The sequence below is a fragment of the Physcomitrium patens genome, chromosome 1 (genome assembly GCF_059467195.1).
Source record: "Physcomitrium patens ecotype Gransden chromosome 1, ASM5946719v1, whole genome shotgun sequence".
In the NCBI taxonomy this organism is placed as follows: domain Eukaryota; kingdom Viridiplantae; phylum Streptophyta; class Bryopsida; order Funariales; family Funariaceae; genus Physcomitrium; species Physcomitrium patens.
The window spans coordinates 3,092,461-3,232,664 of NC_143410.1; the positions used below are offsets into that span (position 1 = coordinate 3,092,461).

At 35.2% G+C, this 140,204-nt stretch overlaps 13 protein-coding genes and 3 long non-coding RNA genes across 52 annotated transcripts; 5 read left to right on the forward strand and 11 right to left on the reverse strand.

Moving 5' to 3' along the window:
• Positions 1-17,566: 17,566 nt before the first annotated feature.
• LOC112289025 (uncharacterized) lies at positions 17,567-20,777 on the reverse strand. The gene is made up of 7 exons (XM_024533927.3): positions 20,335-20,777; positions 20,152-20,214; positions 19,668-19,931; positions 18,976-19,038; positions 18,603-18,671; positions 18,286-18,331; positions 17,567-17,949 (listed from the first exon to the last, which is right to left on the reverse strand). The coding sequence occupies exons 1-7, from the start codon at positions 20,632-20,634 to the stop codon at positions 17,870-17,872; spliced, it is 885 nt and encodes a 294-aa protein (XP_024389695.1). The 5' UTR covers positions 20,635-20,777; the 3' UTR covers positions 17,567-17,869.
• Positions 20,778-21,590: 813 nt separating this feature from the next.
• LOC112289029 (large ribosomal subunit protein eL33z) lies at positions 21,591-23,258 on the reverse strand. The gene is made up of 5 exons (XM_024533940.3): positions 23,160-23,258; positions 22,848-22,883; positions 22,246-22,474; positions 21,973-22,018; positions 21,591-21,777 (listed from the first exon to the last, which is right to left on the reverse strand). The coding sequence occupies exons 1-4, from the start codon at positions 23,186-23,188 to the stop codon at positions 21,977-21,979; spliced, it is 336 nt and encodes a 111-aa protein (XP_024389708.1). The 5' UTR covers positions 23,189-23,258; the 3' UTR covers positions 21,591-21,777; positions 21,973-21,976.
• A 206-nt stretch (positions 23,259-23,464) lies between these two features.
• LOC112278978 (putative pectate lyase 8) lies at positions 23,465-26,694 on the forward strand. 8 transcript variants are annotated; one of them, XM_073539680.2, is made up of 6 exons: positions 23,465-23,673; positions 24,062-24,524; positions 25,015-25,267; positions 25,406-25,899; positions 25,996-26,140; positions 26,248-26,694. In XM_073539680.2, the coding sequence occupies exons 2-6, from the start codon at positions 24,334-24,336 to the stop codon at positions 26,476-26,478; spliced, it is 1,314 nt and encodes a 437-aa protein (XP_073395781.1). In that variant the 5' UTR covers positions 23,465-23,673; positions 24,062-24,333; the 3' UTR covers positions 26,479-26,694. The 8 variants fall into 8 exon arrangements, with proteins under 8 accessions (XP_073395781.1, XP_073395759.1, XP_090112527.1 ...); XM_090256401.1 differs by adding an exon at positions 24,770-24,893 and having other exon boundaries at positions 23,466-24,524; positions 26,005-26,140; XM_073539738.2 differs by lacking the exon at positions 23,465-23,673 and adding an exon at positions 24,767-24,893 and having other exon boundaries at positions 24,347-24,524.
• Positions 26,695-26,972: 278 nt separating this feature from the next.
• On the reverse strand, positions 26,973-28,626 carry LOC112279000 (uncharacterized). Of its 2 annotated transcripts, XR_002968863.3 has the most exons (3): positions 28,344-28,623; positions 27,453-27,685; positions 26,973-27,211 (listed from the first exon to the last, which is right to left on the reverse strand). It is a non-coding gene; the product is annotated as an uncharacterized LOC112279000 (long non-coding RNA). The 2 variants fall into 2 exon arrangements; XR_016506730.1 differs by having other exon boundaries at positions 27,453-28,626.
• Positions 28,627-36,018: 7,392 nt separating this feature from the next.
• On the reverse strand, positions 36,019-40,911 carry LOC112290148 (UMP-CMP kinase 3). 5 transcript variants are annotated; one of them, XM_024536144.3, is made up of 12 exons: positions 40,795-40,900; positions 40,568-40,639; positions 39,280-39,333; positions 39,011-39,095; positions 38,744-38,813; positions 38,500-38,617; positions 38,132-38,288; positions 37,804-37,884; positions 37,442-37,549; positions 37,145-37,213; positions 36,892-37,006; positions 36,019-36,772 (listed from the first exon to the last, which is right to left on the reverse strand). In XM_024536144.3, the coding sequence occupies exons 4-12, from the start codon at positions 39,062-39,064 to the stop codon at positions 36,474-36,476; spliced, it is 1,071 nt and encodes a 356-aa protein (XP_024391912.1). In that variant the 5' UTR covers positions 39,065-39,095; positions 39,280-39,333; positions 40,568-40,639; positions 40,795-40,900; the 3' UTR covers positions 36,019-36,473. The 5 variants fall into 5 exon arrangements, with proteins under 5 accessions (XP_024391912.1, XP_024391928.1, XP_024391908.1 ...); XM_024536160.3 differs by lacking the exon at positions 40,568-40,639 and having other exon boundaries at positions 40,795-40,911; XM_024536140.3 differs by lacking the exon at positions 40,795-40,900 and having other exon boundaries at positions 40,568-40,725.
• Positions 40,912-42,240: 1,329 nt separating this feature from the next.
• Positions 42,241-43,816, forward strand: LOC149989823 (uncharacterized). The gene is made up of 2 exons (XR_016506986.1): positions 42,241-43,023; positions 43,418-43,816. It is a non-coding gene; the product is annotated as an uncharacterized LOC149989823 (long non-coding RNA).
• A 1,401-nt stretch (positions 43,817-45,217) lies between these two features.
• LOC112279048 (uncharacterized) lies at positions 45,218-47,960 on the reverse strand. 10 transcript variants are annotated; one of them, XM_024513119.2, is made up of 4 exons: positions 47,840-47,956; positions 47,447-47,532; positions 46,861-47,018; positions 45,218-46,485 (listed from the first exon to the last, which is right to left on the reverse strand). In XM_024513119.2, exon 4 carries the CDS (start codon positions 46,385-46,387, stop codon positions 45,515-45,517), a length of 873 nt encoding a protein of 290 aa, XP_024368887.1. In that variant the 5' UTR covers positions 46,388-46,485; positions 46,861-47,018; positions 47,447-47,532; positions 47,840-47,956; the 3' UTR covers positions 45,218-45,514. The 10 variants fall into 10 exon arrangements, with proteins under 10 accessions (XP_024368887.1, XP_090112786.1, XP_090112825.1 ...); XM_090256660.1 differs by having other exon boundaries at positions 47,341-47,532; XM_090256699.1 differs by having other exon boundaries at positions 47,289-47,532.
• A 2,435-nt stretch (positions 47,961-50,395) lies between these two features.
• LOC112279903 (NEDD8-conjugating enzyme Ubc12) lies at positions 50,396-52,877 on the reverse strand. 3 transcript variants are annotated; one of them, XM_024514650.3, is made up of 6 exons: positions 52,782-52,877; positions 52,351-52,479; positions 51,817-51,925; positions 51,467-51,545; positions 51,140-51,256; positions 50,396-50,688 (listed from the first exon to the last, which is right to left on the reverse strand). In XM_024514650.3, the coding sequence occupies exons 2-6, from the start codon at positions 52,448-52,450 to the stop codon at positions 50,548-50,550; spliced, it is 546 nt and encodes a 181-aa protein (XP_024370418.1). In that variant the 5' UTR covers positions 52,451-52,479; positions 52,782-52,877; the 3' UTR covers positions 50,396-50,547. The 3 variants fall into 3 exon arrangements, with proteins under 3 accessions (XP_024370418.1, XP_024370426.1, XP_090113034.1); XM_024514658.3 differs by having other exon boundaries at positions 52,643-52,877; XM_090256908.1 differs by lacking the exon at positions 52,782-52,877 and adding an exon at positions 52,134-52,210 and having other exon boundaries at positions 52,351-52,482.
• Positions 52,878-54,833: 1,956 nt separating this feature from the next.
• Positions 54,834-60,654, reverse strand: LOC112279874 (uncharacterized). Of its 3 annotated transcripts, none has more exons than XM_024514621.3 (14): positions 60,477-60,654; positions 58,968-59,130; positions 58,724-58,802; positions 58,452-58,547; positions 58,197-58,319; positions 57,661-58,080; positions 57,474-57,533; positions 56,902-57,365; positions 56,721-56,778; positions 56,457-56,516; positions 56,256-56,342; positions 55,914-56,042; positions 55,655-55,750; positions 54,834-55,540 (listed from the first exon to the last, which is right to left on the reverse strand). In XM_024514621.3, the coding sequence occupies exons 1-14, from the start codon at positions 60,508-60,510 to the stop codon at positions 55,301-55,303; spliced, it is 2,109 nt and encodes a 702-aa protein (XP_024370389.1). In that variant the 5' UTR covers positions 60,511-60,654; the 3' UTR covers positions 54,834-55,300. The 3 variants fall into 3 exon arrangements, with proteins under 3 accessions (XP_024370389.1, XP_024370376.1, XP_073396318.1); XM_024514608.3 differs by having other exon boundaries at positions 56,679-56,778; positions 60,477-60,653; XM_073540217.2 differs by lacking the exon at positions 60,477-60,654 and adding an exon at positions 59,348-60,377 and having other exon boundaries at positions 56,679-56,778.
• Positions 60,655-61,570: 916 nt separating this feature from the next.
• Positions 61,571-62,558, reverse strand: LOC149989824 (uncharacterized). Its single transcript, XR_016506490.1, has 3 exons — positions 62,431-62,558; positions 61,969-62,306; positions 61,571-61,789 (listed from the first exon to the last, which is right to left on the reverse strand). It is a non-coding gene; the product is annotated as an uncharacterized LOC149989824 (long non-coding RNA).
• Positions 62,559-68,612: 6,054 nt separating this feature from the next.
• Positions 68,613-75,055, reverse strand: LOC112292160 (protoporphyrinogen oxidase 2, chloroplastic/mitochondrial). 3 transcript variants are annotated; one of them, XM_090257020.1, is made up of 20 exons: positions 75,011-75,055; positions 74,209-74,374; positions 74,001-74,043; positions 73,759-73,894; positions 73,318-73,383; positions 72,831-72,881; positions 72,671-72,727; positions 72,271-72,362; positions 72,032-72,068; positions 71,797-71,862; positions 71,562-71,602; positions 71,220-71,373; positions 70,733-70,909; positions 70,383-70,457; positions 70,090-70,213; positions 69,801-69,909; positions 69,621-69,695; positions 69,414-69,520; positions 68,966-69,132; positions 68,613-68,785 (listed from the first exon to the last, which is right to left on the reverse strand). In XM_090257020.1, the coding sequence occupies exons 4-19, from the start codon at positions 73,759-73,761 to the stop codon at positions 69,005-69,007; spliced, it is 1,362 nt and encodes a 453-aa protein (XP_090113146.1). In that variant the 5' UTR covers positions 73,762-73,894; positions 74,001-74,043; positions 74,209-74,374; positions 75,011-75,055; the 3' UTR covers positions 68,613-68,785; positions 68,966-69,004. The 3 variants fall into 3 exon arrangements, with proteins under 3 accessions (XP_090113146.1, XP_024396127.1, XP_073396369.1); XM_024540359.3 differs by lacking the exon at positions 74,209-74,374; XM_073540268.2 differs by lacking the exons at positions 73,759-73,894; positions 74,001-74,043; positions 74,209-74,374; positions 75,011-75,055 and adding an exon at positions 73,586-73,666.
• Positions 75,056-83,259: 8,204 nt separating this feature from the next.
• On the forward strand, positions 83,260-88,189 carry LOC112280534 (uncharacterized). Its single transcript, XM_024516164.3, has 3 exons — positions 83,260-86,176; positions 86,448-86,579; positions 86,824-88,189. The coding sequence occupies exons 1-3, from the start codon at positions 84,168-84,170 to the stop codon at positions 87,437-87,439; spliced, it is 2,757 nt and encodes a 918-aa protein (XP_024371932.1). The 5' UTR covers positions 83,260-84,167; the 3' UTR covers positions 87,440-88,189.
• A 3,276-nt stretch (positions 88,190-91,465) lies between these two features.
• On the reverse strand, positions 91,466-100,549 carry LOC112279591 (nardilysin-like). 6 transcript variants are annotated; one of them, XM_073540353.2, is made up of 21 exons: positions 100,312-100,549; positions 99,702-99,758; positions 99,353-99,510; positions 99,002-99,077; positions 98,451-98,497; positions 98,008-98,120; positions 97,759-97,832; positions 97,422-97,517; positions 97,121-97,243; positions 96,711-96,944; positions 96,369-96,517; positions 95,854-96,010; positions 95,279-95,434; positions 94,756-95,123; positions 94,219-94,368; positions 93,940-94,122; positions 93,584-93,787; positions 93,208-93,314; positions 92,734-92,887; positions 92,323-92,444; positions 91,466-92,071 (listed from the first exon to the last, which is right to left on the reverse strand). In XM_073540353.2, the coding sequence occupies exons 1-21, from the start codon at positions 100,547-100,549 to the stop codon at positions 91,795-91,797; spliced, it is 3,243 nt and encodes a 1,080-aa protein (XP_073396454.2). In that variant the 3' UTR covers positions 91,466-91,794. The 6 variants fall into 6 exon arrangements, 4 of the variants coding, with proteins under 4 accessions (XP_073396454.2, XP_024369993.1, XP_073396481.2 ...); XM_024514225.3 differs by having other exon boundaries at positions 99,353-99,424; positions 100,312-100,452; XM_073540380.2 differs by having other exon boundaries at positions 91,900-92,082.
• Positions 100,550-101,263: 714 nt separating this feature from the next.
• Positions 101,264-104,133, forward strand: LOC112288603 (uncharacterized). Its single transcript, XM_024532970.1, has 6 exons — positions 101,264-101,740; positions 102,095-102,214; positions 102,346-102,591; positions 102,826-102,933; positions 103,241-103,402; positions 103,587-104,133. The coding sequence occupies exons 1-6, from the start codon at positions 101,264-101,266 to the stop codon at positions 103,725-103,727; spliced, it is 1,254 nt and encodes a 417-aa protein (XP_024388738.1). The 3' UTR covers positions 103,728-104,133.
• Positions 104,134-109,474: 5,341 nt separating this feature from the next.
• On the forward strand, positions 109,475-116,548 carry LOC112292275 (SPX domain-containing membrane protein OsI_21475). 3 transcript variants are annotated; one of them, XM_024540602.3, is made up of 13 exons: positions 109,475-109,615; positions 111,277-111,423; positions 111,567-111,696; positions 111,903-112,075; positions 112,453-112,627; positions 112,796-112,945; positions 113,142-113,315; positions 113,574-113,836; positions 114,056-114,212; positions 114,397-114,870; positions 115,059-115,147; positions 115,437-115,576; positions 115,808-116,548. In XM_024540602.3, the coding sequence occupies exons 2-13, from the start codon at positions 111,371-111,373 to the stop codon at positions 116,044-116,046; spliced, it is 2,217 nt and encodes a 738-aa protein (XP_024396370.1). In that variant the 5' UTR covers positions 109,475-109,615; positions 111,277-111,370; the 3' UTR covers positions 116,047-116,548. The 3 variants fall into 3 exon arrangements, with proteins under 3 accessions (XP_024396370.1, XP_024396363.1, XP_024396356.1); XM_024540595.3 differs by lacking the exon at positions 109,475-109,615 and adding an exon at positions 110,986-111,127; XM_024540588.3 differs by lacking the exon at positions 109,475-109,615 and adding an exon at positions 110,992-111,132.
• Positions 116,549-117,122: 574 nt separating this feature from the next.
• Positions 117,123-120,397, reverse strand: LOC112292306 (chloroplast envelope quinone oxidoreductase homolog). Of its 3 annotated transcripts, none has more exons than XM_090243719.1 (5): positions 120,200-120,397; positions 119,049-119,193; positions 118,767-118,858; positions 118,144-118,365; positions 117,123-117,955 (listed from the first exon to the last, which is right to left on the reverse strand). In XM_090243719.1, exons 1-5 carry the CDS (start codon positions 120,269-120,271, stop codon positions 117,926-117,928), a joined length of 561 nt encoding a protein of 186 aa, XP_090099845.1. In that variant the 5' UTR covers positions 120,272-120,397; the 3' UTR covers positions 117,123-117,925. The 3 variants fall into 3 exon arrangements, with proteins under 3 accessions (XP_090099845.1, XP_024396414.1, XP_024396419.1); XM_024540646.3 differs by having other exon boundaries at positions 117,123-117,986; XM_024540651.3 differs by lacking the exon at positions 120,200-120,397 and adding an exon at positions 119,616-119,758 and having other exon boundaries at positions 117,123-117,986.
• Positions 120,398-140,204: the final 19,807 nt, after the last annotated feature.

Genomic DNA, 140,204 nt, shown 5'->3' on the forward strand with positions numbered 1-140,204 from the left:
AAGATCAAAATATGTAGCAAATATAATTTGCCACATCTTAGATTTCTTCAATATATGATAACTATTGTTATGATGTAATATTGCTAATAAATAAAAGAGTGAAAAAAATATTATATTAGAGAAGATCTTATTTCAAAATATTATAGAAAATTATCTTAGAAATATAAATATAGTCAAAAGATAATAAAATAAAAAGTACAAATGCCAACCAGAGTCAAAATCAGATTTCAAGGGACAAAATTATACACCTACAACGACTTTGGGATTCTTTTGTAAATTAAAGAATGAGATTTGAGAGAGGATTTGATAGGTATCTTTGACCATTGATTTTGAATAATTTGATTTTAAAATAATTTTATAAGAGCTTTGTAAAATCAAAGTTTTTTTAGGTAAATTTGGTATTTTTGAATTAAAAAATTATTTAAATTTGGAATAATTTTGTGAGTTTGGTAGTAGATCTATGAGTGAATTTTTTTGGATTTGTGATCATAGTTATTTTTATTGTGTGTTATAAATTTGAGCATGATCAAATAGTTAGATTGAAGGTTATTGAAGTTCAAGTAGAATAAGATCTTAAAAATGGGGTTTTAAGAATCAATGAGAGTTTCTAAGATTTTTAATAATTTTTTAGTTGGATTGAGGTAAAATTTATATATGTGGATAGTGTCAAGGATATGAACTGAAAAAAGATGCATAAACCTATGAAATCCATGTTAAAAAAAAAGTGACAAAGTACAAGTAAAGAAGTATGTATATTAAAAAGAAATTAGAATGGCTATTGCCAAAAGACAAAGAAACTAGAGACTCTTGAATCTAGACTAGAAGTAAGGAAGGATTTGAGAAGAGTGAAGAAGGCTTCATTCTTACCTCTATATATACTATCTACCTACAATATATGTGGCAATATTCTATAGGACCTCAAAAATGTGTTGAATTTGTATGATACTTATCTTGACTTGCAAGGCACGTTTTCTATGTAGGCACCACATAATTAGCTTATTTTACAAGCTATCAACACATGTGGCATGCTGTTAGCTTGTTCACCAAGTTTCTAACCTACCAATCAATTACAAACATATGTAAAGTCGAAACAATATCCATAAAGCTTCTAAGAAGCTTCTCTAGAAGATATTATAAAATTAATTTAATTTTATCTACTTCTACCTATTTATATTACTTAGATAATAATTATAATAAATATATATTTGTCACAAATAGTAGACTTGATTTTCAACATATATGTAAATTTTGAAAGGTATTTAATAATATAATTAAGAAATTTTGGCTTAAAAAGATCAACATGAAGATTGGAGAAAGAGAGAAGCCAATACCTGAACAAATTTTAGAATTTATCATCTATTTGATATATGTGATCTTATTTGATTAGGATTTAATTAAGATTTAATATTTGACTAGGATTTGATTGAAATTTGATTAAAGTTTAGGATTTAATTAGGATTTAATAAGGATTTAATTATGATTTAATTAGTATTTATTTAAGATTTCATTAAGATTTAATTAAATTTTATTTAAGATTATTTAAAGATTTTTCTAAGATTTAATTATTATTTTTATAAGATTTAATTAAAATTTAACTAAAATTTGTTTAAAATTTGATTAGGATTTATTTAGGTTTTGAATAAGATTTGATTAGAATTTGATTAAGATTTAATTAGGATTTAATTAATAATCATTCATGATTCTATTATATTATTTTTATAATTTATTTAAAAATTTAATTGAACTTGATCAATATTTGATTATTTTTGTTAAGCCTTAATTAAAATTTATATATGATTCTATTAGAGTTATTAGATTTTGTTGTTGCAATTTTCTTTTATCTTTCAAAGTTAGGTGCCTAATTCATTCTCAAGCAATTCTTTACATAATAAGACATTGCTCTTCATAGAACTTGTTCCTAAAATAGAAGGTAATGTCAAAGATATATATATTTATCTAAATAAGAAATACTAAATAGAAGGTAAATATTGATAGATTGATATTATCCTATGGAAAAGCTTTATAAATGCATATTTGACTTTATACATATTTATAATTAATTAGTAGATTAGAAATTTGGCCAATAAGTTAGTATGTATCGCATGTGGAGGAAGATTGTGATACAAGCTAACAACATAGCGTATATATAGGAAACAACCATTTTGAATTAAAACATGTATTTTACAAATTAGACACATTTTTGAGGTTTTATAGAACACTATCATGTATCTCTTAGTTAAATAGTACATATGCAAGCAAGAGTGAAGCCTTCTTCACACTTATTAACATTGTTGTATTATGGGAAGTCTACTTGAAAATGTACTGGAGACTTGGATGTGGAACAAAAAAAATAAAATTTGCAATAAGATGACTTTAACAACTCTAATAGAATCTTAAACAGAATTTAATCAAATTATAACAATATTAATCAATCTTCAATTAAATCCAAAAGAAGTTTTAATAATTTACAAAAAAATATAAAGAAATAATTATTAATCTTAATGAAATATATATAATATAAAAATATTAAAGAAATATAAAAAATAGATACTTTATTTGAAATCTTAATGAATCTTAATGTAACCTTCAACAAATCCTAATAAAATTTTAAATCAATTTCAATGAAACCTTAATAAAATCCTAAATCTTGAACAAATTCTAATCAAATTTAAAAGAATCTTAATAAAATTCTAAAAAACATTTTAGATCCTAATCTTAATTCAAATCTCAATAAAATCCTATATTCTAATAAAATCCTATCAAATCTTAAATAAATTATAATAAAATTCTAAGCAAATCTTAAATCCTAAATAATCCCAAGAAAACTCTAAATAAAATTTAATCAATTATTGTAGGTATTTGAAATCTCAATAAATATTAATTGAATTATAAATCTTGAATAAAATTTCATTTAGATTTCAATCAACAAGCAATTTAAAAACATACAAAATTTGAAAAGAATTGGAATTTTTAATTGCAAAAAAGCTTTCAAAACCTCTAGGTCATTAGCTGCTTTCTTTCTTTGACCTAAATATTAATCTTTCAATATGGACTTCTCCTTGTTGAATTGTTCAACTACTCCAAAAATTGAGTTGTATGTAGATATTTAAGTTTTAACTGTTTTTACTAAATTTTTCTTGAATCCTACTAGAAATTATTCCTAGATCTTAGAATCACTTAGTAACCTTAAGTTTCAAATTTTTGAGACCATAACCTACAAAGATCCTCATGTGTTTCAATTTAAGTGCTCAATTGACTTCAAATTTTTTTTACACATTTACAACAAGCACAATAATAAACTAATTAACTTATATATACTAAAAAACTTATAAAATCTTAAAATTCATATATATATTTTTTATTTCTCAAAATCTAAATATACTTAATATATCATTAAATTTAAAAATCCTTCAAAATTTTAATATTAATTTAAATAATATAAAAAAATACTAAAAAATATTTCCTTAAGTTTTTTCTCAAATCCTATTCTTTGATTTGAAGAAGAATCCTAGAGTTACTGTTGGTACTTGGTTTTGTGCCTCAGGATCTAATTTCATTCCTAGTTGGCAACCGATCCTCTCCATGTATCAATTCTTATCTTTTTAAGGTATTTTTTGCTAAAATTAATTCCTAATTCTTTCCTATATAAGCCCATATTTTTTTTTATTTTTCTAATCTACTTTATTTTGCCTTATTTATGACTCTATAAAATATATAGAATTTAATTTCATAAATATAGTTCTAATACTAAAAGGTTTTACTATCTATCTATCATTTATTTATATTTTTTATTATATATTTTTAATTAGGCTGTTTTAAAATAAAATACTTTTTTTTTCTTTATTTAATGGTTGTCTTATTATATAATAATATCTTTTTAGTCCTTAGTCTTATTTTAAGACTTTTTAGTCTTCTTGTCTTTAGCAATAGCCATTTTAGTTTAATATTATATTATTTTTGAATAATTTTTGAATAATTTTTGAATTTTTTTGAATAATAAAATAATATATTAATCTTCTATTTGAAGTATTCACTATCTCATATGGCTCAAAAAGAATCATTTGAAATATATAATGGATCTTTATTAACTCTAATAGGTATAATTAATAAGCAATTAGATTGATTTATTTATATATAAGAAATAGTCCACATCTACAATAATCCAACTTGTCTCAAAGACAAATAGTCCTCACATTGCAACAAAGTAGCTATACCTTATTGCTTATGTCAAATTGAGATTGTTCCTTGCAATAAGCATCCATATTGATTTTTTATCATTCTTAAGCTTCTTATAATTATGCATTTACTATTGTATGTATCTCAAATAAATAATTTGCTAAATCTTTTGCTGGAAGATTATTAACTTTTGAAAAATCAAAAGCATCAAGTTATAAATGATAATCACAATTAGCAAAGAAAGATTTTTTTTGAGTAGAAAACTATATCATGTTCTTATAAGCAAATTCTACCAATATCAAAAGAGTTGTTTAATTATCTTATTGGTAGTTGATAGTATACATTAAATACTACTCTAGAACTTAATTTACATGCTTTGTTTTTCTATTAGTAAAAAGATAGAAAATTTAGAATCTTAAAGTTGATTATCTAAAATCTTAATATAAATTAAGTCTCCCTGTTTGATATAATATCCTTGGATAATCCATGATAGCAATAGATTTTGTCAAGAAAAAAATTAGCTATTTCTTTATTTGTAATAGAATTTGTATTTAATATCAAATGTGCCATCTTGGTGAAATGATCTATTATTATGGATATAAAGTCATAAGAATTTAAGTCAAAAAGATTTGAGATAAAATTTATAATACTAAAAAGCTATGATTGTTCTAAAATAGGTAATGGATGAAGAAGTCTATAAGAATAATGATGATGAATTTTAGATCTTAAATAAACAACACTTGATTGTACAAAATCTTCAATTAGATACTAAATTTGAAGTAACCATGAACCTTTGATTATTATTTCTAAAGTCTTATTATATTTAAAAGTTATTAAATAATTTAATTACTATTTAAAATTTATTACTTTATAATAATTATTTATAATATATAAAAATTAATTAAAATATGTAATATGTATATAAGACTTAATATGTATTAGAATGGTTAGTAGTTTAATTTAAAAAGAATTGACGTAAGAAAACTTATTTTGATATTTATCTATTACAATTATAATATTTAAATTATATAAGATTTAAATATCTAATATAAGACTTTAAGAACATATTGAAGCTCAAAGATGAAGATTCAAACTATTAAAAAACTTATTTAGAGAAATGAAAGCAAGGTATGGACAAATGAAGGTCTTCATCCCTATTAATCAAAGGTCATATCCAATAGGCTTTTAATAAGTTGTTCATGACCATAAAAAGAATTTCGGCAACTTCAAAAGAGATATTAAAGAATTAAAAGTAAAAATTATAAGGTTTAAAGAATGAGCTACAATTTGTGCACAAAATTTAGAGGATTTGGAGTTAGAATGAAGAAGATATAGCCATTTGAAGTTAAGAGGTCTTTAAAGATATACTTTTTTTTTGAAGATATGAAGAATTCTACAATAGCTTCTGGAGATTGAAAGGTGGAGGTGCAAAGGCATTTTTAAGATCTATATCTTTTATAGAAAAAAATTTATGTTAAATTTTTTTATGAAGGAATTATAGGAAATTGAAGACAACATAAGTAATTCAAAGGCAATAAGTAAGCCATATTATTGATTATAATAGTTAGAGCCATATCTTGAGTTTCAAATAAATTTTTGGCTCAAAATTTTTAAAAATGTGAGTTATTACGTTAAAAAGCTATATATTAATTTATTTGGTATTTGAATATTTAATTTATGAGATATAAAAAAACTACACGCAAATATATGTAAACAAAGATTTGAAGCTATTCTTAGGATTTTAGAAATATTTCAAGATTTATAATAAATTGATAGTTGAAATTTGTTTTAGTAGTTTTTAAAGGTATATCAATATTGTATATAAAATTTGAGCCTATTTAGACAATTTGATTATAAAATATGAGTTGTTAAAATTTGAGGAGAATTTTTCTTAAAGATATATAATATTTTAGAATATTTTTATTATATTTTGGATGATTTGTGGTACTTAAGGCTTGTATATTGATGTAATTGCCCTTATAGGAATAATTTTATATATAAAATTAGTACTTTCTTATTTTGAGACTTCATTCAGTAATTAGTGACAATAAAAAGCCTAACACTTTTTTGAGGAAAATTCTCTCTAATCCAAAATCATGACAAAGTTGAAGAATATGTAATCATGCTTTATCTTGTGAAAAATATAAGTATCCCTCAAAATACAATAGATTATTCTTGAATTCAAACTAAAAAGTATCATGAAATTTTTAAGTTTTTTTAAAAATATTTATTTATTTATTTATTTTTTATAATATTAAAAATAAAAAGATTAAAGGGCATACTTGACTAAACTTATCAAAAAACATTTAATCAATAATTAGCATTGATTTCATTACTCAAAGATGAAATTACTATGATTTCAATAAAATGATTTGTTTTTGATTAAAAAGTATATTTATTTTTTGATATAAGATAAGATTGTTTAAAAATAAAATTTAAAAAATCTAATTATTTTTATGATCAATAAGTGATCTTAAAACAAAATCTTGTTAAATACATGCTCTTACAAGCTTGAAAAAAATTCAAAATTTGTGTTGATATAAAATACTTAAGGTTCTTACAATCTGTATATATAATAATTGGACTAAAAATATTTTTTTAATGATTCTATTCTTAAAATAAATCCATAATTACAAGAAGTTCTTTGTTGTAGATCTTATAAGTAATCTTGACTACTAAAAATTTTCTTGAATAAAAAACTACTATGTGAAGTTTGTCATTTGCTCTCTTTTATGATAATACATCATCCAAAATAAAATTTGATATATCTAATTCCATAAAAAATACCTTAAAGAAGTCAATACAATATAAAATTAGTATAGAAAAAAAAAAAAATCTTCAAAGCTTCAAATATTGATTTTTTTCTTTATTGTACTAATTTTTTTTATAAGTCAAATATGTAAATAGAGTTGCACCTTAAAAATAATTCTTGATAATAATATTTTTGAAAAAGACCTAATAATAATTAGAAAATTTTAAAAAATATTGAATATTTTTTATTATCTTTGGGACCTTCCAAACTATTATAGTTTGAACCTTCTTAAGATCTATCATAAGGCCATTATTTGAAATGATGTATTCTAAGAAATCTACATGAATAGTATAAAATAAATATTTTTTTTTATCTTAGTATATAATTCTATATCTTTAAATTTTTGTAACATGTGACAAATATTAAATTCATATTTTTTTGTACTCTTAGAGTTTATTAAATTATTATCTAGATAATAGGCAACATAATCATTCAAAAATTATTTAAAAATATCATTCATTAGAAGTTGAAAAGTTTTCAATGCATTTGTAAGTCCAAATAGCATAACATTATATTCAAAATATCCATAATTGGTTCAAAATATATTCTTTTATTCATCTTCTTCTTTGATTCTTACCAAATTATATACTCTTTATAGATCTAATTTGATATAGATCTTACTTTAATTTAATTAATTAAAAAGTCTAGATATCAAAGATAGAAGGTATCTTATTTTGATGATAATCTTATTGAATTCTTAATAATCAAAAAATATTTACAATGATTCATCTTTTTTCTTTACAAATAAGATTGAAGTTTTTAATAGATATTTTGAATGGTATATGAAATTCTTGACTAGATTTTTTTTAATGTATTCTTTAAATTCAGATAATTTATTTGGTAATAAATTGTAGATTGATACAAAAGATAGTTGAACTCCTTCTTGAAGGTCAATTGAGCAATTATAGTAACAATATTCTAAAAAAGTATCCGCATTCTTCTCATCAAAGATAACTTGATAATCTTGATATTAGCTTGAAATACCACTTAATATCTTTTGACTATTAAAAATAGCTATGGCATAAATAATACAAGCCAATTCTTATTTTGCAACATATAAGAAAGATCTTGCACTTAGAAATATGGGTTTGGTTGCATTAGACTTATGTCTTTCTACTTGGTTAATAAAACTCTTAATTTTACTTTCAAAAAAGTCAAGATTATAAGAAATCTAGTCTATTTGAAAATTATACTTTTTTAGTCACGATAAACCTAAAATGACTAGATTAGAAGGAGATCTAATGATATTAAATATTACAAAGCTATTATGACTATTAGTTGCTATTTCTATAGAAATAATTTTATGGATAATATCTCTAAAAGATAATAGACAACCATCTATGATTTCAACATGAATAAATTTAGTTTTCTTCACTAAAGATATGTTATGTCTTTTAATAAAATTTTCATTTAAAAAACAAGCTAAGGTTCTTGAATCTGATAAGATTGAGGCTTTGTAATGTTTGGATCTTAAATTAACATCTATTATAAAATAAAAAGAGGGTTTTGAGGAGAGAATAGGATCTTTACTAAGTATTATATAAGATTTTAGTGACAAAGTTCCTATTCTAACTAAACAAACTTTTTTCTAAATATATTCTCTTCTTTGATAGATACATCTTTTATTTTGTGATTGCATCATTTTTTTGGATAGTTTTGAATAATATGCTTAGATTCTCAATAATATAAATACAATCCTTCTTGATAACAATAAGTCTTTTTTTACTCAATAAGAGATTTGAAATATACTGAATCAATTTACATATCCTCTACTTTCAAATATATATACTGAAAAGACAATGGTATTTCTAATGAATTATATTGACATTGAAGCCTACTTATATAACTCTCACATTGAAATTTAAAAAGTCAATTGTCACACTTCATAGTAAAGTCAATTTCTTGAATCAATATTTGAGAATTAAATAAGTTGAATATCAATATCTTTCTTTTATATTGCAATCCACAGATAAAATTGGCTAATGAGTGAATTATCATCTCACTTGATATCAATTGTTAGTTGTCAAAATTGTGAAGCATATAACATTATAATCAATTGTCTTATTAGAAAATATAAATCTTGTTGGTTGCAAAACAAATTGTATCATATTTTCAATACATAGATTGAAATCCTACCAAAAAAGCATCCAAATTATCTAATATTAAGTCAAATAATTCAAAAAAAGATCAAAACTATAATAATACAGAACTTAGAAGTAGTATTCTGATAAACTTGATTTATAATTTTAGAGTTGGATATGTTTAGGATTGAAGTTTAATTATCAGTTGTATTTAATTAATGAATCCTCAAAGCTTTGATTTTGTGCCATCAAACTTTTTAAACAAGACAACTCTTAGTATTCTAATGTTGAAATAGTATTCCACTATAGAAGGAATAATACGATTTGATGTAGATGTTGAAGCAATTTCAATCATCTCTATATCTTCACTTTTTTTCAATCTTGTTGCTCCTTGTAGATGTAAATTGAGTTGATGCATCATAAGTATTAATTCCTTCAATTTTTGTTATATTTTTGCTATTATATTCTTTAGTTCAATAAGTTTTGTCATAATTATATAATAAAAAAGAAGATATTTAAAATATTTTAAAATAAATAAAAGACAAGACTAAAAAATAAATAAAATTCTAAAAAAAATATTAATTTAAAAGTGGATAATCTGTAATATTTAATATGCTTATGTCTTACAAAAAAAATAATAAAAAAAGAATAATCTGTTATTAATCAAAAAAAGATAAAACCTTGATATTATAAGTATTATCTTATCAATCTATCTTATCCTTAAAGAATATACATAAATAAGTGAGATATATATATATATATATATAAATAAAATGATAAAATAAAAATAAGAAAATATGTGTATTTTAAAAGAAATTAGAATAGTATTGTCAAAGACTAGAAAACTAAAGACTCTTGAAACTAAATTAGAAGCAAGAAAGAATTCAAGAAGAATAAGAAAGGCTTCATTCTTATTTTCATATATACTATCTAATTAAGTACTACATAGTGACATTTTGTATAATTTTCGACACATGTCTTAACTTGCAAAATAAGTTTCTTATATATGCACCATATGATTTGCTTTTATTACAAGCTACCAACATATACTATATGTTGCTAATTTTTTGGCTAAGTGTTCAACCTACCAAGTACTTTTAGACATATATAAAAATAAAGCTGTATCTATGATGCCTCGAAGAAGCCTTTCTATAAAATATTATAAAATTAATCTATTTTCATATACTTCTATCTATTTATATTATTTAAATAACTATTAAAATATATAAATATATTTGTAATAATATATAATAAAAAATAAATAATTTTAATGAAATGATATATAACTATAATTATAAAATTATAAGAAATTAAAATTAAAAGTTATGTGATAAAATCCATAGAAAGAAATGACCATAGTTGTTTTGATATAGGTAATAGGTGACTAATTCCATAAGATCACTGGACTAAAAGTGGCTTCTATAGAATGGCTTCATTCTTGAAATAAATCTACAATTTCAAAAAAAATTATATTGTTAATATTATAGTTGACCTTTGTTGTTAAAATATTTCTTGAATAAAATATTATATGAAGTTTTTTATATGCTTTATCTATTTGTAATAATACTACATCAAAGTCAAAGTTTGGTATAATTCTTTTAATAAAAAATACCTTACAAAAGTCAATACAAGATAATATTAGTGTAAAAATAAAATTTATTATCAAAGCTTCAAATGATGCTTCAACTTCTTTATTCTACTTAAGTTTGTGTTTACAAGTCAAAAATTTAAGTAAATCTATAATTTAAAAAAAATCTTCATAAAGATTTAATAGTAATTGATAGATTTTAAAAAATATTATACATCTCTTATTATTTTTAAAATTATTCAATCTATAATAATTTCAGATTTTTTAGAATTAATTATAAGGCCATCATTTAAAATGATGTATCCTAAAAAATTAACTTAAGTTGTATAAAATATATACTTTTCTATCTTGAATATATTCATGTATCTTTAGGTTTTACAACAAACAAAAAACATGAGTTTTATGCTTTTTCATATTTTTAGATTAGATGGAAATAGCTTTTAGACAATAAAAAATAAAATCATATAGAAATTATTAAAAAAAATAATTTATTAGTTGTTAAAATATAGCTATTACAATTTTAAGTCTAAAAGGCATAATATTATATTTAAAATGTCCATACTTGATTCAAAATTTGGTCTTCTATTCATCTCCTTCTTTGATGCATATTAGATTTTATGTTCTTGATAGATCTATTTTATATAGATTTAAAAAAAATTGATCAAAAAATCTTCATAACGATGATAAAAGATATGTAATTTTTTGATCAATTTTTTTAAAATCAATATTGAGTATGTCAATGATAAAAGATGTAATTTTATTGAGTCATTAATAATCTATACATATTTGTAGTTATCTATCTTTTTTTTCTATAAATAAGCTAGAAGCTCTTATTAGAGATTTCAAATAATATATAGAATTCTTAGCCAAGTTCTTTTCATTGTACTTGAGTACAACCAATTTGTTCTATACTTAGCTATGGATTGGTCTAAATAGCCATTTAGCTTATTTTTAAAGATCAATTAAGAAATCATAAAGATGATATTTTGAAAGAATAAATGCATTCATCTTCTTAAGAAAATCTTCATAATCTTTATATTGGCTTAAAATACTACTTCAAATCTTTTTACAATGAAAAATGGATATCACATAAATAGAAAAGGTGACCTTTCTTTTGTAATATGCATAAAGGCTCTTGCAACTATTAATAAAGATTTGGACTAAAAATTTTCTACTTACATAACAAAAGTCTAGGTTATTCTATAGAAATAATTAAGATTATAAGAAATTTGGTCTTTTTAAGGATTATACTTCTCTAGTCACAATTACCTAAAATAATTAGATTGGAAGAAGATCTAATAATTTTAAATAATATAAAGCTATTAAATCCATTAATTGCTATATCAAAAAAGAATAATTTTATGAATAACATCTCTAGAAGATAACAAATAATTATCTATGACTTTTATATGTATAATTTTAGTTTTTTTAATTAAATATACTTCTTATTTTTTAACAAAATCTTTGTCTATAAAACAAACTCTAACTCTTAAATCTAAAAATATAAAGCCTTCATAATTTTTAGGTCTTAAACAAATATCTCTTATAAAACAAAGTGATGGATTAGAAGAGAGAATAAAACCATTATTAGGTGTTATATAAGTTTTCGGCCATATAGTATATATTGTAGTTGAAAAAAATTATTTTTGATAAATTATCCTCTTTAGCAATCATGCTTGTTATTTTGTGATTATGTTACTTTTTTGAACGATGTCATATAATGTGCTTGAATTTTCTATAATACATGCACAATTCTTTTTAATGATATCAATTTTTTTCTTGATAAATCAAAGATTTGTAACATATTATATCAATATGCATAGATTTTTCCCTTAATTATTAAATTTTTGAAAATTTAGAAGTTTTTTTTTATAACTTGACTTATTTTTTTCTAACAAAATCTTTATTCTTAGAATAGTATCTCTAAAGTTGATATTAGTAATATGTGAGATTTTGATCCTAAGAGTGCTGACTAATTCATAAAGGTTTGTAATAACTACAAATTTATTTTTGTTGCTACTAAATATAGTATTTATTATTTTTTCTTTTATCTATATAATAAATAACTTTAATAAATCTATAAGTCAATTTAGAAGACAATAATCTACAACCCCTAATATCAAATAAAAATTTCCACAAAAAAAATAATACACTTTTTTTAAAACAAATTAATATTATGAAATAAAAAATAATAGTTTAAAGATAATTATTTTGCAACTTTTTCAATACAAAAAAAAAGTAAAATAATACACTCACTTCTAAAATAAAATAAGAATGAAGAATTAGCATTCTTGTCAAATTATCAAGGACATGAATCTTAATTAATCAGAATGTCAACACACTCTTGTATCACTAAAAAAGAATATATATATATATATATATATATATAAAGATAGTATAATATTGAATAAAAATGACTATTGCTAAAAAAGTAATAAATAAATAAATAAATAATAGATATTCTTAAAATAAAACTAAGAATAAGAAAGTCATTGATAAGATTAAAAAAGGCTTCATTCTTGCCACTATATATACTATTTATCTAAGAGATATGTAGAAATGTTCTATAAGACCTCCAATATATGTTCAATTTACAAGATATGTGTCTAACTTGTAAGACAAGTTTCTTACATGTGCACTAGATGGCCAACTTGTACCACAAGTCACCAATATGTGTGATATGTCACCAATTTGTTACCCAAGTTTTTAACCTACTATTTACTTGTAAATATATATAAAGTCAAATCTGCATCTATAAAGCTTTTAGGAAGCTTCTCCACAAGATATTATCAAAACTACTTATTTCTATTTACCTCTATTTAACTTTTATAATCTACATAAATATATATGTTTGTGATACTATCATATCTATTTTAGTCAATGATGCCAAATTCCAAATAGAATATTAGATCTAAAGGTGGAATAAAATTAAAAATATTTTAATCTATATGTGTATATTTTTTTATTCTAAATTTTTATTTTTAATTTAATTTAAATTTATTATTATTTTTTAATAATTTTTTGAATTATTTCTTATAATAGAATCTTTATTTTTTTAATTAACATTCACCTAGAATCCCATCAAGTTGCAATTCTTGATTCAAATGATCTTTATTGTATTAATTTTATTATTAAAAAGCTAATATCTATATTTACTAAAGAAGAAGAAATATTGTGTTAATACATTTTACTATTTTATAGCTCTATTTATAATTTCTTCTATATTTTTTTAAGCTCTTAAAAAAACATACTTTAATATATATTGAAATAGAAGAAAATAAGTGGTTTCTCTTATCTTGTTATGTTGATTTTAAAATCTTTTGTATAAGCATTCAATCTAGAATCTTTTACTTTGATAAATAAAATTTTATTTGACGTTGACTTAGAAGACAATAAAAATCAAGTTGAAAGTGTTTTGAAAATTGCTAAAATTTGACAAAATATATATATATATATATGATATTAATTTCTTCTATGGTCTAGTTAGTAAATTGACCTTTGATCCTCTATTATATTCTTTGATCACAAGTGAAAAATTTATAACTTATACAACCAAAATATTTTTAAAAAATTACTTTGAAAGAATAATTCTAATAATAATTTATTGATATAAAAATAAGATGCTTTATTTAGATAAAAATTATTTAATTAAAAAGATAATTGGTCTTACTACTATTCTTGCAAAGAGGCTATATTTATTTGGATTATATAGTAGAAAGGTGTAGCAATTAAGACTTAGAGGAAAAAAATTGATCCTAATATCAATATTTACTATGCTATGTTTTAGCTCCAATTGCTTAAATGTGTTTTCTATTATTTTGGAAGTGTCACCATATCCATTATATTTGGAATTGAGCCACTTTTATTTTATAAAAATTAACATCTATTTTTTGGAATTAAAGTCCTAAAAAATATTTTACTTGGAAATAAGATATTTTTGTAGAAACTATTCCTTCTAAATTCAAGTGCTTTCTAAGATCTTATCCTTATTAAAAGAAATTTATTTATGAACTACTTGGATTTAAAAAAAAAAAAATCTTTAAAATTAAAATATATAATTCACTTCATACTAGAAACATAGTTAAATTTTTAACAAATGAATAAATTTATATGTATATATTATTTTATTTCCAATAAATAGAAATAAAAATGTGTATATAATATATTCATAAATATATATATATATATATAGTCAAATATAGAAAAAATTGTTAGAAATCTATGAATTATTTAACAAAATATATGCAACATGAATCTTTCCAACTCAAGAGATGGCATAACTTATTGATTATTATACACATATATAATTTCAGATGTAACAAAATAATTTATGGAAATTCTAAAGTACCTTAGTACAGTATGATCACACACAAAAGTGTAAATGAACTTGCTTTAATAATTGTTCTACATTCTTAGTAGTCTTAGCTTTGCCTCCACATTAAAGGAGTTAATTATAGATTTTTACATATATATATATATATATATATATATACACTTTTATGTTTAAATTTATATCATGTCATATGTAAATGCTCGGTTAAAGATTTACCTTTCAAGGCACCAATGAATAGTTCCAATTATTTCAGTTATTTTTTTAAAATAAAACATGATTCAAATGTTTTAATTTTCATTGTGAAGACAATTCTTGCATTTATCAAATCATAAACTTGTTTTTAATTTTATTCAGAATTTTATTTTTCTTGTTAGGAGTTGAGAAAATATCTTAAAATCACAAATGTTCATTGTTGCAGAATCAAAGAGGATAAGTTCACTTGTTTATGTTTTTATCATATTTCATTTTAAAAAAAATTCAAAATTATTCAAAAAAATGATTAAAATTTTAAGGAATTTGGTTAAATGATTTAACAACACAATTAGAAAGAAAATGATGGTGTAAGCCTACTTTCTTCAAGCTAATGTTCAATGTTGGTTCTTTAGATTAACAAATCAGAGCCAACAATTAATGTGTACAAGCCAATTGGCATGCCTGATGGTATGACATCTGACAGTTGTGGGTTTGCCCTAGAAAATGAAAAATTAATGCAGAATCATAAACATCTTTCCAGGTTCTACTAATGGAATATGAGATCCTGATTATGGACATTGGGTTTTGATTTCTTATTTTAATTTTGCGTTTTAGGATATTACTTATTTCTTAACTTTATCATTAAAGAACCCACTTCTCTTAGAGATATATATATATATATATATATAGATAAATGTTAACTTCTATATTCTTTTTCCTTTTATCCCCAAGTTTGATGGGATGTAAGTCACATCCAGTCACAATAGATTTTGAATGTCTGAATAAGGCTGATACCTTCCTCTTGAATGGGATTAATAGTCACATATTCTATCCAACATTATTAAGTGTCTATCTCTTAAATTTATGCAAGATTGGATAATAATTTGATGTGTATATGTAATAGAATCGTCCCTATAGTTATATACTACGAAATGATAAATAAATGTAAAAAACCTGAGCAGTAATCATTGTTCAAAGCCATACTTGAACCTCCATCAGATTTTCTCAATAAAAGAAAACATAGAGCTAAATTTATCATTATTGAACTCCCTCTATGTCTAAGCATGCACATGCACATGCACATGGTTGATGTTTTTATTGATGGTCCAATTAAGTTAATTAAACTGAATAGTTAAATGTTTAGTCTAAAAACTAAATGTAATATTCTATTGATCCAAGTGTACATAAATGTAGAAAAAGGCATAAGAATCACAAAGAAAAGTTAAGGTAAATGCTTGTTTTTATTTACTTAAAGGAATATCTAGACATGTACAAGACTTATATGTAACTAGGGCAAGAGGCGCTTGCATATTTTTGTTTATATATGATTAATTCTTAGATTCATACATTTACAATTAAGATGCAAAAGATTTCTAATAATATAATTGTTGAATATATATACACGAAAATGCATCTAACATTGTAGAATAAAAAATTTATCTCTCAAAAATATCTCACTCAGTATTTAATTTTTCATAGAAAGAACTCATTTATTTCTCTATGATTCAATTGACTTATGTAGAGTCTATTGTGTGTAGTCTAACAACATTATTTTATTTTCTTTCTTTATAATAAGCCTTTCCATACTTATTCTTTATATTTCTCAAGCCTTCTTGCTTTAGACTTCAACCATTTACTCTGTTCTATAGTCTTTTCATCAACAATGAACATCCATCAATATTACTCTCTTTCAACATTATATTGTCCTATACTTGGTTTCTTCACCCCCCATTAGACAAATCTGTGGATTGCATAATAATAATTTTTATTATTCCAAAACTATTGCTCAACATACACATTGAGGCACCTTACTAATCAAGAGTCTTACTCTAGAATCAAATTGATGTTCAATTTGCTAATTGTTGCTAAGAAGAAAGTTTACTTATATTTCTTCAAAAGCCATGTGTCACATCTTTTCAAAATTTTCTAATTTATTAATGTTCTCTTTACTTCGTGTTTTTCTTATCTCATCAAAAAGAATAACTCTGCTATTCAGAAATGAGATTTATTATCTTCAGTGGTCCAAAATGGAGACAAAGCTTGGTGCGTAGCCTGAATCAACTCTGACTGGACTTGAATAATGTATGACAAAAGATTGTATGACAGAATTATGTGCTAAAATGACTTCATTGTTGCTTGTGCTCTACAAATAGAAGCAAAACAGGGCATGTTCAGATTAACCAAGACTTTGGTGATCATAATCTGACAAAAGGTAAACAGCAGATGGTCTTTACTTCTAAAATGCACCTTATTATGGGTATTTATAGTGTGCAAAGACAAATGTTACTTGCATCGAATCTCATTGTTTGTTGTTTTTTCTTTACTGTTATTAATGTCCAGAATGTCAGGAGATAATTTAAGATAGTACAGACTTAGTTCGATGATTCAAAAGTAAAAACCTCGTGGTCATTGAGATACCACTGCAGAGAATACCGACATTAACATGTATACGCTAGGCTGGAATACACCGAGATAATACTATTGAAGATGATACAAACCACACAAAGTGTAATTTGCTGTCTGCTTCAACGCATGATGCAAGCTCATAAAAGCACCTGATTATCCACTATCCAATTACCACAGCAGGCATTTAAGAAAATTCCTACACGGCTTCTGGAAATGGTGAAGAAAACTCACGAAGCATAATGCTGCGAAGAAAATCAGAGAACGAAATATCTATTTAAGTGCTACTGTATCTGTCCTTTAACCTTAATTCCAGGAAAGGATGGCCTGATAGCAATTAAAGGATCTCCATAACCAACAGGTGCTGCAAAAATAAACGTCAGGAGTTTAGCAAAGACTTTCGAGGGGCATTGAATAAATGCTTGCAGAGCTTATGCAATATATAACAAAGTGATCACGACCCTGCTGCACCAATTTCCATATAACTAGCGGGTTTCTCACTAGCACAGCAGAATGTAAAGATTACTACGAAGGTTTAGGCAACAGCACTAGAAATAAGAGAGCTAGTGTACATATTGTTTCAGTTGTTTTTGGAACTGTTGCGCAGATGAGGTGCTCATATCGCACAGAGGAAAATTTCGCTCTTTGACTCTAAAAGAATACCGTCGAAAGAAAAGAAAGAACAAAATGAATCACATACCTCCATCTTCCCACAGAACTTTCTCGACTTCACCAGTAACCTCAGCCTGCAGAAGCAAGAAACTTGATCTCAAGATGCAATTGCTGCTAAGAAATAGTTTCTACGTCACCTCTACGTGCGACTCCCATACCAACGTCTACCGAGTTGATGCGACAAAAAAAATACAACAGATGGACGTTTCACTTGTGCATTGACTTGTAATAAAATCTAATACATAGCAGACAGAACTCTATAAACAATAAAAGAAAACCAGAAAAAAACCTAATTGGAATTCACAAATAAGAACTTTGTAGTAACTGCTAAAATTTATAACATACCTCTACAGGTTGTTGTGTGCCAAGCTGCTCTAAGTAGCACACCACTTGTCCCTTCTTGATTACTTGACCCTTAGGAAGTGTAAAGAAAAGGAAAAAGAGGTTAGTTTCATAAACATAAATATAGATTCCAGAAATTGATCGTGTATCATTACCAACATCCATAATTCATGTTCTTTAAGCTCACTATGATTTAGGAAACCATATTTTTCTTCAGCTGATAATGACCTGTTGATGCAAACGTAATACTGCATCTATACCGTCTTCATGCGGATAACCGCTCTCACTTTTACAAAGAATACCATATTCAGAACAAAGTAGGTCCAATTCTAATAGGACAAATCGAATCTTGTATAGCTTGTAAAAGAAAGAATACCTCCTCGCACAGTGGAGGACCACTTCTTCCCTTCACAGTTCTTCCTTTTCTGAAGAGCCCAACCTGATCACCCAACAAGTACACAAATCTAAGAATTGCCAACTCATGCATTATGGGGTAGATAACAATTATAGAGTAATATACAGGGGGTTTGGCCTAGGTAGTGCAACTATTCCATGACGTTAATCTAATAGCAGAGACAGCTGCAGTATATTGTACTAAAATACACACTCTACCATCGAGATTAGTTTCAATGCGAATAAATTGTCGAAGGCGAGAATGAATTCGATTCCTCAGGATGGCTATCAAAAGGACCTAGTTAAACAAAGTAGAGGTAACTATAACGTATTTATGAATCTATAACACCGACCCATGAAGTAAGATTTTGCACGTTGAAGAGGGATAAAAGCTTTACTCCATTGCTACTTAAAGTTATCCACTGCTTCCTTTGGAAGAGAAGTCGCAACTGACCTTAGCAAATCTATTCCCCAGTTTCCGACGAAAGTGATAAACGCTGAAGGGATGTATACAATAGCCAAATACAGTTAACTGTGTGAAGTATAATCGGGCACCCATAAACCACCTGGCTAGCAGGATCATATCCGCAGGGAAGAGTCCTGAAGCAGTAAATCGAGGGCTACGACCAAGTAAGTGTAACCCTTTTAAAGAAAGCAAGCAAAAGCATGTATCACCTTTGGGGAGGTGACGAAAACTATCCCAGCATCAGCAGCTGCTTCCATGAGACCAAAATTTGAGACGGGCTTCAGCGACGCTGCAGAGAGGGCGGTGTTCTTGGTGAGCTTCGTGGACTTGGGAGCAGGGGCGGTTGGAACAGAGTCAGCTGGAATGGATTCAACCATAGGCTTGCCTAATACTGGAGGTCCTGCTGCTACTGGCTTTGGAGCCGGTGCTGCCTTGCCAATTTTCCTCTTGACTCGCAGACTGAAGGACCCAACCTGTAAACCAACACTACCTTAAGTTAAGTATGGCTTGTGGATGCATCGAGCCCTGAAATAAATACACAAAACCCTCCGAACAATTCGTAAGTACTCCCGAGAGGAATGTAAAGACACACACATAACTAGCCGATTTCTCATACGAAAAATCAATGCATAGACCTCTACAGACATCCAGATAACCTACAAGACATTTCAAAGCAATGGCTGGCTATTGCACCTTCAGCTGAACCTCGGCGATGTTAGAGGTCTCATCACAGACCTGCATGAGCAAATTCTGAACCTGGATAACAATGAGGCTATCCCTGTCAGTTTCCCATCAAGAAAACATTCAAGCTGAATACACAAACATCGTGACAACGTAGTGGGAAACAAATGAGCGTAGATTTTTGCAAATCCTAACCTCAAATGCACTGGGAACTAAAGGGTTGTCCGCTTCCTCCTCAACCTCATTCTCCGCATCTAAAACCTCAGATTCCTCTCCCAAATAATCAGCCGTAACCGCACGAGGCTGAAAGGTCCGTGTAACAGGGGCCAACCCAGTAATGATACATTCCCGAAGCGGAGCTGCAATGCTAGAGCGCCTAGAAGAGATGCTGATGCGCTCCGCTGGTGCGGCCACAACGCACTGCTTCTCACTCCCGATCACACTCTGTAGAGAACTGCCGGTCACGGCAAACCGCCCTACAGCTGCGAGCGCCATAGCCGCCAATCCCTTAATCTGCCACTCCACTAGCCTGTGTACCAGTCGTTGCAATCTCGCGAGCCTCCTGTTTAGACTTACAATCAAATCCTTGAAGGAATGGCTGCCTCCTTCGCCCCTCCAACAACCCAACACCCACTGGAGAAAGACGTGAGAGTGGATGAACTGGGAGAGCTACCTGTTTGTGTGGATGAGTCCTCAGCCCGGACATGAGCGATAACGAGATCCGGATTGTCGAACTCCAGCTCATCTGGATTCGGATTAACTTACTCCTGATAAAGTGCGTTGATAGAATCATACGTGGCGACAAAGAATTTTATTTTTTCCTTGCTGGGAATTTGCTCGTACCGAATTCGGAGAGGGTCGTCAATCCCTTCGACAACGACCCAGGTGGAAATTGTCCATGCATGGGGACGTCATTATGCTAATCCACAGAACGACGGAATACGATTGCAGTATATCACGGATAAGGATAGCAATTAGGGATTATTCCGATATAAACATGTATGCGCTATCGTAACGGAAAAGATTCTTCTCATCCTCCTATATCAGCTGGTTATCAAATAAGTCATAATCAAGATGAAGGCCAATCACCATATTCAGGCTCGATTTGTCGTGTGCTCCCCTAGTGTTCAAAATCCAGGTGGCGGTAAAGATTGTGAATGTGAAGTTCCAACGTTTGAGAAGATTGTGATGAAGGATTTGAGGTTCGGAAAGGACAGGTCAACCGCTTTAGTCGTGCTCGTGAATTTGTCTGCTAGCACAAGAATGGAAGACCGAAGGATAATATCCAACGAGAGCAACGACGGATCAATTATATAGAATCGAAGCGTCTGGGATGGTATACAAGAATTTTTTGGAAGATTTTTTTTTTTAATTTCACATTCTAAAAGAATATGATAAAGATTAATAATGGGTTCGTGAGATAGGGCAGTCTTGAGAGACTAGGACAGAAATTTTCGATGTCAAATATGCATACGGAGCTTTTCGAAACAGAGAAAAGTGCCGCTACCCACACGCTCTCAAGCATCGGCAAGGTTCCTAGATGCTTTGCTCTAAAAACTGAGCATTTCTCTCCAGGATTCCTACGCTCACCGAGTGGCCCACTATTTGCGCCTCATACCTAGGGAGTACCGAAAAATTCTGCACATAATCAAATATTGAGATCTGTTAAGATACATCAGGGAACGAAAACACGGACCGTCTAAAACAGCACCCACAACAAGATCTCTGTAAAACTACCATCTTCGCAACTCTTTAAACAGGAGGATGAATGGATTTTTACATAGGCATTCCATCTAGATTTCGAACATAACCAATAAACTACAAAAGGCTCACCTCTTCAAATACGACTGGGGTACATGAACACCCTAACTCTGGCACCCTGCAGATACCAAAGACAGCAGGGGAATTACTTTTTCCAGCGATGCACACGCGAATCTTAGTCAAAACAAGAAGCATCGGAGAAACAGCACGTAAGTCGAAACTAAGGTATAAACCATAATACACATGAGCAGATGTGGACTCTACAGAAGCAATAATTACAAACTCCGTGAAACAAAAGTAGAGGGACAGACTAGTGGTAAGAATCAGTTGAGAGGGGGAACTTACGAGGGATGAAGGGGGAAGGTTATTCCTGAACCTGGCACGAACAACTCCACTGCTACCGTGGGGGCGGGCAACCTTGCCCCAGACGCAGCGAAACTGGGATCCATTCTTCTTGGTCTTGGCCTTGTACACATAAGCCAACCTCTTTCCGAGGTACCAGTTGACCTCATCAGATGTGTTAACACCCTCAATCTGGAGGAGTGAGGTGCTTGGGTACTGGTTGCACTTGGACCTGCAAACAACCAGATCTTCAATTCAGTACCAACACAAAAATTACATTACGGACTTGCAGATAACATACGTGGAAAATACACAGTACGCACGAATGAGAATCAACTTGGTAGTGATTCCATGCACGAGTAGAGCTCGCTATACACAATTTTGCACTACTTTCAAACGAATTCAAGACATTACACTCGAATAACCACTAAAACGCTACGGGATTGATTAGGGTTAAAAAAAGTTAACGCAATAGAAACACTACTGCAAACCAAATCAAGAAGATATCCTCTTCAGTGAGAAGAGGTACAAGGCTATATCAAGCAACACAAAACGTTCAAACTATCACCAGCAGAATAACTGAAGAGAATCAGCAAAGGCACTACCTCTTGTATCCAAGAACGGTTCCACGCACGTATAATCTGATAAACCACCGTAACAACCAACTAATTAGAACCATGAGAAACCCTAAACCCTAAACTCCAGCCCGACTAGGATTTCCAAAACATTCGACGTCATGGCATGATTGGTAAGCACAAAACTTCCTGTAAAAACAACCTTCCTAGGTGCCATTGTCACAAAATTCGGGCATGAATAATATTGTGCCCCGAGAATACCCCTCCAATCTTAAGCCAAAAAAGCCGAAAAAGACAACGAAAAGGGCACGTTTCCGAATTTTTCAGGAATAAGGACACAACCTGACGCGTTCTCCCTTGCGTTCCACCATGACTGAGAGTGATCACGCTCGACGGTAGAGCTGGCTGTGACGAGAACTAGCGGGAGCAACCGCGCGAGGGAAGATCCAAAGCAAAAACATCAGTTAGGGCTTCAACCTCCAATATGGCCTCCGGGGAACATGAGAACCTGAGGGAATATGGGAACGTTAAGAACATTGTCGATTGGGAACATGGGAACATTAGGGAGCCTATAACGGCTGTGGGGGTCCTATTTTCCGCGCGCAACACCGTGGGAGGACGTAAAACCGCACCTCGTCTAAGCCATGCTGCTGTTGCGGGACTCGCAATCCCTTGTGCAGATGGGCTCCCGGCCGATCGGCGATTTCACAAATGCTCTTGCGGGATTGTCTTCGTTTTAGCTTCACGTTGACGTCGTTTGCACGTAGGTGACGAATCCAAATCGAGGGAAAAAACCCAGTTTCGATTTGTCCTCTAGAGGTGACTTGCGCTGCAGTTTTCGGAATCCGTTTTCGTGGTACAGATCATTAACTGTCTTTGAAGTGTGAATCTCCTTCACACATTCTTGGGAGTGATTTGTAGTTGACTGTCGCCGATGAAGTGTAAATTTTTCGCAAATTCCACTGAAGACGTTGATGTTCCTGGAGCAGTGTGTTTTGCGCACTTTATTGAATGCATGTCCATGTCATTGTTGTGGTCTGGGCGTTGGTGGTACTTTTGCAGCTCGGCGTCGTAGAGAAGTTTACTTCAAGTTACAGAAAGGTCACGTTTGGTTTTGCTTTCTAATATCCCGGATCGGCTTCGAAATGAGTTGGACTTAAAAGTTGAGTGTTTTTACGTTATGTGACAAATATTGCTACCGTGTCGTCATCATCAGATTTTTCTTACCCAAGTCCACCTTCTAGTTCTTGATTTGTGATGTGAATTAGAAGTGCTGAGTTCGGGTAACTGGAGCTCACGGAACCACTCTGGTCCCCTTGACGAGAATGTCTCTGGTGGGGCCAGAGATTGCATTCATGACCTCAGCGCCATACTTATGAAATGTTTGTGCACAATCTGAGGACTCGAGAAGAGCAGACTGAAAATGACATTCCTAAAAATTAATCGGACCTACTACAAGAGATACTCACGGCGCTTTCTGTAAGATTTCAAAAGCGAGCAGTTTGGTAGCCCAACCATGCAAGTGCGCTTCCTTGAGTTGGCTCGGAGCGGTGGTTTGGTCCAACCGTTACCTCACGTGGAGCGATGGCTATTGAGAATGCTTGTGTCTCGAAGGTCTGAGCCATCTGATAATCAGAATACGTGGGTTGCAAACACACCTTCGACCTATTCCCATGATAAATTTTCATCAATGCGATCAACATGCAGGTGCGTTGTTTCACACTACTAGCCTGAAATCGATATCATTTCATGAATCTATAAAACTGATCGAGGCTAACATTTTCTAGAAGCATCTATCTCTTCGACACACCATTGCGAATTGAGTGTCTTCGCTCGTTTTGATAGCCTTCAGTAGCTAAACTCATCACACACAGAACATAGAAACCTCAGGAAGGGGAGGCAAACCATGAACCCGCTTCATTTCTTCTGTCTATACGTTATTTTTGCAGCAGGTTTTCAATTATCATGTCACGCTAGTAGAACTGTCCGAGGTATCTTCAATGAGACATCATCGTCAAACTTGCAGGACACGAGGTCCAATGACTTCACAACACAAACCATGACGGATACGTTAAGGTGCTTCAGGCGCTTTGAACTTGAACTTGAAACATTTTCTCTACGTGCTTCGGGAGATATTGCATTATGTTTTCATTCACAATTGTATATTTATGTGTGTGTTTGAGTGTTGAAATTGCAGAATGAAGAAAATTAATCACAACAATTCTAGGAGGATGATGGGTGAATGCATGACAGGAAACCTAATAGACGACTGTTGGCGGTGCGACAACCAGTGGCGTCAACACCGCCAAGCTCTTGCCAAATGTGCGTTAGGAGCTGGAAGCAACGTTGTCGGAGGTGCGAATGGGAGGATTTATGTGGTGACTGATGACAGCGATGCCGATGCCGTAAACCCAATCCCCGGCACCTTGCGCTACGGAGCTATTCAGCAGGTTTTCAATCCTCTTTACAAATCCCAACGACTCGCCTGCTAATTTACTCAGTTTAATCTGCTCTAGCAATAGCGTCCGTTCCATTCCTTGATTGGTGGATTGTATCTCTCAAATTCTCACACAATATGATTCGAACAGGAACCCTTGTGGATTACCTTCTCCCAAGACATGTCCATCCACCTCCGCAATGAGCTCATTCTAACCAGCTTCAAAACTATAGATGGAAGAGGATTCAACGTCCACATCGCTGGCGGCGCAGGCCTCACCTTACAATCCATCTCCAACGTCATAATTCACGGCGTGCACATCCACGACACTGTTCCCACTGGTCCTGCCACAGTCCGAAGCTCCATGACACACTCCGGAGGCAGGGGAAGAACTGATGGCGACGCCATAAACATCTACTCTTCACACGACATTTGGATAGATCATTGCTACTTCGCGAATGGCGCGGATGGCTTGGTTGATGTCACCATGGGCTCCACTGGCGTCACGATCTCTAACAACTACTTCACTGATCACGATAAGGTGATCTTGTTGGGCGCACACCCGAGAGATATGTTCGACATGCACATGCGCGTCACTGTTGCATATAATCACTTCGGCCCTAGGCTTATCGAGCGGCTACCGAGGTACCCTCTGTGCGCATTGTCTGGCTTTGAAATTGGTCATGTCTGTAACCATGTTGTATGCTTCGTGATTGTCTTGGTAGTTGTGATGAAGCATAGATTTTGCAGGATTCGTCACGGTTGTGTCCACGTTTTGAACAATATGTACGAGGGCTGGGGGATGTACGCGATTGGTGGGAGCGAAGGGCCAACCATTGTAAGTCAAGGGAATGTCTTCACGGCGCCGAATGGGGGCAACAAGGAGGTGTGTTCTAGAAGATGGTTACTTGTTGAACTAATTCTTCGTCCCGGGAATTCTGTGCCTTGGTTGTTGTCAGAACTGGGATTGAGATTCGAAGAGCTTGATTGCAGGTCAGCAAGAGACTACAGGATGGGGATGACGGGAGCCTTAGCAACTGGAACTGGCAATCGTCAGGTGACGTTTTTCTGAATGGAGCTTTCTTTACGGCTTCCGGTGCTCCGCTGGGTTCTCAAGTGTACTCAACAGCTTTGAACGACGTCACAGCCTTGCCTGCCACCATGGTTGCAACCATTACAGCGGATGCAGGACCTCTAGCTTGCGCGTCCGAAGGCATCTGTTGATGATGCAGTTGCATCAAAGTGACCGAAAAATTACTTAGTAATCTCTGATTTTTGCTTCCCAAGAGGTTCTCATAATTGTTGCAAGCCTGAGTTAGCATAGGTTGCATTGTAGGACAACGTAATTAAGAATTTTCAACCAATGAAGTAGTAGCACCACATTGTTTGTTGAATCTCAACAGAGAGGACGAATAGAAATGAATTATCGTTCTTTGCAAATTTCATTCCTCGCTCTAACTTGAAACGGATTCTAGACATGCAATCCGTGAATGGGGTTACGTCGGAAAGTGATTGACTTTATACACATGAATTTGGAAGAAACATCTTTACATGAGCGATGTCGTCAGGTGAATTGAAAATCCTCTGCATCAGCAAACCCAGATGGTGACTAAAAAATATTAGACGAATGCAGGAAAACTAGCGCCGGACCACTCTACGTCGCACCCTCCGAGAAGTAACCGTAGTTGTGGACTCTCATTCAATTTACCTCACTCGGAAAGGGACAATGATTGACTGTAATTTGGTAGTGAAACCCGTTTCCGGATAGTACAAAATGAAGGGAAAATAGTTCTCTCAGCTGCAAAATTGATTAAAGTTAAATAATTAGCAACCCTGAGCTCTGATTAACAGATCGTTGAAGTAATGATGTGTACTCTCTGTACAAAATGTCTACAAAGAGACCATATGGGCCGTTGTCATCAATATGTATACCCACCCCTTCTCATCGGAGATAAACCTGCACCAAAGAGAGAAAAAAAAAGGTGTTAGCTCTGAAAACAGCAGTGAGTGACTATGGAATCCATGCCGAAAATACTTTCGACTAACTCAAAAATGATTCAAATACTTTCCTAAGGTGTCCAATGTGGATGGCTATTCCGGAAAAAGCACAACATTAGATTGAAAAGCCTCATTCCAACTAAATTTAGTATAAATTAAAAATAAAACATGCACATATTTTTAGTGGCAAGGTAATTTACCTGAAGCTTAAATTTGCTCAGCTTGAATCCTCAGTTTGCTGTTCACTGAAATCGGCCACTGGTGGAGGCACGTGAGGTGGCATGGGCAAATTAATCGCACGGCGAGTATTCGTTTGGTGGACAGGATCTGTGTATAGACGCGCAGCAAGAGTTGCTGTAGGAATCTAGAGACAGACCCACAGAACTCTCTTGGCAATCTCAGGGCTTACCGCGATACCGTGCCCCATTCCTACCTGTCCAACCCAAATTCCATGCCCTTAGATTGTGCTCTGAATAACTGTCTTGCAATAGCTCTTCTTTAGGGAATCAAGGTCTATCTTGCTTAAACCCAACTCCTAGCTGTATCCACACAATGGAATGGTGTCTAAGAAATTATTATCAGCTAAAATCCTACTAAGAAAATCGGAGATAGCCGAGCTCCCTCAACATGTTCATAGAAGGGCTGTAGGTTAACTGGTCAAAAACTATGTCGTGAATTGTTATTTTGGAAAAATCCATGACAATGAAACGGGGTTTAGAGCGTCCATTCTAGACTAAACCGGAACACATTTCCCCAAGGCTCCCATTCATTGTGATGACCCAATTGTTTATCTAAATTTGACCTCATACACGCCTACTATCCAGTTAAACTTCACGTATAGGATGCAGTTCAATAATCTCCAACACATCATCGCCCATAGGAAAAATAAGCGAAAAAAATTACTCCAGATTCCAAGCAAATGACACATCAATCTCTTCTTCCGCACAAACATCACAGGAAAACCGCACATTACTACTGTTTCCATAAAATAAAACAAAAAAAACTCCGCACAAGGGTTAATCTCCACACAGAAAATGCACACTCGACTTTCAAGGGCAATGAAATCTACCACGACCAAAAGATCGTCAAACCTGAGCTTGCAAACAAAACCATGAAAATAGCTTCAATTCCTATCTCCAATAAATCTGGCGAACTCCTTTGGAACCCCACAGCTGATCAAACAGTCTCAACTCCCACGCAATGAGACAATAAGCCCGGTAGGCGGTAAGAAATTCTGGAGACACAGCCCAGCCCAATTGAATTTGGCACATCCTCCAGCATTCAACAACGCAGAATGATCGAGAAGCGCATCCTGAGCACCGAATCCATGCCCCACAGATCTAAGGCTTCGCGAAGCCAGCCCAGGGACACAAGTGGACACGTTGCTCAAGTCGGCGGAGGCATGCAGAGGGGAATGGATGAACGTGCGTTCGTTGTTGCCCAGACCGATTGATGCCCTTTGGAAATTCTGTTACACAAAACAATTGGAAAAAAGAAATAAGTTATGATTCTTTTACTTATTTCAGTTCATTCAAATTTTGAATTTTTTTTTTGTGTATGAATAAATCATACTGTAGCACAGAACTTTGAAAAAAATTGAATAAATATTTTTTAATAAAATGATGTTCTATGTATTTTAGAATCCTTCAAAGACTTTGAATGTTTTTATATCCTCTGACACATCTTTGGACTAAATTTTCATCTAATACATGCAATCAATTCATATATATATATATATATATATAAACATATTTCAAATCTCCTTCGAGGATTTATCTTGAATCTAATAAAATAGTTGCATTTAGAGGACTTTTAATGTGCATTGAATTGCTAATATCCTCTTTTCCACATATATATATATATCAATTATTTAACAGCAATTTAACATGGTTTTGAAAGCCTTGAATTAATCAATACCATAATCTATTGGTTATATAGAATATACTTCTAAAACAAATTGAAAAACAACTTACATTAAAACTAGCCAATCTTACATTAATAAAAGCAAAAAATTGTAAATGAAGGGTGGGAAATTTGCAACAGAATACAAATAATTCTAGGCATAATGGGAGTTGCTATAGTTTCTTATGATTTTGTGTATTCGTTATTTTATTGCATAAAGGCTCAATTGTGTAGGTTTAAGCTTTTAGAATTTACAATGTTTTGATGTTGCTACTTCAAGTGATAGAATGTTATATATATATATATATATATATATATATAGTTAATTTTTTAATTTAAACACAAAACTATTTAACTTAATGGAATGTTGTTTAAGATGTATTATAAAATAAACACATAAAACGAATTATCTTAAATAGATTTTTATAATTGTAATTTTTTTGGCATAGGAGATGTTGAAGTTAAAAACTGCAACATGTAAAGCTTTCAACATATAAAAGAAATTAAGAACATTGTCATTTTCAATAAATATTTTTATAACAACAAGCCATTTTAAATATATTAGCAACTATTCCTAAGTTGAGGCATTTTTGATTTCCCGTATGTTGTATTTGAGTAAAACTAATATGATCTGTTAATATTTTTTTTGGAAATAATATAAAAAAATGAAATAATATTTATTATTAGTTTTAATTACATTGGATGATATTATATGAAATTTTCAGTTTTTTAGATTGAACATATAATAGCTCAGTGTTTGTAAATACCAAAATTTTGATATTCAATCTAAGGCTATAGACTAATCTACGTTGTTTATTGAACATATAACAAGTAGAGGTATTAAATACCAAAATTTTGACATATTGTTCTAAATACTTTATTAATTATAAGTACTTGTTTGCAAATAATACTTATAGTTTATCTTCAATAATCATTGGACCATGAAAGCATCCAATTTTTTAAAGAATAGATTATGTTATTTTCAATACTGACTATGCATTCAAAAATACAATAAAATAAAAGGATCTAATATCCTACATAATACATCATTGCACATTGTTTTATAATAAATAATAAAATGATACAAATAACTTTATTGCTACTATAGGCAATGAATGTGGTATATATGACAATATGAACAATGTATTTTTAATGATGATAACAATAATGATAATAATAATCAAATACTTAATATCAAAGCATTAAAATAATGAAATTATATTGAATTAACATGTAATTTTTTATATTTTTTATTCATAAAGTATCTCATCTATGTACCTGCTTTAATTTATACTAAATAAAAAGCATTGTATTAAAATTACAAAACAAACTATAATGTTTATTTTTTCTCATAGATTGTGGTGTTCAAAATATTTTTAAATAATTTTAATTAATCTGTCATTAGAATTATTTATTGTAAAGGATAGTAATTTGAAGCATCTACTTATACTAATGCAATACACATCTTATTATAAAACATTGCTTTAAATGTCTTCCATTGGATGTGCACAGTTATAAAATTATTTCCCATATTTAAGTTTGTTATATAAGTCAATGTCGTTGTGTACAGTTTAAAGTTTAATTATTTAAACATGACATCATTTTTATTTTTTTAAAATCTTAATATCAAAAATAACAATTTTTCATGTTTATACACACATACATAGACGTTTCAACAATCTACAACATAATAAAATATAATACTTCTTTATCCTTCAGATATTGATTTTTAATTTTTTTTACATATCAATATAAAAATTATTTTAATTGATTTCAGGCCACATTGCATATATAACATATGTTATTGCAACTACCTTGTGTTGAATTATTGCAAGTATTTGGTGTACATCTACAAGTATGGAACATCTGTTATATATTCCTCAAAAGTTTCACAAGAAGAGCTTAACTTATTTCAGCATATTTTATATTAAATTTAGTATTCTAAAATAAAATCAAATATTTATTTTTCATATTTTATTATTTATTTTTATTTATACAATATTCATACTAATCAAAAAAGAATAATACTTTAGATCAAGTTTTGTAAAAATAATTTATTTTTTACTTAGTGTATGATTTTAGAGGATCTTTTATATTTATATAGATTTTTCTATAATTTTTTTATTTTTTATTTTTCTATAGCACAAAGTAAACATAAAATGTACAAGAACCCTATTTATTACTTATATAACTGAGTAAAGTACACATTTTAAAATTTTATATTCTTGTTCATTAGACCTATATCTTAGTCTTTCACAATGCAATTATTCTAGTTATAATTTTAAAATAATGTTTTTTTTTTTTTTTTTTTTGGTATAACTTATTTTTTTTATTAATATTAATATATAATATATATAATATTAATAATTTCTATTTCAATTTGTATTTGACCCCGCTTAGTTTGAAAAAGTTGTTGGTCTCTAATTTTTTATCATGTTCATTAAGAAACACTTATGTTTTTATAATGTTTTAAGATTTTGATCTTGTGAGTCCCATCAATGGATCTTAATTGGTGGATTGGTTAAAAATATAGTATTGAGTTATTTAATGAGATAAATACTAAGATTAGAGAGTTTTTTTGACTATTTACATATTTATTAGAATTTAGAAGTATTTATAAGTATAAAAGTCTTATTAGAAGAAAAGTTATAAAAATGGAGTCTTAGTAAGTCTTGGAGGCAATTATCTTAGTTGGTTTAGTATTTTCACTCATTATTGAGTATTAATGATTAGTAATTGAGACCAATTTCTATATTGGACTCATATCTACATGTATTACTTACAAAAATCCTATCAACGCTTAGTTAATAGTTTAAAAAAGCATGAAAAAGAACTTCATGTCTTTTAAGTTATGTATGTAGAAAATAGGATTTTTAGTAGATGTATATTGATTTTATTACTATAAAAAATCAAAAAAATATAAAAATATAGCCTTATATGGATATTAATATTATATAAATATTATAGGATATTTTAGAATTTATTTATAATTTATTTAGGATTTTTTATGAATTTTTAGAGAAAATTTCAAGACATATGTAAAATTGAGTTTTACCACCTTGAGAGCCACTAGAAAGAAATGAAGCAAGATTTGAAGACTGTATAAGGTTTCTAGGCTAATTGGATGTTATTGAACACCATGGTGAAGTCAAAAAATGAAAAAAAAATAGTTTTACCAGTAGAAAATAGGAGGACCAATAGCTAGTGTAGTCCTTGTAGGAAGAGAGGTGCACAATCTCCATATGGGTTGTAGCACCTTGGGTATAGGTAGGAAGATAAGACTAAGGCCTCAAGGCCTAGTTGGACAACCAATATACACTACTTGTGAGCCTTGGTGAGGCTCGAACTCCTGATTTCTTAAGCAAGTTATCCTATAGATAAAATTTATTTACTTAACTTTTCTATTATTTACATTCTATCTTTAATCTATCATAACTTACTCATAGTAACTTGAAATTATATGATTTTTATGTCATTGGAAAGATTAAAAAATTATCTATTTAAAAATATTTTTTTACTTTTTACTTTAACTTTTTTGGATAAAAATCCAATGAACAAATTGTGACTAGTTTTGTAGTGTACAATTGCTTGATTGCACTTGTTTCACTTGTTTTGTGTTCTTCTTTTGTTCTTGTTTATTGCTACTTCTAATTCTGACAACCAATTACAGGCAACTCTTAATTGAGGCCATCTTGTAATTTGGGGCGAGGGAGAAATTTACCCTCACAGATCTCCTATACAATCATTGCTGCAATATTATAGCATGTAACTTATTAAAGGAAGTTAGATTTGCAATAAAATTTAAAGAAGAATATCAAGTAGTTAAGCTCTTTTTGATTCTTCAAACTTAATTATTATTATACACAAATGTTACAGACAAAAAGAAAGAGATATAGATTGAAATTGAAGAGTAGACTATAGATAATAAAATAATGTGTCTTAATCTATATCTTTTAAATCCTTTCATAAATAGATAGTCAAATAAATTTTAATTAAATATATTATATTTTAATTTATAATAGTAAAAATAGATAAAATTATGTTATTTCTCTAATTACTTATATACAATTTTTTATCAAAAAGTTAAAATAGTTTTTTAGATTTTTAATAATTTAATGTTCTGATTTTTTAAAGAAAAAAATATTAAAAAAAATATAATATAGCATATATGTTCGAAAATAATTTTGAGCACCTACTTAAAAAAATGGTACAAATATCATAGCATGTAAATATTAGAAGGAACAATTAATATTGTTGACTATAATTCATTATGTTACAGATTAAAAAATATATATCAATGATGATGATATTGTAATTTGATGATGGATTTGGTGACACAAAATAAAAAAAGACTTTCTTCAACCAATACTTTTAAAATTGCAAATTCTAAAGCTTCCCTGCTTCTAATTAATGCATTTGATTGCTCCTCTTTTCATATGTTCTATTGATCTACATAGTTTGCTTAGAAGAAATAATAAAACTTTGCATTTTGAGAATTATCCACTTTAAAAAGTTTTACATGATGTAATGAAGTTTGTAACAATGTTGAAGAAATAATGTAACATAGAGATAAAAGTGACATAATTATGGCTAATGACAAATAAAAATATATAAATTTTATTAAGAAAGAAGCCAATCATCTTAAAATAGATTATAATACTTATATATATATATATATATATATATATTGACATCATAATAATAACACAACTTACTTTTTAAACCACCTTCAATTATCTTAAATCATAATCAACTAAAGGAACCCACATAATAAAGTTAGGAGCATACAAATGTATTGATAAAAAAAAAAGATATTAGGTATTCAAATAAGGGTAAGGTATTTAAAAAATATAATGAATCAAAATAAGGCTCAAAGCAAACATGAGTCTATACATATAATATTTGCACACTTGAGCTAATTTATGATACTTATTTCTGTTGTAATAAAAATATTTCTACTTTTATTAAAGATAATGTATATTTAATTTATAATATAAATAATATATTTTTTAAAATCAAATAAATTATTTTAGATTTAAGATATATTGTAGATTGATTGCAAAAAGATTATTTTTTGCAAGGAATAATGTGAAAAAGAATTGTCTTAACTTAGATAATATTAAAAATAGAATAAATATCTTTAAAAAGAATATATCTTTCTATATATATATATATATATATAAAGATAGAACATATTTGATACTACAATATTATAAGAAAATTTTCATGCTTAGTGATACTAATAGGTGCAAATATTCCACCAAATGGAATATAGAATGTGTTATTTGAAGATAGTTAGGAAGGTCTCAATAATGAATAAATAAATAGATGGTCTTTTTGCTAACCATATAGAACATTCTCACTAAAAAAAAAAGACCTACCAAATATATTTATACATAACATAGATCAAATTTTGTTATTAGCAGTATTTGATAGATCTTAGATTTCATCAACTTATAAAAAGATTTGATTGCTCCTAATGAAACTTGATTTTAAGCAAAATAGATAATGTTAAAAATAAATAAATAAATAAATAAAACTTATATTACTTAAATAAATAGAAGTAAATAGAAATAAATAAAATAAGTAGAATTTTTATAGATATGGATTAGGTATTTAGACTTTTATAGATATTCTATATTGATATTTTATAAAAATTGCAAATTTTATAATTTTAGTAAGTCACTTTGAAAGCAACTCACAACTTAAAATATAAATCACAAATCTTGTTGTCTCTGGGAAGCTTCTACAAGGCCTTCTTAGTAGCTAATATATATGAAGATAAGGTATATATATATATATATATATATATATATTAAAAGAGGTTTTATTTTTTATATTTTAATTTTTTTACTCTCTTTTTCTTTTTCTTTTTCTTTTTTTTTCAAAAACAATGAAGTTGTAACCATAAAGTCATGGTTACTTAAAAAGACTCTTCTTTACAACAATAAGTTAATAGACTTTATATTACAACTACCATAAGTGCCATTTTTACTATTATAATTAATTTTATTTCTTAAATTTTTGAAGCATTAATTGAAGCAATAGTTATGTTTGAACTACAACCTAAATTTGACATTTAAATTTTTTTATTTAAATATCTATAAGTAGATTTTTTTTTTATAATTAAAAATATCAAATAGGCCATATTTAAGATATTAAGAAAGAATCTAACAACATACATTATATTTACAAGATTATTCAAAATTGCACATAAAATTGGAGATATATTCATAAAGTACTAATTGATATAATTGTAAATAGAGAAACAAGATAAGAGAAGAAATATCACATACCTTTATATTTTTAATATTATATAGAAGCCAAGCTACCTTAGCTCAAGGCTTTGTTATGATAAGAACAATTTTATTGAATGTTGTATGTAAGAAAAGAGAAAATATTGTCTTCTATCATTTCAGTATCAATGAATCAATCCAAAACACCTACAAGTAGAAAGAAAAAAGGGACTTTTTAAGTCTTCCAAGCATATAGTTGTGGCAATTAGAATTTAAACCAATGCTAACCTTAGAAGTGTAGAAATTTAGATCATTGAAAGAAAAATTGTTCTATAGCAAAACCATTTGAAGACAAGAATAGACTTCTACTAACAAAAGCCAAAAAGATATATGAAATAAAAGGGCAACAAACAAAGTCTCAACAAGAGAAATGACTACAAATGCACCACCCACTTGATTGTAACGTTGTAGGAGGGGACTCTAAAGTTCAAGGTGAAAAAAAACATGCATCATAAAGGAACCAACAGAAAGCATTATAGAGTCAGTCTAGACTGCTTTTATCGTAGATGCAATTGCAAAGGCTGATATGGTGAAGAGCTTTGCTCTGAAAGTGTTGGAGATTCTGCTGTTTTCGGGAATCAAATTTGCAATCTCAATGTTTTGATGCATCTTCTTAAAGTGAATCATATGGCGTCGGCCGAAGTCTCCTAATCAAGACGGAGTAAAGAGGCCATGAAAAGCCAGGGGAAATAATCAGTTCGCTCAGCTGAGGAACTCGTCTGCTACGTGAAAAAGTTTTTTTTTTTTTTTTTTTTTTTTTTTTTGTCAATAATAGCATAGATCACTTGGGCTGCAATTGCCCACTGTTGAGGGTCTACTTGTGCGTGCATTAACGCCCAATCCGATCATCATGCGAGATTCTTAAAAGTCTTAGAAGGCTGTGTGTTGAACACACAATGGTGGCAATGCCACTCCCGTGAATCCAATCGGGAGCTGCAATGGCTGCAGTGTCTAAACGAAATGACATTCATGCATAATAGATTGAAGGATTTTCGGGAAGTTTTCTTGGAGGAGGATTTTTTATCAGACGGTGGGAGCAACCGATCGATGGTAATGCACAAGCTTCCAGTTCTTGCGACCATCCTCATCTTTCAGCCGTTGCCAGACTCCGGTCTCATTATACGCTTCGACATAGCCAGCATCTGGGTTGTTTTGGTATTTCGAGACGCGAGTGTACAATACAAGCGCAACTCCGGTGTCCAGGACGGACACTTTGGGAGCCACTACAGTGGAGCGCAGCCTTTGGGTGAGTGTAAGCCGGTCTATGGATGTTCCCAGATTGAACTTGAAGTTGCGTAGGTCCATTCCTTCTACAAGCTGACCTGCAAATCCAAAGACACATCCTTTCATGTCGTTCTGAGGCCGACCAACAGAATTCTTACCCACATGCGTTAAAATTAAAACTTAGTAAAAATTTTACGATGGGGTTTTGGTTGCTTGCCTTGAGAATGAGGTTCAAATATGGTCACTGCAGGGTGGCAATAGCGCCGATAAGTTTCGTAGTTGCGAGTGTCGAGGCCTTCTAAGAGGTCAACAGTTGCTTGAAGAAGCTCGTCCTGTTTGAGTAGGTGCATGTCTTGCCAATAAGCTTCGAAGGTTTTTCCTCTGAAGTGCTAAAGAAAGGGGTCGAAGTGAACATCAAGCATGACGGGGAAGAAATATTGCCGAGAAGAGAGAAGATATTTTTGTTATACCTGTACAATCGGGTCAAATAGTGGTCGGATTTCGGAAAAAACGTCCTCAATAGACTGCATGCCATTTATCTGCAATTCAAGGTTAAGGTAAGCGTTCAGTTTGGTTTTTTAAGCACGTGCCCAAGTTGAAGGTTTTACCCCGAATATTATATAATCTGGAATTTTTCAATTGTTCAGCGTTGCGACAAATGGAGATGAAAAGAGGGCAAAATCTGGACAGAGATTTGATTCTGTTTGTTGACTACTAGCTTCCAGCAGGGAATCTCGAACGAGTACGCTCCAATTGTGCATTTTTACCTTATGTACTGTGGCGATACTCTCGTAATGTTTCACAACAGGCAAGGTGTGTTCATTGAATAATTTAAATCGCTTGTGAATAGTTTCAAGGTTATCATCATCTCGGCCCTGTTTCCAAACACAAAACACACCAAGCACTTTCACGATTACTGACAAACCCAAGAAAGCAAGATCCATGTAGCAGAGGCATTTGTAGAATATGGACAAATAATTGAGAACGCCGATGCAAATAACATGTCACAGGTAACTTAAGCGTATCCCTACGATCATGATGGTGAAACAGTGTTAAAGGAGCGGCAAAGAGATTCATATCAATCCAGGATTGGAAAGTTGGCAGTTGATGTTATATTGGACAAAATTACCTCGTTTCGGCTTAAAACCCGTTTCTGCATCTCCTCCTCTGAACCAATAATGAAGAGAATAAACTCCGGGCTCAGGCCGGCCTACACATATTTGTGACATCTAATTATGACCACAATCAAGGACTTTAAACTGGTTCACGTTGTAGATTAGTTTTGAAATCATAAGAAAAGGAAACGATTGACAAGCCACAGCAACACTAACCGCGAAAAATTTACAACTCTGGTTTCAACACATCCAGAATGCTTATCATCACAGCATCTAAAATCACACATCCATCATGCGTTTAATGAAGCGAAGGCAGTGGTCAAAAGGTGCGATATCACGTACCACTCGATCCCAAACCTCACGATTCTCATCATTTCGTGGAAAACCATCAATCAGGAACTTGTTGTTGGAGCTTTTTGAAATGGCTTTCAGAATAAGTTTCACGGTCATTTCTGACGGCACCAGTTTCCCTTCCTTGATCATGCCCTTAATCATATTCCTGGAAAAATTCTAAGTTTTGTCAATGAGATCCTGGTTGATACGCAGCAATTTTAATTGAAGACCTCGCATGAATAATGGGTAAGAATGAGCTTGAGAGCGATCTACATTAGAGGTTTTAAATAGATAAAATAAAGATGGCATGCGATTCTGACGACGAGTGTTGTACAGATCCTGGTCTGCAACATTTAGATCCGTGAATAATATCGCACCCAGTTTCATTGCCCGAGTTCTGCTCAACACGCAGTAAATCGCCTGCACTGAGGTGCTCAAATCCGAAGTGCTCGACGATCTTGGCGCATTGTGTGCCCTTCCCACTTCCTGGTCCACCTGTACACACCAAACGCATGACGAGCTTGTGGCGTACGTCGCTAAACAAAAAAAAAAAAAAAAAAAAAAAAAAAGGGGGGGGGGGGGAGAAGATATAATTTAGTTGTATTGAACGTAAACACTCACCTGTGACAAAAACCAACTTCAAATTCTTCGACTGTAATTCTGAAGTTTCGGCTGCAATCGCTGATGATGGCTGCACTTGTACACCATGAATTCGACCCAAAACAATTAGTACCAAGGTGATGCGAAGTGCTTACTACCGGTACTAAAAAATAACCAGGTCAACATTATATAGAATTCACACGATGCAAATCATACATTACAACTTCCTACAACTCGCATTTTGCGGATCCAGAATTATTGAGCAAACGTAAATGCAGTACGACTCACCTTCGAATTTTGAGACCCGACAGTCCTTGGTGGGCTTGCCGTAGACGACGCCATCACACTGTAAAACGGGATGCAAATCCACAACCTGCGGGACTAAGGAATGAGTTTTGTACTTCAACTTATTCATCCAAGGACACAGAAAAACCAACGATTTGTTCAGTTGTCTTTGCAATAAGGCCTGTGCAATTACTGTACTGAAAAAGAGGCACCAAGCACCAATGATCAAGAGATGCCATGAACTAGAGAAGATGTGTACTTTGTGGACCTACCCCTCTGATCAGCTGATGAAGAATAGCGTCCTATATTGATTATTGATATTTAGGCTGCCATTGTCACACATCACACGATAGCTTTACATATGTATCTTAACACCGGGCACTGTGGGGTGACCAAACACTACTACCGACATATTTAGTTCATCCAAAACCTGAAGGATTCCTATTCGCAAATTTTAGAAACTCAGAAACACCATCCAGCTTGAACGGTTGGAGGCACAAAAACACCCATGTAGTTTTGGTTTCTAATGCGATGACGACATTTTTCACCGCTGAAACACATGTCTGCACTGCTAATCAGTGAAGTTAAGTCCATCTCTTTCTTCAGTGAAGAGTGTAAGCATGGGTGTACTAGGATACGATCTGGCATCCAGATTGATAGTTCGACTTCTGCCCTCGAAAACGCATTTACACCTGCTATGGTTTCGTCTCGTGCCATACGCTATGCTTCCAGTTCCAATGACATCCAAAGGTAATCCAATTCAAAGCTCATACAGATTGTGCCACACCCGCTTGAATCTCACAAAGTACAAAAAAGGACCCCTCATTCTCAAGATGCGCAAAACCACCTCATTGTGTCCAGAATGTCCAGATTATCTGCAACCTAGAAATGTATGCTTTACCCCCCCCCCCTCCAGAGTTCTAAACTAAGACCATGATTTTAAAGCAATAAGTAATCCACTTAAAACGGTTATAGTCACATGTCATACAAGTGGTTGTGGGCATAACATTCATTCCGCTGCAGGGACCTTAATCACCTCGAAACGGATAATTCCCGAGACGCAAGACCTCAGAGAAAAGATCTGAGATAAACCCAACTGGTCCAATTCCAGGAAAACTAGCGGCATTAACTAACTTGCAGCTTGGTTCAAAAACTCCCGCTCCCCACCTACTGCCTCACCAGCATCTCATGATAGAACCAAAACCTTCAAACACGCTCACAACCCACGAACCCAACGAATTCTACGCCAAACCAACCCGGACCAAGTCAATTACGCAAAACCTGCCCTAGGAGCGACGTCTCACAGTGCACCGCCCCATGACACTACTCAACGAAGAATCACCCAAGAAGGAACGAAAAAATCGCCCCAGCCCAGCCAATCGCAAGGAGTTAATTGCTTCCGTCCCCAGAAAAAGGCCATGCTTTGTGACTTCAGACATTGCAAAGAAAAATGAGACACCCTCAGAAGCGCAGCAAAAGTGGCAGGATCAACGCAGACTAAGTTAAAGGGGGTGGGGTGAGAAAAAGGGGGGTTCGTCACGAGGAAGCCATGGCCCTCACCTAGCTAGCGTGAAGCACTGCTAACCTCCAACGGGGCCAGCCTTTGCAACAGCAACTGGTGCCCAGTAGTACCTACTAAAGCAGGTTTGTGAACCCAAAATCAGACAGACACACAGACAGAAGACAACAACAACAACAACAGCAGCAGCAGCAGCAGCAACAGAGCAGAGATCTGACACAGACGGATACTCTAGCATTTGTAGTGTTGTACAAATTGAAGCACACACCCCACTGTAGTCGCGGAGGCAGAGTCTTGGCCCCAGAAAAATAATAATAATAATACTCTACTCACTTCCCTTAACTTCATTGTCGTGGACTAGCTGACAGACTGACTGTGCCTTGGGAGGGGGAAAAAACAACACAGGGACTACTGCTGCTGTGCTGCAGGGACTACTGCAGGGACTGCTACTCCGTCGAGGGCTGGGCCGGGCTCGGGGCTTTCGCATCGGACGCGGGTCTCTCTCTCTCTTTGTTTGACCTCGTAGCTGGGCCATTGATACACTCTCTTGCCAGGTACAGTGTATGTTACAAATGCATTTAATAATCAGAACTGTTAATTAATTTTTATTATCCCTTATCAGTTGAGGTTTTTTGTTAAGGGGGGTTCAATTGTGGGAGAGTGATTTGAACGAAGTATTTGAAGAATATTAATTAATATTCTTCAAAAATTATTCTCCATCTGACAAGTTTACATTCTCTAGTTGATTTAGTAAGTTGCATTCCCTTGTGGATTCTTTGCTAGATCTCTCTAATTGGCTACTCCATTCTCTCTTTATTTTTCTCCTTACCATTTTCCAACTTTGATCCCCCCCCACTATGTATGTATGTGTTACATTAATCAATTGAATATTATTACTTAAGTCTAAAAAATTAATTAATTAATTTTCTGATACTTTTTAGTCGCATTGTGATGAGTTTTACATTAATTTATTTCTTTAAATGGTATTATTAAATTTCCTACAACATATTTTGCAAGAATGTCTGCAACTATTTTTTGAGAATTATTATGAAGGTATTATCAAGTTCATTTAGTGTAGATTTTTTTATTCTATTTTATTTTACTTTATTTCATTTGTGAAAATTCATGCAGTAAAACCTTATCTGCAAATATATTCTTGTGCTCTGAAAGTCTTAAAGTTTGTAGATTGAGCAAATCTCAATTATTGTAATGAAATCTAAATATACACATTTCAACAGTTCGTTGATCCATTCACTGTTTTCAAAAGACATGAAAGTTACGTGGAACTTTGTTCAATACAATTTTTCAAATTCTGAAATTAGCACCAAATTAATAATTGATAATTGAGAAAAAGAAAAAGAAAAAGAAAAAGAAAAAAATAAATTCACAGAGTTGCGTTTTATTTTCTTTTTCTTTCTCTCTTTTTAAAATGAAAACGTCAAATTTCTTTCCCACAGCTGCAGTATGAAGTCACACAAAAATGTCTAATAAAAGAAAACGACAAGGAATTATTTGGATCCTCACCTTAAATTGGTTTTCACACTGTCTCCTTAAATGGCTTTAAAGCAAGCCATGCACTTTAAAGCACTACCCGCCTTTATCTGACTGTGCAAGGGGAGGCTCCGCAAAGTGGCACGTGCCATGTGACAAGTGGCGTCACGTCACACCCCTCGCAAAAGAAAAGACACTTGTCTTCCCCGTCCCCTGCTCGACGACGCCTTGAATGCTCCGACTACGATCGAGCAAGAGCTCAATTCCTTCTCCAATTTCTGTGTCGATTCACAGCTATTTCATGTGGTGAATCTGATACCACACTTGTGTTATTCTCTCTCTCTCTCTCTCTGCGCACATTTTGAGCTCGATAATTCGTCTCCCGAGGCAGAATTGCGCTTGCAGGACTCGAGTTTGTGAAGAATTTGATCTAGGGGGGGACTTCACACGAAGCGGGCGGTGAAGTTCTTCGGGGAGCAATACGCCCCCGTGACCTCAGTGTTGGCCACGGTGCGTCAGTTCACATCCTCGAGAATGCTGATGGCGGACGTCGTCGGCGAAACGGCGAACAAGGCAGTGCGAGGGCCGGGATCTCCAGGGGCAGTGAGCTCGGGAGTGAAGGACATGGAAAGTGGAGACCGGGAAGCGGTCACCGAAGGCGCCGAGGGGCCCGAGGACGTGGCGAACACCATGAAGAAGCGGGACAACGCCGAGTTAGGGGATAGCACTGCCGAGGGTTTGAAGGGAATGCCTGTAAAAGGAGCTGATACGGATTAAGTGCGAGAAGACATCGCCGGGCCCCCGATGTAGACAGTTCCACTGATCATTGTACATATCTCTTTAGGTTAGGGTTTCATTGCGAGACGAAAATGAGAAATAAGTGGCTGTCCTTGTCTTGCCAGGAGGAACTTGTAGATGCAAGCAGTGATATGTGCTCGACATGGAGTCTGAGAATATGAGAAAAACAAAAAACAAAAAAAACATGCTTCGTGGCATCCACTCCGAGGTTTTATCTCAACACTACTCTCTTTTTCCTTTTCCCTTTTTTTGTCTTGCTTCTTCATGTGCATCCCAAGGACAGATGTTTTGGATTTGTTGAAATGGTAGGTGTTGGATAGATCCATGCATGGTCTCAATTGTCTACAATAGCTATGTAGCAACACCTAGAATGTGGACTTTGGAATTCACAACTCATGTTGCATGCATCTTTGTCTGACTGACTCATAGTTTGTTTTGTTTAATCAAGTTTCTGTAAATGGTCATTCTCCAAAAAAAAATCTTATTTTTTCACCGGAATGAGCTACAGAAGAAGTGTGAGAGCATGTTTCTAGTTTTTAGGGTTTGGTAGACATGCAGTGACATGGATTGAATTCACATCTTTCTCCATTATTGCTGAATAGGTGCCCCCCCCTCACTGAGCTCAGGAGAAAGATGTTGCATGGTACTGATGTTCGATGCAGTTAGATGAGGTTTTTGCCAGTCCTGAAGAGCCAGTTGTGTAGAAATGACACCATAAGACTTTATATATTTTTCACTGCATGATACGAGTGATGGACAGAGGCTGCTCATACCCAAGAGCTTGCCCTTGAGCTTTGGTTTTAGTATTCCTTAAAGCTTTAGGTTTTTAATAAAACTGAAGCAGTTTATAGAAACCAATGTTATTCAACTGTGCTAAAAGTTAGGTTAGTAACTTCTACATTGTGACTACACTATTGTACCCAACACTGGATTGTAGCTCAGTTTTCTGGACAAAGAATGATTTTGTGGGAAGAGATTAATGAAATTATCTATTATGTGAACTTGTGAGTGGGGATGAGAAAAATGGTCTTTATAGTGCACATTTTTATTGAAACATCCAAAATGTACAATGAAATGATTAATAACAGTGTACATGTGTTTGTAATTGAATATTAAATTTTCTGATTTTGTTCAAATTTTTGGATTAATTTGTGATATATTAATTTTGAGTCTTAATATTTGTATAATAGTTGTTTTATAATAGTCTGTTTGATGTGAATTTTAAGGGAGAGTGCATTTGTACAAATAAATGAATACATAATTAGTTTTATAACTTCCATTTTAAAATGCTGCAAGTCACTTAAATGAATATATAAAATTGTGTAAGGGTTTCTTGACATGTTTTTTTTAGGGTTTAAATAAATAATTAAAGTGAAAATAATAAGATGGTAAGCTCTTATTTATTTGCTGAGCAAGCAAAAATTAAATAAATAATGGAAAATAAATTTAAATTGAAGTAAAGTAACCAATTGATTGAAACCATGATTTAAGAGTACTATGGGGTTTGCCACCAATGTCTTTGGAGATACAATATGTTATTGTGATTAAAATTAAAATGATGTTGAGGGGCTTACATGTCTTTGAGGGCTTAGTATGCAATATTGTCTTATGTGACCAATGTGTGAAATTTTGAAAGTGAATTTTAAGTTGCACAAGATTTAACATTATTTTTGTACAACTATATTTTTAATTGACATTATAAGAAGAACCTTAGATTTGCAAAACACAATTCAATTAAGCTTTAACATACATTATTTCTTTGGATGATTAGATGATGAGCGAGAGCATTTTATAAAACATTGAAAATTGTGCATTACCGGTTGGTAACAACACTAAAAGCAACTAGTTCAACAACAAAATAATGTCGTTTCAAAATCTTAAACAAGCATAAAATGTATTCCTTTTTTAGAAAGTTATTAAGTTTGAAATTTGTTGTCATGAGTATATAATAATACTAGAAATATAATCATAAAAATCATACCATTACGCTGTAAATGCGACTAGTAGGTACATAATTATGATTACTAGATTGTTGAACGCATTCATATTTATAATCATAAATACACCTTACTTTAACATCTATGATAGAACAAAAGCATAAAATATAAAAATAAAACATACCATCAAACTCGTACTTTGTTTGATGGATCCGATACCTCGTGCCAGAGCGTCTCCGAAATAGCTGTCTACGATCCTACCAACGAGACAAGTTTGTTTTCCACGATCTGATGAAGAAACTTGTTATAACTAACACGCTTGAGGTTACAATAACTGTTCTAAACACTGACGGTTGGGCTTAGAGAGGGTGATGTTTGAAGGCAGGCATGATTTCGTTTCATCCGGTGCGAACACAAAACACCAGCTCGAAAACAGAATACTTCATTCCAAATATAGAACCAGAATTTTGTACTGAGAAACGACAAGCCAACGATCTTGACGGATGAAAATTCCATTTAACTTCAAGAACACAGGAACGTATATCAGAAATGGAGCTGGCACCAACAAAAGGATTCCCAAACTTCAATAAAGTCTTATGAACAACTACTCTAGTGTAAGAATGGGGCTTGGGTTCTGTTTAATCGTGAAGCATGTGGGCATGGATGCGCCTACGCTCGGCAAACACAAAAATCTACAACTTACTCTCCATAGTGACAACTTTTCAAACTATATACGTACGAAAACGTCTGGGCTCTTATAGGCTACCAAGCAAGTACTGGAATTAGAAATAACCACAACGCTATCAGTGAAACATCGAGAAGGCTGGACTTGGGGACGACTGAGGCACCATTCGGATTTATCAACTGCGGAGTCGAATCAGGGGAGTAACTGGGGCCATCTGTAGCGTCTCCTCCGGATCCACCAGGGTTTACAATGGAACCTGGGGGAGCAGGAGGACCAGCACGAGCAGGAGCAATTGGACTTGCATCCACCGGGGCAGGAGCAGCTTCAGGTGCTACAACTCCCTTGTTGTATTTCGCCGTGTTCAGCACGTTGTCGATACCATGAACAGCAACCGTATTGTCTACAAAAATATCGGGGTCAACAATTTGGGAGTCATCCAATTTGTAGGCGCCTTTTGAATTGCTCGTGACAACTATTACTACGTTCGCTGCAGTAGATGGAATCTTCGTGCCCACGGGAAGATTCAAAAGTCCCTCGTAGCTGTAGACCTTCGCTGCTCCGTGGTAAGTTAAGAGAGTGGTCAGGTAAGTGGTGGAATTCATCAGAACGTTGCTGAAAGCGTTATCGTTTGGAGCTAAAAGTGTCATCCCCGTCTTGATGATGTTGTTATTAGGGAGGCTGTCAAGAAGACCAGCGATAGCACCATAGTGACCAGCTGATCGCAAGGACGTTACCACTTTTTCGTGGAGAGTTAGAATTTTAGGAGCAGGTGCTGGTGCACGAACAGGTGCCGGGACAGGTACTGCCGGAACTTTTGAGGCTGCTGCAGTTACCAAACTCTCAGAGGCAACAGTGCCAAGTGCAAGAGGAAGTAGAAGGGTAAAACACACCATTGTGTTGAAAACGAGTTGTGCCCCTCGCAAGGAGGGGAAGAGGTTGACTCCCGCCATTCGTTCGTCAACAATGAAAAATCCGTCACTTCCACAAATATTTAGCGGCTGCCTCACCCAGTCCAACCACTAACAACTGACTAAAACCGACATCGACCCTGTTACACAGCAATCCATGATGAGTTAGTCTCGTATAAATTCCAACGATATTCGAAGAGCCCACAAAGAAAGAGTTGCTATCTAGTTAGACATGAAATGGTAAGTACTTGTTGAAAAACAAGCTATGTGTATGGCATGTCATGAAGCGCCCACGATGATACATACTAGAGATAGTCATAGGAACTGGGTGAAACAATTAAATCGACATATGCTACCTAAATCTTCTAATTCATTCATATAACTAGCCCTTTACAATTACTCGAATTCTTATTGCCGCTTACAAAATTTCCTCTCAGCAATCTGTTATAGATTTACATTTGGACAACATGAAGAAGGTTGTGCGACACAAAGTTCAGTGACAATGCAATCTTCACCTTCACTGTATGAAGTTCTAAAGGTGATGATCTAGATTGAGCAATAGATTTCATTTAAAAAACTTTAGAAACAATAGAGAACGGACAAATCAAGTCCGCAGTAGTCATAAGAACTTGTCTCTGGAGTCTCATTGTGGCCTAAGTACTTGTTATCTTATCTGCAAGAAAATGAGGCAGAAAGTAAATGATAAACTGGAAGCAAGAAAATAAACTATGGGCGCACACTACCACCGCACGAGAAACAGCGCAGATGTGCATCTAACACAAAGAAATTCTCAAGCAGGACCTCGTTAAGCCATCTTCGTAAAACGCGACGTCGACATTGCGTTAAACCAGCCTCCTTTTTATGACAAGGATGCAATGAGCATCATGTCAAATAATACAACAAGAAAGAGTTTCGAAAAAAACTTAGGTTGAAATATGCCTACGCTATCTTCGACACTGCATTCCATGTTCACATTCGGCATTCCATCACATTACTTCGTATAAATGCAGCAACTTCTTTGCAACCAAGGGCACTCTCTTGACCAACGTCGCAACAGCTTGGACTCTAATATCAGGTTAAGAGCCAAAGAGAAGCTCGTACTCCCTAACAGGCATTCTGAACTTCTGTACACCAGGTCGAAGTCAGCACTAGCTCGAAAACAGAACGAAGCTAGCTCGCAGCCGCACCTTCACCAAAACATCCAAAACATGGCCGGACTTTAAACACCACAAGAACCAGTAAAAACCAGCAACATTGAGAACCCCAAAGAAAATCGACGCCAAGCCAATGCCATGTAGTCTTGCATGCAAATTAACTGTATAGAAGGAAAAAAAAAAAAAAAAAAAAAAAAAAAACTGTGTGCGGGGACAAGCTTCCAGCAGACTCAAGCGTGAGGCTCCATGACTCACAGTTGCTTGAAGGCAAGCAGAGTAGAGACCATTGCAAGCTCGTAAATTAGACATAAGCGAGAGGAGCCAGGAACAACACACTTACGGAGAAGAAGCAGCGATGGTGAGAGTCGACGGAGTGAGCATGAAGACTCGGCGACGAGCAAGCGCAACTAGCAGCTACAGCAGGAGCTGAGAAAACGAAGCTCGCGAGTTTAACTGCAATGGCGGCAATGTAGAGGTACTTGATGGTGCCAGCGCGGGCACGGGTGCCCACTTCCCCAGACTCCCTGACATTTTCTGTCGTGGAACAGGCGCGGTCTGCTGCCAAGGCTCATTCCCGTGCCAACCCACCAGGGTGTTTCTTCAAATTCACCCCTGCGTTTTTCACCCTCGTAAATTTTCTCCTGCAAGAATATTCGTATTAATTACTACGTCCCATTTGGATTTACCTTCATATCCTTATTTCCGCTCCTGGGTTTTAACGTTTACCCCTAACTTATTCTAGGTTCCCGTGAAGTGCACGCATGTTCTCATGTGTGTGTTCTAATGATCAGAAAGAGCTCCAACGCTTGGGAACTTCGATAACTTGGGGAACGTGGGCTCAGGGTGTAGTGGGTTTGAACGTTCATGCTTTTTGTGCGAACGCGGTACGGTGATAGGTGCAAGACTGACATTCCCATGATGGGAATTGCAAGACCGACCCCATGGCCGTCCACGTGCTTGTAACTTTTTAGAGAATGTATCGGCAGCGGTCATAGGGCCGTTGTTTGAGATGGGCCTCGTTTCTCTTCCTTCAGTATGGTGAAAGTTCTGTTTGAATAAAATTATAACTCCATCAGAGTGAATATTTCATCTTTGATTTATACTCAAAAATCATAACAAAAATACTGTAACGTAAAACTATTCCAACATAATTATCAGATTGCTAACTTATATATTGACAATTTCATCTTACACAGTGACTAGTTGAACTAACATTATTTGTATGAACTTTTAAAAAATCACATTAAAAGTTCTAATTTTTGTATAGTAGTATCTTAAGTAAGACCAATTTTTGCAAAATAGATTAAAAACAACTTGCTGTCAGAGTTTGCTTAAACATTCCAACTTAATGTTTTTTACAATAATACTATTCAATACTTCTACCAAAAGAATTGCACAACTTTAATATACATGGTGTAAATTTACTTAAGCATCTACATAAATTTAAACAATGAAATCACAAACATTGAAAGGTTGAATAAATCAAAAAAATTAACAATTTGAAATAATCCCAGGATGAGATAGATTTTACTTTAAGTGTACGCTCACTTGACAGAGCAGACTTCACCCTCAAGGACAGGATGGCGCAATTCCTCGTAGGGAACCGGTTTCGTTCAAAGATGTGAATGTGAGGGCGTCATGGATTGGATCGTAATTAGGGTTTCTGTGAGAATTGGGTACGCTTGAGTTGTGTCAGCATATTTGCATTGTAACAGCAGAATGGACGAAAGTTTTGAGAGGTTGAGCCTTATGCCACAGTCACTATCAGGGTAAAATTCAGGATCGAGATTTGTCTTGATAAGGTGAATGAAGTTTCTAACACCCTATTCCAGAAGGATTTTCACGCATTGGAGTCGGAGCCGAGTGCCAGACACCAGACGCCGGTGTGAATCGCATGGGAATTGACTACTACCCACTTCTATCTTTCCAGCACTGAACAATCTTATCCCAGTGATTTCTGCAATTTGAGTTCTTCCAGTCTGATTGGGGAAAAGAGATCAACCCATCTCCCACATTCATATAACATGAAGTTGTAGTCCTGCTTAATCAGTTGCTCTTGATCTGTCTAGTGGGATAGGATTCACGCCCCAGTAAGGATTTTGATGGAGCTGCGAGGTTCGATTTGGTGCAGCTGATACATCTTTTTACTTTATAGAAGCCTAAATGCATTTGATGGTGTCAAGCTTGTGGAGTATAAGGGAGGGTGTGGGCCAGGCAGATAACAGAGGTGGCAGTTAGAATGGTCTTGTCGCACAGCCTTGCCACCTTTGCTGGCAAACAGGGACAACGTCATTTTCCGTCAGACGACAGGAACTTGCATCTAATCCAAATTTATGCGTAGAGTGGGTGGCTGCCTGCTAACAGGCTCAACTTGAGTTGTTGACCATATACACCAACAACAAGCGTGGAGACACAGCTGACGGGTCTCCACGAGCTTCCTTCATTTCACCATGCCGTGGACTTCCAGGGCAGACATGAGTATCTAGAGGCAAACACATTCCAGTTCTCTACATAAATGGGCACATTAACTAGTCCAACACGTTGCTAAATGTTGTGAGATAATCTGCTGTGATTTACTTGGCACTGCTGTTCTAACTGCATGCAGGGTGTCCAATTCAACCCAGACAGCTTAGGTCTCACTGAGAACTTATACTTTAAGAGCTTCTTCGTTAAGGCGGACGAAAAGTTGGATGCGAGAAACCCAACTTCGAATCGGAAAGCTGCAACTATCTAAAAAGGGGACTTCACGAGCATTTCGAAATACTCGCATTTGATATCTATTTGTTTCCTACTTAACAATGCAACGTAATCGCTTATTTTTCTTGATACGATGACAAAAAAGTTTCAGTTCATATTGACGTGTGGACTCACAAGTAGACAGTCTTACACTAAAATGTAGTATTCAGGATCCTAACTGCTTAGATCCCAAGAGAATGACATTTCGTGTTCACTGCAACACCATTCTACAATGTTTGATGAGGACAATGCGCCCCTATAGATGAGACATAAACCTGCAAAAATTAACTAAGCAAAATGCAACAATAAGGTTCAGCCAATGCATCTAGGGAAATGATGGCCGCCAACATAACCACCAGCCATCGATCTCCGCACATATTGTTCGAACTGTCGAGGGTTGTCCCGTAGCACTTCTGCAGCCTCATGGTTAAGTGGATCATCTGGGTTGGGATCCTGCAAGACGAAAAACCATCAGTAAAACTAAAACCCTAACATGAAGAGAGACAAATCTATCAGATAAGAAACATGCTTTTGGTAATACAAAAAGTACCAAATTAGAACCAAGTAATTACACTAAAATCCTCCGATAGCTAGAAGGCCTCAGTAACTGTAATCAGATTCACATTAGCGGTTTGACCGTACACAATACGAAGCTGGCCTTGCACCAAACTCTTCTGGTGCATCCAGTAGGAGGAACTACGATCACCGTGAACAGAAACCACGATCTAACTGATAGCATGCCCCGAAAATTCAGAATTCAGGATCAAGATTTAGTTTATTGGCTGAAGGCAAGGTTTCACAATCCTATTCAGGGTTCCATAGTACCAAGCACACCCTGGAAATCACATGAAAATACTCTTGATTGTAAGCCAAAAATGCTTAGCGAATACCGCAAAGAGCTTACCAAAAATAGATACTGGAGACCATATATGATAGAGTTTATGCTCAGTACTGGCTTCCAATCCTCACGGAGAATATTCAAACAAACGTTCCCCTCCATATCTATATTCGGATGATAAACCTGCACGGATACTAAATCAAATTATATCCCAGATGTCGCATGAAAAATTATAAACCTACTTTCTACATACCCTCTGTGCCACTTTACGGATACTAAACAGACTTCTCGCTCATCAAAGCCACAACAAGACCACCTATCCCTTGTTGTGGTTATCTAGTCAAACAAGAGCTAACTTGTGCATTACACCTACTGATGTTTCCAGAATCTCACCTTCGTCTTGCATTTCACTTTAGGTGCTTCGTGAGGATACACCTGCGATATTTGAAAACTGAAAGTAAAGATACCTCCTCTGCATAGACAACCATCATACTGATCAAGCACTTCAAATGCTGGCATAAACAACAAGAGAGAAATAAATAAATAGATAAATAAGAGAAGAGAAGAGAAGAGAAGAGAAGAGAGAGAACGCAGGAATAGATTAGGAATTCAGTTCAATTTCAAATTCTTATGATACAAGGAAAATGGACACAGACAATGAAATGGAACATTAAGTGCAACATCTACAATACAAAAAAGTAGATTCTAAAATGCATAATCTCAGACAAAAGCTGGATACTCACTGATAGTGGCCCTCGTCCGGTCGAATGGTAATCTCCAAGCTGAGAAGGTTATCCTGTCCATCTGGAAAACTTATGGTGGTTGTCTTGGCCAGGTTCAACTCACTTATATCTGAAAAATTAACCGCATTAATAACACTAAGCGAGACCAAACGATTATGACACTACATAATGCACAATGTGACGAAATGTTTTGCAGATGAACACAATCCTCACAACTGACGACTCCATGAAGAATTTGGAGCGCACAGCATTGGGCAGAAATGAGGAAAGACAGGTGGACATTCAGAAGAAGTACGCAGAATATACAGTATCAATACCAAGTGGGAGCTTCTTGTCTTCTACAACAGACAACATCCAAATGAAGCAGGTAAGCAGCTCTCAATCACAAAGCCAACTGAAAAAGCAGGTCAGATCAAAGAAACTATCAAGTCCACCAGATCATGTGACAATCCAAATTTAGCACAGGGCACAAACAAGAAGAAGAAGGATGCAAAAGTAGTGAGAAGAAGGGCAACGACAGAGATAGAGAAGGACCTTTCTGGACCCTCAATTCGCCAGCACTTTGCTTTTTGACGGGCCGTCCTTTCGCATTATCTTCTTTTTGCTTTTGCTTCACACTGAATAGCTTGATCATGGTGATACCAGCGTCCCTGACCAACTCTCCTGCAAATCTCACCATAACAATCCCATCAGATAAGGAAAAAAGAAAACAAAAATAAAAACACGCACCAGAAGCTTCATATCAAGAAATCCACATTGCCCAACCCAAATTACAGGAACCTTAAAAAACAGAGCACTGATTACACTCCAAAGATCTCCAACGAACCAGAAATCCAGTAACGATTCCAGCAACAAAACGATCGCCAAATTCAGATCGTGTGCCCGCAAACCCTAACTTTCCAACCGTGAGAATTCCTCGCATTCGCTCGAAAAAAAACATATCTCAGAAAGCTCTGCGGAAGTACCTGAGAGCAATTTCCAGAGTTAGGTTAATGAAGGATCGCCGCAATGGAAGACTAGTGAATCCAAGAATGAATTCGTGCACACAGACACAGCCAGGGGCATTGAATGCTTGAAAGCCGTAGCCCAGGCCGAGGTGGGCATTCTGTGAGGGAAATGGGCCCTTCACGCAGATCGCGGGTTGGGGGGGGGGAGGGGTGAGAGCACCCGCGATGGTATCCCGGTGGGGGAAAACCCGCTAGGAGGAGGGAACCAACCGATGTAGGACACGTGTCCTTGTTTTTAGTGTGTGTGTATATATACTTATACTAGTGGAAACCCGGGCCATTGGCCACGAAAAAATCATTGTAAACACAAGGTTGATTTATTCATGAAAAATAACAATATTTTATGTGAATTTTATCTACAATATATTTAATATTGACTTAATTATATATTTTTATTCTTAATATATATATATATATAATAACATTCTAATTAATCTATGGTTTTAATTTATATATTATTATTTTCATTAATTTTAAAATCATAATAAAATAATATCTTTCTATTTATACATTATAATATTATTTTTAAGCCATTATTTTCCTTATGCAATATAAAAGAAGAAAAAAAACCTATAAAATATATTGTATAAAAATCTCAATAAGTAGCAAGAGTTTTATAAATTAACTTTTGTATACTTGATTTTTTTTCTAAAATATTTTTTTTATAACTTGACTTCGTAAATATTCTTAATTTTTCTTTTAAATAATTATTTAAACTAACAAATATCCTTCAATATATCCTATTTGATTCTCAAATGTTAAAACATATAATATTTTAATTATATAATTTATAAAATGTTAATTTTATTAATATTATTAAATATAATAAAAAATACTTAATTTTAAAATATAGTTTTGATATTAAATTTGTTTGTGGAGACCAAAAATTTAAAAAAGTAAGTTTGGTCATATTGTATAATAGTAACGTCAAGAATGACCTATTAGAATTAATGGATCAATGGATAGTTTTCTATTGTAAATGTAGAACCTGATAGGATTGATTTTCATCATTAATATTATGATGGATATTGTGCCTACATGTAGTCTTTTAATAGGAACTATAAAGGCTAAGACTTCTTCAACCTAACATATCTTATGATATACTTATTTGTTGTGCATTAAAGGTGCTTACAAAAAATAATTGAACTATCTTACAAAACTTTTAATATAGTTATTTGCTAGACACTTAACATTCTTCAAGAATTAATTAGTTATTTTACTTTTTTTTTTAAATGAAGCAATGGACATGCAAGATTTTTACACAGAAGATTGAAGAAAATTTTGAAGGTTTAGAAGCAATAAAGAAATGATAGGGTTGGAAGTAATTAAATGTAACATTTATCAAATAAATAAATGTGTTGATGGTTGAATGTACATACTATGGATGCATGGCCTTTTAGATAGATTGTTTTACTTCAAGAATAACATATTAATTTGCCAATAACATGCAAATTTGCCTCACATCCCCTTGTAGATTCAACATCTACCAAAATACTCTAGAGCTTATATTTCTTGCTCCAAATTGTTAACTATAAATGCTACACCAAGAATCTTGACCTTGCATCTTTGTTTTAAATCCTTTATTATAGATGTTTAGATGTGATATGGTGGCATTTCAATCCAAATGCTACAAATGAGAACCAAGATGCATTAAGGTGGAAGCTTGGACATTGGTTAGAGAATTAATCTTCCTAGTAACAACAAATAGGGCTTATACATATTGTTCACAATGGCCACGAAGAGCCTTTGGTTGATAAGATAATATTCTAAATTTATATTGATTAATTTAGCAAAGATAATAATAAAATAGAACATTTCAATCAATTTGAATTAAATCAACTATAAAAAATATGAAGACCATATATTGAACATGTTTAGAATAAATTCAATATTTTAGAAGAATAAATGAACTTATTTATATGCATATCCACACATATCTATCTATCTATCAGCAAGGAAATTTGCATGGATGTTTCCAATGATGATATCCATAGGTGAGGACTAGCAAAATATTGATAAATAATCATGTCAGATACAAAACTTTAATTCATCAAAGTATTAATATCACAAAAAGATTAAATCCACCAAAAAGTTAGAAACAATCGAACCATCATATCACATGTAGTTGAATTATACAAATATAACTAATAATACCTTGGTTTCCAGATTTTAAAAACGATCATATATATTAACATAAAGATGTATATATATATATATATATATATATAAATTAAAAAAATTAGCGAAAATCAACACTAGTTCTATTGTGATTTTTGTGTGTATTTTTTTTGACATGGGTTTGCTCAGCCCCTATCTAGCCAACCACAAATGTCTTACCAGGTCACATCTAATTGGGTGTCTGTTGAATGCACCGATCTCATTTCAGCGCAGTATGAACGGAGACAATTCCAGGATCCAACGCAGCTGGGAAAACGAAGAAGAATAATCCATCGAAAGATTCACCGAGGATTCCCGTCCTATTGCGCCGACGCCGGAAACTGGAGTGCGAGCTCTCGCACGAAAATGTAGCGGAATCCGAAGCTGTGAGGGATCCATTCCAGGCAGTGCGCGGCGCTCTTGTGGGGCTTGGCTTGAATGCATTGCTGGATTTGGGCTTGAAGCTGCCCGGGAACATTGTTGGCCACGAGCTGCAGCAACGTCGAGGGACTCATCATCAGCTCCCGTGCGTACCACTCGAGAATTCGCGGCAACAGAACCTGCAGCAGCAGATTCACATCACCATTGAAATATAATTTAGAGTTTGCTGGTTGGTAATGTTTGTGACAAGTCAAGCAGCATTCGTGTAACGGGAGAACGAAGAGTTTGGTTACCTTGCTTTCGCCGCGGATTCTGATGCTTGCTTGTAAGAAGTCTAGCTTGGCTGATTCGAGCTCTGACTTCACATTCGTGGCTGTGTACACTCGTATCTGCACGTGTGAAACGAATAGATTCAGTCAGGGTCTGGGCTCCTATTTGAGTTCAGAAGATTGAATTTTCTTTTTTCTGTGGGTGGACATGGAGTTTCGAAAAATGGAAATGAGAGACGATTGTGAGGGAGAATAAGGAAAGTTTGATGGGGTCTAAACGTACTGCGGGATCAGAGCGGCCACCGGAGCAAAGCGCGAAGCAGACGAGAGGCTCTGGTGTGTGCAAACCGTAAGCGCGCCTTTCATCCCTGGTTTTGAACTTTGTCCCCTGTGATAATAGGGATTGGAACCACTGGGGTATCACACCACATGGTGAACTGCGTTAGAATCTACATCGAAGAGAAGATGGGTGAATATCCCTCAACATTCGGGGCTGATCCCAAAAAAAGTTAAGTGGGGACCTATAATACTTGGGACCAACCTCGATTTCAGAACAGGAAAACGTTTCCTTGGCAACTGGTAATGAAAGTTTGGAGAAAATCTGGACGGCGTTCTGCTTAGCTACCTGAGATGGACGGATGGATCCACAACCAAGAATGCTATGTTCGATGGTGTGGGCGTTGACCAGGTGAGCGCCCACTTTGTATGCAGCCTGCACACAAGAAGTGACGAAGTCCACTGAGGACAACCATTCAATTTCATCGAGTCTAGTAGGAGTTTAACGAGATCGAGTCAAGAATTTACGAGGTGATGGAGTAATGGGCACCTTTTGCAGCAGCGACAATCGCTTCAACCTATTCCGTGGTATTCCATAGGCTAAGTATGCCTGCCATGGGTGCACCAACACAAGGTAAGCCACAACACATGTAGCGAAAGCGAGTTCTCGACAACACGATGCTCTACTTGGCAGCTCAAGACGAACTAGAGCAAATTTGAGTGATGTAACACATGGGTTGAAGTCCAGTAACAAGGTCGAATCGGCCTTTACATGCATCATGAGTGCGTTGTAAATATTGATCCAGAAGGCAACCTTCTGCTCATGGTTCATTTTCCCCGGGTTCACCTGCTCCAGTTGCTCCACCATTGTTCTGTATCACATAACGTTGAACTTATTACCATGAGGTTATCAGGCTCTGCTAAATAGTCTATTGTGATAGCAGTTTGTTCCTGCAATGAATGCAAAAAGAAACGACTGCATCTTACGTGTGTACCTGAAGTTACGAAGAGCACGAGCTGCATATGGAAGGCGGTCTTTATCAACACAGATCCAGGGAACTTCAACCATAGAGCCATAGCAACCTGAACCCCCATCCCTTTCCTGGTCCTTAAATGAGCTGCTTGGCAACTCTCCAGACAGTTCGCATGAGCCGGCGCTCTCTGTCCTCCAGCGAGGGCTCCAACTACCATTGGAAAGATCATTGGACGAGGAAACGGTGGTTGAGGAAGAGGTGGAAGATGAAGGGGAGATGGGAACCGGTTGCGTTAATGGAGGGTCAGCGAGTTTACAGTAAATAGCAGCCATACACCGAACAAGCTCCTCAGACAGCTTGTTTGGGTTCGAGGAGGTGGGCTCTGCCAGGCTTCTGGTTGGATCAGTGGATGTTTCGAATGCGTTGCTCACACTCTGTCGGTTGAAATGCTCAGGAATGGATACCACTTGGAGGGATGAGTATGGCTGCAAATGCAATACGAAAACGATGCTTAACAAACTAGTGCACGTTCAAACTCCAGAGAGAAAGGTTCAAGCCAATTTAAGCCTAGTGAGTTGTATAACAGGACTCACGTTTCCAGGGTTGAGAACACTTATCGAACGGCTCGGGGGTGTAGCCTCCATATTTGGGACCTGAAAAATAAATAAATAAATAAATAAAATCATGTCTACGTAAACAGAAAGCCTTTAAGGAGACGTAAATTGTTGGACAACCAAGAAACAAAACTCAAGCAAGAGAACCTGATCTTCGAGAACTTACGATAGGTGGTTCTGCGGAGGAGTCCTGCATCTCGCGAGGTTCTTCGTCAATGGAGTAGAAAGTGCCACCAGGCAAAGAGTTGTGGCGAGTTTTGTGGTGCTCGTTAGAGATGGAGGAATGAGGTCGCTTGAAGCCCTGAGAAGCTGCTACTGACATATTCCGTTGACAGCTCTGTGGAAATGCGTTCCTAGGCTGAGAATCCATCTGCATCTTCTCCGACTTAAATCGTATCTCCCCACGCTGTGCCAAGGCCTGTCTCTTCTCAGCGTGGCTATAAGGACTTGAAGGTTCGAAGTGTAATCCTTGTCCTTGATCTGTTAACCTCTGGTTCAGTACCTCCCGGCACAAGGTCAAGACATGTTGCTCCAGGTGCATGACTTCCTTCTCGAGTGAACTCACCTCTGTAATTAACTTCTGAGTCTGCCGAGGAATTTGAACTGATTGTAAGTTTCCGTCCATTGCAGAAAAGATCACTAACTAGTACCAAACGCGGTATGATTCAATGTGAAATGAAAATCGAGGTTACGCCAGCTTACTTGAGGATCTAAATTGGACAGAAGTACTTGTGCTGAAGGAGCACCTTCAACGCCCACCAACGCTCTCTCAAGGCCTTGTCTTACAGCTTTCTCATCTTCAAGCTGAGTCTGGAGCTGTGCTACCTTCGATTTCAAAGCCAGATCGTCAAGAAACAAGAGCATCAGGCATCCCTATGTAACGTCATTTGAATGAGAATTCGACCAATTCGATACGAAATACTGAATACAACTCGTCAGAGCTGGCGTCTGCCTTACATCATTTTCAAGTAAAGCTCGGCGGTTGTTGAGGATTCTCTTCTTCCTGTCCTCTGTGCCCATAAACCTCATTTTCCAACGCCAGCTTTGAATACTCTGTGAAATAGTCAAATATATGTAAATCTCAATACGAAAGTGAGACAAGGGAACTTAGTCTCCTTCATTCTCATTGATGAAACTCATGTTTTTTTTCAGGAAACAGGTGTTTGAAAAAAAAATAATAAATAAATAAATAAATAAATAAAACAGGATCCCATCACTAAATTCTATACCTCTTTCAAAGCTTGATTAAGGGAAGCGCGAGGAGAAAAATCCCATGAAGATAATTGTTTTGGAGCCTTCTCTGGAGCACTGCAACATCCGTAGTACCTCCGTGTTAGCAATAAACTACCTCAGGATCGCCTTCTACCAACTCTGGTAGCCACAAGGGATCTGTTCAAACTGCAGAATCCATGGCTTGCATGAAAGACAACTTGCTCGATGCACGAGAAAAGCTTGAGAAAATGGAGAATATACCTCAACGAGCGAAAATGACCCCGCGGGCTATCAAGGTGCAAGCCCTCCTTCACAGGAAAGTTTAGCTCTGCTGATACAACCTCCGGTAACATACCACTAAGTTTCATTTTTCTGCTAGTGGAAAGTTTCATTGCTGGAGTCCTGGTTCCTAGTTGCTCTATACCTATCAGTTTCACAAACACGTTTGTCGATTTCAATTTTTTAAATTTTAAATCTAGACCCCTTGCCAATCTCTACCCGAAACTGGACCTACATTGTAGCTCCTTCTAAGCTCACAGTTGAACCTTCATATTCAAAAGTCTGTATAGGTCCATCAATCCTGTCCTAAACGACAGCAAACCCAGCATCGTACCAGCTCCGATCGTAGGAATTTGCGATACCTGAATTAGGAGGAAGGGAAAGCCAGGCCATGAAGCTAGTAACAGATTCGGTAACCGAGCTAGCCGCAAGTCAATGGCTAATGTGATGAGAAAGGTCAAGTGACTGACAGTGCTTAAAAACTAGAAAACGACTTCTTTACAGAATCTTCGTTTGGCATTTTGCATTATCTCTTCGAACGATCGACTAGTAGCTCCATTTTGATCACCCAAGTCAGTGAACGGGGGGGGGGAGTTAACTCACTCAGACTTCAATAACGAACCGTGACAAGTTCTCAAGTTGGGATAACGACTTCCCGCAGTGAGAGCATATATTGACCTAGCTCCCCTAACCGACTGCCAGAAGTGCAGAGCTAAAGAAAGCCCGGAACTACGCCGTTTGGCTGCGAGGCCAGTAAATTGATTGATGTGACAGTGGGTGAGGGGACAGTGAGAGAGGTCAGCCTTCCTTCAACATACAGTAAGCGTGGCAACCGACTGCGACCCTGTCCCTACCACAATTAGCAACCTCCCTACAACCCTCGCCCCATCACCTACCACACGCAGCGATTACAACTCCACCGTGATCATTCTAATTGCGACAGACACTGAGCCTCACTCAACAACACCTTACACAAAACCCAGTCCCCATAATTCAAGAAACAGCCATGCACAAGGAACCAGACACCTCTGGTCACACTGAGCTATACATCACAAACCCCGTCACCATTACCGACTCAAGGCTGCAAGCAAATCATCATCAGCTGCAGCACTGGGGAAAAACCGCCCTCAGTTCGAGAGGCATGATGCTCTCCTTGAGAGTTGCATCATAAATGCCGCTCATTCACAGCACCACCCTCCCATAAAAGACCAACAAGACCTCCTGTTGAAGGATTGTAGGCTAACAGATTCCTGAACAAGCAGGCCGATTCATCATAAAACTACGAGTGGAATCGATTGAAGAAGGTGAGGTCATGCGAGCGAGACGAAAGCACAGAGACGCGGGCGGGTGTTGAGAGCATAGAGCAGATCACACACACACTCACTCACTCACTCACGCACTCACTGGAGGGTGAATGAACTCCATGACCACGCTAAAGCTGTAGGGATTATGCGACAGCATTGACGCACACGCCAGAAAGGAAAGACTAACCCTTCATCAATGAGCCTCGTCGATCATCCCTCATGCTGCTGCTACCGTGGTAGTAGCCCTGGTTCCTGCAACCGGCCAGGCACTGACGTAGCTCTCTCACTCACTGCGAGTCAAGGAGACAACGGCATACGAGGTGGGTGCGCTGGAGGAGGAACCCTCTCGTGAGTGAGTTGTGGTGTGCACAGAAACAGGAGTACTTGCCACTAAGACCCGATCCTGTCTGGATCCTGCAACAACACGGAGTGCCATAAATGCGACGATTACAGCAAACGTGGTTACTTACGTTAACCGCAGCAGCATCTGAGCTGTGATAAGAAATCAATGCTGCGGGGGTGGAGGAGGTGATGATGCTACCAGGAGAGGGAGAAAACAGCAGCAGCATCATCACCGTCGTCGTCGTCGTGGAGGTTGTGCCCCTTCGCGAAGGGATTTGCATAGTTGGATGTTTTCGATTTGGATTCTTTTGAGAGTCTCATGAGATTCCTCTGCGATCTCATCATCTCTCCGAGTTCGGTATGACTGCCTGCAGCTCGGATCAGCAGCTCACTGGTTCCTGCCATTCATGTGGCTGCTGCTTTTTCATTGGCTTGCTACAGATTCCTCCGCATTTGTGTGTGTTATGGTCCAAGTTTCAGTTACGCATTCCTGATTTTCTTCGCAAGCAGAAATGAAAGCTTCCTTCGTGGATTAATGGGGATCGGCACGGACACTATTGAGGGGGGGGGGTCCTAGATAGCGTTTGCTGGCCCTGGTCCTGGCAGGATCTATACATTTACTTATAGTTCGTTACATTTATTTTTTTATCTGTTTAATTGTTGGTTTGTATTGTAAGTTTATATATATATATATATATATATATTGGGTTCTGTTATTGGCATGCTGTATGAGATGCTGGGATGAAATTAGTAATCCTGATGCAATACAGCAGCTGTGGCGAGAATGGCCATGTTTATAGAAACATAAATTTGTTTGTTAAGTTGACTATGATTCTTTTATCCAAATGATTTTGGCTTTGCTTTACAAGACAATCCCTCACAGGTGATTTGTGAGCTTGTTATATGCTTTGTGTGAAAAGATATATATATATATATATATGTATATGTAACACCGTTACGAATGTACATAATTCCTTCTTTTTTTTCTTTTTTTCTTTCTGCTATTGGTTGTTACGCATGATGAACGCCACTTGTCTTGCACAAGTTCAATGTCATGAGTAAAAATGACCAAATGGCATTCAAGTAATGTTCGAAAATGACAAAACTGATGCTCCACTCGATTGGTCTCCTTGCGCAGAGGGAATCATCGTCTCGACGCTACAAAACAAAAACTCAAGGAAAATCACGCCATGGCCACGTCGTCAAAGACATCATCATTCCTTCATTCCTTATCTATGTGTATGTGTGTATATATATGTGTATATATATATATATATATATATATTTATATAAGTATAAATCAAATAAAAAAAAACAAAACAAAACAAATTCCATACCTGAGAAATACAAATCTCAAAATACTGTGAAAGTTTGTTCCTCATTTCGAAGGGACACGAGCCAGGAAATGTGGGTTCTCGTTTCAAAGTTGAAAACCTCTTTGCTTGCATGTACTTCACGCAGTGATTTATTTTGTATTTATTCATTTTATTTTACTTTTTAACATGGTTGTATGTGAAGCTCCGAAGGCAAGATTCCGGAGAAACCGACGCAAAAACATCCCACACGCCAAGGCTCTCTCACCAAGAAGGCTCAAAACGGTGCCCGCTTTTGTGAGCTATCAAAGTCAGTGATTGACTTGCAGCTGACGAGTTCTACTCTCCGCCACAGCTCTTCCCTTGACGATGGCGATGATTGTAAGAATAGGTTAGTGTCAAAGCGGGAAAGGAGTACAGGGCAAAAATATGAAGCGAGACAAAAGCATAAAGCAACATAAAAACAAAACCGAGTAAGCTGCTCACAATGATATATCCAAGGCTAGATTGTAGTGGCCCATCCAGAGAGCAGGATAGCTCCGACATTCGAATCACACTCCTGATTTCGACTTCAAGCATCGAAATACCCAATGCGCAAGGAGAAAATATATCTCACAAATTTGTGTTTATATATATATAAATAAAGCATTGAATCTTTTGAGGATGGCGGTGCCTTGGGCGTCGCCCCTCCCCTGTGGCGAAGGGCCCCACGTCGTGCCAGGAGGTTGCTTGCAGCAGGGTTCGACCCCACGTCTCTGTCGTGACACATCGGCGGGCTACATCGAGCAGCGGGATTCGATCCCTCGTATTTCGAAAAGCGATTCTAAAAAGTCCCGCAAAAAGGATTGCCTTAAGCACTCAGATCATATGTAAGATTTCCCTCTCCTTACGCAATTATACATAACCCATGTTTTGACCTAATTTAAACAAACTTCACACTATAGATGGAAGCAGTGAGTAAGTGTGTGTGTGTGAATATGTGGGATGTGTTTAAATTTGATAAGAGAGTAGCAAGCAATGTGAGCAAGCACGTTTTCCCATACCAGCAAGAGCCATTAAAAAGCAAGCTGGTGTAGTGTCCAAAAGAGCTGGTTTTACAAGCACCCCCACTGCAGTGTCATGTATTGCATGTAATGGTCGATGTGGAGCTAAAGGAAATACTAAAAACAAAACAAAACAAGTTTCACAAGTTATGGGGTTTTTGTTTTTGTCTTTGTTGAGAAACGAGGATGGGACATTGTGAGTAAAGTGACTTTTCCTGCCATTGCTTTGCTTTGCTTTGCTTTGCAATTTGTAAAGCTATCTATCAGTACAACTTGTTATCACATTTCCCTTGTGAACTTTTGTAATCACTGTCATTTTCCAACCTCAAGGTTTCCCACTGTGCTGTTGAATACATATAATTAATCCTGGTTATGAACTGTGAAACAACAATATATATATATACATATATATATATATATATTATAGTAATATCAGATGGCCATTTTGGAAATATAAAGAGTTTTAGAAAATATATTATCAATTTAAGATCCTCATTGCCAGTAAGTTAACCATGTTTAGGGGCTATTAAGGTTGTAAGGGCCATGCACATATTTTTTTTGTTTGGGTTAGCAATAAATAATAATTCTAAAAGAACGTATTTACTTTGCCGTCACCATTTCAAGGATGTCTGTGTAATTAGCAAAAACAGACCTGAAACTAATATAGGTAATGAATAGTAGAATAAGGACGTCATCCGATGTATTTAGGTTAAATGACAAGTTTTTTTTTTTTTTTTTTTTTTCAAAATTTATTTTCGTTTCATGTTATTGAATTGAATTGAATTTATTTTATTTTATTTTTTTACTTTTTAGTAGACGAATCATAGTTTTAGTAAATTTAAAAATGATCACGATGATTAAAATAAATAAACCTAACAAATCATTTCATTCCTCTTTCTTCTTTAATTATTATTATTGTCGTAGAATGATTTGTAAATCTGTTCTTTTTATTTATTTATTTATTTTAGGTTGATGGAGTTGGGTGTTCAGAAAGAACTGGTAGAGTCTTCCAGTGCATAATTATTAATATTTATTATTATGTATTATATATTAATGTTATAATGGCACTCTCTTACAGCATCGATCCACGGTGAAGACTTTTGGGAAGAAGCCCTGACCCAGTCCTGACTTATTATTTATTTATTTGCCTGCCAAACTCAGACCCATCCTTGGATGAATGCTGGATCCACGGACATTCAACCACATTCATTCAATGGATGAAACCCTCCACGTGGATCCTACTCATTCTCCACTTGAGAACAGCTCATTACCCACACACTTTCAACACAATGCAAAAAAACAAAACAGAAAACATTAAAAATATTATAAAATCATTAAAAAGTAATAAAAAAGCAATATAATCCAAAGATTCTTTGCTCTTGTATTTCTACATTAAATGAACCCACATGAAGGTTGTCAAAAAGAAAAACAAACACATCTTTGTGAGTTTGAAAGAAGCCATGTTATTTGTGTCCTTCCACAATTAAGCCTTAAGGGCTCATAAATTTACGCCCTTTTTTCCCCCCTTTTAAAAGAATAAAAAAAACACACACACACACACACATATATGTATATATATATATATATATATATATATTCAAACTAGGTTGAATAAGAAAGGAAGAATCCCCATTGAATTGGCATTTGTATCCAATGCATGATCTACATGGTACATATGGCTTGGAATTAAATTCAAGGCGTGGAGAAGGGTCTTAATCAATGAATTTAAGAAGGATTAAATGTTGGGAGGTAGTAGAAGTCAATGGAAAAAAAGGCATCAATTTTCCCCCCAATTAAAAACTCACCCAAAGCCAACATTGAAGGCCTAATTATGCATTTATGAAGTTAACTTGATGTTGTTAAATGGGTGTGGTGGTATCAGCATTTTGACAAAAACCACATACATGAAAAAAAATAAAAAATAATAAAACAATGAAAACAAAAACACTCCTTATTATTATTATTATTATTATTGTAATTATTATTCTTTCTAAAATGTGTGTATATGTGTATTTGATTGTGCCTCATTTGGTGATCATTGACTATTCCTATGACGTTTTGAAAATATAATTGTTGGGTTGTCAAACCCTTGTAAATTGGTTTTATTTATTTATTTATTTATTTTACTATGAACATCTAATATTATGTTGTGTGTTCATAGTTTAGGGTTTTTATTTTTATTTTTATTTTTCTTCTTCAGGTTTACAAATTTTTCTTATCCAAATTTTTTGTATATATTTTTTGAATTTGTAACATCATGATATTTTAGTGAATAATTAGTATATATATATATATATATATATATATAAATTTTTTTTTCATTATTTTTCAAATTGTCTTATAATAACATAAGACAGAACTATTTCCCACCTCATTGTACCCTCCACTTGCAAAACGACACTGTCCATACCCTGTTTCAGGTATCCATCCAAAGCTGAAAAAGGCACCAAAGACAAAAGAAAATAAAAAATAAGAAAAACAAGAAAAACAAGAAAAAAAGTAAAAGGAAAAAGTGATTTTTGCAAGTATTTTTCTACATTATTTGGTATATTCTACAAAGAAGTTCTATTGAGTTATTTCTATTTTTATATTTGATCAAATTTATGGTCAAGTTAATTTTGATGACATTTTCTAGTGTGTTGAACTTATTCTTGTCAAATTGAACATTAAGAAAGGCTAAAAAAGAAATATTGAGTTTTTTTGATAAAATTTTCACATCAGAAAACTTACACTGAGAATTTTACTTAATACATTTTTATAATTAAAATTTATACTTAAGGTTCTTTCTATTTGAGGTGTAAGCAACATTAGAGTAAAACAAAATACTTATTTTAAGATAAATAAAATATTTGCAAGTAAATGAAAACCAAATTTATGAATGGATATTTGTAAGGGATTTATAGATTTGGAAGTGACATCTATCTTATGCATAAACTTCCAAATTAATTGTAATAATGATATTACTATAATATATAAATTTAAAAATTACTTTTTAAAATTTAAAGATCTGAAATATGAATGCATATTTTGGATTTTTTCATATTTTATATTTATATTTAGAATCATTCTTTTTTTCATATTTTAAAGAGATGTTTGAAAAATTATTGAGCATAAATTTTATATATGTTTGAAAAAATATTGAACATAAATTTATAGAGTAAAACAGAGATTGAAAATGATTTTGCATTAACTTGAAGGTAATATATATATATATATATATAGATTTGTTTTCCCTTACAAATACGGATCAGTTTTATGGAAATATAGCACTTGATTGTACATTTTTTTAACCAATTTTTTACCATGAACGATCAACTTCATTGAGAAATAGATTAGATATAGGAAGGATCAACTTTTGCCATGAGTCCTCTACGGAATACAAGTCTACATCTACTAGACTTCCACATAATCACTTGATTTCCTGATAATTTACCTCCAAGTTGATATTGTCCCTAAGTACATCTTTAATACTTAAAAAATAATTATATTTAGATTAGTTTTGGAATTTAAAACTCATATACCTATATATATATATATATATATATATTCACACATATTTTTTTTTTTCTTGGGAAACCAAGTATCAATAATGATAAATATCACATGCAACTTTTGAAAATATGGCTAGGGTGGTGCATATATATATATATATATATATACATATATAAAGATATGTTGAACAAACGTAGTTCATCATATCTTTATTATTTCGCCATCCCCGAAAGAGAAGTCCACTTCAACAAAAAAAAAAAAATTATGAGTCAAACAATAAACATTTAAAAAAAAAAAAAAAAAAAAAAAACCTACTTCTTTTCTTCTTACAATGTGGTTTTTCCTTTCTTAGTTTCTTCTTGCTTTCTTTTTATTTGGACTATATATATATATATATATATATTTTTCCCACCATGAGTTTGGCTTAATGAAATACTCTTTGGGTTGAGAGATCCACGTCCCTCAGTCCCATGAATGCGTGCATGCGTCCATTCCTTTACACGCCCCAAACTTGCATGTCCAACATGCACACGCTCTCCCTCTTTTCACTTCCATCTTCACTCATTTTGCTTATCTACTTTGTGTAAAAAGGATGATGATAATAACAACAACAACAACGAAAATAATAATAAAAAATAATAATAAATTCATACCTTTTCCTAGTTCCCCACTGGGATCTTTTAAGGTAAAAATAACACCAACATTCTTCCTGTGAAGAACATGGAAGTTCCTTTTTGACAGATCTTCAGGGTTCCACACAATCTTACTCGAACCATATTAATAAATATACATATATATATATATATATATATATTCACACATAAATATAAGAAGCTGCGTGTGTGTGCGTGTGTATATATATATATATATTTATATTTATTAATGTGTGGATCTGGGCTCTGCAAGAGATTCAAGGCTGCTGAACACCATCTGCACACAAATCCTGCAACAATACCTTCACTTGAAACAGAAGGAGAAGAAGAGGAAGAGGAAGTCCAATGAGTTGCAGGGTCTGCTGCAATTGTGAGATGCAGAGTCGCAATAGCCCTTCAAGTCTCCAAGTCAAGACGTGGTCCTCGTCGTGCAGGTCTGTCGAGACCAGTGCACGGAGAGCAACCAACCAGGAGCAGTGAGTGAATGAAAAACAACACACCATCGCTTCCATCTCGACACCCATGGAAACAAACAACACCACCATCGAAGCCACTGCTCGTGTGAGATTTGCATTTACAGCCCTGCAGACAGACAGACTCAAGGACCACCCAGTTGGGTCTGGAAATCTAGAACCGTGTGCATCGAAATCAGTGAACCAATGCGTGAGTGTGTGGATGGATGCAACGCTCTGAGCTCGAAGGCTTCGAGGTTGTTGGCTTCCCATTCTGCTTCAAATGCAGTGCGTAGTGCCCCACAAGGCTTTGTAATGTGCTCATGATGCGGAAAGGAACGCTTCATTTGATTCGAAACATCGAAGTATTCGTTTGTGGAAACCTTGGACAATGGAAAAGTATGGTGGAAATGCTCGTGCGGCCATTTTTTGAGTACTGGAAGCTGTTGTGAAGGATCTGGAAGGAGTTTTGAGGTTTTTATTTATTTTTATTTGTTTTTAGTTTTTTAAATCTTAGGTTTCAAGATCCAAACACATTTAAGATACAAAAGAAAGAAAGAAAGAAATTTCTCACAGTTAAAGTTTTACTCTTGAAAAAATAGAATGGTGCATTATCACTAGTGCTAGAACAAGAATTTATTCAAAAGTGCAGCAACATCACCAATGGAAGAGTAACAGGTCCACTCTCTCACATGGACCAAAGTCAAGTGAATCATCATTGAATATTATAATATAGGGTTTATTTATCTTCTTCTTTTTTTGTTGAAAAAATGAAAAGTAAAGAAAAGAAAATGAAAACGGAACAAGTCATCATTTCCTCCAAAAACAAACGATGGTTGATGCATTTGCAAACAATCAAATATGAACTTGAGAACCATTAATTGTGAAACAGCAGGTGAGATTTACCAAAATTAGTAGACATTAGTAATTGGGTTTTGTCCATGGTACTTTAGTGCACAAGCAAATGGTAAATTTTGTATTTGAATTGATTACAAGGCACCCAAATAAGCATAAGTGTAAGCATAAGATTGCTTGGAAATCTTCATTGCGTTCATGTTTCTGGGCCAACAGAACGTCATTCATTAAAAAGCTTTCTCATCTGAATACAAAGTTTTCTCATCACACACCGAGGCTTGCCCATTGCCAATTCTGGTAGGCTTTCATGAATACCTCTGCATTAATTTCCTTGGTTGAGTGGGCGCTGTATTCAAGGAGCAAAATTATGCTGTTATTCTCATGTTCAATTACGACAATATATGTCAATCAACTCAACTCTGAATCCTCTCCGATTGCCGACAACCTCGTGAAAAGATGAATATACAAAAGTGTGATTAATCACTGTACAGACATTCTTTGTGTTTACACAAAAGCTCAGACTTACCCTGTCAAATTTCGCAGAGGGGTCTACACAGAGGTGCAGTTACTTAGTGCTGGCCATGGTGAAGATCTTCCGACCACCCGTGCCTTCAAGCATAGACAAGACGTGTTCAGCAGCCTTGCACCCGCTTGCAACTGATTTGCCGACAGACAAACCCCCTCTGTGATTACCTGCATGTTCAGAGATAACCTTCAGATTCCGGAAAAGTATCATCCCTTGACTTTGCAAGACAACACACAGCAGTTGCCCTGATCAACTGAAGCTAATACTACAAATTCAGAGTCAAGAAATAGTGAAATCCATACTGCACTATATTGAGGAACTAAAACCGGCTCGGAAAGGATAATGAATTTTACTATATAACAGAAGCATGGCTCCACAAATTGGCCTATGAATAATATCACGACCTAACAGATAGTCGCATGAAATGTATGTGAGAGGGTCGTCTCACCAGCGTAGAAAAGCCCAGGAAGGTCACTCTCCATTTTCTCCAGGGAACTCAGAAATTCATTGTAATCCAGACTGTATTGTGGAAAAGCTTGCTTCCAAAAAATATGCCTTCCAAAACATTCAGCATAAAGAGACAAAGTATCAGCAAATTCAGGATAAAATCACCTGTGTAGGTTCAAAACTGATTTCAGTTACGAATTAGACTCACTTTACAGCCACGGGAGGACCTTGAACTCCGACAATCTTCCGCAGATCTTCCAAAGCCACAGCTTTCACCTCCTCACTGCCATAGGAGAACAGTGAAAGAGTTTACATTTCAACATTAGGTAGAAAGAACTAACAACTTGGGCGAGTATAACAACCGAATAGAACAGTAAACGATTCTTACAACGGAGCAGATGCTAGGGCTCTGTTTCGACTTCCTCCAACAAAAGTAGTGAAAACCACTTGACCAGGTGGGGCACGATCTGGGAACATAGATGATGAAAACATTGTACCTATACAAGCAATGAAAAATCGTTGGGCAATTATCTTGTAATGTGCAACCAAAACAACTAAAGCACTAAATAAAGCCTCACTGTTTAATAATCGTTGCTTTATATCATATTCAGAGTGTATTATATTCGAGGGAAAAAAAATTATACAACGCAGACATATAACTAAGAAAATACACATACCAAGAGTGAAAAATCCATTCTTTTTCTCCATTCGAGGAACAAGTACACCAAATCCTTTCAGTGAATTCTTGACATCAGATTCCTTGAAGGCAGTCACAATCACTGACATGGGCTGATACACGATCTGTCTCAAACCAATCACAATCAGAAACTTGTTGCATGATTTGAGTAGTAATAAGACTGTGTTTACTGGCAGAAGCAAATTGCTGGGATGTTGGGTATCACACAACCTAAACAAAATATTGTACAACTCCAGCTGGTTTATGATAGCAAAAGTACTGATATGATGATACCTCTGGAATGAAGTCAAGAGCGTATGGTATCCCGTTCTTCTCGATTCCTAATTCTTGCAAGTTATGCAACGGGGTCTGCAGAAAATAAAATATTACAAAAAGAAGAGACCCTCTACAGATTCTGCGTAATTCCTCATTGAGTAGATCGGAAAGAACCTACACTTGGCACTTGCAGGAGAAAAGCATAGGAGACCAGTCTGAAACCACGACAATCAAGTGGAAGGGGAAAGCTTTTTCTTTCTTTTCCGTGGAAGAAAGCAATGTAGATCTGATCAATTTCTAAGAAACTTGCAATACGTCAATAACAGATAAATTATTGCATAGGTTTAAGGATAAATGAGAAAACCTACAGTCAGAATCACTGCATCGAAGTGCTTCTCCTTCTGCTGCGAATTCTCTTTCTTATATGTCACCGTCCAGTTGTTCCTTGAGGGGTTTCCTTGCTGATCGCTTGCAAGATTTAAGACAGATGAGTTCAATTCCAGGCTTTCCTCATCAAGTCTTTCGCTAAGTGCATGAGCGAGTGTCTGCATATTTACCAAAAACATATATTTCTGTCATACATAATGTGTATATACAGTCCACGGAGACCCTTCGATATGTGGACACCTTACCTAAGAGGTTCATTTTAATGAAAAATAATATCGAGCTTGGAGGACTTAACGTCCATAATCACTTCAGCAATTTAGGGCAGCTTGCGAATTAAACAGCATAGGTTGCTGGAAGCTGACCAATATTGGACAGCTCAGTTCTAACCTTCACATTCAATCGAATCCAAACATTACAAATACACCAGCACGTTTCTGTTCTCAAGGCATGATACGAGGATGAAAGTACCTGCATACCACCAACGAATGAAAATGAACCTCGAGGCCGCTTCTGAGCTGGAGTGACCTTCGCAGAGTCACTTTGCACTTTGAAACTTTCCTTCTTTGATCCACTTTTCTTCTTGAAACTTGACTTCACTCCACCGATTAAGAGCGATCCATACCTGCACGGTAAATCAGGTTCAGTATACTTTTTCTTGATACCATTCGTGATACAGTTGAAAAGGAGCGCACTATCTTCCATGCGATTCTAGAAATCTTGACTACATTTGTGGACACACACGTCAGTTGCAATTAAAATTGCACAAGGCCATATCTCCACACACAGGGCTTATGGGTAAAGGTCACTAACCTCTCTTCTATTGCAAAAAGATCTGGAAATGTATGGCGGATCTGGTCAGAGTAACAAGAAATCAAAGGAAGGTCCACGCAGGCAGTCGAAAGGAAATTTAACAAAAAAAGATCATGACGAAAAACAAGGGACCGTCTCAATGCATATCTTCAAGCACAAGAACTAAGATGGGTCCCTGAAAACTTTTAGAAGAACAATACGATGTGCATATAGTAAAATGAAGAGATAGACATACAGAGACAGAATCAGGATCTGAGCCACTGGTCCCTGCTATAAAAGGATCCACAAGGTAATCCACCACCTGTATCGACAACGTCAGGAAAGGCAGTGGGTAACACACAGAAAACATATCTTCTTTCATGAGGTGGACTCACAAGTAAAATGGAAGTCAAACCACAAAAATGAAAGAAGTCCTTAAAAAATATGGACAGCTAGGCTACAGGAGGATCGGAGAGACGAAGAAACGTCACCTCACGACCGAAATGTCTCGTTATAAAATTCCCAACACTGCACTTCAAAAGAAAGTCCGTAAGAATGGTGGTGGTTCAAGATGCACACTATCATTTCTACGAATACCATCGAATGGATTTCATCCTCACACACGCTCATCAGCTTCAATGCATGGTTCTATATAATTGTACTCATACACGAAGGGACTAGTGAAGTGCAAGACAGAACATCTGCGAATCGAAATCTACTCGCTCCAAACCTTTCGTCTTGAGACTTCTCTCTTCCATTGGCTGCTTCTTTTAATGGAACTTCTTTACGCTTCCAAAGAAATGGCTCTAACAAAATTTGACACTGCACCACAGAAAGGGCAGGTTGTCCGTATCTCAAAAACGACAGTTTTACAAATTTAGCAATTTGTATTACGGACAGATCTGTTCTATTCTAGGAAATAAACAAATGTCTTGATTATGGCTACATTAAATAACAGTCCCATCAAAATTTGAAGACTGACGTATGAGTGTCATTACAAGATCTACTTCACACCGTACTTCATAAAAAGTGCCAACTCCATTTGTAATATAAATTACTGGAAAAAATCCTCACTGTTAGCAATATTTCATGCTGTCCACAAAGCAAGAGTTGAATGATAGGAAGCAAACCTTGGCTTGAGCAGAAAGAAGCTTAGTAGTAATAAGACCCAAAGGATTAGAAGGCAACTGCAAAACCAACAAAAGTCAACTTGTTCACGTCCATCCACGAAAACCACATAAAAGGTGTCTGGTGGAAAAAAGCTAAAGAACAAGAGCAGAGCAAACATACCTGTACTGCCTTCCCGTCCCTGACAACATAACGCTTGTTCTGCATCACGGGCTACGACCAGAACAAAAGAAAACTCTAATTAAATTGTATCGCCAGAGAGCATTGTGCTTCCATCAGAGATTGAAGGAAATCCATCAAAACCTCTATTTAACTCCATCTACTTGATAGAAATATTACCTGTGAATGATAGGAAAGCTGAAAAAGAACATACAAGATAGATCCAACTACATGTCTGACAGGAGCTAGTGACACATTTCTTTTTTGCATAGTGCTCACGTATGTTCAAAATTAGAATTAATAACAAATCAAACTACTAATAGTATCAGGACATTCCAGTTCACAACTCATCTAGCCTCAAAGGAACATGACAAGAATCTGAGCTCATTAGTTTTGTTCAATAGATCATACCTAGACGAGGATGAAACAAAAGTACTTCGTAGTGGATTGGAATTAACTATATAACGAAATAAGCAATGAGAGACCATACCCATTGCTGCTTCTCCCTCAATCCAAGTTCATCAATCAAAGAAGAGACTTCAGGTTCAGTCTCAACCTGCCATATCACCAAGACAAAGCAAAAGAATCGGTTTCATTCATCAGATAGAAACAACCGCTCTCTTACACATTCCATACGCAACCATCTAATCGAACGACTCCACTATGATCATGTTTGTACTTATGATGTAGTTGAACCTGGACACAGAACAGATCCTGAATAGAAGGGTGTTGCGTTTTGACGACACGGCTCATCTTACAGTTTTGAAAACACTGGTCTGAACCTTAGGAGTTAATCACATGCCTCAGCAAACCAACATTCACACTCGTATATTGCTTTCCTGCACACCTGACCACATTTGAGCAATGGGTGGACACAAACACAAAAATAGGCGGATCAATGACAGTGACCAAAAAGCAGATGCACATGTACCATAGTGTTGGGTCCCTGCTCCCAGATGAGACCATCGTTTGAGAAGCTCTGTATTTTCCCACCGACTGCATTTTGAGCCTCAAAAACAGTGACTGCAACCCCTGCAGATCTTAAGCGATGCGCTGCTGCTAGACCACTTCGATTAAGAAGAGAACAAATTAGTATCATTTCAGCAATTAGCCACTACTTGCTACAAATCAGAACGGAGACTTTGAGCTACACAGCCAAAGGATGGTGGATACCTTACGCCAGCTCCCACAACAGCCACAGAACCAAGGGACCGCTCTGCAAGTCAATCACATTCTATCAGTGAGATATTAGTTCTACAATTTCTATATTAGCCCTAAAGACAGATTATTCTATCCAATAAAGGATGAACGTAGACTTAAATTTACTTATCAAGTCTTAATTTCTTTAGTCTCTCACTACAAGCTACGATCAAACATATACCGTGACAAACCCTCGACAGCTTCTCACTGTCCAATTTCGAGATCTATATCATTGAAAACATGACAATGACCCGGCATCCCGGCAATGTCCATGACCGATGCTATCCAATTTCATTCCATTTATGCATCTCTCCCCAATCCCAAACGTTTCGAACAGGCTTGCCAGTCTGTTACACGAGAAACATGACACTAAGTAAAAAGGATATTCGACGAGGAGGAATTCTAGGTGATATTTTATTTTTTATTTTTTATTTAGAAACCCAAGAAGAAAGGCTAAAGGAAATGTGATGCTAACAAATGCAAGACTTAAATTTGTAAATACCAGAAAACCAATGAAACAATTAACTCGAGGGGAACTAGACGCCATCTCTGGACTCGAAGATTACACCTCAAGCAGAGAACTTCTAATTAAGGACCACCAGCACCCTGCCCTTTACACAGCTCCCAAGTTTCCTAAAAAGCTCCCGAGCTAATCCCCAGAAACGAAAACAGCACACAACAATCTCCTACCACGAATTCTACGTCGCAACCTCAAAACAACAAATGCGTCCACGAACTTCGCAAACCCACAATGCGCACCCGCAGGACCAACCACGACGTAATCAATCTTCGATTCCGCAACATGGAATCCACTCCGAGACAAGAATTTGGCACCTAAATTCCCCCTCGAATCCCCTGAGCCTCACTAACTACCTCACAAATCGAATGCACCCACAATATTTTTCACAATTCATATCCTCATCACAGTATTGCACCATACTTTCACTAAACAGACATCAAGGAAGGGACCGAATTGGCGATACCTCTGTGCCCCGGATCCGCCATGGCCATGAACTGATGAAGCACAAACAAGAGCTCATAAAACCCATCGCCTTGAACACAAAATCCTTGAAGACTCCACCAAGGGGTTTCATTTTTCCACTTGGCGACCCACTGTTGGATTTCTGATAGCGGACCCAGTAAAAATCCGACGTGGACTAAAAGTAACAAAACTGGGTCATCTCCAATTGGTTGGAAAAGGTGAACTCGGGATTGGAGTGACTTCACACCTTTTGGGCTGTGTTTTTGCCTTGTTTTCTGTTGGATAGTTGTGATATCTTTTGGATTATTATGTCTATTAAACTGCTAATACTAATTATAATCATAATCACCATCATCATCATCACATTGGTATGTGCATTAGTACCATGTGGGTTTCAAGCCTAATGCTAATAGAATTATCATTTCGAATGTAACTCTAATTTATGCCCACAAAGCTAATCACAAGGTTAAGTTGCCTCACTGTTTTTGTATATGTCATTCCTTGCTCTAATATTGGTTTGGCAATGAACCACATTGGCTTCTCTCCCCCAACATGTGAAATAGGGTTCTTCTTCTCCAAGCTTGTGTAATCAGGGAGTCTTTTCTTACTTCCTTCCATCCATCCTTTCATGCAAATGGGATTAGTTTGACTTTTAGGGTTTCTGAGATTTAGGGTTTGTATTTGTAATTGGGTTCTTGTACAAAGACAAAGACCCCATGACACATTTGAGGGGGTAGCAGAAGATGGTCATGTGGGTGCCCCTTTCTCGTTTTAATTATCTCCTTTTACCTAAAAATGTATGATGTATACTGTATTTCTCTTGCTTATTCAATTTATATTGTATGTCCCTCATCTCTTCAAATATTTTTGCCAATCCATTGACAAGGTCTATCCATCATGTGACCCTTTGTCACAGACATACATATTTATGTAGATAAGTACTTGGTAGAAGGTAAATGTGAATTAAATGCGTGTAGATAAGCTTATACCATCTTTAAATGATTTTCTAATCTTTTTGAGTGATACAAGAATTTAATGATCTTTAGTGCTTTGAAATTCATGTCCTTGACACCCTTCATTTAACGTCACATAGCAAACACAACCACATTTGTTTTCACTCTAAAAATAGATTTTTGTAACATGAAAGAAGTTTTATTTGTTATAATTGTGTGAATCAATGATCTCATATGGATAATATTTTTTGTTGATTTAGATATTGTGTGGTTCTTACATGTTTAAAAAAGAGTTGGTCCTTTCAAAAACATCAACAAAATCATTTTATAACCTTTTGAATTTTAATTTGTTCTAAAATATTTGCAACCTTAAATAACATAAATTTTAAAGAAAATTCTATGTATAAAATGCATAATATGATATACAACTGTCAAATTGGGCCTTCTGCTTATTTTCTTTTATACTACAGATCCATTGTCTCACTCCAAATTGTTACATAGAGAATATTTCAAGGTTTTGTTGCAAAAATCAAACAAATTATAGATATGTATTTGATTACTCACTTACTTAAATAATATTCATTTTCTACAAATTATTATTAGCATCTCCAATTGATTTTGGAGATCTAAGGTAAGGTGAGTAGAGGTATCAACATTCAAGTGCAAGCTTACATAGTCATTGGAGATGAAGACATTTGAACATGTCTAAGATGCCTTGTGTTTGGGATATGAGGTCCATGCCACTTTATATGTGTATATGTATTTTTATATGAGGCCATGTACAAAGATATGACATTTGTACAAATTTTTATCTATGACTTATATCATTTTTTTTACATAATAAATTTCTCCAATGTTCTCTAGTTAATATTAGTGACACCAAAATATATTCTCAAAAAACATGGTCACTTATGTTGTTAACATTTGGATGCAAGGTTTAATAAACTTCATAGACCCAACAACAATATCTTGATTTTATACTTTGATTTGATGCTTTGAAATCCAAGCCACTCATACAACGTATCAAAAACACTCTACCAAGATGTATATAGAATGAAAAATTAGATTATGGTAATGACAATAATAAATATTATTGGTCAAACTAAATCAATTGCAATAAAGGCTTGAAAAAGCTACATAAGCAAGCAATATACCAAGTTCATGACATGGTCCACATTGGACTATTTATCTTGCATAATGTGATGTTATATCCTGATCTGGTTTGTTTTTTCTAGTAAACAGAATTACTGCAAACTGTTGGCTCTACTTACAACATTATAATCATAATTAATTTTTATTTTGGAAATTAGTATATGCCTTGACAGCAACAAAAAGTTACACGACATTTTCCATATTTTTTCTTGCAATGTAGAGTTTTTAATTCGTGTTATTTTTTATCCTAATTAATCCCATCTTGAAGCCTACTTTGGTATGAACCATTACTCTTGTTAACATTGGTACATCCAAAAACCATGTCTGTTTTGAATTCTTGATTTTGATTTTGATTTTTTTGTTATTACTTTGTCAAACTATCTTATACAACATATTCTTCAAATCCTCTCATCACATAATAATTATTGTTACCATTTTTCTTTTATTAAAAAAATAATAATAAAATTCTTCTACATTAATTTTGGAATACCTTGAAAATTAGTTCACCGTTAGAATAATTCCAATGGATTATTTTGAAACTTAAGCAAGAAAAGACGAATAACGTTTTTTAAGTAAGTAAATAAACAAACTGTTTTGGAAAACATAACTTTTTTAATCATGATATACCCGGGTAATATCTAGGTGATACCCGGATGAGATTTTGAATTTTCAGGTTTGGTTATTATATATATATATATATATATATATATATAATACTAATAAGCAGTCTTCATGCGCATTCTGAGGATCATAAAAGCCTCACAGAGCCAAACATTGATTCAAAGATTATTGAATACTGATGATACCCACCCCTTTCAATATGTGTCCCCCTTCCCAAATAATTCACCCAAAGTCAGTGTTTCATTTTGTCCCCTTCCTTGGACTGCTCTTCAACAGAATTACACTTGTTCCTTTAATCTTTAATCTTTTTATATTTATCTGTAACTCTATACACATTTGCAGCTACAAATCTTCTTTGTGAAACAACGAAATATTTATTATTCATTTTTAATCAGGACTACAATTGGAAAATTGGCCAATTTGAAGGATTTGATTAAAGATGGCTCCAAAGAAATGAGAGAAGAATGAGAATGTTTTAGGTAACAAGCTAGATTGAGTATTGCAATTTTTTTTTTTCAATATTTGCATTGAAAGGTGTGTGCTTTTTTATTCACATGGGTGTTATAGACAATTGAAATGCAAAGTGTGAAGAATGAAATAGAATGATGGAAAGGTTCAAACTTGAATAAAGTGAGATTGGTTTATATTTATTGTTCAAGTTCATTTTAGCTTAATATTCAAGAAAATAATATAAATTATATGAGACATGGTAGAATATCATATATAACATATGAGCTATAGTATAATATTATGGAGCCTTATTTAGACAAGTTAGATCTACAACTCTTTTTGGATGCCCCATTTTGTCACACAAATTTATTGTAAAAGTTTGTTAAATCTATCATGAAAGAATTCTAAAAATAATCACTTGTCTTTGAAGCCTTGTATACATTGAAGCAAGATTGTGACTATTTTCAATTTTATGAACACTTATTCTGCACTCTCCTCTGAGTTCAAGACTCTTTTATATATATATACATATAATCTTCATTTCTTGTTAAATACATGACAATTTGTTTTCTAAAAAAAAAAATCAGATTTTTTATTTAGTTTTATTTTGGTTTATAAAACACCAAAATACACTAGATTTTGAGTTTCTGTTCATAACCAATATTATTTTTAATATGATAAGAAATGAAATATGTATGTATGTATGTATGTGTGTATGTATGTATATTGTTGAAGAAATTTAAAACATCAATAGCTAGTCATATTATTTTGAAAATATACTACAAGAAGTTACAAGAATATTTTAGAATAACAAATACTATTGTGTTTCTAGCCAATTTTTATCCAAAATGTCAAAGAATAAGCTTAGTGAAGTTTTATTGATTATATAATTAAAATCATATATAAGAATATACAAGAATACACATTTTAAAATTTAGTATGTAAAGTGTAAGCACTTCAATGGTTTATATTGCTTTACTTATAAACACTATATTCAATTGAACATAATACAAGAAGTCTACAATGCCAAGCAACTTGCTATATGAAAGAAATTGTGCCAAAATTAAATTGTTTCAATACGAATTTGTAGAAAAATCTGAATACTATGTATTAAATATTACAAGAAGGAACTTTCCAACCTACATAAAAATGAATAAATAAATAAATAAAGGATTACCTCTTGGAAAGAACATCTAAATATGATAGTAAACGAATACCGCTCAATCCTAGTTAATTACATGATTCCAATCACAAATTATCCTACTTAAAAAAGTGCTTGGTTTTAAAAAATGTAATTCAAAATTAATAATATTTAAGTAATAATATTTAAGTAATAATAATAACATATAAAGAAAATATATATGAAAACTAAGACTATTTGATTTTTGAGTTAATATAAAATAAAATTGAACATCAAATTATATTTCTGCTATTAAGGAATTAAAGACTTATAACCATTGAGAAATCATGAGATTAAACTTTAAGTTTTTAATGATGATTTTGAAGATTTCCAAATTTTGGAGCTAGTATTTCTTATTTCTTCTCCTTGTTTTTTTCATTACTGGTCTTATAGGCTTGCCAAAGCCTTTTCTATTCCTTATTTTAAAATGTTTGCAATTAAATTGCATTAGGTGTGAGTAAATTAAACTATGTTTGTTCATAATGTTTTACTTGATTTTATTTCTTTATCTTTCTCTCAATCAATTCTTCGTTGCTTCATTGTTTCTATAGAACATAATAGTTATTTTTTAATTTAAAATCATAAGTTAAAAATGATGTGTGTATATATATTTGCATATACCTGAAGATTCTTCAACTGTAAAATACAAGTATAAAGTACTTTACAAAACATTTTGAAATATGCTTTTGATTCATTGATGGATATATGTTTTACTTACAATGTTCTGAATCAAAATTTGGCCTTAACAATTAAAACAAAATGCCAAAAAACAGATTTAATCAGTAAAAGTAGGTATAAAATACACCAATCAAAATGCCATTGCTTATTGGGTTTATCACAATTGAAACTTTAGCTTCCTTACTGGCAAGTATAATCAGAACTAATTCTCTTTTCAACCTTGTCATTTCAATTAATTATGAATGGATCTTACAAGATACACAACCATCCTTCCAAGTCAATCATGTACAATAGTTTATCTACAATAGGGTTTTTTAAATTATTTTTTTTATAAAAAAATTAACTGCAGTAAAGTGATTCTTTACTGCAGTTAATTGGGGGTTTCAAACATGACCTTTTTGGGTGATATTTCACCCGTGACATTTGCTCCAAGTATTTTGTGATGTTTTGAAATATCACTTGATAGGTCACCAAATCACCCACTTTGTGAGGTGGGTGATTTTGAGAGTGAAATATCAAATGAGGGGTTTTTATATAATGAATTATCTTATGATTACAATCAGTATTTTGTGCATATTTTTTATGTGAAAATGACATCAGAATTGAGCAAAGTTATGTTTTGTGTAATGCAATTTTTATTTATTTTATTTATTTTTATTTCTTAATGTTTTTGGTGTCCTGCACATTGGCATAAAGAGCAGTCTGTCTGGACAATATGTACATACAGTGCACTCATGCAACTTAACAACTTTCGCAAAATGAGATCAAATCAAATCATGAGTCAACTATTGCCTTGACCCCATTAAACTAACCCCCATTTCCCCCACTTTGTCTTATGGGTTCAAATTAAAAAGCCTTCAAAAACTGTAAACCTAAAAAAAAAACTAAAAAAAAAGAAAAGAAAAAAAAGAAGTCTTCAATGCCAACACTATTCAGCAGTTGAGAGTACTGGTGAATCAGTTCAGCCTGCAATTAAGGAAACAGTCCAGCTCAAGGACACAATTAAATCAATATCTCTTAACAAAACCACGTGCTAACAAAACCTTCACTTTCTATGGGTACTGTTTGACATGCATATCTTGCTTTATTTTTATTTTATTATCGACATTTATATTTATATTTCATCCAGTATGAGCAAATTGGGAGCATAGGACTGGTCTACAATGGCAACAGATGCTACAAGAATTAATTTTTTTTTAATAAGAAAGTGTGATCAATGGCATGGATGCAAAAGCATCAATCTAACATTAATGCATAAATGCTATTTTCATTGTTTTTTTTGGAGCTTGTCAAATATTGCATTCCAAATGTTGACCATAGAGTTGGGAAATATGTTATGATATGTGTAGCTCCCATGTAGATGGAAAGCCACATCCCGGTTGTGTTAAGAACTTGAATCCCTATGTTGAAAGAAAATTTAGACTTCCGTCAAATCGTGTCAATGACCTTGTACGAAGAAAACTTACAAAGTGGGTGTTGACCACGTGACCCAAACACAAGGAATTTTAGAGATGTTCAAATGTCACCATCTTCAATGACTACCTAATGATATGTTTGTTCACTTTACCCTAAATTTCCAAGACCAAATGATGCTTGACAACTCACCACACATGATTATTGTTCTCTTTAAGTATTTTGAGGTGTATTATGTGACATGATGTTGATGAATTTGGAGGAGTTTACATTGTGATTTGGATGTAAGGATTGCTAAATTGTTAGTAATAGTGCAAGGGACCAAAAAGATAACAATAGTCCACCTTCATCATCATATTCTCACAGTTTGTATAAATGAAATAAAACAATATATATATATATATATATATATATATATATAATTCAAAAATATTTTTTGTTTTTCAATTTTTTGGTTTTTGTTTAAGTTTATGTTTATGTTTTTCTTTTTATATCATGAGAGAAAATCATTCAAATTAATGATAATCTAACAACTTCAACTCTTAGATTATTGCAACATTCTCAAAGCAGGTTTTTGTTAATCACCCACTCTGATAGTGATGTTGTTGCATGGATGCATCACCCAGAATTTCATTTTCTTCTAACCTAATTTACAAGGATCAGTTTACAACACAATAGATGGAGCAATTTAATAGTTATTTCTCAAAATTTCAAACAATCTCTATCTATCCTCTTCAAAATTTTGCACACAGGTTGCAAGTTCTTAAATATTCCAGTCAACTTACTCAAAAAATTACTAGACTGAAACGTCTTTTTGTGTGTGTGTGTGTGTGTTTTTTAATGGTAGTAACAGATATTAATTTTAATATCAACGACGTAAATACATTCTAATAGGAATATTCCATACTTCTCTTTTAAACTGAAGAACATACCATCCACCAAAACCCAAAATCAAAAAATGAACTCACCAACAAAAACATCTCCAAATTTTCTTTGTTTAATCTATGAAAATTACCAAACGTGGAAGAGCACAATTTCTTCAAATTAAACTAATTCACACTGGAAATCAAAATGCTTGAAAATTCCTCAGTAGTATTAATTCACAAAGGCATTTAAAAAACAAGGACAAGGAATTCTTCACAGCTCTACACAAACACGATCACAACCTCATCCTCACATTCGTTCCAGAAAAAATGAAAAAAAGGAAAAACTTTGAAATACCAGCAAGAATTACATATCACATGATTCTAAATTCGCAAAGAATAAAACGAATGAAAAAAATAAAAAAAATAAAAAAACAAATGACAAGTAAATAATAATAATAATAATAAACACTATTTTGATGAGACTCAATAAGTTCCAAAGATTTGCATGGGAGAGGAATACAAGCCATGTGCAAAAACTTCAGCAATCTGAATCCAGTTTGCTGAATCCACCGCAAACCAACTGATCATACATACCACAGATTTCAAAGCAAAGCAAAGCAAAGCTAGAGCTTCTTCTGCACTTTCATACTTCAAAAGGGTGGCTGTTGTCCACGCTGGACTCACAATTTGTCCAGGATTTGTGAGTATTTTCACCGACTGCGAGGTTTGTTTTTTGCCCGCATTTGGAGTTGCAGGTGAATGGAGCTATGGTGAAATCACCGGCTGAGTGGCTTCATGGGGTCAAATGGGCAAGAGCTGCAGTCAAACAAGGGATGAAAGCAGGTAACCGATGGCTTCTCATGCGCAAGCAAGGTCTGCAAAATGGAAGAAGACTTACAAAACAAAACATGATGATGGCGTTTTCAAGGTAGTGCCGAGGTAGTGTGGTGCGAGGCGGTGCGGCATTGATGCTTGATCTGCGTCGCAAGCAACAACAACGCAGGCTTTAGTGATGCCACCCACTGCTACTGCCCCACTGACACTGCTTTTTGCCTTCCCTCCGTCCCCTACCCTGACGCCTCTCCATCTCCACTGCGCCTGAACGATCTGTGCCAGGCTCCCGCAGATTGCGCACACTCAGAAGCTGTGGTCTTGTTGGTGCGATTTGTGGCGGAGGTTGTGAATATGGGTCGATAGCACCTGTCGTTTTGTGGATGCTGATTAAGTTGCGGTGATTGCGAGTTGAATGTCAACTCTGGCGGCTACCCCATTGCGAGGCTGAGCTGGGTTTTGTGGTTGTCATTCATAGGGATATGTATCTCTGTCCATGGTCTTGCATTTTTGGTGCTGCAGCTCACTCGCGGAGTGTCATGTGAAGACGAATTGGGAGCCGTGCATATCTAGGGTCGGGAGATTGAATTTCGCTGCACGTAGACTTGCGTACGCTCGCTCTTGCCTGCGTTGAGACGCTCTTGAAGGGTTCAAGTTTCCTGCGAGAGCTTAAGGACTGCAGATCAAGATAAGTGGGAGCCATGGTGGTGGTTCGATTGAGCGTCGTCGGACGAGCTTGTCATCTGGGAGCTTGAGTTTTGCCCGTGAGCTAGTAGGGTCGCTGTTTTGCTCCGCTACATCGTGATAGCGAAGCCTTGCAGTGAGGTAGCAGAAGCCATGTCGTCGTCATCAAGAGGGTTCGTGACGCTTGCAGTATGCACGAGCAGCAATAGCAGCAGCAGCAGCAGTAATAGGCTGCTAAGCTCTTGGCTGACCGGCGGGGTTGGCTGGAGAATATTAGTGGAATGATTTCGGGATTGAAAATTTGGTGGACCTGGGATTGTTATCTTTTTCATGCAGGTACGAGGGGAAATGTTAAGAATCTGCCATCTGCACACAATGTGGATTTGGATACGGACGTGGTGGGCAGTTGCCTACGTGATTCAGAACTTGGTTGTGAGCGTGGTGGCTCTCCTGAGCAGCGAGGCGCGAACAATGCAGCAGCTGCAGCAGGAGCTCCGTGTGCGGGAGAGCTCATGGCCTGCGTTAGAGGATCCTTGCACGAGGTGGCAAGGGGTGCAATGTGAGGGCGACCACGTAAAAAGCATACTTCTGAGTGATCTCCCGAGACAGTCCAACGAAACTATGCATGTTTACCTCGACGTCATCCAGGGTTTACCCAACTTACGAGAGCTCAATGCATCAGGTTTCCCGCTCCGGCGACCAATCCCTGATTCGTTCACAAGCCTTAGAGCCCTACAAGTACTGGATCTGACGGCGACTGTGATCGATGGGGGCATACCCACGACGCTGGGCAATTTGTCAAGCTTGAGGTTTCTGTCTCTTGCAAGCAATGAGCTCACGGGGAGCATCCCAGAGTCGATTGGCAACCTCGTGAATCTCGTTTCCCTAAACCTGTCGTTCAACAGGCTGCTAGGCCCCATTCCGTCGGGCTTGTTTAACGCAACAGGGTTAGTGAATATAGACCTCTCTCATAACAATCTCACAGGGCACTTGCCACCAGCAGTTGGTAGGCTTGCCATGTCGCAATCCTTGGTTGTGTCGAATAACGAGCTCACGGGTTCGCTGCCTTCGCAGCTTGGGAACCTCACATTCTTGAAACAGCTAGACTTGTCGCACAATCTTTTCTCGGGCGCAATCCCACCCGACCTCGGAAAACTGAGGAACTTAGATGTTTTGACCCTCGAAACTAACAATCTCAGCGGGAAATTCCCCCCAGAAATCTCACAATGTACAAGTCTCCGTATTTTTAACATGCGGCAGAATCAAGTGGAGGGGGTTCTCTCTGAAGCAATTGGCGACTTGCGGAAGCTCGTCACGCTCGATGCCTCCAGCAACCGCATGACAGGTCTTTTGCCCTCAGGGGTAGGCACCTTCGTGCTGCTCCAGACCCTGGACATTGCTCACAATTACTTCTATGGATCGATTCCGGAACTCTTTGGGACGCTGCAGAATATACAATCCTTAAACCTCTCCAACAATTTCTTCAACGGCAGTCTGCCGGTCGGACTCATACCCAACGCAGTGTTGAAGAAGAACTGCCTTACAAGTTCCCCGGGGCAGCATGCTCCTCGCACATGCTTCAAATTCTATGCCAGGCACGGTGTGATCTTCGGTGAGCACGCCTCTTCCCCAGATTCAGCTCCCCAAACCCCAATCCTGTTCCTACCCCCGCCATCTCCCACCTCTGAAGCCACCACCAAGCACTTGGTGCCCATTCTCGCTGGTACCCTGGGCGGTGTGGTCCTGATCGTCGTGATCGCATCCCTTGCCGTCTGTTTCCACCTCTGCGAAAAGAAGCCCAAGAATCTTGACGCATCGGGTAGGACTCATGGAAGCGTCGGCAGTGCACGAGGGGGCTCCGCAAGGGTCAGCGCTGCAGCGGTGCCCACGAACCGCATGGGTGAGGTTTTCTCATACGCCCAGCTGCAGCAAGCCACGAATAACTACGCATCTGAGAATCTAATCTGCAACGGCCACTCCGGGGATTTGTACAAGGGCCTGCTGGAGAGCGGGGCGATGGTGGCTGTCAAGAGAATAGACCTCACCAAGGTTCGCACGCAGTCGTATCTGCAGGAGCTGGAGGTGCTGGGGCGCGCTTCCCATACCCGGCTAGTGTTGCTGCTCGGTCACTGCCTTGACAGAGATGAGGAGAAGTTTTTGGTATACAAGTATACGCCGAACGGCACCTTGGCGTCTGCACTGCACAAGAAAAGCAGTCCCCGGCCCTATGAGGATGGTTTACAGAGCTTGGATTGGATCACTCGGCTCAAGATTGCGATCGGTGTTGCGGAGGCGCTCTCGTACCTTCACTCTGAATGCTCCCCGCCCATTGTTCACAGGTACATCTAAACATTTCCCCTAAATTCCCCTAATCAACTTTGCTCTAATCCCTTGTGGATCCATTGGACGCTTCTAAAATTTCATGGTACTTGGCAGCGTCTTCTCCTGTCAGTATTTGATGCTGCTCCTGTGAATTCCCAACTTTTCCGTTGCTTATTTCAGTGAGTTTTTGATGCAGCTACAGTCATGTTCAATGCACTAATTGGCACTGTTGCAGCTTCAATTTAGTGTTGAGTGTTCAATTCCGATTTCTCTCGCTTGTTTTGGCAGAGATGTGAAGGCAAGCAGCATCCTTCTGGATGACAAGTTTGAGGTCAGGCTCGGGAGCTTGAGCGATGCTAGGGTGCAAGATGGAAACTCTCATCCTAGTCGCCGCATTACCCGTTGGCTCGGCTTGTCGCAGTGAGTCCATGCGATTTCTATTTTATAATCATACGACACAACATAAGACTGCTTGCTGCAATCTGCACCTTTTTGCCTTGAAAAATAATTTCTCAATCTCGTTGCTTCGTTCCCGGTCGCTTGCCATAATCAGATAACCATACAATGCCAACTGATTCTTTCTGTTCATTCGAATCCTTTCCCGAAGGAGAGGACCATGCTTAGTACTTATCCCTAACATGTGGATTTGCTTCTTGTGGAGCAGACCATCAGACTCAGGAGATTCAGGTCTAGGGTTTTCAACCAGCTCTGACGTTTACAGCTTCGGAGAGGTGCTGATGGAGCTTGTATCAGGGAAGCTTGGCATAAGCGGGACAAAAACAGACCCTGAAAGTGAGGCCTGGCTGGAGTGGGCGCTGCCACTGATCAACGTGCACGACAAGGAGTCCCTGCCCAAGCTAGTGGACCCATCGCTCATCGTGGACGAAGACCTACTTGGAGAAGTCTGGGCCATTGCTATAATCGCCCGTGCATGCCTCCACACCAAGCCCCACAAGCGGCCCAGTATGCGTCATGTGCTGAAGGCGCTGGAGAATCCGCACAAGGTAGTGCGAGAGGAGCATTTTGGAGAATCCTTTCGGAGAAACGAAATGCGGACGTCGTCCCACAGCTCCTGGAACGAGGCTCTGTTCGGAAGCTGGCGGTATCACCATAGTAAGGATGCGGCCGTGACGAGCTTGCGGGAGGATGGCTACCATTGCACCCTGTCTGTTGCGAAGTCTTGTGGGATGGCTTCGTCTAGTGCTCCACCGCACGCCAGGCGGGGCTCCAGTGACACTGCACCTGAACCCACCGAGGAAGATCCACATGATATGCTGTAAAGGGTTCACAATTCAAGGGCATTTTCTGCAATGGCAGGCTCCTTGCGGCTTAATTCTTTAAGATAGATTCAATGGTCCTTCGCTGGTGAGAAGGAACAGTGGTGTACACTTTCTAGAGGCCATTTCAGAAAACAAAACAAAAAACTTTGCACCTCCTCTACATCGCCACTGAATCATTCTGCTGCCCTACTTGTACACGACCTTTTGACAGCAAACGGCGTCTTAGCAAGTGCTGAGTAGGTTTGGAGTGTTCCCTTTGTGTAACTTGATATGGGCCCCTGATCAGCTAGTTTTTTCTCATGCAAGCTTCAACCATTGTGAAGCTCAATTGCATTTGTTGGAATCTGGCTACAGGTGCCGAACGCTTACTTATTAGGTGGAGAAAGTGAGTCAATTTAGCGGAAAAGAATCTTAGCTACTTCTTTGAGATAGTTTTCATTTTCTAGAGAATGCTGATGTTGCAACATTTCTATTTTGATAGGAGATTCTGCGGAGGTTATCAGAGCTCTAGGTGAGTTGATTGACATAGAAATCTCTTATCATAGGGAAACAATTGGAAGAGTTCTGGAAAAACCTGGTGCTATATCCTTTCATCAGCCATTTGCCTAGCAAGCACAGATGGATTTTTGCGGCAAACTTGGGTTCCACAACCATGGTTTCCAAGAGTTTCAGCCTCCCCTGATGCGAGGAATTGAATATGTAAATCCAATGAGTATTTTTTTTGTATTTGAACGAGGCCTCTTTGAAATATTTCGTTCTTCTAGGTCGCCCTAACCTGATTTTAAGGTGCACATGTGCGTTCAGGGCCAATTTTTAAAACTATCCTTGAGGAAGCATTTTTCAGTAGGTTGTGAGAGGCAAGTATGAACATAAGGCTTTATTCAGCTCAAGTTCTGAGTAAGATAGCTTTTTTGAGGCCAACTATGAACAGTGATTACTTCCCACCAACACACTGCACACTAAGTTCATGAAGCTGTTCGCAGCACCACCGCAGCTAGAATTGATTGAATCTTAAAATGTAGGCTCAACTCTTCTTTAATCTAATCCAGGGACTGTAACGAACTCTTGTTATTCAGGCCTTGAAGCAGCAATTCTTAGCACTAATTGTTGAAGAGCGTCTTTGAGACCTGGGTTATTTAGAGTCAAATTGTATGTTAATATATGTGATATTATCTAGTACTTAGCCAATTTAGTGAATCATGCCACATCTTTTAGTGTACTGAACAATGATAAATCTATCAGTGCAAAGTACCAATCTATCAGTACATTGATAAATTTGATAATATTTTGTGGACTAGCTAATCTTATTTATAATTTGTTCTACTACCCTGGATTTTCTAAAATATTCTTAGATGGTGGGCCTTACTTAAATAACCACCTTAAATTCCTTTTAGAAGGTTATATGGTGGGCCCTACCTAAATAACCGCCCTAAGCCATTTCTAAAAGGTTCCATGATGGATCTTATATAGTCAACTAACTTAGCCCTAATTCTATAAACTTCCATAATTTCTTAAACTTAATTCCAACTATCTATTTTTGTGTATCAACAATATAATTATCTTACCTATACCCTGTTACACATCAAAACCAAGATGAAGAGTTAAGTAATTCATTGCTACAAAAGAAATAAGATTTAGTAAAGTTTGCATTCTACTTTCTATTATTAATTGTAGATTCTTTGTATTTGTGACACTAAAGAGATGAAGAATCAACAATCAAGAAATTCAATTTAAGAACTATTGTTTGCTAAATTATCAAACAAGATAATATGATTATTACAACCTTCAAGACAACATAATAGAAATGAAGACCTTCAAGGTGTATATGTTTTTTTTCAAATAAATGGTAAGATACAATATATTTGATATCACAACCTTATGGGAGACTCTTAATATTTGATAATATTATTGGAGGTAGGAACTACATTTGATGGAGTTTTAAATTTTTTATTTAAAAAAAGTTATAAAGGTCTTCATAATGATTAGATATCATGGTGGTTTTTCTGCTTTGACCTAAAACTTTAAAAATGGTTGAATGGACATATAAACTATCTTTAAAGGAAACAAAGATCAAAATATGTAGCAAATATAATTTGTCGCATCTTAGACTTTTTCAATAAGAAATCACTGATCCTTATGGAACTTGTCTCTAGAAGAAGAGATAATATTATAAATATACATATTTATTTCAATAATTACTTTAATAATATGAATAGATAGAAATTAATAAAAATTGATAAATACTATATGTGATTATTTTCTAAGAAATTTGGATCATGCATAATATTGCAAATTATTTGTAATTTTTTAAAAAAATTATTATATTTTTTTAAAAGATAATTTTTTTGATTCAAAAATAAACTTTGATAAAAAAAAATTGTGGTTTGTTAAAACAACCACTATAGATGGTAAGAGATAGTTGGGTTTGAATTTTTTTGGAATATAGGATTTGTTAGAAAGTTTTTACATAGATTCTATTTTTGTGTTGTAATTTTGATAAGATTAATTTTGCAAGAACATGTTGTAGGCTTCCAGTTGCATTTCTATGACATAAACTGTGAAGGTCATCAATGTCTACAACAATGTTCAAAATACACTTAGACTTTTCAATTGCCCATTATTCGAAATGGGAGGTTTTTATCCATTAGGCATGTGGATTTCATAAAATGCAAAGTGGAATTCCTTGGTCCAAAAACCAGCACATTGGCATCCATCACTGAGAGAGCACACACACGATCATTGTTGGTTTAGAACGGACTAGATAGAGGACCACAAATTGTACTTCAATTAGCTTGCATTACCTGTGACAATGCCAACAACCAAGAGTAGTTACAGCATTAAATATGCAGCTATTGGGTACTCCCATAGCCGTGGTACTTCGAGTAGAACTACGAGAAGCAAAAGACCAGTACCTTGAGAAAATTTACCTGCACAACAACCCACCTTGGAGAAGACATGGCAAAGCAGCCTGAGCCTGTTGTTGTTGCTGTTGTTGTTGTTGTTGTTGTTTTTTTTTTTTTTTTTTTTTCCTGCAGAAGGAGAAATACCACAGCTGGTGGTGCATTGAAAAGTAGTGCTAATGAGAATCTGCTCTCAGCCTCTACCTTCGGAGTCATGAAACCATTCAATTCACTGCTGGGAAAGATGTCTCAGTGTAAGAAAAAAAAGAACTGTAGAAACTGAGGGGAGTGCAACTGTGGCGAACACAACTATAAAGAAGCACCAACTTCGACACAACGTAGAAGTCTCGAAGCTGAATCAGCAGTGTGTGGGTCGCCTTCGCTCTATTCTCTCGCCTTTCAAAGAATTGACCTAGATTTAAGTTTTTATTTTTGCTGTGTCGTGGCACCTCTACTGCAACTGGCATTTTTACTTAACTGATGTGTATACAGAACGTTCCATGTAAATTTGATTATGAATATCAATTGAGGTTACTGTGTAAATTTGTGTGCATGCTAAGTTGTTACATCCACTTTGCGTGTTGTTAAAGTCCTCAACTGTTATCTTATTGTAGGGTTATTCTCACTTCTTCTACTCATGGCAGATACTCTAGTGAAAGAACCGAGTTTGCTATGTGGTTTGAGTGTGGTGATAATCTACAAGGTATTGTTTACAAAATCCTCTCACGAATTGAATTAAATGAATTTCATAAAAAATTCACAGAAGCATTTACCAAGCAAGGGAAAAACTGAGTATTGATGTTTCCTTGCACTGCAGCTATTTGTTTTTCATTTTCATTAAAAATGACAACCAGTATTTTACTCTGCATTTTACTTTACTGAGAAAGTTTAAAGTTATCAATGTCAATGCTTCATATGAAACATGTTCATAGAGACTCTGTCGAGGATGATTACTCATTCTTCAGTACAAGTCATACACTTGAGACCGTCGAAATTGAAAGGAGCATGAACATTTCTTAAACATTGTAGACCCATAAGTGCATCTTTGTTCGAAAAGTCATCTAAGCATGAAGCTTCAACAACAATAATCGAAAAATTTAGATTGGATGTCCTCTTTCAGATGCTGTTTTCAAAATGATCATGCGAAAGAAAAATTGTTCATGACCACATTTACTGCTCAATGTTTTAAGATTGATAATGCATGCCAGACAAGCAAAAACTGGAAGCCGAGTACTTAAGCAGGTTATCCAGATAAACGAAGTTTTCTGGCCAGCCAAAGCTTGGGTCAAAAACAGTTCATCCTAAAATATCAGATGGTTCAAAATGAATCTCTCCCCTTAAAACCACGATTTGGAGATCATTGTGCGTCTCCCTTCAACTTTCATAAGTTTAGAGTCGGCTACAAATTAGTAAAAAACTGCTGATCAATGGATCTTAAGCTCGCCGTTTCAGAATCTAAAAGCGGACGGGATAGATCTCAAGATTCCTCTGGAACTCATCCAAATTATCAATCAGCACAGTTCTTCGGGGCTCATTTTGGTCCCCTGATGAAGTTTTGCAAACGGGATCATCAACATCACCCTCCTGAGCATTAACCCCCACGACATAGATACACAAGTGCCGTCGCAAGCGCGAACGAGCGCCTAGGAGACGGCGACACCAGTTTATCATCTCATTTTTGGAAACTTCTATCAACTCTCTCACAACGTGCTTGTTGGTATCAAATAAATGCCTGCATTTCTCCTAAAGTTTTACTCAGCGGTGACATGTGGCAAGCAGAAGGATATCATAACCAGACAACGGCTAGATTATAGACTTTCATGAGATTAGCTTGTTTAAGAATTAATATCAAAAAAAGAGACCAAGTGTAATGGATATGAATTCCAAGACTCGTAAGACTCAGTCTTAATTTCCATATGGAAGGGATTCATGAAGAATTCCACTCGAAAGTGGCCATACAAGAACGTCAACTTTGCAATGTACCTGTGTGTCCAGATTTGCTCCCAGAAGTCATTACTTTCGTCGATCAAAGTACTGGGATACCCTTGTTTTTCGGCTATAAGAGATTCCTTGTGAGATTGAAATTCGGTGTCCTTCATATCTTTCTGCCCATCTACACACATTATTGTTAATAAAAGGGTGCTTGATCTTTGAGGATAACACGATGGAGGTTTGGGTTGAATAACTTCTAGATTATCACAACCAAAATATGATGTTGAAAAACTGAAGCATAAGGCGTTGTCTTCCTAGTGACAATTTGCAGAAGAGTCAATCGAAACAATTGGACATCAGTCCAAATTAACTGTATTGAATACAAGCAACATTTTCGCTGATGCTAATTAAACTACACAAAAAAGTGCAATGGAGGTCGTTAATCATGAGTAGACTTCCTACCAGCATTTTTGGTATAGTCTTGATAAAAGCATTAATGCGGCTCTCAATGTAAGCAGGGCTATATTTTGCAGACTGAACCATGAAGCTGATGCCTAGCACTCCGTGCAGGTCTTCATCAGCAAGGTCTACAACGTATCCTATTTGTTCCTTAGTTCTGCACAAATTTTGTGGCTGCAGTTAATGTGAAGATGCACAGACAGCAGCTAGTTCTCTCGGCATTGTAGTACTGTGTTACCTACTACGACAACGATAAATAACTCCACAGTGACTACAATTTAAATTCATTTTGAAGCGTTCGAAGCATCCTTGGTTATGGACATGAGATGTGTGAAAACATCTGAATTGGCCTATTCAGACAGCATTTTCACAAGAGCCCTGGAATATCCTGCCTGTAATAAGATAATTATTGTATGTTCCAACCCATCTTCTATTTGCGTTAAGAATTATTTGGGTGTCATGAAGAGGGTGCTCCACCTAAGCTGATTGAAGAATGGCTCAGATATAATATCGATGAACAACGTCATCAAGCTCCGCAACCTCATGGAATCTTTTCCTCGATCTTGCCCAAGTTGGAAATACGACTGCAAAAAAAGGAAGAAACTGATGTTAGACCTGGAAAGGATAAGTAGACTTCGTCAGGTAAGCTAAGAATTGAGACATTCACTCGATTCTCTTCGAACGGGAAGTTCAATTTACAGCATTAGTTAACATGTAAATATATGGGCACGCTGCCTGCTCTAGACATAAAACATGTCTTGAATATGTCTACAAATTATTTAATTCGACCATCAAAAATCACTTATGGGGCTACACACAATTCAGACTGAACTTTTGAGTCCAGAAATAATACATGAACTACGGAATTTTTTTCAAACTCGCATTTAACTTTCTCCATATACAGCATTGAAGTTCCAGTTGGCAACCTCACAACACAATTAGTGGGCCTTTCCTGTAATGGAAATGGACAACTGACTAGAGCTTCCTTGAAAATTTTAGCTAAAGCAAGGGCCTGCTTCTTTGTAGCGTTCCCGTCCACAAAACACTCAATATATGTCTGCCACATAAATACCCTTCGATCAGTTTGAGTTGGTGGAATATAACCCAACCCTTAAATGAAGCTTACATGAGCGTCTTATGTGAGCAATTCATCTAATCAACTAATTCACCAAAAATGAATATGACAGTGTCATGATATATAATACTCACTTTGCAGAAGAGATTCGCAACAAACTTAGTAAAATCTTGGAAAGCAAGAATTTGCAAACAATTATATCTATGGTCAACGTCCCAAAATCTTTTGGATAAGGCTTGTGTCAAAAGGTAAGCGGCATGGTCAATCGGCTTCTCATTAGCCCGTTTGTACTCTTCCGCCAACACCTCCACACTGCTCTGCATGATCAACAAGCTTCTATACTAGATCACCTTCATGGCTTCGTCATTCGCACCATGATCAGCAACAAGTTTTAGAAAAAAATACGTAAGAACCTTGAACTCCAGCTCTGTTGAAGCGAGATTCTGCATTTGACTGGCGATCTTTTGAGCAAGTACCGGTAGCTTCTCGCTGAATCCAAATATCTTTAACTCTATCCTATACCCCGACAAACTGAGCGAGGTCTCCAGTTTTGCAACGTCAGCCTGCAGGACACAAGTACATGATAAGCGCTTCCATTCCTTAAAATTTACACGAAAAAAGCCTCTCACAACTCACACGAAAGAAGTTTTCTTTACTGCATTTGTTTTTGGAACAACAAACTAAATAATATTATTTCATTCACATATTTTGCACCCATCGCCTCTAAACTCCTGGCATGAAAGTAAAAGAAAGTTCCTTCTCTTAGTAAACCAGCAACTCCGACTTTAGTACACAGTCTTCTTTTCAGTTTTTATAATCCACAGGATCTTTCACAGACTCAATGTTCAAGATTTAACTTGTGTCGAACTTTGTCGTAGAAGTTACGCGGATAGACATGAATTCGATATTATGTGATGAGGTGATGCAAACGTCAATTTTAATGCTCTCACCAAATACAGAGTCTCATTCAGTTGATTTGACAGGCGAATAAGGTACAATTCAGCTAGTACTGCATCAATAATTTTTTTAGTGGGAGGCCAAAACATTATTGAGAAGCACGCATTAACCCGCGGCGTGTTCAAAATTGGATTACATCTGTGCCACACTTTGAGTGCAGCAGAGTCAAGGAGACAGCTTGGGTTCTTTGACCCATCCTCTTTGCTAGGGACAATGGTGATGTCATGGGGAATAAACATATTGGGCTCTTGCAAACGCAAGGATGAGTCCACACAGGGCGGATCAGCCCAGAGTTTTAGGAGGGCAGTTGGAATGGTTTCAACTGTGAAGGCAGTTTCAAACCACGGCTCCATCTGAACATCTGACCAAAAAGCAAGGACTAAGTTAGGCAGATGGAGCTCCACAGACAAGAAAAATCGCTCTAGTATCCATCAGAGATGTTACTTCAACTGGGATGGCGATGTAGTTGACTTTGAAAACCAACATACGAACAGCTAAGTGGGTTGTTGTCATTACCAGAAGATGTTTTGTCAAAGCGGTGGAGCAAAAGATCGGCCCGCATGTTAACAGGGATTAATTGAGCTAGGAGTTCAGTAATCATAGCTGGATCCCAAATATCATGTGCATAATCCCCGTATAAGACATGTGCTTTCGTGTACAAGAACATATTGGCTGCCAGCAATTCAATAAAACACATGTTATCACACATTACAAATACAGAGAAGTGTCAGGATTCCGAAATCAAGTATAAGCTAAAGGAATCTGATGTCAGAAAATTTATTTCTATATTTCATTATTCGATACCCTGCGTCCATTTTTAATCCTGAGAAGAGAGTCGCTGCTAATAAGTAAAAGAAAGTGACGTTATATTGAGCACTATCCAATAAGCCATTCATGTGGTAGAATCGTTGGTGAGGTAGAGGTTATTATAACATTGAATAGGAGCCTTTAAGATGGCTCAGTGTTTTGAACTTTTACTTTCAGGCGAGAAACAGGGGCTACAGAGTAACTCTAAGCTCAAATGTACGAATTTGGTGCAAGTTAGGCAATCATGTGTTTAATCTTAATGTTTGACAGAGGATGTGACATACTAGCAAGGCTTGCTACGTAATCGTCCTGAGCGGGATCCTCAAAATGCTCAAAATTTAATTTGCTTACGGCATTCTGCTCTTGAAAGATCCACTCTTGTGGCCCCAAGGATCGCAACATTTTCAAGTATTGGAACAGTAAACCAATTACCTCCATAACCTGCACATGCACTGTTAACCACACAGTCGCGGAAATTTGCAGAAGGATCCTCCCGTCAACATCATATACTCTCGTTAGACAAGATGAAGCAGAAATAGATTCATGAGATGAATTCTATTTGTATGGATATGCTTCGCGGAAAGAAATCCCTCTTATCAGAAGTCGACACCTCTGTTTAGATACTAACAACAAAACAAGCATATCTTCACGATGCAAAGAATGGGCTTCATGTTCATACGAGAACAATCTACAGACTTCCAAATAAGGCCAAGACCAAGATGTCTGGTTAATGTGAGACCTTGCAAGGAAAACCTTTTACTAAAACGTACTGCAAGACTTGCGGGAGCATATGTCATACATGTTCAACACCATGATTGGTAAGTGTAATTCGTATTGTAAACAAGAATAGCATTTGGTTCGTTTCCAGTCCATTATCTCCACAACCTGCAGTCATTGACCGGGCCCAACCTTTCCTTCTGAGTAGTGCCAACAAGCTGCCTTGGCCTTCTGCAACACCATGAACAGTGACACTTTCAAATTTGGAACGTTTAGGGTAACCGAGTTGTTGTCTGTGGAAGAAACGTTTTATCTAAATTTTGGAGACCAGAAATCTATCCTTAATAAACATCATTCATGCTAGAGAATTACTACATGAAGCTAATATTGCAAAGAGTCCAAAAAAGGCCAGATTCAAGGGTACCATGACCAATAATGTGCCCAAAGTAATCATGGGGCTTTGTGAGATAGGCGGTCTCCAAGCAAGGCAGCGGAAAATTAAGTGCCACCAAATTCTGTTCTGTACCAGCCGCCACACGGTACATCCGATTTGGCTCCCAAATGCGGCGTTCACCATGAATTATTAGTCTCCCGTCGCCACCTTCTTTTATTTGACCGAAAAGGCTAACCACCCAATTTTGCAAGGTGTCCAATGAATCTGAAATCAGAGCAATCAAATGCTAAGAAGCAAGTGGAATGCAAATTTTATGAGTCTGCAGAAATTTTGAAGAACACCTTTCAGCGTTCATGCTGCTCGCACAAGAGAGTACAAACCACTTTCTTCAAATGTACATGCACCTGGAATGTTCAAATGAGTTAGAGCTTACCACCCACCTCCACCAAGTATTACAAGTTTCATACGTCCTGCTCTGTAGTCTTCATGGTAAAGCTGCAAAAGCTTGGCCCGCATGTCTATGCCTTTATTAACGGGGTCATCATGCAAGCTTTTTTTGTTTCCTGAAAATAAAAAAATTAATCCCGACTCTCCAACTATGTTTGATGGTGTAACTCTTTGATTGACTCAAAACAAACAGCTAACTGTTTGCGCAACCGCTGCAGCACTTGCTTTAACTACTAACCCATGAACCACATACTTACGTTCGAGTTAGATTGTTCAAAAAATTTGGAAAATTACCCCACGAGAAACGATGGAACGGATGGGAAGGTAAAGCTGTATAACATTGCACTTGGCAGAGGCGGTTCATATCATTGCCAGCAGCTTGCACAAACTCTGATCATTGCAATCAAGTTCACAAAAGTTTGGTTATTTGTCCAAAATTCAAGTGCATGTGTAAATCCTTGCTAGCAACTGTGCAGGAGGTTAGTGCTTCACACAAAGAAATTCTAAACTCTTTGACTTGCAGGACCACTCAAACGTCAAACATTCATTCCTGTCCAGACGCGTAACGAGACATGGATTACGTTTGCCATGCAGGAGTAAAACCCACGAAGCAGCTCTGCAGATTATAAACCTGATTCGATGGCTTGAATTTCTCTATCCATTGCATCCACCTTAACAAGGGGAGAAAGAAAAAACTGCGCAAACCTGAATCCATGAAGACAACAAGAATTCTAAACCATCAATGACAACGCCCTGATGTCGGATGATAATAGAGAAGATTTAAACTGGTCCATGTTCTCTCAGAAAGGGAAAAAACATGGTACCGTTCAATGGTTCAAAATACCCCACTCTCTACCCTGCAGTAATGACATGGGATAACCTGTCCAGAGCATCCCTTAAGTTCCGGTTTCTGACATCGAAGTAGAAACATGTGAACTCCTGGTCAGTGTATGCATTGGAATTGCCTCCATGCTGAGACAGAAATTTATCATACTGCAATCAACCGCACTTCTTCGTCAGGTTGTAGAGCTATGTACTGCAGCTTAATGTTAACTGGACTTCAAGAAAAAGTCATTTGGCAAAGCAGCTAAAACATTTATTTTCTTAACAAAGAAGATACTGAATCCCATTAACCTCATGAAAGATAGGTGCAATGCATCAGTACATGATACGAATGACTACAGTATCGTTTGTCAAAACCTAAGCAAGTAGGAGACATCACTCGTGTAGGGACTTACATAAAGTCAACAACAATTCATGTCAGAAATCACATGCTTTCTTAACAAATGCTTTACGATCAGAGATACAGTCAGTGCATAGAACCTCATTCTCATCGGGGAACTTGGTGCTACCCATAAATAGCATGTGCTCTGCAAGTTAATGAATCCACAGCAATCAGATGTGAGTACCATTTATCACATTCACTATTTAGCTTACATATTGAATAAAATTGAAGAGAAGAAAATTCATGTAACAATTCAACCATAGAGCACCAGCCACTTCAAAAGCAGGGTGATTAAGTGATATTAGCTTAAACATGCTTTCATTCAAACAGGTTTCAACATTCTTCATATTCACAATAATCTGGACTAAACCTGGATCATTTTCATTTAACAATTCGTTAAATGATAGCTACTATGGTTTTCCTGTTTTCAAATAAAAGAAAGAAATTCTCAACAGTGAAATATGAATTGCAACATCAAGAGCTACGCATTAATCGGAGCAGGACAATGAGTAGCCCATCACAAGAGATGTGAACTGCCTTAACTGGAATCTCTATATGTTAGAACTCCTAAATGTACATCATAACTTCAATCCTGCACGAGATAATCGCTGTTCTTTGACGACCTTAAGAGAAACAAAACGGTACTCACCGAGATAGTGAGCAAGACCTTGTGCTTCTGGGGGATCTGCCATGCTCCCCACTCCAACACACATGGCAGCTGCAGCCTGGCATTATACATCACTGACATACTATAAAGCACCAAAAAAAAATCGTCCACTAATATAGAGTCCCAATTTGTTCTCACAATTCAAGAAAGTATGATGATTGAGTGAGTACCACTGTAATGAACATTGATAATGCATCGGTCCCTTTCCACCATTACAATTCAAGTAGCATGACCAAACATCTATTAATACCTCCTCCTCGATGCACAAGGTTTTCATACTGATTGAAGATGCAACAGAAGTAAATGTGGTGAGGTTTCTGTCTTTCAGCTCACATTCTTAATCGTCAGGTCCTTCTCGGGTTCCTCGGCTTTCTTGCTCTCCTTGCCCAGATTTGGGTGCTTTCTCTGCTTCCCCTGCCTGAATCTGTTCGTAAGTTTGTCCAGCTTGATCGTTTTTAAAATGGGTGTTCTACTTGGACCCCCTTCTTCATCTGTAGGCTCACTTTTAAAACTAAAGAGGTGAAATTAAGCTCTAAGTTACACAGCTCCTATTTAATATTGCCAGTAACCTCAACAAGGAACTTGGTAGATTTCAACACATGACAACCACATTTGTGTATCATCACTAGATGTACATAAGTCTAAATGCACCAAACACATAGTCTGCATGTGCTCGTGTTACCTGGATGAAACCCCAGGCGTCGCTTTGCATTGAACACGAAGTCCTCACTACCTAGTCCTGCAGTAAGAAGATTTTCCAGTAAATCAGCATCCAAGTGGATTTTAATATACTGAAAAATATGGAGGATTTGATCCAATATCATGAAATCACCGTCCTAGAGTTACCAACCCAGATGTTCAATTGACCTTATTTCATTGCGTACACTCATTTAATTGCGAAATTTCCGAGTCCTTGCATTCGCGAATGTCATAAAATGACCGGTAGACAAGTGCATGCAAAACAGTGTCGTCACGACTAACATAGTTAGACACAGTCGAAAAATCCGTAGCCGACCAGAAATGCTTCTGGAGTGACCAACTCCTACCATGTGCCCTGTGTTCCTGATCCTCGTATCGTGAACCATTCTGATATTACAAAAACTCGAAAATTGACAGCAGCTAGTTAACAGATAGACGAAGTTGCAATGCAGTAGACTATGACTCTAGCGATTCGTTAAATATTGCATGAAGCTATAGCGCACTTATTAATTCTTCGGCTTTCGTATATTGTAAACTGATGTGCCTCAAAGAATGGAAACTAGGGTAAAACGTGGAATGTGAGAGGTGGATACCTGTGCAATTGTACTGGGAGTCATTTGACAAGTCGAGCAACATGTCAGACTCACATTGTGCGTTCGTATCTTCCGTTCTATCAACGTTGTCTTCTTCCGTAGACTCGTCGTCGACGTCATTTACATCCGGGTCACAGATTAGCAATGCTTCTAATCCATTGCGCAACCTGATGAGCCTGTAACTCCGTTTATTACCAGCTGCTTTCAGAATAGGAGGCCCCACATCCACCTCAGTCATGATCTCGATGACTAATCAGTTACCAAATGGTCTCAAATGATTAACAAGTTAAAAAATTATTACACTAGGGGGATATCATAGGAATCTCAGGAAATTTGAAATGAATTTGCAATCCAAGATTCGCACAAACACATGCAGAAGGGAGAGAAAAGGAGTTAAAAACACGATGTGTGAGAGGCCATAATATGTTGGCACGCATGAGCAGGTGGCAAGGACTTGAGAGATACGAAGCGATGGCAATATGAAGCTCATTACTTAACCAATTAAATCAAACTTCCCTTTTGTCAGCCTAATTCTCACTACAAATTTTTGACATCACGCAACTGCCCTTCACGAAAACAGGATTAAACCTTAGATGGAGAAGGGTTAGCTCGTTATGGGCATCTCCCATGGAAAGTCCAAGAATCGGTATGCTAGCTTGTCTGATTTCCCACAGCTCCATGAGCATCCTCCCCAGATCACAACCACCTATACTGCAGTCAACCGCCCATATTCGGATGTTTACCACCCGTTGGAACGACGCAGATCAAAGAAGAGCAGAGACGCATCTCATCCCTGCACTGAGAAGTGACACAAGCTCGTCCACAAATTTTCATATCGTTGCAAAATCCAATGTAAAATCTCCCGGGGCCTGACTGTGCTTCTCAATGTACGTCATTGAAAAGGAAGATTGCAATTTCAGTATCACATTTTTCTCGTGAATCGAGAGCATACATGGAGAAGCCGAAACTAAAATGCCACATCTGGAAGAAAGAACGTGGATCGCCGTCGCTGCGGCCAGTGAGGCCACCTAATCCACCGCCATATCCAATCAAACCCAAAACAAAAAAGAGGGTTGGGCGGAAGAAGGCCGAGCGAGGGCCGCTGCCGTCAAACAAACATGCGGACATAGAAGCTCCGTCTATGGTTATCGTGGAGAGGACTTTGAAGCCATTCAAGGACGAGATCAAGAAGTGGTCCGTCAAGATCACTCAACGTCCTAGGTCGGGCTATCATGACGACTCCGGGAGAATGATCATCGATGGTTGCAGCGGCGGACGATACGCTGGAGACGTCATGGGTGGTACGCCTAACGGCGTCGGGCAACATTGGGTGACTCTTTCCACGGGCAAAGAGCAATGTCTCTATGACGGCGACTGGAAATCTGGCTGTAAGACCGGCAATGGCACCTTCTATTACACCAATGGCCAGGTATGAAATTCTGTGTCTCTCCTGCGAGCTCCGCAGTTTTTGGTATAGAAAATCAAGTCGTAAGAACTCTCATGGGCAACTATATGTGCTATGGCTAGAACTTATTGTGCTAAGTACAGGGTTAGAATTCAGTATCCCTGAGAGACTACATAACGGGTTGAAAGGACGTATAGCAAGCAAGGTTACGATCAACACACTGTTACATGACATTGCAGCTCATGGCAGACTTCATTAGGTACAAAAATTTGCTGCACATCAGTGCACTGTGAAGAGAAGAGTCGGGTGGAGAAACCCAGCGTCTTTTTGTGATAGTAAGATGAAGAAAGAGGTAGAGGTGGATGAATTGTGGCGCAGGAGTATCGTGGTGGAGTTCTGAACGGTGAGCATCACGGCTTTGGTGCCATGCGCTTCTCGAATGGTGATATTTACTGTGGGGATTGGTGGAAGAGCCGGAGACACGGGCTCGGCAAATTTGTAAGTCACAACTCTAAGCTTCTCTTACTGCGGATTCACGCCTCATCCACCTGCAATATGTGTTTTCTTTTTGCTGTGTGAACCGTTTCCAGGTGACTGATTGTGAGTTGGTGACTGTCGAGATTCGGCAGTTTTACTGCGATGGCACAATCTACTTTGGAAGATTTGTGAAAGATAACCGCGATGGATGGGGGACAAACTACTGGCCTGACAGGCGAAGGAAATATGAGGGTGAGTGGAACGGGGACGACCCCATTTGTGGTCGCTGGACCACCATGACTGTAATGGACTTCGACAGCCTCGCGAACAGCGATCTTGGTTGGCCTCTTGCTATTAAGGAGATGATCAAGGATGGTTTTCCCCAAGAAAAAGTTCAGGTGCTCTACCCACGCATAATACCACGAACTGAGATGATATTTGAGACATGTTGCAATGCGCTGGTATCACTCTGAATCTGAATGAATATAGACTAATCGTCTTCCAAGATCCTCTTCAACTTAAAAAGCCACAAGTATCCTGCGAAGGCATGCGAGTATTGAATGGCATTCAGTGATTAATAATCTGCTGCAGCCAAAAGCTAATCCAAGAACAGCTTGCCTGTGGGGCAACAGGTACCATTCCAAGGGCTGCGTTATCCAGAATCCGTCTACTTTGGAAAAACTTCCTCAATGCGCAACAAGCGTTTGGAGGACATGCATGAGGAGAGAGTAATTGAAGAGGTGAGGTACCAAACCAAAGTATATGCATTAAATCATTTTAACGACGCTACACAATTGCTTTCTGTGAGTACCGTTTCCCACAACCTCGTGACTGAATGCGCACTTTATGAGAGAACGAGGCACAGGAGAGCGTCCAGTGTCCACTCCCACTGAGCACTGCATGTTGTAGTTCATGTGCTCGATCTAACCAGTCACAAAGAGATCACTGTCGTGGGAATAACATAACACGACTGGTAGTGGAAAATATCTAAAGCACTGAACCTGAAAAGTATCTAAAGTGTGTTGTGACATTGTTGGGCGTTGGCAGAGTGGCACAAAGCAGGTGGGGTCCTTGAGAGCAGAGCAAATGGAAGCCCTGTGGCATGCATTTGATGAGCTTAACCCTGGATATTACAGACGCACCAAGCTGCACTTCATCCACCTCCGCCGCCTCCTCCTGCTTGCCCGTCTGAATCCTGACAATGAAATAGTGAGCAATCTTCTTCTTCATCAAACACTTCTCCTCTGGTAATACAATGTCAATGATCTCTGCATCAACTTGTAAGTTTACTGGTTGGAATTATGTCTTCAATCGTGGATTGGAAATCCTTGTAATCCAGTGACAGTTTGCATGAGTTATTTTCAAGTAATATGCTTCCATGGTTGTTTGACAGGGCAAGGAGCTGTATGCAAAACTGCTGCAGAGTGCCAAAGAAACCAATGGATTAAGCTTCAACAATCTTATGCATCTGATGCAGTCCTTTCACCACCCTGTTGTAGCAGATCAGGGCAATAACAAAGCCTTGTCATGCTGACAAAAGCAGGTATTAACAGGAACACGAAAACACTTGGAAGTGTTTGTTTTTCCTTCTTTTTGCTTTTTTATTATATTTCTACAAATGGTGTGAAGCAGAAAGAGATTATGAATGACCATGACAATTTTGTAATGCATTTTCATTGAAGAGCCAGACATTATGAAGGTAAGAACATGAAGAGGATTGTTTTGAAGGATAGTAAGTTTTTTTCTTTTGAAAATGATGGAGAAGTTCAAATCATAAAATAATTGTTTACAATAGCAGGGTAGCATCCTTCATAAATTTAATTTTACATGAACAAAAGGATTAGTTCTGTGCCATATTTTATTTTTGGTTATTCCAAGATAAGATATGACAAGGATAATGTAAAGATTTTATTAATCAAAATTATGTGACATACAAAATATACATTTTTGGAGAATGATCATATTTATTATTTTGATTATAAATACTTATTGAAAAGTTAGGTGAAGAAATCAATTTTTTTTTTAATCTGAAATAATTTTTTAATTTTTTTTATTAAATAGTAAACAAAATAAAAAAAATTACAATAAACATCATTAAAAAAACGTGTCAAAGAATAAAATAATAATAGTAAAGAATCAAAAAAGTTATGGCCAAGCATGTGAAAATGAAAACAACAGACTTGAATTGAGATTAGAATGTATAAGACCATAATTTAAAAGTCTTTATATAAATTATATACAAAAAATAATTGTCGTTTGAAAATCTTAATGATTGGAGATAATATAATATAACAAGAGGTAGTAACATAGACTAAATAGTGTTTTGTTCAATCTTTAAATATGGCATCTCACATCTTAATTTTGAAAAATATAAAATTAATTAAATTTTAATAGACCTTAGCAATTTCTAACATAACTTCTCAATTTTCTATAAAATCCACTTTTTAAGGTAAGCCTTATACAAATGCCAGGAAACAACACTATTTCTATCATGTGAGAAAAAATTACACTCTTACTCATCTTTTTCTCTTATGGATTCTTGTCTACTTTTTTTAAATTAAAAATCAACTAATGAAGACTTTTTTTTAATTTCAACCAATTTCATTGTTGGAGCCTTTGGCTTTCTTCTTTAAACATAAAGGCCTTCTAAGAATAACTTCAATGTTATCCTTATTTATTAAGCTGATAGAAAGGCTAAAAATCTAAGTTTTAAGATGTTTTAATAATAAATTTATGATTTCCAAAGAATTTTATGGAAAACATTGGATGGCAATATTGATCATCTAATGACACTTGTAAATCTAACTAATATCAAATAAGCTACTGTAATGTTTTATAGAGAAGATATATTATTTCAACTTATTTTTACTTACTTTTGTTCATTTATTTCAACTAAATTAATATAGATCCACATTATTAATACTTCTTTTTTAAAATAAATAAATAAAATAAAATTTAAAACAAACAACAATAGATTTTGAAGTTGTTTCTTAAATTTTAAAAAATGTTTTAAAATGAGTAAAATGATATATGCTACAAACTAAGACTGAAGCTCTATGAAAAGGTGATTGGTAAAAGTATTATTATTAAAAAACTACAGTAAGATAAGATTGACAATTAAAGACCATTTTCAAATTTAAACATTTATTAATTATTTAACAGAATATGTAGTATAAATTTTTAAATTTTTATGTTTATAAAAAATCAATTTGATGTTTTCAGTGTTACTTAAGCATTTTAGATATATATTAGCACTTATATGTGAAGGCTTCCAAATAATAAAAAAATTGTAGCTCATACAACCTAAAAAATATTTTTAAATTATTAAAAGGTTGTGTTTTAAAAGTTTAAAACTGTGTATGTATATATTTCATATATATATATATATATATATATAGGTCCAGAATGATCTTAATAGCAAACAAAAAGATCTTATTTGATTGCATAGATCAGACCCTTTTCAAACTTGATTGCACATTCTTTTGTTTTTTTAATTAGACTATCATATATTAAAATAAGGGGGGAAAATTAAAAACCCAATGTGTTACAACTAGACATGCAACATACCTCTAAGTAAGAGATCATGAAATACAACAATCTTCAAAAATAAAAATAAAAACTACATAACTAATGTGGGTTTTTAATATTGCTTATAAGTTGTAGCAAGAAATCACAACACAATGCCAACATTGTCAACCTATCACAAATCCTCAAACATTGGACTTGTACCCTAGAACTTGTTTTTTGTTTCAAATTGTGTGGCAACATCACGGACAACAATAAGAATAAGACATACAGGTTGGTAATCTCAGCACACTTCCACACGCACTCACTTTAGGGTTTGTACGTGGGAATAAAAACATCCTCTATAAATGCATGAAAGCTTGTTGTGGATCCCCCTCCAGAATTGTGTGACTTTCTGCACGTGGCTGTGTGATGAAGACTCCATGTTTCTTTGCCCTGGCGCAGGTTTTTGCAGTGTTTTTTTCCCATGATAGAAAGCTGTATTGCTCCCTTATAAAAGCAAGATGCAAGTAGCCACCAATTGCCTGCAGTACTTGGAGTTGGACTCTTATTGAAATTGCTATGAGACTTGTCCTCTTTGCGGTACTCATGCACGTGTAGTCATCATACAAAGCTTGTGCATTCAGTGCTTAAAAATTTTGGTTGCATCCTTTTCAGTTGAAAATCACCATCAAAGTGTATATACAGAACAGAACAGAACAAAAAAAAAAAAAAAAAAAAAAAAAAAAACTGACTTGTGATTATTTGAGTGATAACAAGTAAATCGTTGGATTGTGTGGGATCTAGTACTGCAGACAATATCATTTATCATTTCTACACTCTACATGAATGGATAAACAAGGTGCTTGTGTGATAAATACCCAATTTACATAGAATATATTCAATCTCTTCTGTAGAACAGTTATTAGGGCTTGTGATGCTGTGATGGGATGCCACATGTGGGGTCCAATGCACAAGCTTGTCCCACCCACAGTTTTTTGCCTGTGCAAATTGTCTTTCTGCCAGAAGGTGTGATGGGTGTGCTGCTCACTTGTCATGTGCCATGTGGGACCAAGATTGGGGTCTTTAAATGCTGATCTGGCAAGGTCCAGTTGGGACAATGATCCTACCTGGCACGGTGCTTTCTTCATGAGAGGCAACTCTGTGCTTGGCTGACATGTTCAACTCTGTGATCCTGTGCACTTTCTTATATAAAAATGCTGTTGGAAAGCAAGCCAAGCAATGAGATTATTCCCAAACACAGTGTGAATGGGACACAGGGTCTTGCCTTACAGCTGCTTTGTCCTAATGGGGATGTGGTTTCCTGGTTTGAATTGGTACAATTAAACCATTCTGTTTAGTGGTATATATTTAATCTCAAAAATAGCATGGACATGATCAGATGGCATGCCCTTTTTTGCTTTTTTTTAAAAAAAAACTTATGGGATTTTGAGGTTTTATTACATGTTTTTAAAATACAACTTGTGTTACTTTAGTACTAGATATATTAATGGGTTATTTTAAGCCTGAAAATCGACTTAAAATAAATTATGGTTCACATGATTCATTGAGGTCCTTCACTTTGCAAAGAACAGTTGTTAGTTTTTGGAAACTTTAATTCTTTTGAGATAGTGTAAAGTAAGACAAGCCTATGACATGGACCAAATTGTTCTTTTATAATGATTCTAAATATAGTTACTCAATTCTTGATGTCAAAATTATATTAAAAAAACATTAAATAAATTATATTATTTTACACTTATATATAGAAAATCTTGGTGCAACTTTCTAAATTTTTGTAAATACCATCTCTTAAAGTTGGACCCAATACAGATCGTGGGAGACAATATTATGTGTGTCATCCACAAAAGGAAAAAAAACAAAAACAAATGCATTCCATCTTAACTTTTCTTCACAAGACACCTCAGTTAAGAGATGCTTCTTAATTTCAACCAATTGCAAGCTTAGGATGTTGTGACCTTTTACCTTCTCCCATGAGCCTAAAGACCTTGTGGGATTTTGTTGATTCATCTATTTTTATTTTATTTTATTGCTTCAACTATGATTAGAAAAGTCAAGTTTAAAGCTCATATAATTTGATGGAAAGGGATTATATCTACCTACAAATAGATTATATGATAGTTTTTTTCTTTTTCTTTTTCTTTACAATAACAATTTGATTATTATAAAAATAAATTTGGAACAAAAACTAGTCATTCCAAAAAAAAAAGGCTTTATTTTTCTAATCTATTGTAAATTAAAATATTATGGACTTCTTTAGAATCTGTAAATTTTATAAATATTTTAAATACATTGAAAAATCGTATTTGTAAAATTTTATTGATTTCTTTCTTTACTCATTATAAACTAGTTTTGCATGATGTATGAAGTTGTGATTGTCAAGAGAAAATTAGATTAAAATTTTAATAAAGTTCCCACGTTGACGATATCTATCTATCTATCTATCTATCTATCTATCTATTATTAGATTTAAAATATAAGTAGGTTCAGTGTAATGTATAATGTATACATATACAAAATCAAACAATACACCTCACATTTTTTGACTCCTCTTTACAAGTCTATTAATGATTACATTACAAACTAATTCTAGATAATTATAAAAATAGAGAGCACTCTATTAATTCATTAAATGATTGAATGCAGACATTTGTTTGGATGTGAGAGATATATAAAGGTATTGAATTTGCTATTTAAATGTCATCTATAGAAAATCATTCATAAAATATCCCCAAAGTAGAGATAATAATGAACATGTCAAAACACAAGAAACATGACATGACACTTCCTTTTATCACACCTCAATGCTAAGAGTAACATGATATAACAATCAATACCAAACATGTAAAGCCAATAAGAGGGTAGCAAAAACACAAACCAAATCCACGTTATATATTATGAACCACAAACAAGCTCCGCAAACAATTCCAACAATAAAAGCAAGCAAGAGAACACCACCACCAACAACAACAACAAAAAGCAAGCTAGAAAATCCAAACATGCGTCATCTCCCTCCGCACGCACACACAAACGGAACCACGCAACACCGAACCCAAGCAGTGTGAAGTAGCAGCAGCAGCGCGCACCGAGCTGATTGCGAGCTGATCGCATCACATCGCGGAGCAGGGAGACACAGATTGGCACAATTGACGAGGGAGGGAGAGAGACGCAGGTGTCGCGACAAGTTGGGTGTGGGGCACAGCGGGGGCCACAGTGCAATTGGTGCACCATGCGAGTGGATGAGAAGGGAGCATTCTGCATTGCGAGACTAGCACGCGAGAAAGAGATGATGACGATGACCATTCCTCGAGCATCGCTGCAGATGATTCCTTCTCCCACATCGCAGTCGGTGACTGGCTGGGATCTAGGGGGGAATGTGCGAGATGGCGCGTCGGGACGGGACCAGACGGAAGGGAGGGAGGGAGAGGAGGGGATGGATGCGCCGCCTTCCCCAGCAGCTCCCGGAATGCCGCGTTTAGAAACCCAACAACCAATCCGTGACCGCGCTGGACGCCGTCCCATCTACCTCCCGACAATTCCTCTAATTGGCCGCGGCGCTGCAAGCAAGGGAGTTTGGGAGATTTGCCGCGGAGCGTGGATGCTTCCCTCTCTTGCCTGTCGTAGTGCTGCTGCTCTCCTCCTTTTGCACATGTCTTGCTGGCATGCTAACATTCCAGCACGTGCGTGCCGCGGTCGAATTCTGGGCCCGGAAGGTTGTGCCCCCTTCCTGCGCCATCCGCATTCGCAGCCGGCGCTGCAAGTTTCAGTCAGTCTCACCAAGTTGCTCTCGAATTTTCGGGGAGTCGGTTTTTGTTTTCTTCTTTTTTCCATGTTGGTGTTTACAGAAAGTTTCTGCGCGTGCGAGAGCGTTTCTCGGGTTCTTGAGCACGAAGGATGGTGAGTCGGTTTTTTTGCTTTTTTGTCTTCGGATTTTTTCTGTCAAATTGGAGAGAGAGAGGGATAGGCCAGGCTGGTTGAGCTTGGTTTGCAGTGGCTGTAACAAGGTGGGTGGACGTTATTTGAATGAAAGTTGAGTGTTCGTGGAATGGTTTTGTGAGCAGACCCGAGTATTTCACAGTAGGTGAGTTACTGGATCGCTGGGGCTGACAAGGATCGCAAGGATTGGAGTCTTTCTTATGGATTATCGGAGCCTTGGATAGATTGAAAAGAATTCCGGGCTAGGCTTTCGTCTAACGGCACACAACGCTTGCAGAAGAAGTAGACACTGTGATCTTTTCAAGTGTTCATAGGGTCGGAAGTGTAGTTGCCACTTATTGTTTTCAAGTATCAGTACTGGAAGAGACGGCTTATTTTGTAGCGTGAGTCACAGTGAGGATGTGTTCGCGGATTCGCTTTCGGTCTGAGCAGCTCCAAGGTTATTCTGCTACATGGGTAAATTAGGAATTGCCTTGGTCCCCTGACACAGGGCTTGGTACGAAGAGTTCTTGATATGACGCGGAATATTTTTGGGTTGCGGTACAGACTGCTTTTAGTTGTTGCGAGGGTTCATATCGTGTGGAGAAGGGGAAGCGTTGGAGAACTTTTGTGTTTTATCGCTGCAAATGCTGCGGATCGTATAGAATAGGCAGGCATGTTGAGCAATGCGACTGTCTCTTGCAACGTACCCAAATAGATTTGCAAGTAGGTTCATGATGGGGTCCAAATTACCGAAACGTCTGGAATTTGAGTCGACGCTATGTAAATGAGGAATCCCCGAAGTGCATTTTTCTCGAGTTGGGGTGTTTGTCAGACTTGGAGACTTTGCTTTGCTTCTTGGGTTGTTAGAGTGTTTGGCGGGGAGAGGGCGTCTTTGCAGTTGTCTTTATGTCGGTGGATTAGTGTGCGGTAGGGTCGTTGTTTGGCAGCGGAGTATGATTTCAACGACGATCTTCAGAATGCTAAGCTTGCCGTTCTTCCTCTTTATAAGGGTAGTTTTGAAGATGTTTGGAAGCATATGCGACGAGTGATTTGGGAGGGTTTGACGATTTCAAAATTCGAGCGCCTATAGGATGTCATGAAGTGTGCGGTTTCATGCTAAGCATGCATGGTCGAATGGCAGCTTCTAAGAGAGACTCTAATCGCGAATCACATGCTAAAAAGTTTACATAGATCTGTGAGGATATAACTGCAAGCCCTGAATATGCTGTGGCTTTCAAAGGGAAGTTTTGCTCAAGTCTGTAGAAGCTTGGAGTCTGGATTTCGTGTTCTAATACGAGCACGTTTGTGAGGAAGTCGTTGCAATTTAGATATAACCGTGGATGCACTAAGGTTTTATGCAATTGAAGCGGGAAGTCTGAATGTGAGGCTTTGCAACTAAGCTTGGAGCTGTGTCGACTTGGGATCAATTTTATTAAAACGTCGACGGTGTTTGAACGGCGTATGGGCATCCTCCAGGCGAAGAGTGCGCGAGTTAGGTGATTCGCCGTTTTTAGGTTACATAAAATAGGCGTTACATGAATTGCGTGCTAGCTCTTGGAGCTTTTGTCAATCAATATCTTCCTTTCGTTTTTGACATTCAAAGATGTGTGCTGATCTGGACTTTTGCGGTGTTTTACCAGGGCTGTGATTTAGGCGACCAATTCTAGTCTTGCTTTTTGGTGAAGTTCCACCGCCTGTTGAGGGACTGAAAGTAAACAAAATTACGCGGCCAAGATGGTGCATTTTGGACACTATATGTTGGCCAACCAAATCCCCGACTGGGAAGAGTACGTCCTGATTTCCCACTTAGAAGAAGATTCATGAAATGAATTGGGTGGCATAGAATTGTGATTATGGAGGATCATGTGCTAAGGCTGTGTATGAGATGTTTTGTGTTGCCATTGTATTAAGAAGCGCATGGTGTGCGCAGATACTATATTGGGTACAAGACGCTAAAGAAAAGGATAAAGCATTACTCTGGACGTGCTCAAGCCTCGGATATATCAGAGGAGGAGCGCCATGAGATTGTGAAATCGTTTTCGGAACTTTTGGACTCTCAGGTGCGCTTGCTTTTTTGTTACTATTGCATTATTTCATCTGTCGAAGTTCTATGTGTTGGAATATGTATGTTGTTTTTCTGGATTTGTAGTTGCAACTTTCGTGTGTGGCTACCGAAGTCTTAATAAGTTGTTTACGAATTTTTTTTGTGGGGTTCAATTTTAAAATCGTGGGTCGCTAATGAGGATTCGGAACGATACTATTGCAGGTAGAGAAGATCGTATTGTTTCTAATTGAGAGGCAAGGACTTCTAGCACAGCGGTTGCAAGAATTGCGCAAGCAGAGAGAGATGGATAACCAAGACTACTGTGAAGATGATGAGATTGGGGAGCCTCCATCTGGCGTGGCAATAGTGCCCCGGCTTATGATGGATGAATATAGGTAATTTTACTTGATAGCTTCAACCCTCCTGTCGAACATCCGTCATCCGTGTATGATTTAATCTAAAGGCTTACTCAAAAATACACTTGTTTGAGTTAACACAATTTTTTCTCAGATGTACAGGGGGGTGGACATAGAAGTTTGGAAGCAGTTGTGTTTTGGGCTTCCTCTTTGGATTAAGATTGCATGATCTTTATTGAAGTCGTTATGATGTCAGTTCAAAATATGCACAGCACTATGAGTACTCAGCATGCAGCTCAATTGTTTTGACTTGCTTGCAGTGGAAATTAATGTGAAAGTAACAGGACTTGAGCGTTGATATATTGGCTACATATGTAGTTTAGGAGGTTCCTCATCTTTGATGAAATGTGTTGCAGGCAAATTGGGTACGATCTTCTTCAACTATTGCACTTTGTAGAGCTCAATGTTACAGGGCTACGGAAGATATTGAAAAAGTTTGACAAACGGGTTGGTTTTCGTCTTGGCCATCAATACATAGCCTCTAGGGCCAATCACCCTTACTCACAGCTTCAGCAGGTGTTTCGCCAAGTGGTATGTATTCCATTTATGTACCCTGTCTGGCATGTGAAACGTGTTGAGACCAAGCTCGATCGTTCTCTTTCTTCAGTCATAAATCACTTACACTCGTATCTTCATTGTCATTATTTCTTAACCGTATATCCCACTTAGTGTGTGTGTATGCACGCTTGCGGCTTGTAGGGATTAGGGGCTATGGTGGCAACCATATCTCGCAATCTAGCCGAGTTAAGACAGGAGAACTTGGAAACGAGCTCTACGAGTAGCGCATTGTCTCTTTTCCGTAATTCTTCCCTTCCAAGACGGGTTGTTGAGCACGAGCCAGTTATTCAGGTATTTTTCTATTAAATATATACAGTTCCTTACCACTTAGATGGTGGAAAATTTAGGATGAGCATCTTTTGGACTCTGGCCTAAGGGTTGGCATGAGTACAACATCAGGTCAAAGAAATGTAATTTCTAGTATAGATAATGTATGTATTCATATGTTCATGTATGCATTGTATTAATGTGAATCTCTTGTTTGCAGTCGATTGTAGAGACCATGCATCGTCTGACTCGAGAGGTCAGTATTCAATCTTTTGTGGCTAATGAGCTTCTCCTACCAGCACCGAAGGAGGAGATTTCTGGAATGCTCCGGAAACAGGAGGATTATCACTTCATGTCTATACAACTCAATCTCATGAACACTTTCCTTTACATGGTAGTTATTCCATCTTTCCAGTCATTCTCGGAACTTTTACAAGCTCCTACATGTGCTCTTGAAGTTGTTCGGCGATTGTGCAGCTAATGATTTGATATTTAAACAAGTGCTTAAGAACTTCTTAGAAGTACATTATAATGAACGTTCACATATCCCAAGTCCGCTTACATCTTGCATAATGCAATGTATTTGTAAGAGTTGCAAGACTCTTCTCTTCAGTCGCTTCTCTATTGACAATCAGGGTCGGCATTTTTGTAGGTGAACTATTACATTGTGGTGCCATCTTCGGATGAGTATGCTCAGTTACTACATGCCCCAGCCACTTTATGTGGAGTAATTATAGGATCTATGCCCCTGTCAGCTCTTGTGTCCTCTCTTGTATACAGCTGGTGGTCGAATTTCTCTTACACTTCGCCTCTCATAGTCAGTACTTTGGTCTTGATCGCTGGCAACTTGATGTATGCGTTGGCGCTGCCGTTCAACTCCATTTGGCTGCTCCTCCTTGGCCGCTTTTTGTGCGGGTAAACATCATCTTAATCTTTTTTCTGTATTATCAGTCTCACATGATGCACCTGGATGTGGCCATCATTCTAATGTTTGCTGTCTGGTCTCTTTAATGATGCCGTCATCTTATTAATTGGTGTGCGTAATTTTACAACCTCACAAAGGTGGTCACATTTGTCTTCAGGTCTTCATTGACATGTTTGTAATGTGGATGTGTTTTGACGTAAATTGTGCAGGTTGGGTGGTGCTAGGGCGATTAACCGGAGATACATCTCTGACCACGTTCCAACGAAGCAGCTTACAAGTGCCTCTGCAGCCTTTGTGAGCGCCAGTGCTCTGGGAATGGCGGTTGGACCAGCTCTTGCGGGTGCTCTGAGTAAACTCAATTTCAAGGTATCTGATGTCCAATATGTGTACTTTCTCTTCTTCTTTATATTTTTCATCATCTTTCAGCCACAAAATCTCTCTTCTCCCCGCCTCGATTATTGACTTATATAACTCTTTTAGTACGCTCTTTTATGGTAAATTTTCTTGCTTCGGGGGAAATTCTTATCATTGAATTGTGTCTCTTGGACAGATTTATGGAGCGCCTGTGAATTTTGTGACTTCCCCAGGATGGATGATGTTTGTTGCCTGGGCTATCTACTTGCTTCTAATTGTGCTGTTTTTCAAAGAACCCGAAAGGCCTCAATCAACTGTATCTATCTCAAGACATGTCTCTGAGAAAAATCTGGCTGGCATGGATGGCACCTCGCGAACTCCTTCAACATTGAATCAGCCTCTGTTGTCGACACCGTCAGGAAATGTTCCTAGTGCATTTACTCTTAACTTGCCTAAAGATCAGCTGTCGGACGAAGAAGAAGGCGAGGGTGATGATTCAGATTATGGTGATGATAAAGCGGTTGAGACATTGGGCGAGCTTATGAAGGAGTTAACCATGCCTGTCAGAATACTTTTGTGGATCTACTTCATGCTCAAATTTGCTTCTGAGCTTCTCATTTCTGAATCCAGCTTATTGACCCAATATTACTTTAATTGGAGTACATATCAGGTTGGAGTGCAGTGCACGTACTTTATACTTCTTGTTTTTCGGTTTATGTTACATTTCCAGCTAGTAACTTGTAGCTGAAGTGTATTGTTGCTGACTGAATGAGGACTTGGATTTTATGTTAGAATTTATATTAGCTTTGGTGACATTTCTGCTGTTCATAGTTCACAATCTACTGGGCGGTTTTGCAGGTTTCTCTCTTTTTGTCCGTTTTAGGATTGACCGTGCTGCCGATTAGTGCTGTTGTTGGAAATTACATCAGTAACATCTACGAAGACAGGTACATATTTCCTCTGCAAGTCATGTGGTGTTTTATGTTTGGTTCTGAACAATGATGTTCAGTTTTTTTCTTGTGATGGATGATAATGAAAAATATTTTTGCTGATTGAAATAAACAATATCGATATCTTGTGAGACACGCTTTGTGCTGTGTTTGGTTTGCATCACAGAGAAAGATGCTCTCTCTCTCTCTCTCTCTCTCTCTCTCTCTCTCTCACACACACATAGTTAATTATCGTAAACTTTGGCTTTAATACTGTCTTATTTCGGGGCATATGGCTGGTTGGCAGGTTGGTGGTTTTGTGGACACAAATCACCACTGGAGTTGGTGTCATTGCCATTCTCTGCTACAGTCCCTTTTTACCTTACCGTGCATACCAGTATATAGCTGCAGCAGTTATCATATTTGTCTCCACGAACGTGCTTGAAGGTATTAAGGCTTCTATTATCTTTGCCTGGAGAGTGACTTTGATCCCTTTTCCTGTTAAGGTAGTCTAGCTTGTTTACTTATGCCCAACTTTTTATCAACCTGGAACCGCATGCAAAGCAAGAAAAATCCTACCTTCTTGACATTCTTAGCCGCTTCCACTGAGGTTTGCAGTCTATTTTACTCTGAACAAAATGCACAGTTGACGTTTGTGAACCGGATTTTGTCACGCAGGGGTGAACATGTCACTACTGTCAAAGACCATGTCCCCACGACTTTCCAGAGGAGTATTCAACTGTGGTCTCCTCTCTACGGAGGCTGGTACACTTGCTCGTGCTTTGGCGGACGGGATGATCACCGTCGCAGGAAAAGCTGGCGTGGGAAATCTCCTCAACTTAACCATGTTCCCCACCCTCTTCATCGTTGCGTTCACGACTGTGTACACATGGATCGGCTACTACACCTTGTATTGAGCATTCCTTTCTTCGACAGCTCTCTGGCTGTTCATTTTGAAGGCGTAAAATCGATTTTTTCAAATGATTATTTTCTCTGTACCCTGATCCTCAACTTGCTTCCAAGCACATATGTATATGAGAAGATTAGACGTCGAAATCGAGCTACTGCAGTTAATGTTTGGAAAGAGGTCGAGTATCAAAAGGGATTTCCTTTCTGCACCACCGGGTAACTGAGCGGTTCCCCGTGTTGATCTGCGATATGGTTTCCGAAGTTCTGTATTATTAAGTCGAGCGTTCAGACTATTCCGTTCTGAACGACTTGCAGAAAAACTAACAGCTTGTACGATTGCAGGGCTGCAGAAGCAGTTTAGCATATTCTTATTGATGAATCTTCCCCCTCAAGGTTATATCATTTTAAGATTGGAACCTCGAATTTATGTTTGATTTTGAGGTTCTGACCTACATTGTGAATACCACAATTGGTGTTTTTAGAAATCTCAGGTCCGGAATGTTTTGCTGACATTGGTCGTATGATGCGTCTTTATTATTTTGGTGTGACTAATAAGTGATTTTGATGTTATTTTCACTAGGTATCATTTCTGAAGGTTAACGAATACATATTGTACAAGCGCTGATAGTTGCAGTTGTTTGTATGTCGCGTAGGTCAATCTCTCTACTTCTGAGATTGATTATTACTTATTTGTAATAGGCTAGTTGTTGGTACACTCGTACTGAATCATTTAATATGTTTTGTATACCGAAATTTCCAACACATTTTAACTTTAAGTGGGGGAGCATCGAGGATGTATAATGTAATGAAAATCTTCACATTACTATTTTTCTCATTTTAGCAATCGAGTTATAATGCATACTACTGTAATATAACATATCGCCTTTGGCGATCGAACGTTCAGCTTTGCTGTGAATTATGGCGTAATGATGTTACTTAAGTTATATAAAGAGTTTTTTTCAGCTGTGAAATATTCTTAAGCTTTATGGAAAGCTTTTCATGATTAGCCTGCTAAGGAAAAATAGCAAATGTAACTGCATGGTCACGAAACATAGTCGCAAGGTAACTCACTCCCAAAAAGAGGTGCTCCTAAAGGATGAATGCTTCTCATCCATCTATTAACATACAACGTTCAGGATGGTGGTCATTGCCGTGTTCGAAGTGGACTAATCTCTATGATGTGCACATAAGGCATACAAGACTCCTTCACAAGTAACAGAACCATTAGAAGCACTATATACAGTCCTTGCTTGATGCTAAAAGCCCAGATACTGCCTGTTCTAATAGCGAAATCCAGCGATCACAAACAAGGCCTTGGGCGACATTATTTGACTGACCCGCCCCAGCTATATGTACAGAAAATCAGTAAACTAAAACTCATCATACCCCAGCTTGGCTGCGTAATTCTAATGATAAGTTCCTGCCAGGCTTCAAAAAAGAAACCTGTTTGGGCACAGGCAAATGAACGAATTTACTCACCAACCATAGTAACCAATACTTTTCCCGTCGAATGCCCCTCTATTTGCTTCTCCCAAGCTTTTTCGGCCTTCGACAGAGGAAAAGTGGAGTCCACAACGGTCTTCAGCTTCCCCTCATTGACAAGACTTGTCAGCACAGCGAGGTCATCACTGTTACCGCGCATCAGGAATGGTACAAATCTCTGGCTCGAGAACGTTGCAAGCTGGAATCCTGTGGCAAGAAGACCTTTTGGGGATGGAGTGAGGTCGATCACTTTGCCATTCTTTTTGAGCTGCGGTTTGAAGTCAGAGAATGGTTGGTATTTGGCACAGTGAATGACTGCGTCATATTTTCTTCCAGATGGACTCTCCATTTTTACTCCCTCGGGTGTTTTGTAATCTAACACTTCGTCAGCCCCAAGGCTTTTGATCAAGGCGACATTGCGAGCTCCGCATGTAGCTGTCACGTGTGCACCTCCCAGTTTAGCAATCTGAAAACACGAAGCACGTGTCGTGTTGAGGATAAGAAAGGGTATACATATCAAATTTATCCTACCAAATCTACTTCAAGAAACTAAACGATGTGTACCAAGGATTTTTATGATTCTTGATGATACCATATTGTAAACGCAAGCAAAGAATTCGTACCTGAACAGCATAGGTGCCTACACCTCCGGAAGCTGCTGTAATGAGCAAATTCTTATCTTTGCTGCTCCCATCAAGCTTAATTCCTGCAGAATCACGCACAGCTTGCAAAGCAGTTTGACCAGCCACACCGAAGGATGCACCATCAATTGCTGACACTGTTTCTGGTCTCTTCGCTGTAGTTTTGATTGGCACTGCTGCGTACTCGGCTAATGATCCCCCATTCTGGGACAAAAACGTATTGTCTCAAATCTAAATCCAGAATAAATTATACTGTATTTACAAGGTTAATGGACGGGGAAGCCCGTCGGTAAGTGTAATATCAGCTCAGCTTCACGCCCAGATAACCGATTCAAAACAAACCGTTCAGAAGATCCTGCCAAAGTTTGATCTACTTCTGTATATGCAGCAAGTACATAGGAAATGACCCAAACTGGTGACCAGGCCAATGCTTCATTATGAAAATGCGGTAATCCAAAAATCCTACCAATCTGCTGTAACAAGGTCAATACAATTATTCTACCCGGAGGCAAGTACCGCATACTAGCAACAAAAGTCCATCAAAACCAGCAACAGCTATACAATCGAAACCACTAATATCATTCAATTCACTAGTAATTGCATACCCGGATATCCGACCAACAGGATACTTTGTCGCCGACAGCAAAAGATGTCACTCCAGGACCAAGGCCAACAACTTCACCTGCCATGTCAGTGCCTGACATCCAAGTATCCAAATAGTTAACACTCATTCATCAATCCAGCGAACCTATCCCCCCCTCTCTTCTGGTAATAGAGAGAGTCAAGATCATTTCCTGCCACAGCATGTTCAGAACCAATCTTCCACATGGGTATGTGGCTAAGAAGTACTGTATCATCCACAACACTGATGATATTAGAGGTCGCACCTGGTATGTAAGGAAGCTTTGCAGGAAGAAAAAGCTTGAATAGACCTGCTTGAATGACTTTCCAGTCTACCGGATTCACACTGGCAGCTTCAACTTTAATCAACAACTGGTCCTTAGCTGGCACGGGCATGGGTATCTCCACATGCTGCATTTACACAAACCAATGGACCAATTGGAAATTAAGCCTTCGGGTTCGCTAAGAGGTAGTAGATGTCTTGCAGGCATCGAAACACTTTCAAGAGGCCACAGCTTCTAATATCGATACAGTTGTTGACATTATCTACGACATGAAGGAAAATTAACCACCCAGCATGATAGAAAAACGAGAAGTTTCGAGGACTTTAATACGCAGTTCAAATAAACAAGTTCGTTTGAGAAGAGTTACTACTAGCTGTTTCCAGAATACTGCTCCTTTACGTATTCCCAAGCTAGTCGATGCAAAGTTTCTACGAGAAAACCTTGAAGAATCGTCAACACGGCGTAGAGCAAAAGGGAGCCATGTGTGACCAAGTTATCCATTATTCCAATTAATGTGCAACATTATCCAGTATTCCAGCAGAAGGAAACCTTAGGATCTTGTATGAACTTCATAGGGATTTAAACTTCGACGGTCACATGCAAGAGACCAACATAATGGCCATACAACTCTTGAAACCTTCCAGCACTCTCATCAGGCCCAACGGTTCACGAGCTTACACACGGAACATACACCACATCCCACACAAAACGATAACCTGGGGGGGGGGGGGAGTTAAAAAGGACAAGTCCGCAATAAGCGGCCCATGCATCCCGCACCTTTAGAGGAACTTTGACCCTCCGAGAGGCCACACCAACGAGAACCAGGAGAGAGAGAGAGAGAGAGAGAGAGAGAGAGAGAGAAAAAAAAAGAAAAAAAAGAAAAAAAAGAAAAGAAAAAAAGAACCAACTGAAAAACCGGCGCAAAAATTGCACTGAAGCCTCTCTGCAGCTCAACATCACAACAAAATAAATAAATAAATAAATAAATAAAACCAAACCAAACCAAACCAAACCAAAACAAACGCGCAAACTCAGCAACCATGGCCACAAAACCTGCAGCAATTGCAAGCACCACAACCCCGAGGAACAAAACACAGAGACCACTCTCTACCACCACCACCACCACCGAGTACCTGAAGCGCAGCAGCGCCCCCTCCGAACGTCGAATATTGAACAGCACGCATCATCTGAGCCGCCATTCTCATCCACCGCAAAACCTCAACTCAGTGTCACCACCACCACACAACTCACCTCAAAAACCCAATAAAAGAACATACCACACACTCGTCTCTACACAACAACAACACAACACCAACCCAGTTGTAGGGAACTGTAAGTAATGTATAATCGCAGCACAAACACACTCTCATGAACCCGACGACAAGCGCGGAATTATTGAACTGAAAATGGTGGAAATGAGGAAACTGCATGAAAAGGTAACGGGGTGGCGTCGCCGTGGATGAGCCCAGCGCCGTGCGATCTCCTTCCCCCCTACGAAGGGCTTGGATCGAATTCCGGGCTGCGTCCGTGCATGAGGATGTTCCACTGCCACGGCACCCCTCACCACGTCACCGTACTCCCCTGCTGAATTGGCGCCCTCGTGGCGACTGAGGGAACACGGTGGCATTATCGCCCTGCTCGACTCAAACGTAGCGCCACTCCGTGTGAAAGCGTTTCGCGGGGGAGAAACGGGCAGCGATCTCGGGCAGCCAGCGCGGGCAGCCCCTCCTCGTCTTTGGAGCTCCGTCCTCGTCTCTCTGCTTTAGGCTATATAATCTATTTTTTACTTTTTTTACTTTCAAATGCTTTTAATTGCATACCAAATTTTACATAGAACCATTTAAAAATCAATTAATTTTTAGAATTATTAAAATTAATTCATGGTAGGTAATATTAATTACTACATTTGATAGGAATAACATTCAATAATAAATTAATGAGCAATGGCATTTTATAAATAAAAATACTAATTTTTATATTTAAAAATATTTTTTTATATTTTTTTCTTTTTGACAAAGTCATTCTAAAACTTTCAAAATATAAGGCAAACAAAATTATTGTTACTGCAATTAATTAATTAAGTTTTAAAAATTATAACATTAAAGATATTTAATTTCAAAGTATGATTTTAATACCAAAAATATGATACTCAAAAAAATAATCTTATTTTTATTATTTTATTTTATTTAACTTATTAAAAAAATTATTAATTTAAAAATCCTTTTTTAAGATAATAATGATAAATAAAAATACAATACTATCCATCCTTCATTTAGTCATCACAAATACATATTCAAGCGCTTTCATTTCTTTTATTTTTATAGGAACATAAAAGAATCTTGTGAGTTCTTTTGATCTTTATAAACTCAATAAGGGATGTCTATAATTGACAGGCTCTAGAAGATATTTCAATAAGTTATAAAAATATTTGAATTGTTCAAATTTAAAGCTAGTGTAATGTGAATATATATATATATATATGTGTGTGTGTGTGTGTGTGTGTATGAACCATTGATGTTTTATAGTAAAATAAAAATATATGTATATTTTTTTATCATATATTGTATTAAGAACAAGAACTCAAAGAAGATACATAAACAAGTGAAAAATGAATAAAAAAAGATGAAAAAATAAAAATAAAAAAATATAAATATTTAATAAGAAGTCAAAATGGCTATTATCAAAGACTAAGAAAATAAAGACTTTTTAATCTAAAAATCAATTATAAACATGAAAAGCCTCCACTTTCTTTGTAGTATTAACAAGATTCTTTGTTGGCTCCCATATGCATCCATTAATATCATATCTATGCCATTGAACAAGATATTCCAATCTATTTTGGTATTGCTTTGAATTTAAGACTTCTTCTACTTCAAATTCTTCATTATTGTCTACTTCTATAGAAGAAGGTGGTACATGTGTTTTTTTTTGGTATGTTTATTGTCTTGTATATTTCAAAAAAAACATGTGGAATACAAAATGGATCTTTATTGATTTTGATAGGTGTAATCAATAAGCAACTGAATTATTTGTTCACAAATAAGAAAAGATCATAGCTTATGATAGTCCAACTTGTTTTAAGGTTGAATACTCTTCATATTACAACAAAGTAACCATACCCTATCACTTACATTGAATTGTAATTTTTTCTTGCACTAAGCATCTGTATTTATCTTTTGTTGTTCTTGAACTTGTTTTAATTTTAATATTTATCAAATCTTCTACTACAAGATTATCAACTCTTAAAAAGTTAAAAGCATCAAGTCATAGATGATAACCATAATTAACAAAGAAATGTCTTTAGTGAATAGAAAAATGTACCATAATATTATAAGCAAACTTTGCCAATGGAAAAAAGAGTCATCTAATTATCTTATTCATAGTTGATGATATATCTCAAAAATTACTCTAAAACTTGATTCATATACTCTATTTGTCTATCAATTTAAGGATAAAAGGCCAAAAATAACTTTATATCTACCTTTAGAATCTTCAAAAAGATTCTTTAAAATCTTAATAAAAATAGAATCTTTCTATCTAATATAATATCCCTAGATAATTTATGATAGTGACAAATATTTTCAAGACAAAGCTCAACTATTTTTTCACCTCTTATACATTTTGTACATGGTACAAAATATGCCATCTTAGTAAAATGATCAATTATCATAAATATAAAATCATATAAACTTGAGACTAAAAGATTCATAATAAAATCCATAGAAATAAAAGACCATGGTTGTTTAAGTATAAGCAATGATTGAAAAACTTCATATGATCAATAATGAGGAATTTTTGACCTTGAACAAATGTCACATGATTAGATAAAATCTTTCATTGTCTTTTACATTTGTAACCACATAAAAGTCTCTGGATATTAGCTCCATAGTCTTATTATATCAAAAATATCTAGCCACCAAAAAGTCATGACATGCTTAAAGAACATGTAAACATACTTTATTTTTTGAAATATATATATATATATATATATATATATATATCTTTTAAAATATGATAGGTTGTTCTTAAGTTTGAGTTTAGAAGCATCTTGAGACTTCAAAAAAAGATTTTTAATATCATGAATAAAAAGATCACAAGACGTACTTAATTGAATTTGTTTGACAAAGGTTGAATCAATATTCAATGTTGATTTTATTGCTTGAAGATGAAAATGATCTGGCTTCAAAATTATTTTTTGTTTATTGATCAAAAGATGTATTTCTTTCTTTCGATATAAGATAACAATATTTAGAAAGAGCGTCTAACAAATCTTATTATTTTCTTAATCAAATCTTATCAAAAACATGTTCCAATAAACTTGGCAACAATTCAAAACATGTATTGATATAAAATATTTAAGATTCTTATGGTTTGTTAAATTATGATTGGATTAGAAGTGCCTTCTAGATAATGGTGCCATTCTTGAAACAAATCCACAATTGCAAGAAGTACTTTTTTGTAAATTTTGTAGTTGATCTTGACTATTAAAAGTTTTTTTGAATAAAAAGCTATTAGATAAAGTATAAGTCATCAAATTTATCCATTAGTTATTTTAAGACAAAAGAATGTATTTAGAATACCAAAATTATAATTTTTAGCTAAAGATGTACTTAAAGGATGTTAAATAAAGGAGAATACTATTAGTGGAGAAGAAATGGAGTCTTATTAAGTCTTGAAGGAAATCATCTTGATTAGTTTAGTATTTTATTTATTTATTATTAAATATTGAAGAATATTTACTAAAATAAATATTTATATTAAAATATTAGTTAATAGTTAGAAGAAGCATGAGAAAGAACCTCATATCTTTTTAATTAGTTATATTAAAAATAAGATTTATAATAGATTTAAATTTATTTTATTACTATAAAAATCATCAAGATAGGAAATTATATTTCTAAACTGATATTAATATTATAAAAACATTATAATAATCTTAGAATTTATTTAGAATTTATTTGGATTTTTTAAAGAATTTTTAGAATAATTTTTAAGACTTTAATAAAAATGAGTTTTACTACCTTGAGGACCATTATGAAGAGGTTTTTAGGCTAATTAGGATTTTTAAACACCATGAAGAAGTCAAAAATAGAAAAATTTTGGTTTTACTAGTAGAAAATAGAAGGACTAGTAGCTAGTATAGTATCAAGGACAAAAACATGATAAATACAAGTAAATAAGTGAGACTTCTCTCAAAAAAAGATGACAAAATAGAAATAACTTGATATATATATATACACATATATATATATATATATATATATATATATATATATATATATATATATATATATATATATATATATATATATCTAAAGAAAGAAACTGGAATAGCTATTGCCAAAAGCTAAAAAAAGTAGAGACCCTTAAAACTAGACTGGAAGCAAGAAAGGAGTTGACAAGAGTGAAGAAGGCTTCACTTTTATTTCTATATATACTATCTAACTAATGACTACGTGGCGATATTCTATAGGACCTTCAATATGTGTTGATTTTGTAGGATACATGTCTTGACTTATAAGGTAAGTTTTTTTTACGTGTAGGCCACATAGTTAGCTTGGTCTTCAAGCTAACAACATGTATGATACATGGCCAACTTGTTGACCACATTTCTAATCCAAAAAGTCAATTAAAGACACCTATAAAGTCAAAGTAGCATCTATAAAGCTTCTAAGAAGCTTCTATAGCAAATATTATAGAATTAACTTATTTTTACTTATTTTTACTTACTTCTACTTATTTATACATGTAATTACTGGCTTACATGCGTATGTCCATGACATATAGTTCTTATGAGAAGAGAGGTATATAAGTCTCATATAAGTTGTAGCACCCTGAAGGTGATTAGAAGGATAAGATTAAAGCCTCATGACCTCTCTTAAAGATCCATATACACTACTTATGAGCCTTGGTGAGGCTCAAATACTTGACCTCTTTAATAAGTTATCCTTGAGATAAAAATTATTTACTTATTTTTTTATTTACTTATTATTTTTAAACCTTTGTAACTTATTCATAATAACTTAGATTTATATGTTTTTTTATATCATTAAAAATATAAAAAATTAAAATTTTAAAAATATATTATTACTTTTATTTTTTATTTTTTATTAAATAAAAATTTAGTAAACAGATTATGACTAATTTTATAATGTACCATTACTTGATTGCACTTGTTTCACTTCTTTTTATATTGTATTTCTATTGTTTTTATTCTTTCTACTTCTACTTCATACCACTAATCACAAACAACTCTTAATTGAGGCTATCTAGTAATTTGGATTGAGAAGTGAATTTTATACTTACATATTATATCTTGCCATGTATTTAAAAAAAAACGTCATTCTTGAGGGTCTTCATCTTGATTATGTTGTCTAAAAGGCTATGACAATCAAAATGTCTACTCCAGTAAGTTACCAAACAATGGCTTTTAAGTTGAATCTTTTCGTTGTAAATTCTAAATCTCATTGGTGTTGCTAAAATATAAAGAATTTATAATGAAAGATAAAGATAACATATAATCTTTATTATGCATCTTTTTATTTATAGCAAAGAATTGCTTAATTCTTTATTTTAATTTTGATGGATGTTGCTGATGAAAAGTTTTAACCTTTTTTGTTGTATTTATAAGATTTTTGCTTGTTTCTATGTACATTCACTAATATCATATCCATGCCAATAAACAAGATATTTTAACCTATTTTGGCATTGCTTTGAATCTAAGATTTTTTCTACTTCAAATTCTTAATAATTATTTACTTCTATAAGAAGCACTAGCATTTATCTTCTCTTTATAATATTTAATGTCTTTTATGGCTCAAGAAGAGATATATGAAATATGAGATGGATCTTCATTGACTCGAGTAGATGTAATCAATAAGGAACTAAATTGATTTATTCATGAATAGGAAAAGATCCAAGCCTATAATAATCCAACTTATCACAAGGACATATAGTCTCGATATTACAATGAAGTAACTATACCTTGTAACTTACGTCAAATTTTTATTTTTCTTTATGATAGATATCTGCATTGTTCTTTTGTTATTCTTGAGCTTCCTTTAACTGTATCTTCATTATTTTATGTAGCTCTGAGAAACAATTTGCTAAGTATTTTGTCATAAGTTAATCAACTTTTAAAAAGTCAAAAATATCTAGTTGAAGATAATAACCATAATTGGCATGAAAAGGTATTTGTGGAATAGAAGAATGTATCAAATTATTTTAGGTAATTTTTATCAATGGAAAAAGAGTTGTCTAATCATTTTAATGATAGTTGATAGTATACCTCAAATATTACTCTATAATTTGATTTATCTATTCTATTTATTCATTAATTAGAGAATGAAAGGCCAAAGATAATTCCATATCTATCTTCAATATCTTAAAAAAGGTACTTCAAAATCTTGATACTAATTTTGTCTTTTTATCTAATATAATATCCTTTTATAATCCATAATAGGAATAGATGTTATCAAGGAAAACCATAGTTTTTTCTTCACTTGAAATAAATTTTGTACATAGTATAAAATATACTATTTTGGTAAAAAAATGTACAATTATAGATAAAAAATCATATGAACTTGAATTTAAAAAATCCACAATAAAATCTATAAAAGAAAAAGATCATGGTTTTTTTAAATATAAACAATGGTTGGAAAAGTCTATAAGATCGATGATAAGAATTTTTTGACCTTGAGCAAATGCTACATGATAGTACAAAGTCTTTCACAACCTTTTACATTTGTGGCCACTAAAAATCTCTAGATATAAGCTCTAAAGACTTGTATCTAAAATGTCCTATTGCTAAAAAATTATGATGACCTTAAAAAATATGTAAATTTATTTCTCGTTTAAAACATTTAGGCTATCTTTGAAATACAGTAGGTTGTTTTGAACTCAAATTATAAGTATCATAAAATTTAGAAGAAGTATCTTGAATATCATGAACAAGAGGATTAGAAGGCATATTTCATTGAATTTGCTTGACAAAGATTAAATCAATAATCAATGTTGATTTTATTGCTTAAAGATGAAATTACTTGGATTTTAAGATGATAATTCTTTGTTGATCAAAAATTGTACCTCCTTCTTTTCATACAATATAAGAACATTTAGAAAATGTGTGACAAATCTTCTTGTTTTATAAATCGATATGTAATCTTGAAATTAAATCTTGAGAATGACATACTCCAACAAGCTTGACAATAATTCGACATGGGTGTTGACATGGGTGTTGACATGGGTGTTGACATGAAGTATTCAAGATTTTTATAATTTATATATATTATAACAGTGTCGTACTATAAAAGCTTATAGTATATAAAAATTAGTTAAAATATATTATATATTAATAAATCTAAATGTATGTTAGAATGGTTAATAGATTAATTTAAAGAGAGTGGATTTAAGAAACTTTATTTTGAGTTTTATTTATTTTTTATTATAGCATTCCAAAAACATTATAAGACCTAAATATATAATATAAAGCCTTGAAAGGAGATTAGAGTCTAAAGAAGAAATTTTTAACTAGTAGAAGGCTTATTGGAAGGGATGAAAGCAAGGCATGGTTGGATGAAGGCAAGGAATGGAGATCTTCATTCCTATTGGTCGAAGGTGATATCCAATGGGCTTCAAGAAGGCTGCTCGAGGACTTATTAGGAATTAGAATTTTTCTTTTGAAGTAATTTGAGCTTTAGAGGCTAGATTCAATAAGTTCAGGGTTGTGGGTATAATTTGAATAAAGAATATGTGTGATTTCAAGTTTTTGTGAAGGAGATATAGGTGTTCACAGTTAAGGTATCAAATTTGTACCTACTATCACTCTTTGAAGCATAACATATGTGTACAAAGAACAATGAAAGATCAGCAACTGGAATCGAAAAGAAAACTTTTTTGGCTACACTTTATATATACTATTTGATGAATTTCAAGTATAGATAAAGGAGTTATAAGGCATTGAAGACAACACATATAATTCAAAGGTAGTAAGTGAGTCATTTTGTTGATAGTAATGGTTGGAGCCATATCTTGAGCTTTTGGATGAATTTTTGGCTCAAAACTTCTATAACTCTGAGTTATTAGGTTAAAAAGCTATAGATCAAAGTTTCATAATATTTGAGTACTTAATTTGTGAGGTATGAAGAAAATAGCGCATGGGTGTATGTAAGCTAGGGTTTAAAGCTACTATTAAAATTTTAGTGATATCTCAAGATCCGTAATAAATTTGCAACTAATTTTTTTTGTGGTAGTTTCTGAAAGTATATCAGTAATTCATGTAAATTTTTAGATTTTTTGGACAATCCAATCGTGAGATATGAGCTATTGAAGTTCAGAAAATATTTCTTATAAGGATATATAAAGTTTTAAGATACTTTATCATACATTTGGGTGTTTTTTTTTGGTATTGGAGCTTATGTATTGATGTAATTATCCTGAAAGAGAAAATATTATATATATAAATTTGGTACTTTTATAATTTAGACTTGATTGAGCATTTAGCAGCAACCAAAAGTCCAGCGCTTTCTTGAAGCAAACTCTCTCTACCCCGACAATGGGACAAATAGTGCTTCTTAAATAGTGATGCCATTTTTCAAAAGAATCCAAAATTGCAAGAAGTTTCTTATTGTGGATTTTATAATTGATCTCTATTGCTAAAATTATTTTAGAATAAATAGCTATTGAGATGAATTTTTTTATTTTTTTCTATTTGTAAAAATATAGTATCTAAGACAAGGTCTAATGTATCTATTTTCATAAAAAATGCCTTGAAAAAGTTGAAATAATACAAGATTGATAAAATATAAATTCTATCTTTAAAGCATCAAATGATAATTTGGCTTCTTTATTTCACTTAAGTTTATTTATATAAGTCAAATATTTAAGTAGAATTGTAACTTAAAATTTGTTTTAGATGAAGATCTGGTAATAAATGGCAAAGTTTAAAAAGTATTGCACATCTCTTATTTTTCTTAAAATCTTCCAATCCATAATAGTTTGGACCTTCTTAGAATCCATATTTAGGCCTTTGTTGAAAATGATATATCCTAAGAAGTCAACTTGAGTAGTGTGGAATAGATACTTTTTCATCTTGATGTAATAAGATATGGATAAGATAATTGTATAGATAGTTAGAACTATAGAAGTTTTTTAGAATTGAGGTTAGGTTAGTAGACCACATAGGATCCATTGTCGAACATTCTGGAAAGAATTTAGGGTAGTTATTTAGGTGGGGCTTACTATAGAACTTTCTAAAAAATACTTAGGGTGATTATGTAGGCGGAGCCTATGATAAAACCTTCTAAAAAAGAAATTTAAGGCAATTATTTAAATAGGATCCACTACTTAGAAATATTTTAGAAAGTCCAAGGTAATAGAATAAGGTATAAATAGAATTGACGAAGGCCTTTTGAGGCATCTGGTCAAATATGGCTTTGGATCTTTTTGCTTAGTAAAGTTTGGTTTTGTATCTTTCTGTTCAATTTAGTTTAGTTTTATTTCTATTTACTTAATTTTGTCATTCATGTGCTATTCTATTTAATTTTGTTTAGTTTTATTTAGGTTTATTTTGTCCTATTTTGTGATGAGGCTTTATATTGTTGTGGATTAGAAGGATCTTGGATTTTGAGATAGTCTAGTCTTGTTTCATTGGTATTAGAGTAAGTGTTAGATTGTTTATTTTTGGTAGCATGTCAATAGCCACCATTTAATTCAAGGTTAGTTATTGTGGTCACATTAAGTATTGTATTGAGGCTACCACAAGCTACTCTTAAAAAACCAATCAGGAGGTGAAAAGGCATTACAGTAATCGAGTCCAATGGAAAAATTATAATGTAGGAGATAAAGGCAGAGTAATCATAGATGGAAGCTCAAATATCACACCTCTTGAGTCAAATAGCTACTTTGCAAGTACAAATTAAAGCTTCAAAGACAAGAGAGTTAACATCTATTAGGTTGAAATTGAGTACGCCTAGTACATACTCTAGGACTTCAAGATAAGAAGATGTATGTCAATGGCTCTTCAATATGCAACAATACCTCCAACTATCTAGAGGAAATACCATTAAAGGAATTATATATGTAGCCAACTATTTGAGAGATACAACAATTATTTGGTGGTGATATTGAATTCAAAGTTATAGAGCTCAAGGTGGATTTTGTGACTGGGAGGAATTTGAAACCGAGTTTAGTAATCAATTTTTGCCTACTAATGCGAAGAAGATAATATGCAATTAGTTAGTAAATCTTATACAAGCTAGGTCAATGCAAGATTATATCTCTCCATTCAAGTCTCAATATCTCCAAATTGGAAATATTTTGGAAGTGGTGTCATATTACGTGTTATCTTGCTTGGAAATGTATCAAGCATCTAGTTGTAGAAAGTGAGGTTATGTTTTACAAACATCCAAAAAATCTTAATAGATTTCACCCATATGAGAAGAATATAATCCAAATTTTAATTCAAAAGTACTAAAAAATACTCTTTTTAGTAGCCTCAATCACACATAAACCTCAATTATCTTGTTATTTTCATATTTAAGCAATTTAGATTTTTCTTATAAGTCCCAAGTCTAATTAATGAGCTTTGACAAGCTATAACTTCTAATCTAACCATCCACTTGATGTAAAATTTTGCATACAATTGTCAATATAAGTCTTTTATATGCTCAAGAATTTTCAGTCCAATCCAACTTACAGATTGTGAGAAAACCTCCAAAAATTGCATAAATGTCTCTCGGCTGCCAACTTGAAAGGTGAAGCAAAAATTCCAGCAATAATTTCTCCTTTTTCAACCATTAATTTTAATTCAAAATTAGTATACAACTCGATCTTCAAGTCTTGCAATACCATGCCAAATTTCCTTTTGATCTGATTAGTAGATCTCCAAATATCATAGAAACCCTATCCAACCTCAAATTGCCAACTTCTAATATGTTCTTGTGCCAAAATCCACATATCTCTCAATTGCCCTATTGGATTACTAAAAAATTTCATATATACTTAGCACACTTAATTAATCAAGCACTATCAAAATTTGAACTATAGATGTGATACCAATTTTACAAACTAGCCAAGAATGTAAGCCTTAATTTCATTGCATAAATTCCAAGTTGCTAATACAAACCTTGACTTCCAACAAAAATTTCCAAGTCTCTCCAAATCTTGTCAAAACCAACCTTATGTCTTTGAAACAAGCTCCAATCTAGCTCTCAAATCGTAATCTCCAATCTTCAAATGAATCCTTATTTTATCCTAGGCAGTCGTTTTAGTAGCTAGAGATTTGATTTCAACCATATCTCACAAACAGTTGACCCTCGGATATCAATCTAATCTATCCTAAGGATTTTTTAGTCCAATCCTATCTTCAACTTAATCTTAATATCAACTATACTAATTATTTACTTCTTCTAATTTGATTTTATCAATTTATGGTCTTTTTAAGGTAGTAAAAGAGTCTCTATAGTTAGAGGATAAAATTATTAATTAACCTTCAATCTACTAACTATTAAGATAAAAAATAACCTAAGAGGCTTTTATTTATGCCATGTTTAGATACCTTGAATTATTATTGAATCAAGATAATTAAAAATTAATTAGAAATTCAATTTTGATAATAGTTTCAGTATATAATCATATTACATCATGACAACAGAGATGATGGGTCAATTCTTACGAGGTTTGAAACCAATGATCTAATGAAAGGTGGAGCAAAGAAATCTACAAATATTCAAAGAAGAAATTTGGATTGCAAAGAAGATAGATACTATATATTTCAAAAATTGTGGAGTATAACTTATAATATGAAGTCTTATGCCGCTATCTAATACTATGGCACAATAATCAATGCCAATGGAGATTGATGCCCTACTAGGATCATTGACACCACAAAGACAACAAATATTGGTGTAAAAAGGATTGTGTTTCTATTATCAAGAGCCAAGCCATCATATCAGATGTTGTTTAAAATTTTAAAAATTTAAGCACTAGCAAAATAAGATAAGTTCATAGTCTTGAGATTCACCAAGTCGATAATGAGTCAGAGGAGGAAAATGGAGCTTTCTAATAAAGGCACTAAGAACTACTACTGGGAATAGCTATTATCTTTTAAAGAAAAATGGCATGGCCTTGGATAACTATAAAAAGAATTAACTAATATACTTAATAAGTCTACTAAAAGGACAATCATATGAAGTACTTGTAGATTTTGGCTCTACAAAAAATTGCATCTCAATTAAAGTTGTCGACCAACTTTGAATTAAAATTAAAGAAATCAAAGAAAGAAGTATATACCTTGTAGATGACAAATAGAATGTATTGAGTGAGACATGTGAAGAAGAAACCTTGAGATTGACAATCATCTACATCTTAAGAGAGAGATTCAAGGTGAAAAAGCTAAAGTATGATGTTATCTTTAGTATGCCATGGTTGGAGATGGAAAATAAGCAAGTTGATTAGGTATCAAGGAGAATTTCTTGTAAAGATGGAAAATACAAGATGATCCTTCACACTTCTGTATCAAGTGAAGAGAAAAGACAATCTGTAACTAAAGACTTACTTGTAGGGACGACCTTTATAAAGAAGCACATATTGCATGAGCAACCAGTACATCTAGTGGTTCCAAATCTTGTATTAATGGTGGAAAAGATAGCCAAAGGAGTAGAACAAGTAAAAAAATTCATATAAAAATATCAGAATGTTTTTCCAATTGACCTACCTAGTGGCATATTTCCTAATTGAGGTGCCTCCTTTCAAATAGAACTATTACCTAGAGCCAAACTAGCAAGTCAACCAATTTATTGCTTGCAGTAAAAGAACTTAAAGAGCTACAAAAGACATTAGATAAAATCTTTGAAAAAGGTCTTATTTGAGAAAGCACATCACTATAAGAAACATCTATATTTTTTGGACCTAAAAAAGATGGTGAACTTCATCTTTGCATTGACTATTGACACTTCAATAAATAAACTATTAAAAATGTATATTCACTTCCATGCGTGGATAATCTTCTTGATCAACTTTGAGATGCAATCATCTTTAGTAAATTGGATCTTTGGAGCAGTTATTAATAAACACCTATTACAAAAAAAAATATAAAAAAGATGGCATTTTGTATGTGCTATGAACATTTTGGATGGCTGGTTTTACTCTTTGGCCTTACCAATGTTCCAACCTCTTTCATGGGTTATATAAACAGATTGTTTCCTAATCTTTTGGACAAGTATGTAATCGTCTTCATTGATGATATCCTCATATAAAGTAAAAACTCTGAAAAGCATGAACAATACCTACAAGAAGTGTTGTGTCAGTTGTAAGATAGTTGCTTCTATTACAAGCAATCAAAATATAAACATTGAAAGTCAGAAGTCACCTTTTTGGGACATGTGATGTCTTCTAAAGGCATACATATGGAGCAAGATAAGGTGAAAGGAGTGGAAGATTGGCCAACTACTAGGAATGCTTTTAAAGTTTGCTTGTTCTTAGGCCTTCCTAAATATTATCACCATTTTGTTCAATAATTTACTAATATTACTACCTCACTAATAAATCTATTAGAAAAGAGTACTCCATTTGAATGGAAATTGGAGCAATAAAATACCTTTGATAAGTTGAAGGAGGCATTCATTATTGCTTCAATATTATAACTATATGATCCTAATCTTCTTTATACACTTGATATTGATGCTTCCAACTTTGTTATTAGAGTGGTTCTTCAACAAGACTTTAGTAGGAGCCTTTAATGTGTGACGTATGAATCATGCAAATTTTGAAGGATAGAATATAATTACTCTACATTTGATCAAGAGTAAATAGCAATAGTACACACCACAAAGATGTGGCAACACTATCTATTGAAAAAGACGATAATTGTTTGAATTAACCATCAATCTTTGCTACATGATTTGCATGTAAAAAATATAAAATTGTGGCATCATCATTGAGAATAACAATTGCAGCTTTTTTATATCTAGCCTTGAGTACAAGTAAGGGTGACAATATACTATGACAGATAGTTTATCATGGAGACCAAATTTGAAGGAAAAAATATGAAATAAGGTAGAAGTTACTACTATTATTTGTATTATTTCAGATCTAATTAAAGAAGTAGAATGGAAAGAAGCTATGCATTAGGATGCTTATTTTAAGATGATTAGTAATCGACTAAAGGTGGACAATACATAATATCAAGATTATACTCTTACTGATGGCTTGCTCTATTTCAAGAAGCAAATTTATGTACCTGATAATGCTAAATTTTGGACGCGTATACTTCAAGAGAGACATGACATTCTAATATCTAGACATCTGAGATGAAAAAAACTCTTGAATGGATCTCAAGGACATGATTTTGGACAGGTTTGGATCATGATGTTCAAGCCTTTGTATGCTCTTGCAAGTCATATCAAAGTAACAAAATATGCAACTTAGCATCTTCTAGACTATTTTAGCCAATTCTATTATATATGGCTTGTTGGCAATAGGTGACTATGAATCTCAATACTTATTTGCCAAAAATACCTCATAATCATACCACGATTGCTATTTTTATATATCGACTCTTGAAGCAACTTCACGTGGCTATTATTAGCATAGAAAGAATTTGCCTCAACAAAGTACTGGGCTCTTGGCTATGACTAATTATTCAATCAAGTCTTGAGATAAAAAAGCCTCAATTTATATATATAATTTTCTTTTTTGAGTAATTATATCAAATAAATAAGCTTCAAGTAATTAACACCCAAAATATGATAAAATCTTCTAAAACCTTGTATGTCCTTATGTAGAAAATTTTCCAAACCTCATATCTCCTAATCTGACCATCCAAAAAAATTTAAATTTTACATGAGGTATTGATATATTTTTATTAACTTCTACAATAAATTTCAATTGCAAATTCATTGCCAATCTTGAGATATCTTGAAAATCCTAACAATGACTTTAAACCCTTGACTTTATATATCCACGAGCAATTTTCTTCATATCTTACAAAATATAAGCTCAAATGCCATGAAATTTGTATGTATATCTTTTTAACACAAAATATTATATTTTTTAGAAAGCTTGATGTAAAAATTCGTCCAAAAATTTAAGTTATGACTCCAACCATTACTATAAATGAAACCATTTACTAACTACCTTTGATTTAGAAAGGCCACCTTCAACTCCATATAATTCCTTTACATGAACTTTGAAAGCAAAAACTCTTTCATAAAAGATATAGACCTTAAAATCTCTATTTCAATTATACTTTCTGATCTTAAAAATCTACCTTATAACTCCTTATATCTTCAAAAGAATAATAATATATCTTAAAATAATACATTAACTTCAAAAGGCTATATCTTCTTGATCCTAATTCCAAATCCTCTAATTTTTGTACAAAACTTGTAATCCAAACCTAAACTTTACAATCTTTGTTTTTAATTCCTAAATTCCTTCTTTGAAGTTGTTGAAACCTTTGTTAAGGTTGCACGTGGCCTCCTCAAAGTCCATTGGGCATGATATTTGATCAATAGGGATGAAGTTTTCCATTCCTTACCTTCATCGAATTGTGCCTTACTTTCATCCCTCTTAATTAGCCTCCGACTAGTTTAAATTTTCATCTTTAGGCTTCCACCTTTTTTCAAGGCTTTATACTAAATATTCAGGTCCTATATTTTTTTTAATGCCAAAATCAAAATAAGTAAAAAAAGTAAAGTAAACTTTATTATACCAACTCCTTTCAATTTAATCTATTAACCACTCTAACACACATCTAGATTTATTAACATATAATATATTTTAATTAATTTTTATATACTATAAGTATTTACAATATGACAATGTGCTGTACTCAAATATTGATGCTCTAATGCTTGTATGAATTTTCTTTGATATTGTCTTTCATCAATATGAATTATTTTGTATCATCATTTTGAATTGGGATCCATACTTCATGAGAAGTTTTTGACAAGTCTTATTCAAGCTACTAAGTACATGACTTGTTATATCTACAACCTTTCATTTCTAAACAGATGGGCAAACAAAGCATAAAAATTTGATCTTAGAAGATATGATGCATACATTTGTGGTGGTTCATCATAATGATTGGAATGAATACTTGATGCCCTTAGAATTTGCTTATAATAATAGTATTTAAGTAAGTATTAGTCATTCACTATTTTTCTTTAATACTGATCAATATCCAATTACACCAGCAACTCTTCATTGTCTCATCGACATCAACAATTTGACAACAAAAGAATTTATACAACGGCTTATAACAACCTTATAAGAGGCATGGCATTGTCTCTTTATTAGACAAAATCAATAAAAGTAGTATGCAAATAACCATCAATAATAAAAGACCTTCTAAAAAGGTAATTAGGTGTTACTCTTCAATGCCAACTTATCACTTGTTACATCAATCCAACTCTATAAACTAGCATATTGGTAGCTTAGACCTTTTTGCATTTCGGTAGTGATTTTTGATGTTGCATACCACTTTGAGCTTCTGCCACATATTTGGATCTATTCAATCTTTCATATTTTACAATTGATGGAATTTTATATTGAGCCAAAGTACTTTTTGGATCGACATCAACCACTACCACTACTAGTTGTAGTTGATGACCAACAAGAATATGATAGCATTTTGGAACATTGCTACCTTCATTATGGTAGTGGACGTCCTCAACTTCAATACAAAGTTCTTTGGAAAAGTTATCACATTCAAGATGCAATATGGGAACCTACACAAAACCTCATCTATTGCCAAGAGACAATTTCAAGATACCATCAAGAGAAAAATAAGCATGTTTTGTATTAATCGAGGAAAATTAAATATAAAAAGATATGGATAAGAAAATTGTATAGATAGTTAGAACTATGGAAGTTTTTAGAATTGAGGTTAGGTTAGTAGACCAGATAGGATCCATCATGAAATATTCTAGAAAGAGTTTAGGATGATTATCTAGATGGAGCCCACTATGGAACTTTCTAAAAAAAAAATTCAAGATAATTATTTAGGTAGGATCTGCCACCTAAGAACATTTTAGAAAGTCTAAGGTAATAGGACAAGGTATAAATAGGACTGGCCAAGGTCTTTATGAGCATCTAATCAAATATAGCTTTGGATCTTTTTTCTTAACAAAGTTAAGTTTTGCATCTTTTTCTTTAAATTTCTTCTGTCTTGTTTCTGTTGGCTTAATTTTGTTGTTCATATCCTATTCTATTTAGTTCTATTTAATTTAATTTTGGTTTATATTGTCATGTTTTGTGATGAGGGTTTATGTTACTATGGATTAGAAGGATCTCGGATTTTTGAAATAGTCTAGTCTTATTTCTCTTGACATATAATTTTACAACTTTAAGATTTTATAATACACAAATAATATGAAGTTTATATTCTTTTATATTTTTAGAGCAGATTAGAATATTTTCTAAATAATATATGCCAAAGACATCAAGAAACTCATGAAAAACATCATTTATAAGATGTTGAAAAGCCATTGATATATTCTTGTATTGTAACAAAACTATATAGTAAAAATATAGTCAAATATAAATTTTTAATTTATATTTAATTATCTTAGTTCAATAGTAATTTAAGATATTTAAACATGGCTTTTATAAAAGCCTCTTAATTTATTGTCTTGTCTTAATGGCTAGTAGATTAAAGATTGATTAATAATTTTATCTTTTAGACTATAGAATTTCTTTTAGTGCCTTAGAAAAATCTTAGGATATAAAAGATAAATAATTAGTATGATTGATACTAAGATTAAGTTGAATGTAGGATTGGGCTAAAAAATTCTTAGGATAGGTTGGATTGATACTTGAAGGTCGACCATTTGTGGTTGTAGGACAGGGTTGAAATCAAACCTCTAGCCTGTAAAATGGTTGCCTAGAATAAAGTAGGAATTCATTTGAAGATTGGCAATTAGAATTTGTGAGCTAGCTTTAAGCTTATTTAAAAGGTATAAGGCTTCTTTTCATAGGATTTGAATTGAATTTGTAATTTTTGTTCAAAATCTAGATTTATATTGGTAACTTAGAATTTATGCAATACAAATAGGACTAGTACTTTCGACTAGTTCATACAATTTGTCTCATATTTATGATTCAAAATTAAATAGTGGTTTGCTAATTGGGTGTGCTAAGTGTTTTTAAAATTTTGTATTAATATAAAGGTGCAATTGAAAGATATATGGATTTTGGTACAAGATATCAGAAGTTGACAATTTGAGATTGGATAGGATTTCTATGTTATCTAAAGATTTACAAATTGGATCAAGGTAAAATCTAGCATGGTATTAGCGGAATTTAAGATCAAGCTACACATCAATTTTGAATTGAAGTTAATGGTTGAAAAAGAAGAAATCACTATTGGAACATCTACATCAACTTTTAAGTTGGCGGCCAAGTAACTTCAATGTGGTTTTTGGACTATTTGTGACAATTTGTAAGTTAGATTGGGTTGAATTTTTCTAAGCATATAAAAGACTTATAGTGGCATTTTTATGCAAATTTTTGCATTGAGTGGAAAATCAAATTAGAAGTTATAGCTCACAAAAATTCATTGATTAGGATTAGGATTTGCAAAGCAAAATCAAAATTATCTAATTATAAAAGTAATAAGGTAATTGGAGTTTATGTATGGTTGACGTTACTAAAAAGAGTATTTTTGAATAATTTTTATTGACTTCAAGTACTTTTTAATTAAAATTAAAACTGCATTCTTCTTACATGAGCGAAACCTAGTAGAATTTCTTGGATATTTGTAAAATACAATTTTACCTTCTATAGCTAGGTGTTCAATGCATTTCCAAACAAAACAACATGTATTACAATATAAGTGGTGAATTTAATATAAAATTTTAGAGTGGAAGGTATTAGATTGTATTTGTGGTTATTTGAAATTAATAGCACAAGAAGCAAGATAGTTGAATTTGGAGTTTTTGATGGAGCTTTGGATGGAGCTTCAAGTAGATCTTTAATTAGAGCTTTAAATAGATTTTCTATTGGTAGATAAGATATATACTTTGATTCAAGTACTATAAATATGTTTCAAGTATTTACATTATTTATGCAATAAAAAAAAGATAATGATTACAAAGAGGCTTTTGCAACCAAAGCATTACAAGTAGTGATCAACATAATTAAAAATTTGATGGAAGAAATATTTTAAAATATTTGAGATATTATGTATGAAAAATGAAATTGAATCAAGTTTTTAAAAAGAAGATAATTGATTTATTTAAACTTGCTACAACATTGAAGATAGAAAATATCTTAAATCAATTATAGAATATTTTGGAGATTGATGGAAGACATTTTACATATATGAAAAGATAAATACCTTTTAGAGGACATTGATTGGATTATCAAAGAATCATTTTTGGAATGGATTGAGAATCCTAATAAGAATCTACAAGCTATAGAGTTTTTGAGGGAGTTTAAGAGGCAATATTCTAAATTATTAGAGATGAAGAAATTAACTATCGAATAAAATAAAGTTGAACTATTTCTTCAAGAAATTGATAGAGAATTGTAAGATAATTTAGAAATTCTTCATGAATATAAAGAAAAAGATAAAGGATTGACAATAAAATTGGAAGAAGTTGATACTGAAGAATTACTTGCAAAGAGAAAAAGAAGAAAGATATGCTTGGAATTTAAGGAGTTGGACAAATATCTAAAATTCAAGTATCTACTTTATGATTGAAAATACCTATTTTCCAACCTCCAAGGACTATATCAAGAAAAGAAGACATGGAACTTAAAGATATTATACATGAGATACAAGATCTTCAAATCAAACTTACAAGGCTTAAATAGAAGACTTCTACAACAAGTTCAAAGATTATTTCTAAGCAAGGATACTTCTAAGAGGCAAACTTGAGGAGATAAGGCTCGTGAGATGGCTTCACAATAATTATTGATGGATTATACTTTGACAATATTGAAAGAAAAATCAAAAGATATAAAAAATAAAGATAAGTTGTCAACATATAAACTACTCTTTGATATTGAGGTAGCAATAAATTTAAAGGAGGTGCTTGAAGAATGTATGGTCAATGCTAAGGTTGAATTTATATTGAAGGAGATTTTAAAAATTACCAAGAAAGAATTCTATGATATCATTATTAAAAGTATTAA

Excerpts from the sequence above, each read along its gene's own strand:
- LOC112289025 (XM_024533927.3), bottom strand. The coding sequence starts at position 20,634 with ATGGCGCTCGCAGCTGTAGGGCGGTTTGCCGTGACCGGCAGTTCTCTA. Across the intron at positions 19,932-20,151 it reads TCGCCGAGGTTCAGCTGAAG|GTTGGGTCCTTCAGTCTGCG; the intron begins GTGCAATAGCCA and ends GTTGGTTTACAG. Across the intron at positions 17,950-18,285 it reads AGTTCTGTGGGAAGATGGAG|CACCTGTTGGTTATGGAGAT; the intron begins GTATGTGATTCA and ends TTATTTTTGCAG.
- LOC112289029 (XM_024533940.3), bottom strand. The coding sequence starts at position 23,188 with ATGGTGGAACGCAAGGGAGAACGCGTCAG. Across the intron at positions 22,884-23,159 it reads CGCAAGGGAGAACGCGTCAG|ATTATACGTGCGTGGAACCG; the intron begins GTTGTGTCCTTA and ends GTGGTTTATCAG. Across the intron at positions 22,475-22,847 it reads ACCGTTCTTGGATACAAGAG|GTCCAAGTGCAACCAGTACC; the intron begins GTAGTGCCTTTG and ends GGTTGTTTGCAG.
- LOC112278978 (XM_073539658.2), top strand. The coding sequence starts at position 24,334 with ATGCAAGTGCGCTTCCTTGAGTTGGCTCGGAGCGGTGGTTTGGTCCAA. Across the intron at positions 24,525-25,014 it reads TCAATGCGATCAACATGCAG|AATGAAGAAAATTAATCACA; the intron begins GTGCGTTGTTTC and ends TTGAAATTGCAG. Across the intron at positions 25,900-25,995 it reads CTTATCGAGCGGCTACCGAG|ATTTTGCAGGATTCGTCACG; the intron begins GTACCCTCTGTG and ends GATGAAGCATAG.
- LOC112290148 (XM_024536160.3), bottom strand. The coding sequence starts at position 39,064 with ATGGCGTCGTCTACGGCAAGCCCACCAAGGACTGTCGGGTCTCAAAAT. Across the intron at positions 37,007-37,144 it reads TATTTGACCCGATTGTACAG|GACGAGCTTCTTCAAGCAAC; the intron begins GTATAACAAAAA and ends CTACTCAAACAG. Across the intron at positions 36,773-36,891 it reads ATTTGAACCTCATTCTCAAG|GTCAGCTTGTAGAAGGAATG; the intron begins GCAAGCAACCAA and ends TTGGATTTGCAG.
- LOC112279048 (XM_024513111.2), bottom strand. The coding sequence starts at position 46,387 with ATGGCGGGAGTCAACCTCTTCCCCTCCTTGCGAGGGGCACAACTCGTT.
- LOC112279903 (XM_024514650.3), bottom strand. The coding sequence starts at position 52,450 with ATGATCAAGCTATTCAGTGTGAAGCAAAAGCAAAAAGAAGATAATGCG. Across the intron at positions 51,926-52,350 it reads CGAATTGAGGGTCCAGAAAG|ATATAAGTGAGTTGAACCTG; the intron begins GTCCTTCTCTAT and ends TTAATTTTTCAG. Across the intron at positions 51,257-51,466 it reads AAGTGAAATGCAAGACGAAG|GTTTATCATCCGAATATAGA; the intron begins GTGAGATTCTGG and ends GTATCCGTGCAG.
- LOC112279874 (XM_024514608.3), bottom strand. The coding sequence starts at position 60,510 with ATGAGGGATGATCGACGAGGCTCATTGATGAAGG. Across the intron at positions 57,366-57,473 it reads GTGTTCTCAACCCTGGAAAC|CCATACTCATCCCTCCAAGT; the intron begins GTGAGTCCTGTT and ends TTGCATTTGCAG. Across the intron at positions 55,541-55,654 it reads GAATCCGCGGCGAAAGCAAG|GTTCTGTTGCCGCGAATTCT; the intron begins GTAACCAAACTC and ends CTGCTGCTGCAG.
- LOC112292160 (XM_024540359.3), bottom strand. The coding sequence starts at position 75,038 with ATGGCCATGGCGGATCCGGGGCACAGAG. Across the intron at positions 72,882-73,317 it reads TGAGGGAGAAGCAGCAATGG|CCCGTGATGCAGAACAAGCG; the intron begins GTATGGTCTCTC and ends TTCTGGTCGTAG. Across the intron at positions 69,696-69,800 it reads GCCCTAGCATCTGCTCCGTT|TGAGGAGGTGAAAGCTGTGG; the intron begins GTAAGAATCGTT and ends CTCCTATGGCAG.
- LOC112280534 (XM_024516164.3), top strand. The coding sequence starts at position 84,168 with ATGCAGGTACGAGGGGAAATGTTAAGAATCTGCCATCTGCACACAATG. Across the intron at positions 86,177-86,447 it reads TCCCCGCCCATTGTTCACAG|AGATGTGAAGGCAAGCAGCA; the intron begins GTACATCTAAAC and ends TTGTTTTGGCAG. Across the intron at positions 86,580-86,823 it reads CGTTGGCTCGGCTTGTCGCA|ACCATCAGACTCAGGAGATT; the intron begins GTGAGTCCATGC and ends CTTGTGGAGCAG.
- LOC112279591 (XM_073540353.2), bottom strand. The coding sequence starts at position 100,549 with ATGACTGAGGTGGATGTGGGGCCTCCTATTCTGAAAGCAGCTGGTAAT. Across the intron at positions 94,123-94,218 it reads CAACAGAGCTGGAGTTCAAG|AGCAGTGTGGAGGTGTTGGC; the intron begins GTTCTTACGTAT and ends TTGATCATGCAG. Across the intron at positions 92,445-92,733 it reads AGACTATACCAAAAATGCTG|AAAGATATGAAGGACACCGA; the intron begins GTAGGAAGTCTA and ends GTAGATGGGCAG.
- LOC112288603 (XM_024532970.1), top strand. The coding sequence starts at position 101,264 with ATGGAGAAGCCGAAACTAAAATGCCACATCTGGAAGAAAGAACGTGGA. Across the intron at positions 102,592-102,825 it reads TTCCCCAAGAAAAAGTTCAG|GTACCATTCCAAGGGCTGCG; the intron begins GTGCTCTACCCA and ends GTGGGGCAACAG. Across the intron at positions 103,403-103,586 it reads TGAATCCTGACAATGAAATA|GGCAAGGAGCTGTATGCAAA; the intron begins GTGAGCAATCTT and ends GTTGTTTGACAG.
- LOC112292275 (XM_024540602.3), top strand. The coding sequence starts at position 111,371 with ATGGTGCATTTTGGACACTATATGTTGGCCAACCAAATCCCCGACTGG. Across the intron at positions 113,316-113,573 it reads TGAACACTTTCCTTTACATG|GTGAACTATTACATTGTGGT; the intron begins GTAGTTATTCCA and ends GCATTTTTGTAG. Across the intron at positions 115,577-115,807 it reads CTCCACGAACGTGCTTGAAG|GGGTGAACATGTCACTACTG; the intron begins GTATTAAGGCTT and ends TTTGTCACGCAG.
- LOC112292306 (XM_024540646.3), bottom strand. The coding sequence starts at position 120,271 with ATGAGAATGGCGGCTCAGATGATGCGTGCTGTTCAATATTCGACGTTC. Across the intron at positions 118,859-119,048 it reads AAAGCTTCCTTACATACCAG|GCACTGACATGGCAGGTGAA; the intron begins GTGCGACCTCTA and ends CTTGGATGTCAG. Across the intron at positions 118,366-118,766 it reads CCTGTTGGTCGGATATCCGG|AATGGGGGATCATTAGCCGA; the intron begins GTATGCAATTAC and ends TTTTTGTCCCAG.